The sequence below is a fragment of the Schistocerca gregaria genome, chromosome 5 (genome assembly GCF_023897955.1).
Source record: "Schistocerca gregaria isolate iqSchGreg1 chromosome 5, iqSchGreg1.2, whole genome shotgun sequence".
Classification (NCBI taxonomy): domain Eukaryota; kingdom Metazoa; phylum Arthropoda; class Insecta; order Orthoptera; family Acrididae; genus Schistocerca; species Schistocerca gregaria.
Window position 1 is genome coordinate 612,747,144 of NC_064924.1, and position 144,179 is coordinate 612,891,322.

The 144,179-nt window shown below is 41.3% G+C and overlaps 1 protein-coding gene and 1 non-coding gene across 3 annotated transcripts; one reads left to right on the plus strand and one right to left on the minus strand.

The window, feature by feature from the left end:
* Positions 1-17,988: 17,988 nt before the first annotated feature.
* On the minus strand, positions 17,989-93,040 carry LOC126272814 (zinc finger protein 532-like). Of its 2 annotated transcripts, none has more exons than XM_049976001.1 (4): positions 92,593-93,040; positions 56,559-56,639; positions 23,261-23,436; positions 17,989-21,289 (listed from the first exon to the last, which is right to left on the minus strand). In XM_049976001.1, exons 2-4 carry the CDS (start codon positions 56,565-56,567, stop codon positions 18,523-18,525), a joined length of 2,952 nt encoding a protein of 983 aa, XP_049831958.1. In that variant the 5' UTR covers positions 56,568-56,639; positions 92,593-93,040; the 3' UTR covers positions 17,989-18,522. The 2 variants fall into 2 exon arrangements, with proteins under 2 accessions (XP_049831958.1, XP_049831959.1); XM_049976002.1 differs by lacking the exon at positions 92,593-93,040 and adding an exon at positions 66,483-66,706.
* Trnal-caa (transfer RNA leucine (anticodon CAA)) lies at positions 37,920-37,994 on the plus strand. Its single transcript has one exon. It is a non-coding gene; the product is annotated as a tRNA-Leu (tRNA).
* Positions 93,041-144,179: the final 51,139 nt, after the last annotated feature.

The window sequence follows — 144,179 nt, forward strand, 5'->3', positions numbered from 1 at the left end:
AACAAATACATGCCTCAGGCAAATCATTAACAACACAAAAAGCCAGAAACAGGACAGAGCTCAAACAAAGGTAATGGAAATTAATACAAAATTTTTTTGGAAATAAACTGAAACAAATAGCTGAAATTGGAGTAGCCAGAAGGCATTATAGCTAAGAACACAAGGAAACACATGACTGTAAAAAGAGGTACCATTTAATGCATCATGGAATGATATCCACAAGAATAAAATGAAAGTAGTTGATGTGTCTTTTAACACATTTAACAACTGAGGGCACAGAGGCCCATGCTATCCCACATAAAGATGCTATCCACATTAGGTGTCATTGGTATGGTGCTAGGTATGTGCAAAGGACCTGGTGACGGCAGCCGGTGAGTGGGTTGCTTCTAGTGGCCACCTCAGTTAGTTGCGGGTGTGCTGTCTGAATGTCTGTGTGCACTAAACTTGCCATAGTGTCTAGTGTGAAACCTTGATATTGCTCAGTCAGATACTGTTTCGAATGACCTCATTGTCAACAGAACATTAAACTCTAATCTTTCTTTTTTTCTTTTTATACATGAAGTAGCTGCACCTCAATTTCCCACATTAAAAATAAATGGGATGAATAATACACTGCACATCTAAAGGAAGAATGGGGAGTGTTACAAAAATATAGAACAACGTCAATGAGATTAATTGCCTTAACCTTAAGAAAACACAAGCCAGAGTAAAATAATAATAATAATTGAAGAACAGAAGAAATAATAATATTAATAATAAACTACTGTACCTCTAAATCTACAGTTATGTGTGCACTGCCATGTCATTCCCATGCGAACCATTCATTGATAACTTCCTGAGGAACATAAAAGTAATCATTCCACAAAAAGGAACTTCAGTGGAGCACAGGGAAATTAGTGAAGGACTTCCAAAGCAATCAGTCTTGGCTCCTGTTCCATTCAGTCTACATATCACAGACCTCTGTGAATATTCTCACATAAATATCCAAAAACTATAATGCACAAATTACATGCATTTATATGATGAAGATAAAAATTTAGAGTTGCCAACTAAAGGTGAATGTAACCATTAGTTGCTTGCATGTATAGTGCATAGATAGTAGACTTGAAATATCTACTAGTACATCTATTCTGATGATAATTACTAGACTGTGAATTCCAGCAATGCAACTGACACAATACAACTTCCCAAAACCAAAACCAATAATATAGTTAGTTGCGGGTGTGCTGTCTGAATGTCTGTGTGCACTAAACTCGCCATAGTGTCTAGTGCGAAACCTTGATACTGCTTGACTGATTATAAATGAAAATCTAAAATTGAAACACTGTATTACAAATGTTGTTAGAAGATTTGAAGACGCATGTAGTATTATAAGAGTACAACTGGAGTATGATGGGGTTCTGATCAATGAACAACCACGACTTTATATACCAGAGCCTAATAAGGACACTCTTTGGTTATGTTCACTTGTGCTATGGATCAGTGCCAAAGAGCATATTCAAGATGTTTTATACTATGCAGTGTTTAGTTACAGGGGCTATTACATCAGTGCCAATCACCACATTGCTACTTGAAGGACACAAGCCATCTTTAAAACACTGAAGAAATTTGTTGAGAAGATATATTTTGACAAATATATGTCAGTGTAGTATATGGGAACTGATGACTGAATGTACATCTGAAAAATACTGAGTAAATAAGTAAATTTCACCAAGATAGCAAAACACAAACAGATAGAAAAACTAAGAAACAGAGTACAGAAAGCTTCAACAATACCAACAAAAATGGGTCATATGAAACAATAATTTTGTAAACTGATGTTAGTATGAGCTTAAAATTTCAAGATCAAAACAAATTGCAAAATGATTTAGAAAAGATATCTGAATGGTGCAAAAATTGGCAGTTGACCCTAAATAACAAAAAGAGTGAGGTTATCCACATGAGTGCTAAAAGGAATTAATTAAACTTCGATTACACAATAATTCAGTCAAATCTAAAGGCTGTAAATTCAACTAAATACCTAGGAATTACAATTATGAACAATTTAAATTTGAAGGAATACAGAAAACGTTGTGGGGAACGCTAACCAAAGAATGCATCTTATTGACAGGACACTTAGAAAATGTAACAGATCTAGTAATAAGACTGCCTACACTATGCTTGTCTGTCTTCTTTTAGAATACTGCTGCACAGTGTGGGATCCTTACCAGACAGGACTGATGGTGTACATACACTACTGGCCATTAAAATTGCTACACCAAGAAGAAATGCAGATGATAAATGGGTATTCATTGGACAAATATATTATACTAGAACTGGCATGTGATTACATTTTCACGCAATGTGGGTGCATAGATCCTGAGAAATCAGTACCCAGAACAACCACCTCTGGCCGTAATAACAGCCTTGATACGCCTGGACATTGAGTCAAACAGAGCTTGGATGGCGTGTACAGGTACAGCTGCCCATGCAGCTTCAACACGATACCACGGTCCATCAAGAGTAGTGACAGGCGTATTGTGACGAGCCAGTTGCTCGGCCACCATTGACCAGAAGTTTTCAATTCGTGAGAGATCTGGAGAATTGCTGGCCAGGGCATCAGTCAAACATTTTCTGTATCCAGAAAGCCAGTACAGGACCTGCAACCCGCGGTCGTGCATTATCCTGCTGAAATATAGGGTTTCGCAGGGAGTACCGTCAATGCAAACAAGAGGTGACCAAGACGTGTAACCAATGGCACCCCATACCATCATGCTGGGTGATACGCCAGTATGGCGATGACGAATACAGGCTTCCAATGTGTGTTCACCGTGATGTCGCCAAACATGGATGCGACCATTATGATGCTGTAAACAGAACCTAGATTCATCCAAAAAAATGACGTTTTGTCATTCGTGCACCCTGGTTCGTCGTTGAGTACACCATTGCAGGTGCTCCTGTCTGTGATGCAGCGTCAAGGGTAACCGCAGCCATGGTCTCCAAGCTGATAGTCCATGCTGCTGCAAACGTCATCGAACTGTTCATGCAGATGGTTGTTATCTTGCAAACGTTCCCATCTGTTGACTCAGGGATTGAGACGTGGCTGCACGATCCGTTACAGTCATGCGGATAAGATGCATGTCATCTAGACTGCTAGCGATACGAGGCCGTTTGGATCCAGCACGGCATTCCATATTACCCTCCTGAACCTACCGAGTCCATATTCTGCTAATGGTCACTGGATCTCGACCAACACGAGCAGTAATGTCGTGATATGATAAACCGCAATCGCGATAGGCTACAATCCGACCTTTATCAAAGTTGGAAACGTGATGGTACGCATTTGTCCTCCTTACATGGGGCATCACAACAACGTTTCACCAGGCAACACTGGTTAACAGCTATTTGTGTATGAGAAATCGGTTGGAAACTTTCCTCATGTCAGCAGTTGTAAGTGTCGTCAATGGTGCCAACCTTGTGTGAATGCTCTGGAAAGCTAATCATTTGCATATCACAACATCTTCTTCCTGTCGGTTAAATTTCGCTTCTGTAGCACATCATCTTCATGGTGCAGCAATTTTAATGGCCAGTAGTGTAGAAAAAGTTCAAAGAAGAACAGCACAGTTTATATTATCACAAAATATGGGAGAGAGTGTCACTGAAATGATACAGGATTTGGGCTGGACATCATTAAAAGACAGGCATTTTCCCTTGCGATGGAATCTTCCATGAAATTCTAATCACCAACTTTCTCCTCCGAACGCAAAAGTATTTTGTTGATACTGACCTACATAGGGAGAAGTTATCACCACGATAAAATAAGGGAAATCAGAACAGTTATAGGTGTTTGTTCTTTCTGTGCGCTGTATGAGATTGGATTGGTTGGTTTGTGGGATTAAAGGGACCAGACTGCGACGGCCATTGGTCCCGTTTTCCAAAAACTTTAAACACCCACAAAGAATAAAAACCAACAATGGAGATGACAAGAGATGACACAGGACAAGAAAGACTCAGACAGAGACCAGACAAAAGAAATTAAAATCACACAGATTTTGACAGTGGTTGGCCGACCATAGAGACAAAAAGGAAAAGCCAACCACCTAGAAACACACTAAAAATCCAGTCTAAAATCGTAGGCCAAAGGCCAGACTCAACACAAAAAAAAAAAAAAGACAAACACTTAGATCAAGTGATAAAAGCCCCATGACCGAATAAAATGCAAAACTAAGCCTGCCATGGCAGTGTCATCTGTTAAAAGGGCAGGGAGCGTAACAGAAAGAGCAAACGTCTGCCTGAGCACAGTTTAAAGGGGACATGCCAACAAAATGTGGACCACTGTCAAAGCCGACCCACAGGTGGGTCCTCACAGTGCAGTTAATAGCTGTGGGTCATCTGGGTCTGGCCAATGCGGAGCCAACAAAGGACAACTGATTCCCTGCGAGTGGCTCGCATGGATGACCGCAACACATTCGTCGTCTCCTTGATAGCACGGAGTTTATTTGGTGTGGTCAGGTTGTGCCATTCAGTGTCCCAAATCGCAAAAACTTTGCGGCGGAAGACTGCTTGCAAATAGATCTCCGGGAGGCCAATGAGGAGAGATGGTTTACTGGTGGCCTGTTTGGCCAGGCGGTCAACATGTTTGTTGTCTGGTATCCCAACATGGTCTGGGGTACAAATGAAGGTCACTGAGCGTCCACTCCGGTAGAGGGCATAAAGAGACTCCTGAATTAGCAATAACAAAGGATGCTTAGGGAAGCACTGATCGAGGACTTGTAGGCTGCTTAAGGAGTCTCTACAAATAACATAGGACTCACCAGAGCATGAGCGGATATGTTCAAGAGCGCGATAGATGGCAACCAGCTCGGCAGTGAATACGCTGCAGCCAGCCAGCAAGGAGCATTGTTCTGTATGGTCAAAGTGAGCGTAAGCAAAGCCAACAAGACCGTCAACCAGTGAGCCATCAGTTTAGATGTTGTCTGAGCCCCCAAACTCGCCAAGAACAGAGAGAAAATTCCGGCGGAGGGCCTCAGGTGGGACTGAGCCTTTGGGGCCAAGAAATAGGTCCAGCCGAAGCTGCGGCTGAGGTACTGACTATGGAGGGGTACAGAAACGAGTCTGCAGGAAAGGTGGTAGGGGGAAGCATCAAGGTCATGAAGAAGTGACCGGACACGGACAGTGAAGGGATTTCCAATTCTGGGCCGCTGTTGCGGGAGATGGACCACCGTGTTGGGGAAAAGAAGACGAAGTTTAAGTGGCGAGGTGAACTATGGATGTGTGAAGTATAGTTTGTGAACAATAGTTGCCGCCGGAGCCGCAATGGATGAATGCCCACTTCTTCAAGGAGACTATTCACGGGGCTAGATCGAAAGGCTTTTGTATTGAGGCAAACTCCACAGTGGTGGACAGGGTCTAGTAGATGTAGTACAGAAGGGGCGGCTGAACCATACACCATGCTTCTGTAATCAACACGCGACTGTACAATGGCATGGTACAGCTGCACTAGAGTACGACGATCAGCACCCCAGTCGGTGTAGCTCAGGCATCTAAGTAGATTGACATGTTGCCAGCACTTGTCTTTAAGCTGACAAATATGGGGAAGCCAACTTAAGTGGGCATCAAAGACCAGTCTCAGGAAGCGGTGAGTCTCCACTATGTCTAGTAGTTGGTCATTGAGGTAAAGTGCGGGATGTGGATGGACGGTATGACGGCAACAGAAGTGCACCACACAAGTTTTGGTGGCTGAAAACTGGAAGCCGTGATTGAGGTCCCATGACTGCACCTTCCGTATAGCTCCCTGCAGATGGTGTTCAGCTACAGCAGTAGAAGAGGAGCAGAAAGAAATACAAAAATCATCAGCATAGAGGAGGGGAGAGACTGATGGTCCTACTGCTAGTGCAAGACCATTGACGGCTATTAGAAAGAGAGGGATGCTCAGGACAGAGCCCTGGGGGACCCCATTCTCCTGTGTATGGGGTGCACTATGGGAAGCGCCAACGCGAACTCTGAAAGTGTGGTAGGATAAAAAGTTCAGTACAAAAATTGGGAATGGGCCCTGAAGACCCCACTCATGCACAGTAATGGGGATGTGGTGTCACCAAGTCGTATTGTAGGCCTTCATGAGATTGAAAAAGACGGCAATGAGGTGATGTTGCCGGAAAAAGGCTGACCGAATGGCAGACTCCAGGTACACCAAGTTGTCGATGGTGAAGCGTCCTTGGTGAAAACCGCCCTGGGACGGAGCCAGAAGGTCCTGAGACTCAAGGAGCCAACTCAACCGCCAGCTCACCATGCATTCGAGCAACTTGCAAAGAACGTTAATGAGGCTAATGTTTTTTTTTTTTTTTGTTATGGTTTTAGGGTGCAAAACTGCTATGGTCATTAGAGCCCAGTATGTGACTTAGGAAAAGCTAAAAAACAAAACTGGAAACCAGCAGCAATTGGAGCAAAACTCATAAAGGTGGGGAAACCAAAAACAGAAGGAAAGCCTAAAAACACACCTTTGGAGAGGGGGGATGTTTGTCCCCAAAAAGTGCTTCAAATTACTGACGTCATCTCACTGGCACTAATGAACTCGAGAACGCGATCGGCTGATCGTGTGTCATCTGCTAAAATGGAAGATATATCAGGTAACAGCTGTAGACGGGCACGTAACGGAGTAAAATAGGGGCACTCAAGTAAAAGGTGTCTCACTGTCCACAGTTGAGAGCAGTGGGGACAGAGTGGGGGAGGATCGCTGCTTAAAAGATGTCGATGGCTAAAAAGACAGTGCCCTATCCGGAGTCTAGTTAAAATTACCTCCTCCTGACGACAAGGTCAGGAGAAACAGGTCCAAGCACAAGGAAGAGCTTTCACATCCCACAATTTATTATTGGGAAGTGTAGACCAATGTGCGTGCCATAAAAGAGCAACATGACGACATAAAACACTCCGTAGATCGGCGAAGGGAATCATGCAAATAGCTGGCCAAAGAAGAGAGACTGCAGCCTTGGCCGCTACATCGGCCGCCTCATTTCCACAGATACCAACATGTCCTGGGATCCAGAGGAACACCACAGAGACACCGAGCAAGTGGAGACAGTCCTGAATCTGGTGGACCACAGGGTGGGCAGCGTAGAGAGCTTGGAGACAGGCGAGAGAGCTGAGAGAGTCTGAGCAGATAACCTACTGTATCCGCTGATGGCGACGGATGTATTGGACAGCCTGGAGAACAGCGTAAAGGTCTGCAGTATAAACCGAACACTCGTCAGGAAGCCAAAATCGATTTGGGGTGTCACCAACAATATAGGCACTCCCAACACCAAACGATGTTTTTGAGCCATCAGTGTAAATAAATGTGGCATCCTTCATTTGTGCGCAGAGAGCAGCAAATTCCCGACGATAAACAAGAGAAGAGGTACCATCCTTGGGAAACTGACAAACATCACGGAGTAGGCAGGTCTGGGGCCGGTGCCAAGGCGGTGCTGTACCCCAAGTTGTCAAGAAAGTTTTAGGAAAGTGGAAGGAAAGAGAATGGATCAGTTGATGGAAGCGGACTCCCGGTGGTAGTAGGGAGGAAGGGCGGCCAGCATACCCTAAATCCAAGGAGGCGTCGAAAAAAAATGTCATGGGCCGGATTTGCAGGCATGGAAGACAGATGGCTAACATAATGATTCAGAAGGACAGTTCACCAATTGGACAGCAAAGGTTCAGCAGTCTCAGCATAAAGGCTTTCCACAGGGCTGGTGTAAAAAGCTCCAGACACTAAACGTAATCCACGGTGGTGGATAGAGTCGATACGCCGAAGAATAGACAGCTGAGCAGAGGAGTAAACTATTCTTCCATAGTCCAGTTTCGAGTGCCCTAAGGCACGATAGAGGTGGAGAAGGACCACTCGGTCCACTCCCCAATAGGTGAAATTCAGGACCCGGAGGGTGTTGAGGGATCACAGATGAGGACAGCGAGCAGAAAGATAGGAAACGTGGGAGGACCAGCACAGCTTTCTGTCAAACATAACACCCTAGAATTTAGCAACGTCCGCGAACGGAAGGTTGACAGGGCCTAGATGTAAGGAAGGTGGAAGAAACTCCATGTAACGCCAAAAATTAACACAAATGGTCTTACTGGGAGAAAAGCGGAAGCCGGTTTCGATGCTCCAAGAGTGGAGGCGATCGAGACATCCTTGAAGACGTCGTTCAAGAAGGCTGGTATGTTGAGGGCTGTAGTAGATCGCAAAATCGTCCACAAAGAGGGAGCCCAAGACATCAGGAAGGAAACAATCCATAATTGGATTTATGGCAATGGCAAACAGTACAACACTTAGCACGGAGCCCTGGGGTACCCTGTTTCCATGGGAGGAGGTATGGGAGAGAGAACTGTTCACCCGCACTTTAAATGTTCACTCTGCCATAAATTCACGAAGAAAAAGGGGCAGCCGACCTCGAAAACCCCAAGAGAACAGTGTGCGGAGGAGGCGTGTCCTCCAACAGGTATCATATGCCCTCTCCAGATCAAAAAATATAACTACTGTTTGGCGTTTCCGGAGGAAATTGTTCATGATATAAGTGGAGAGAGCAACAAGATGGTCAACTGCAGAACGATAATTTCGGAAACCGCACTGGGCAGGTGTTAAAAGACTGCGGGACTCCAGCAGGCTAAATGGCAATTCACCATATGCTCCAAAACCTTACATACACTACTCATGAGAGAAATGGGGCGATAGCTAGAGGGGAGATGTTTGTCCTTTCCAGGTTTTGGAACATGAATGATGATAGCTTCCCGCCATCGTCTGGGAAAAGTACTGTCAGTCCAAATTCGATTATAAAGGTGAAGGAGGTAACACAGACTATGGTATGATTAATGCAGCAACATTTGTATGTGGATACCATCCGGTCCTGGGGCGGAAGAGCGAGAAGAAGAGAGTGCATGTTGGAGTTCCTGCATGGAGAAAACAGTATTGTAGCTTTTGCGATTTTGATAGGAGAAGGCAAGAGGTTGCACTTCCGCTGCACGTTTCTTCAACGCTGGCAGGTAATTTGAAGAGCTCGAAATCTCAGCAAAGTGTTGAACCAGTGAGTTAGAAATTGCGATGGTGTCCACTAATTTATCATGCACGACAGTGAGCACAAAGACCGGGGAGAAACTAGGCGCTCCAGATAACCGCCGAATCAGACTTCAAACTTCCGAGCAGGGAGAGAAGGTGTTAAAGGAGCTAGTAAAGTAGTCCCAGCTTGTCTTCTTGCTATCGCGGATGATGCGACGGCATTGCGCACGGAACTGCTTATAGTGGATACAGTTGGCCAAAGTAGGATGGTGTCTGAAAACACGAAGAGCACGTCACCGCTGGGGGGTGCCGGGACGATTCGGAGGTGCAAGGTATTGAACGTTCCGCAGCTGTAAGAATAACTTCTGTAATATGAGTGACCTCATCGCCGACGCTAGGAAAGTGATGGTCATCGAATGTCGCTAGAGACGAAAAAAGTGTCCAATCAGCTTGGACAAACTTCCAGCGTCTAGGGCGCATATATGGCAGTTGTGGTTGTGCAATCGAAGGACACATGGAAAGTGGTCACTTAAGTGTGTATCAGCAACAGCGAACCATTCGAAGCACCGAAAGGTCCAAATGAAAGGAATTTGTCGTGGAGGTAGACAAAAACGTAGGGTCCCCAGTGTTGAGGCAAACAAGATCTGCTTGGTGGAAGACGCCTATCAATAATGAGTCGTGCGGACAAGGATGGGGAGATCCCCAAAGTGGGTGGTGGGCATTGAAGTCCCCAACCAGCAAATAGGGGGGGCGGAAGCTGACCAAGAAGATGAAGGAGATCAGCTGTCGCCATTGGTTTGGATGATGGAATGTAGGAAGTACAAAGAGAGAAGGTGTATCCAAAAGGGAAAGACGGACAGCGATAGCTTGGAATGAAGTGTTTAAGGGGATTGGGTGATAATGGAGAGTATCATGGAGAAGAATTGGGAGTCCTCCCTGGGCTGAAGTGCCTTCACCAGAGGGCAGATCACATCGGACTGACTGAAAATAGGGGAAAACAAAGAGGTCATGGGGATGCAGCTTTGTTTCCTGAAGACAGATGATGACTGGCGAGTAGGATCGTAAGAGGATAGACAATTCATCCCAATTGGCTCGAATGCTGTGGATATTCCAATGGATAATGGACATAGGGTGGACAGAGAATGGAAGAATGTGACCAGGGTTGCCCTCAACTCAACGACTGCTCAGAGCTTGCGACCGACAGCATGGAACACCATTCAGCCAAAGGCAGAAGATCCTGATCCATAGGTTGTTCGGGAGCAGCTCCTGCCACCAGCAATCGGCTGGTTGATCGGCCGCCAGCAGTGTGCCTCGGTGACACAGAAGACGGCCAAGGGCGGTTACCACCAGGTGGTGCTGTAGATGAGACACGCCGTGGCAGAGAAGGAGAGGAACTGGGTTTCTTATTAGCCTTTTTGGAAACAGAATGTTGAGATGAAGGAGGAACCGATGGTTGTGATGTTGGGGTACATAAAAAATCTTCACGAGATGGCTGTTTTTTGGAAGTCCAGGTGTCTGATTTTGGGGCTCGAGATTTAGCAGAACCCGTTGAAGGGTAAACCATAGAGTGAGCAGGTGAGAGTGGGGACATTGAACGGGCGATCTTTCCGCTGGCCGATCTGACGACTGTGGCACTAAAGGGGAGATCACAAGTCTGCATGGCTGCCTCCTTTGTTGGCCGAGGAAAGGCAAGGACAGTGCTGTAGTTACCTGCATGAGGGACAGTGGGCTTTTGACTGGCGAATAACTTTCAAGCAGCAAAGGTCGACACCTTTTCCTTCACTCTGAGTTCCTGAATGAGCCGTTCGTCTTTAAAAATGGGGCAATCTCTAGAGGACGCAGCGTGGTCACCCATACAGTCGATGCATCGAGGGGATGGAGATGGACAAGCATGCTCATGGGCATCCTTGCCACACGTAACGCATCTGGCTGGACTGGAACAGGACTGGCTAGTATGATTGAGCCGCTGACACCGAAAGCAACGCGTAGGGTTTGGGATGTAAGGGCAAACGGAAATTATCTCATAGCCTGCTTTTATGTTCAATGGAAGTTGAACTCTGTCAAATGTCAAGAAGACAGTATGGGTTGGAACCAAGTCCTTGTCAACCCTTTTCATGACTTGATGAACAGCCGTTACGCCCTGGTCAGACAGATAGTTTTGAATTTCCTCGTCTGACAATCTGTCGAGGGAGCGTGTATAAACAACCCCACGTGATGAATTTAAAGTGCGGTGCACTTCCACCTGGACACGGAAGGTGTGTAGCAGTGAGGCACGCAGCAATTTTCGGGCCTGGAGGGCACTGACTGTTTCTAACAACAAGGTGCCATTTCGTAAGCGGGAACAAGACTTTACAGGACTTGCAAATTGCGCCGACACCTTTCTGAATAATGAAAGGGTTGACTGTGGAGAAGTCTTGACCTTCGTCCGACCAAGAAACAACAAGGAACTGTGGCAACAATGGAAGAACTGTCCGTGGCTGAGACTCATTGAACTTACACTTGTGAGCAGACACAGTAGATGATGAGGAAACCATTTCAGAAGTATCCCCCATGATTACCGGCGTCACCGATGGTGCACTCCTTCCTTGTGGGGACCTTCTCTGAGGGCACTCCCACCTTAGGTGATTGTTCACACCTCCCGAGAAATGGACAGAGGGACCAATCGGCACTTTCGGAAGGTATTAGCTCGGGTAATCACTCCTCCCTGGGCCTGGCCGATACCAGGGGGTACGTACATGTCCTACCTGTCTACCTGAGGCGGGGAATTACGCGTTACCCTGTCACTAGCTACACATGGGAATGTGTGGGTCAGCCTTCAGACACGCACAGGAAGGAAGAAAGAGAAAGGGAGGAACAAGGAAAAGGAAAAGAAAGAAGAAGGGTCTCAAACGTCGCAGCGGAGAAAAGGGTAAAGAGAAGAGGTAAGGAAAAAAAGAGGGCAAAGGAAGGACTAAGACTTGCAGCGGAGAAAGCATTGGAGAGAGACCGATTTACAGTTTCAAGCGTCCGTCTCCAGACGTAGGCACTAAACATACTCCCAGGGAGGGAGAAAGGGAAGGGAAGAGGCGGAGGTGACGGGGGAGGGGTGGTGGTAAGGGGGGGGGCAAGATGGGGGATGGGGAGGATGTGGAAAAGGAAGGTACGCAGCTCAAAAAGGAAGGAGGGCCACACTAGCTCGGGGTCCCGTGCTCACTATGTACATATCCACAACCCCCTGGGGGGGGGGGGGGGGGGGGGGGCAATGGGGAGGTAGCTGCCTGCCTCCAGTGGGTTTTTGCCAGGTTTCATAACGAGGATTATGATGCTTTCCCACCATTGCGACAGGAACTCACCCGCAACCCAGATACGGTTGTAAAGGTAGAGGAGGTGTTGCCGGCAGTCCACAGAGAGATGTTTGAGCATCTGACAGTGGATGCGATCGGGTCCGGAAGCTGTATCAGGACAAGCGGCTAGGGCACTGTGGAATTCACACTCATTGAATGGAACATTGTACAATTCAGGATGGCGTGTGTGAAATAAAAGGCTCCAACCACTCTTTCAGGGAGCAGAAGGCCAGTAATTCACAGAAGCGAAACTCAGAGCAAATTGCTCTGCTAAGCGGTTTGCAATTGTGTCGGAGTCAGTACAGACTGCACTATTCAGTGAAAACGCAGGGACGCTGATGGGGCTCCGAGAGCCATAGAGGTGCCTGATCTTGGCCCAAACCTGTGATGGAGAGGTATGGAGGCCAATGGTGGAGACATATCTTTCCCAGCACTCCTGCTTGCGATGGCGAATAAGGCGGTGGGCTCGCGCATGGAGCCGTGAAAGGTAATGAGGTGTTCCAATGAGGGATGCCGCTTCTGACGCTGGAGTGCCCGCCTGCAATCTTTAATCGCCTCAGCGATCTCGGGCGACCACCAAGGCACAGTCCTCTGCCGAGGGGACACAGAACGACAGGAAATAGCAGAGTCTGCGGCAGTAATGATGTCGGTGGTGACTGAGTGAACCACCATATCAATGGTGTCATTGGAAAGAGACTCAATAGTGGCAATGGAGGAGAACAAGTCCCAGTCAGCCTTATTCATAGCCTATCTGCAGTGGCGCCCAGAAGAATGATGCTGTGGCAGTGACAGAAAGATCGGAAAGTGGTCACTACTGCACAAGCCGTCGTGCACACTCCATTGGACAGATGGTAAGAGGCTAGGACTGCAGATCGAAAGGTCAATGGCTGAGTACGTGCCATGCGCCACACTGAAATTTGTGAAGGCACCATCATTTAAAAGGGAAAGGTCGAGCTGTGCCAATACATGCTCAACAGTGCTGCCTCGGCCTGTTGCCACTGATCCACCCCACAGAGGGTTATGGGCACTGAAGTCGCCCAGTAACAGAAGAGGTGGCGGCAATTGGGCTATCAGTGCAGCCAGGACATGCTGCGGGACACCACCATCCGGTGGAAGATACAGACTGCAGACAGTAACAGCCCGAAGCGTCCACACCCGAACAGCGACAGCCTCTAAAGGCGTTTGTAGAGGGACAGACTCGCTGTGAAGGGAGTGAAGGACATAGATGCAGATGCCACCAGATACCCTTTCGTAAGCTGCCTGGTTCATATAATAACCCCGATAGCAACAAAGGGCGGGGATTCACATTGTCGCCAACCAAGTTTCTAGAAGAGCAATGCAGAGGATAGGGTGAAGGCTGAGAAGTTGTCGGAGCTCAGCAAGATGGTGGAAAAAGCTGCTGCAGTTCCACTGGAGGATGACATTTTCCATGGCCGAGAAAGGCGTGAAGAGACTGGGAAGGCAGATTAGGCCACAGCGTCACCTGCTGCCACCGATTGAGTACCTGTGCAAGTGCTATCCATTGAATCTGAGGGACCGGGGAGATCTAGGTCGTCAGCAGACACCAGAATCTCCACATCATCTTCAGACGCAGAGCTTGAAGGTTGTGGTGGGGTGGGTGCCACCGCAAGTTCCTTGGCCTTAGAGGTCTTCCTCTTGGACTTCTCTCACTGCTCCTTGGGTTTCACTGGCTGGGAGGGTTTCACCAATTCAGTCTCTGGGACGGAGTAGGATCGCGAAGCCCTACAACCAGCTGCTTGTGGGCACTTATGCCACTGTCGGGCATCATCCTTCCTGCTTCTGGAAACCTGTGAAGGGAGGGACCCCTTGCGAGTGAGGGGCGCTGAAGAAGCTGGATACTTCTCCAGCTTGGAAGTGGGGACAGACGTCCCCGATGGGTGGGGGCTTGTTGCTCCCGAGGTAGGTGGTGCACGAGCAACAGGGTGAGTAGTGCGCCTCCCCCCCCCCCCCCCCCCCATTGGCAAGGGGGCATGTGGAGTTGTACAGCTCGGCAATCTGGCTAGAATTCGCTGAACTGATGGGGCTAACACGATTGTTGTAGCGGTGGCATATAAAGAAGTCATTCGCACAGGATGTAGTCCATCATATTTCCTCTTAGCCTCAGTATAGGTCATTCGGTCCCGGGTCTTATATTCCATGATTTTTCACTCTTTCTGTAAGATCCTGCAGTCTGGCGAGCAAGGTGAAAGATGCTCTCCGCAGCTGATACAGATGGGGGGCGGGGCACATGGAGTATTGGGATGTGATGGGTGTCCGCAATCTCGACATGTGAGGCTGAAAGTACAGAAGGAAGACATATGGCTGAACTTCCAGCACTTAAAGCACTGCATCGGGGAAGGGATATAGGGCTTGACATCACAGCAGTAGACCATCACCTTGATCTCCTTCAGTAATGTATCACCCTCGAAGGCCAAGATGAAGGTGCCAGCAGCCATCTGATTATCCTTCGGACCAGGATGAATGCGCCGAATGAAATGAACTACTCAATGCTCTAAATTGGCACGCAGCTCGTCATCAGACTGCAAAAGGCCAAGATGAAGGTGCCAGCAGCCATCTGATTATCCTTCGGACCAGGATGAATGCGCCGAATGAAATGAACTACTCAATGCTCTAAATTGGCACGCAGCTCGTCATCAGACTGCAAAAGAAGGTGCCTATGGAAAATAATACCCTGGACCATATTTAAACTATTATGGGGTGTGATGGTAACGAAAACATCCCCCAACTTGTCACAAGCAAGTAACCTTCGTGACTGGGCAGAGGATGCCGTTTTTATCAATACTGACCCAGAGCACATTTTGGACAAGCCCTCCACCTCCCCAAACTTGTCCTCTAAATGCTCTACTAAGAACTGAGGCTTTGTTGACATGAAAGACTCCCCATCAGCTCTCGTACAAACTAGGAACCAGGGCGAATAACTGTCACTGCCATCCTGAGACTTACGCTCCTTCCATGGTGTGGCCAGGGACAGGAACGTTTTGGGATCATATTTCTGAGCATTAAATTGAGCCCAAGAGTGCTTAGAGACTGCTGGCAGCTGGCCACCTGCGAGAGATGATGTACCACACTTCATTGCGGGTCATCTGCCCTGAAGCCACCCACTCCGACCAAGGGCCCTCCCTACGGGCACCACCCAGCCTCAGCAAGGGCCACCTGGCAGGATGGCCATTGCCGGGAGTCCTGATGCCCAGGGAGATAGGCATCTACTCCTTGATGCCGTGGGGAGTTAACAACGCAGGCATCAACAGAGCGGTCCCTGTGTTGTCTGGGGGTTACAACCAACAGGGTACATGGCAGCCCCACCACAATGGGCTGGCTCCCGTGCTGGATATTAGGTGCAAGGAAGTCCATGGTTGTCATCTCCGCAAAAACTAACACTGCACAGTGCATTGTGGAAATCGCACCCAGGAAGGTATCCCCGCCCAAGAGATGGAGAATGAGCGGGACAGAAATGCAACGATGAGAAAGCTGGCTAAAGGTCTCAATGCACAATGGACACCACAATGCACCATGTAATGCGCCTTTCCCCAATTGGCTCGCTCTTCGGAAGAATTTGGAAATATAGAGGTCAAACCCGACAGGGAACCATCACGTATAGGCCGAAACGTTTGAGACTCCTTTTAGTTGCCTCTTACGACAGGCAGGAATACAGCGAGCCTATTCTTACCTCCGAACCTGCAGGAGGAGTACGAGATTGGAGTAATAGAGAATTGTGAAGGTGGTTTGATGAACCCTCTGCCCAGTATTTACATGTGATTTGCAGACTACCCATGTAGATGTAGACGAAAACTGTGATCTTAGCAAAACAAATGCAATGGATTTCCTCCGCCAGCACATAGCAGTGTGCATAATATACAGAGATGGATTCAAGTGGTGGGCCCTAAAAAATGAATGACGAGGCTTGTACAAGCCGGTCCCAGTCTCTACCACAACAATAGCTGTGTTGATTATCATACTGGGATCCTCACTATTTGCGCAGACAACCACTGAAGGAACAACAGTCACTAATATCTGAAAGCATTAGAAACCTCACAACCATTTTAGAAATATAATAGCTAACAAAAAGTTGATATCATATTTCAGATGAAGAGGAATCATAATAAAACTATAATGGCTTGGACAAAAACGGCATTCTAGAATCCCTGAAAATGAAAATATAGATGCTCATCTGCAAAGGGGAATCTTTTAGTATGAGAAAATTCCAGAAACAGAAATAATTTACACATTCATAAAAGAGTTGTCAAGGAACTGGCAAGACAAATGATTAAGAACATCTATTAACAAAGGCAGTCAATATGCATTAATTTGTCCAATAATTCAAGTAATGCCAGGTTTCAGAAGATGAAAGCCTGAAGAAGTTTCACAACAGATACTGCAAGGTTGAAGATCAATCATTGCAGTTACAAGAAACACCTAAATAGGGCCAACCTTGGTGTCACATTCCTGGTTGTCCGTGGCAAGGAACAAGATCCAAGCTCCCCCCCTCCCCCCAATGTGTCAGGTATATAGGGAGCATAAATTGATTGAAATTAACTTTAGAGAACTTGTCCAATAGTTTCCAGTTCCAAACCTCATCAGCTTCTAGCAATATAGCTGTACATAAACTATTTAAACATGTCACAGAAACAGAACTATAGAACTTGTGCACTGCCTTCAACATTTGCAACAAAGTACCAAAACATTTGTTCCTGTAATTTAAGGTAGGCTTATACCCTATGTTTAATGTCTCTGTGTCAATAGAAAGAACATACGCAATATAAAAGAGAATTTATCAGTTTATAGTGCACTGTTAGACAGACAATTCAATTTGTTCTATATAATATTCTTCATCTTCTCCAACCTTTGTTTCAAACATTGCATGTGAAAATTTGTACCTTTAAATTTACCACAACTGTATGTACCTTGATTCCTGAAAGTCCATTTTGATACTGAATAATTTAGAAATGTTGGACTCTAAAGCATACAAAATCAACAGTAAGATGGCTGCATGGGCAAATTCTAAAATCCAGCTTACATAAAGAAGTGCCTATCTCTCATCTTGGCCTGAGATAAGGGCTACCATTCTCTATCCTCTTCATCCAAAATAATATTCTGTTAATAAATGAAAAGCAACAGTTTGCTTTTGTTCTACAATATTGCTTTTATTTTACAAAATAAAAGTAATATTGTAGAACAAAAGCATTTTCATTATTATAATGTTTTACCAAGAACCGACACAAGATTCTGTTAACATAATATTCTTTTGCCCATGAAGCCCAATCCCCAAGCTGCCCATACTTGCAAGCAATTATGCATGTCCTTGGAGCATTCCCCTGTGGACAACACAGGCTGAAGTCCTACCCTTGCACCAGCTCTTCTGAGCCGTACAGCGAGGAGCTGTTTCTCCAATATATTTTTAATTTCCACAATCTCCCATCACTAAATCTCCACTAGCCTTCTTCCCATTCCCTTACCATCTCTTGTTTTCCTATATTCTCATTTCCCTTACTGAATGAGCTTTCCAGGTCAGAGGAAAGCAAATTATGTCCAGTTAAACTGTATTCCATGAAGTCTGCTGTTTGGCGACTGATTTATCTTATTATTTGTTTACCAAAAGCTCATATTGCCTTGTAATGATGTAGGTGCTTGAATCACTAATGAGATTAGTACAAGCTTGTAAAATTTAATAGATAATCCGGTATGGGTGATATATATATCTACTATATAAAACATTAAATTCTTTTGAACATTGTTCAGACATAAAATCTCTAGTGTAACAAATGATGAAAATTTTATACAAAAATAATAGTTGTCCAGCAATGAGTTTACTAGAGTTACAAAAAACTTATTTTAAAGTGAAATTAAAAGAAAAGAAGGGATATGACAGCTATAAAAGGAACAAACATTTGACACATACTTTTATATGCAGTGATTGAATTGCACTATTCTAAATGTCACATAACATAAAGCAAATAAAATTGCAACCTACCCCATGGGAGCAAAAGATTTTTACATCATTTTAAGACAAAACTTCACATAGTGAAGAAATTAACAGCCATTTGATGAATCTGAGTAACATGTTATAAAACTTTGCTTTTAGACATATTAGCTAATACCACACATTGAAATAACATTTATTAATGACATACATTGCTATGAAATGTGAGAAAAACTTTTACACAAACAATGGATGTCCACACATTATGCTGTTATTATTTGTCTAAGTTCTCGTTGTTTCTTGAGAAGAAATGCCATCCCATGCACACGGAAATGCTTATCTAATTCTTCTGATGTTTCAAAACTATCATGGCACACACTACATTTGTTTTCATCAGCTTCGTCATCTGATGATACAGTCACTGGGGAGAATCCATTGTAGGGGTCATAACTATCTTGTTTACAATTAAGATTTTCAGTTACATATTTTTCAACATCTCTTATGCCATGGCAGACTAAAAGGTGCTTCTCAAATGATGGTTGGACAATAAAACACATTCCACATTCCATGCACTGGAAAGAACTAGAATCTGTCTTATGAAGGACAATGTGCGATTCAAATTCAGCTTTATCAATGTGGGTAAACTGACATTTGAAACATTCATACTTATTGTCTTCTTTTTTCACAACTGGGAATATAAGCTTTCCTGAACTGAAGGGTGTAACAGGAGCAGGTGGTTTGTCTTTGGATCCTAATTTTGACTTCTTTTTCTTTTTAGGTGGTTCAGGAGTTTCAGATTTTTCTCCAGAGGAAGTGTTTAGTGGAGGCTCAAGACTTTCACTGTCTTCTGGTTCCATTTTGATGATAGTACCTAACTCTTTCCCTTCTTTCCCTTTCTGTGAATGTTCAATATTAATTTTTTTCAGAAGTGGAGTAAGTTTATGGATCTCTATGTTTTTGTGCTCTTTGCTAAAATGATCCTGAATATCACTGGACTGTATATTAATTAGCTTTTTGCAAATGTGGCACTTGAACTGCCCAGGAGGAGCTTTGGAATCAGTACTACTATGGGGGCCATTAAATGCAAAGCGAGCACTTTCTTTAGTTTCTTCCAATTTTTCTGTCACTATGTTGCTAACAGGTTTCAATTGCCTGGTAGTAGGTATCGCTGTTGTGGGCTGTGTGGCTGTAACTGTACTTGAAACTGGAGTTGCCATCAGTTTAGGAGCAGAAACAACAGCTAAAGTTTTATTGGGGCTATTTGCCTTCTGCAGGTGCACAATTGTTTTAGTTCCTGAAGTAAAAATACTTCCTGAACCTGAGAGAGCATTGTGTTTTTTTAAGCAGTTGTAACATTTGGAAGGAAGCATGGAGTATTGTTCCAATGAAGGAGAATGGAACACAATTTCTCTTTTGCATGAACTACAATTACGAATAACTCTACGGACTTTTAATACACCTCCATCTGTGCTTCTCATAGTTGCTTGTGCAGGCAAAATATTTGCTATTAGAGTATTCTTTTTTAAATCCTGCGTAAGTGTAATGTGTTTTGTTGGAATAAATCTGTTTCCATTTGTCTTCACAGTTACATTGTTGAGCCTGTTGTTGCCGTACTGTCTAATAGGTGGTTTTTCAGCCTGAGAAACCGGTTTCGGTTGTATAGTTTTTGGAGACGACAGCTTCTTCACTGGAAAGCTCCGGGTTAAAATTTTTATTGGAAGACACTTTGGCATATCAGACCTTTGGCTGCTTGCAGAAGTAGTATTATTCCAGTTATTATCATCGATATTATCAACAGATGTCTCTAGGTTGTTGGTGCTAACAGAATTATCACTGCTGTTCATATTATCAGTGGTACTACTAACAGAGGTATTTTTACCCCCATCTCTGCATGCATTGTCAGTACTACAGTCAGATGCTATCATACTGTCTCCTTGTGAGTTAGTCCCCTTAGCACGATCTGCACACGCTGGTGGTCCACTGCACTGGTGTGCTCCAAATACAGCCTTCTGCTGGAAGAAGTTTTTGCATCCAGTACACTCAAACCCAAATGCCAGGCACTTTTTACTGCGGGTATGTTCCAAAACATGCCCAGCAATTTGTTCTTTTGGGGTGAGGCGATCTGGGCATATCTGGCACTGCTGAAATTGGAGAGTCTTTACATCCTTTTTCACATGGGCAATTGCCTTGTGTTGATCAACAGAAATAGTATCAAAGCATGCTATGGGGCATAAGTCACATTTAAACACTGTCTTGATGTGATCAGAAAAGAAGTGCATTTCAAGCAATTCAACAGAATAAAAAAGTGTTGCACACTTTGGGCACCTGAATCGAATACACCGAGACAAATGAAAACATGAATAATTGAGGTGAACCAGGAATGATGCCCAAAGAGAGAAGATACGTCCACACTCAGGGCACGTGTGGGGTCTCAATTTTTGATGATACCTCTTATGAGCACGAAGACTACATATTGATGGTAAAATTAATTTGCATTGCTGACATTCTAACCCAGGATCAACATAACAGTTTGGCCTCAGTAAGTGATTCCTTAAGTCAATAAGAAGTTTCATGCCACATTCCTTGCACACCTCTGGCATTGTTAGGTTTTTGGAGACTTTAATATTACTCATAGCAGTTGTGTAAAGGGCATCTTCTACAGTTGTTCTTTGCTGAGCCTGTTCCTCTGTATGCACTGCAACTGCTGCATTTGTAGTTATCTCGGATGGAGCACCATTTTTGTTGAGTCCAACTGTTGCAGTAGATGAGGGTTTCACAAAAACGTGTTGGGTATAATCTTTGTTTTCGAATGTCTGTTGGTCTGTCCTAAGCTGGTCTTCAGCAAGAGGCGTCACTGTGACATGGAGTGTGTCAGTCAGATATCCTCCAGAGTCTGAGTGTTGTTGTAGGTGGTTCAGAAAGCTGCATCTATTGTAATCAGTGATAAAACGATTGCAGTTTTGACAATGATATTTTATTTGCAAACTTCGCCTCTTCATGTGGAAATCCAAGCTGGATTGCAGCAGATACCTAGAAAGAAAAATCAGGCTGTAGCTTACACAACATACAATAGGCAGGTAATTACAGGTTTATATTTCTCATTGCAAGCTGTTCTTCAGAGGACAGTGTATGGTATAGTGCAGTTACTTCCATGTTCTATGGATGAATCATAATTGCAATCTCTGACTATGATAAGGAATGAGATGGTTTCACAAATACAGTACACTCCCCCCCTCCCTCCCTCCCTCACTCTCTCTCTCTCTCTCTCTCTCTCTCTCTCTCTCTCTCTCTCTCTCTCTCTCTCTCTCTCTGTGTGTGTGTGTGTGTGTGTGTGTGTGTGTGTGTGTGTGTGTGTGTGTGTGTGTGTGTGTGTGTGTGTGTGTGTGTGTGTTTGTTTCGATTTTCCAGAAGCTCAGCACCAATAGCAATCTTGCTTATATGCCTGTCAACCACCAAACCTTAACTACACTGCGAGTGGTTGACCTTTACTTTATGTATTCTACCCATGGCTTACAGTGTAGTATTAAGTTATCAGTAACTCAAACACGCACACAAGTAAAATGGACAATAAAAAAGCTACTCATTCATTCTGTACCTGCTCCTGTACCTGAGGTCATTAATACATGGTTGTGGGGTGGCTCTGAACTTCAAGGTGGTGGAAGACATTTTCACCTTTAATATTTGAATAGCATGAGTAGGTGAGGTGGTGGTGTACAATTCCTGATCAGCAGACTTTGCACTGATGTCTTTGATTAAATTCTAGACCTTTTTGCAGTGCCTCATGGAGTGAGAGCGCACCACACTGCTCATAGCGATCGAGCTTGACAGCCCCTTTGGTCTGATTTGGTCACATGAGCATCATACATAAACAAACCGGCTGAGATGGTTTGAGAATTTGCTAAAAATACTTGACCTTTAAGGTTGCTATTTCATGCTCAGTGTATCTAACCCCACATACATCCATCACATTTCCTTATAAAGAGTGAACCTGAACTCCACCACCAAAGTTTTGGGGGTGGTTCAGGGACATTTTCTGAGTATTTTGGTGCAAGGAACCTGTGGTCTCTGGTGGCTCATTACACAGTAACTACATTTTGTTGAATTTCTTGTTGGCAATTATTATTCTTTGTATCTGTATGGAATTGAAATTATCTGCAAATGTAGAAAATATGTATTGTGTGTCTTGTTTGGAAAGAAACTTGTTCCATTCACTCACGATACTTGCTGTCGACAACAGCAATGCCCTCACGATTGCACTCTGTACTGTTTGTGACTGTCTCAGATTTGTTTTTCTGACGCTATTAGTTGCATATGGATAGGTTTAATGACAGACAGTGGCAAAAGTAGTGTGATGTGGTTTCATCACTGTGGGAACAGTTCAACATAGTGGCTCTGTGCAGCTCTTCCTCTGAATTCAGTGAACCCATACACGAGGTGCATATTGACCAACTCTTCACGAGTAAACCTATCCATATTGAACTCTTCATGAGTAAATCTATCCATACTGCAGTTTATCACTGTTAACATACAAATATCACTACCAGAACAACAAAGCCCCAACAGAAACATGTAGTACCAAATGCGAGCCTGAGGGCCAAGAGTGAAGTGGGCCATATTATTGTCAGCAACAAGTACCATGAATGAATGGAACCAGTCTATTTCCAAACAAGACACTGCACACACCATTAACATATATGCCATTGTGTAGGTATTTTCAGTCCAATACAACTTCAAAGGTAAATGGAGGTAAGAAATTAAACAAAATGCAATTACTCTGTAATATGCCATGGCAGACAATATACTTAAGTCCTAAGAAATATCCCTAGACAAAATCAAACATTTTGTCAGTGGTGTTGTGGTTAACCCTGTGGAAATCTACATTTACCAATGAACATGTTCTAAATGGTGTTACAATAATATATTAAAATAAAACTTATATGCCTTAAAACACACGGTACACATTATAAAAACTATAAATGAATGCAGGTAAAAGTAACTTACCTGTCATGACAAATTGGACAGGTATAGAAATTCTGAGGCTTAAAAGGCTCATCATCTTGTAGAAATGGTTTGTAAGGTGGCAAAGCAGCATTTAGAATTTGGTCATCCCAATGTATCCCACTAGAATTACCATTTATATCTGAGTGATTATCTTCCTGATGTGGGCTCTCACTTACCTGAAACAAATTAAACAATGCATAAAAACGTTGAAGGATTTCAGTTTCCTTCGTGAAAGCGAATAAAATTCTTATACAAAGAGAACAAAAGATACCTTTGTGGTGTGTCATTAAAGATCTGTGTCTAAGAAAGCCATTCAGAGTCAACTACGAACTTAAGCTTGTCAACTACCTATCTTTTGGGACTTGTAAGGTACCCTCCAAAGAGCAAGCCATACAAGTTCTCACAGATTAAATATCGACAGAGCTAATGAAGAAGAATTATCCTGTTGGCATATTCTTTGTCTTTGCCAAAGCACCTGATTATTTTATCTCTAAATTCTGATCAGAAATCTAAAATGTTATGAAATTAATAAAATCACACTTGTATGGGTGAAACCTTTTAAGCTTCATAAAGAAGAAAGAGGCAGTTTTAATAAGATTATGTAGACTTAACTGGAGAATCACTGCTTCTGGAGAACTTAATGTTGAAGTTAAACAGTGAAAAGCACATGTTGGAATGTCAACAATTTTATGAAAAGAATAGACTGTTACTTACCATAAAGATGAGATGCTGACTTGCAGACAGGCACAATGAAAAAAGACTATTAGAGGCAACAGGACAAGGCTATAGAGTGCAGAGTGGGGAGGCTGTAAGGGAGGGAGGGACGAGGTTAATGGGGAAAGGAAAGAAGGGGAACAGAGAAGGGGGAAAAGACTGGTGAATGCATAGGCAGAAAGTAGTGCAAAATGAGGGTGAGAGGACGTGATTTAGGAGGAGGTGATAGGACAGAGGGGGTGAAAACAGTTGGATGGAGGGTGTGAGGACAAATTGTTACCAAAGGTTGAGGCTGGGGTTATTTTGGGAGCAAAGAATGTGTTGTAAGGATAACTTCAACCTGTACAGTTCAGAAAAACTGGTGGTGGAGGGGAGAATTCAAATAGCCTGGGTTGTGCAGCAGTCACTGAAATCAAGTATGTTACTTCCAGCTGCACATTGTGACACAGGTTGTCCACTTTGCTCTTTGCCACAGTTTGGTGGTGACCATCCATCATGGTAGATGGCAGGTTGATAGTTATACCAACATAAAAAACTCAGCAATGTTTGAAGCAGCACTGGTACATGACAGGGCTGCTTTCATAAGTGGCACAGTCTCTGATGGGGTAGGAGATGCATGTGACATGACTGGAATACGTAGTGGTGCGTGGGTAGATTGGGCAGGTCTTGCACCCGAGTCTTCCACATGGATGCAATGCCTGTGGCAAGGACTTGGGATTGGGAATGGCATAGGAATGGACTAGAATGTCTTTGAGGTTGAGTGGGTGATGGAACATCACTTCAGAAGGGGTGGGAAGTATCTAGGGTAGGATGCCTCTATTTTCAGGGCACGAAGACAGAAAATCAAGCACATGCGCCTGACATAAATGTCCACACTATGAGGAAGAGGGTGATAAGTGTGTGGAATCTTCATAGGGTGATCTTCCATAAAATTTCTCAACACACCTTCAGTCCTCCCACCACCCTCAACATGCAGCTACACAAGAGAGCCCCTTCATCACCCAATACCACCCCAGACTGGAGCAATTGAACCACATCCTTTGTCAGGGCTTTTCAGTTGGCAGAATCATGAGGGTATCATTGCAGTGTGTGTGAAGTCTGTTGCATTCAGCCCTAGTCAAGATATATGGCAGAGTTCAGATTTTGAAATAATCTGGCACATTTTGTGACTTACACACACTCCACAATGACTCCCTCTTCATGGCTTTACCAGCTGAAAAGGGCAATGCATATGTTATTCTAAATAAAGCTGAATACGATGCTAAAATTCAGTTGATTCTTGAGGAGGATACCTACCGGACACTGTCACGGGACATGACGTCAAGAATAATAAGGAAGACATTGGAGCTCCTAAAACAGTCATCACTGAAAGCTGCCATTATTAAGAATCTCCACCCTCAGGCACTAAGACCATCTATGTTTTATGGGCCACCAAAGATGCATAAAATGGGTTTTTCTCTTCACCCTATTGTGAACACTTTTGGGTCACCAGCTTTCAGAGTAGCAAAACATCTGGCCAGCCTTCTTAATCAGCGTGTGGGTTACTGTATGCATCACATTCACATCTACATCTTCATCTACATCTACATCTACATCTATATCCATACTCTGCAAGCCACCTGTCGGTCTGTGGCGGAGAGTACCCTGAGTACCTCTATTGGTTTCTCTTCTATTCCAGTCTCGTGTTGTTCGTGGAAAGAAGGATTGTCGGTATGCTTCTGTGTGGGCTCTAATCTCTCTGATTTTATCCTCAGGGTCTCTTCGGGAGCTATACGTAGGAGGGAGCAATATAATGCTTGACTTTTCGGTGAAGGTATGTTCTCAGAACTTTAACAAAAGCCCGTACCGAGCTACTGAGCGTCTCTCCTGCAAGTCTTCCACTGGAGTTTATCTATCATCTCCATAACGTTTTCGCAATTACTTAATGATTCTGTAACGAAGTGCGCTGCTCTCCGTTGGAGCTTCTCTAGCTCTTCTATCACCCCTATCTGGTACGGATCCCACACTGCTGAGTAGTATTCAAGCAGTGGGCGAACAAGTGTACTGTAACCTACTTCCTTTGTTTTCGGATTGCATTTCCTTAGGATTCTTCCAGTGAATCTCAGTCTGGCATCTGCTTTACCGACGATTAATTTTATAAGGTCATTCCATTTTAAATCACTCCTAATGCCTACTCCCAGATAATTTATAGAATTAACTGCTTCCAGTTGCTGACCTGCTATTTTGTAGCTAAATGATAAGGGATCTTTCTTTCTATGTATTCGCAGCACTTTACACTTGTATACATTGAGATTGAATTGCCATTCCCTGCACCATGCATCAATTCGCTGCAGATCCTCCTGCATTTCAGTACAATTTTCCATTGTTACAACCTCTCGATACACCACAGCATTATATGCAAAAAGCCTCAGTGAACTTTCGATGTCATTCACAAGGTCATTTATGTATATTGTGAATAGCAATGGTCCTATGACACTCCCCTGCGGCACACCTGAAATCACTCTTACTTCGGAAGACTTCTCTCCATTGAGAATGACATGCTGCGTTCTGTTATCTAGGAACTCTTCAATCCAATCACACAATTGGTCTGATAGTCTATATGCCCTCACTTCGTTTATTAAACGACTGTGGGGAACTGTATCGAACGCCTTGCGGAAGTCAAGAAACACGGCATATACCTGTGAACCCGTGTCTATGGCCCTCTGAATCTCGTGGACGAATAGTGCGAGCTGGGTTTCACATGACTGTCTTTTTCGAAACCCATGCTGATTCCTACAGAGTAGATTTCTAGTCTCCAGAAAAGTCATTATACTCGAACATAATACGTGTTCCAAAATTAGAGATATAGGTCTATAGGTCCGCACATCTGTTCGACGTCCATTCTTGGAAACGGGGATGACCTGTGCCCTTTTCCAATCCTTTGGAACGCTACGCTCTTCTAGAGACCTACGGCACACCGCTGCAAGAAAGGGGCAAGTTCCTTCGCATACTCTGTGTAAAATCGAACTGGTATCCCATCAGGTCCAGCGGCCTTTCCTCTTTTGAGCGATTTTAATTGTTTCTCTATCCCTCTGTCGTCTATTTCGATATCTACCATTTTGTCATCTGCGCGACAATCTAGTGAAGGAACTACAGTGCAGTCTTCCTCTGTGAAACAGCTTTGGAAAAAGACATTTAGTATTTAGGCCTTTAGTCTGTCATCCTCTGTTTCAGTACCATTTTGGTCACAGAGTATATGGACATTTGGTTTTGATCCACCAACCACTTTGACATTAAGACCAAAATTTCTTAATTTTCTGCCAACTCAGTACATAGAACTTTACTTTCGAATTCATTGAACGCCTCTCGCATAGCCCTCCTCACACTACATTTCGCTTCATGTAATTTTTGTTTGTTTGCAAGGCTTTGGCTATGTTTATGTTTGCTCTGAAGTTCCCTTTGCTTCCGCAGCAGTTTTCTAACTCGGTTGTTGTACCACGATGGCTCTTTTCCATCTCTTACGATCTTGCTTGGCACATACTCATCCAACACATATTGTACGATGGTTTTGAACTTTGTCCACTGACCCTCAACACTACCTGTACTTGAGACAAAACTTGTGTCTTGAGCCATGAAGTACTCTGTAATCTGCTTTTTGTCACTTTTGCTAAACAGAAAAGTCTTCCTACCTTTTTTAATATTTCCATTTACGCCTGAAATCATCGATGCAGTAACCGCTTTATGATCGCTGATTCCCTGTTCTGCATTAACTGTTTCAAATAGTTCGGGTCTGTTTGTCACCAGAAGGTCTCATATGTTATCGCCACGAGTCGGTTCTCTGTTTAACTGCTCAAGGTAGTTTTCAGATAAAGCACTTTAAAAAATTTCACTGGATTCTTTGTCCCTGTTGCCATCCGTTATGAACGTTTGAGTCTCCCAGTCTATATCCGGCAAATTAAAATCTCCACCCAGAACTATAACATGGTGGGGAAATCTACTCGAAATATTTTCCAAATTATTCTTCAGGTGCTGAGCCACAACAGCTGCTGAGCCCAGGGGCCTATAGAGACATCCAATTACCATGTCTGAGCCTGCTTTAACCGTGACCTTCACCCAAATCATTTCACAATTCGAATCTCCGTCAATTTCCTTCGATACTATTGCACTTCTTATCGCTATAAACATGCCTCCCCCTTCACTGTCCAGCCTGTCTTTGCGGTATACATTCCAATCTGAGTTTAGGATTTCATTACTGTTTAAGTCTGGTTTCAGCCAACTTTCTGTCCCTAGGGCATTGTTACCATTTATTAATGAGAGCAGTTCTGGGACCTTTCTATAGACGCTCCTGCAGTTTACTATTAGTACATTAATATTGTTATTCCCTGTTGCATTTTGCCTACTCCTACCTTGCCGCGTCTCAGGAGGCGTCTTGTCGGGCCTAGGGAGGGAATTCCCTAACCTAAAAAACCCCTATGTGCACTCCACACGTACTCCGCTACCCTTGTAGCCGCTTCCGGCGTGTAAAGCACACCTGACCTATTCAGGAGGACCCTACATTTCTCCACTCGATAGCGGAGGTTGAGAAATTTGCACCCCAGATCTCCACAGAATCGTCTGAGCCTTTGGTTTAAGCCTTCCACTCGGCTCCAAACCAGAGGACCGCGATCGGTTCTGGGAACGATACTACAAATAGTTAGCTCTGATTCCACCCCGCGAGCGAGCCTTTCCGCCTTCACCAATTCCACCAACCGCCTGTACGAACTGAGAATGACCTATGAACCCAGATGGCAGGAGTCATTGGCACCAATTATTTTATCCACCAAATTAAACATCTGCTTCTTGGGCAATGGGATATAATGGTCAGTTTTGGTGTGGTCTTCCTATTTAAGCATTTTCCTTTCAAAGACTGCACAGATCCCCTCTCCCAGTTATTTGATAGTACAGTTGTGGGATTGTTTAAGCCCACATTGCCATCACCATATGTCCTATATGGCAGCCAGTATTTTGACCAGTTGGATGGCGTGGCAATGGAAATTACATTAGCTACATCCATAGCCAACCTTTTTATGGAGAAATCTGAATACTTTGCTTTGGACACAGCTCCCAAAAAGTCAAGTTGCTTTTATCATTATGTTAATGACACATTAATCATCTGTCTCCATGGATGTGAAAAACTGGGAGACTTCTTAGAACACCTGAACTGCATTCATGACCTCATTAGTTTTATGATGTAAGTAGAGACAGGTGGTGCATTGCCCTTCCTTGACATCCTCATTCACCAGAAAACCAATGGACACCCCAGTTACAATGTGTACAGGAAACCTACAATACAGATCGGTATCTGCAAGCTCTTAGCCACCACCATCCAGAGCAAAAACATGGCGCTCATCTTAGATGAAGAAAATCTGCAACTAGAACTACGTCACCTCCCAAACGTCTTCCGGACAAATGGTTACAATCACCACCAGGTATCGTGGGCTATTTCTGGCGAGACACCCAAGAAAAACACCACCGAAGAAGAGAACAAGAAACTTCCATTTTGATTTTCTGTGGCACAGTGTTGGGAAAGATTAGTCTCCTCCTGATGAGACACAACATCTCATCAGTATTCAGCTCTTGAGGCCTGCAATGGATGCTCTAGGGCTCAGAATGCCTTGAGTGTACTAAATACCATGTCAGCGTGGCCACTACTACAGTTACCATACAGTACGCACTGTGAAGCAACGCTGAATGGAACACTGGACATGCTTATGCGTATGCAATCCTGAAAAAATCAGCCGTGGCAGCACAAACTTTATAAAATCTACACCCATTTCTACACGATGAAATATCTGCCATTATGAGGATGATGGGATTTTGGGATAGTGTCACAAAAGAATCAGTAGAAATAAAAATATCTGGAAACACCATCAACAAGGATGGCGGTTTGGGGCAAAAACATTATTACATTTGGTGAGGGAGACAGCATCAGTGATGTCACAGCCAGCGGTGCGGCTATATAACAGCGAGGCCGCTGCGACACAGCAGGCATTTATCACTTGACAATTGTCGATGAGAACTCAGCTGATAGCTTGTGGGATTTTTACCACCTGATGTGGCTGGTAGCCCAAGAAGATTTTGTTAATTCATATTTCCCTGAGACAAGCATTCACACAATGTACAGTTTGTTTCTCCTTGGTATTCTTCCTGGTCAGGGTTATTGCAGCCTGCAGATATTGCCAATAAAAGTTTATCATACATACCTAAAAACCTTCCTAGTTACTGGTAAGTTGAGGGCCTAGGCATCAGCTTTATTAGTTTATTTTCTCTTCTGTTGGTCTGATCCCTGCTGGAAACACAGAATGACCCAGAAAGTCACTATCTTTTGCTATAACTGACATTTTTCTTTGTTCACACCACCACACCTAATTGCTACACCATATTGAAAACCTGCTGGAGGTGTTATTGATGTTCTCGAATGGTGAAGATGGAAAAATTAGCATGTCATCAATGAAAGGAAAACAGAAGGGAAACTTGTGCAGAGAGGAATCAATGAAGCACTATCAAGTCTGTACTGAGGTTTTGAACCCGAATGCCATGTACAAAATGTTGGACAGCCCAAAGGTGGCACTTATAGGAATCTTTGAAATGTCGTATGTGACCTTTGGTATCTGTAAGTAAGCCTTTTGACAGACTATAATTGGAAGACTGAAGCACCTGATAATGGATGACAGAAGTCCTGTATATTCGGTACGGGATACTGGTTGGAACTGGTTCGAGCAATGACGGCTCTATAATCTTCACATACCTGAAATCTACTGTCTTTTTTACTGAACCAAATGAATCAGGGAAACCCACACACTGTTGGAAGGTCATATGATGCCTTTTGTTAACAATTCATCTACTGCAACTTTCACTATATGTAACTTATAAGGGGGCAGTTGCTGTGCCTTATAAAAGATGGGAGGTCCCTCTGTAGTTTCAGTAGTATGCACTGTAACCTCTTAAAGCTGTGACACTGGTGGGCAAGGGGTTGAGAAGTGCTAAATGTATGTGCATGGGAGACTAAGTACATAGTCACTAACTTATGGGTGAGTCACTGATACAAAAGCAAGGTTTTTGTAGAAGATAGGCAATGTCATCCGTGATGATTTTGAGTGATAAAGTGTTAGCTATTTGCACAGCTTCTCTTAGGGAGGAGTGTGTGTTCTTGTCATATTTAGATTCTAGAAAGTCCAAATCAAGAAAGCCTTGGTGGGCAACTCACCAACATATCTATATTTATTATTATCCTTTTTGGTCCCTTCCTACCCCTTCTATATATATAAGGGGTAGGAAGGGACCAATCGGGAAAGCGCTGGTAGATAGGCATAATAATAATAATAATAATAATAATAATAATAATAATAATAATAATAAAAAACACAAAATTTTGAGCTTTCGCAACCAGCGGTTGCTTTGTCAGGACACACACACACACACACACACACACACACACACACACACACACACACACACAGATATATATATATGTCTGCTTGTGTCTGTGTATGTGCGGATGGATATGTGTGTGTGTGCGTGTGTGTGCGAGTGTACACCTGTCCTTTTTTTCCCCTAAGGGAAGTCTTTCCGCTCCCGGGATTGGAATGACTCCTTACCCTCTCCCTTAAAACCCACATCCTTTCATTTTTCCCTCTCCTTCCTTCCTTCCTGACGAAGCAACTGCCAGTTGCGAAAGCTCGTAATTCTGTGTGTGTGTTTGTGTGTTTTGTTCATGTGCCTGTCTGCCGGCGCTTTCCCGCTTGGTAAGTCTTGGAATCTTTGTTTTTAATATATTTTTCCCATGTGGAAGTTTCTTTCTGTTTTTATATATATATATGACACAAGCAGACATATTTAAAGGCAAAGAGTATGGGCAGAGATGTAAGTCGAGGCGGAAGTGTGGAGGCAAAGATGATGTTGAATGACAGGTGAGGTATGAGTGGCAGCAACTTGAAATTAGCGGAGATTGAGGCCTGGTGGATAACGAGAAGAGAGTATATACTGAAGGGCAAGTTCCCATCTCCGGAGTTCTGACAGGTTGCTGTTAGTGGGAAGTATCCAGATAACCCAGACGGTGTATCACTGTGCCAAGATGTGCTGGCTGTGCACCAAGGCATGTTTAGCTACAGGGTGATCCTAATTACCAACAAACACTGTCTGCCTGTGTCCATTCGTGCAAATGGACAGTTTGTTGCTGGTCATTCCCACATAGAAAGCGTCACAGTGTAGGCAGGTCAGTTGGTAAATCACGTGGGTGCTTTCACACGAGGCTCTGTCTTTCATCGTGTACACCTTCCGGGTTACAGGACTGGAGTAAGTGGTGGTGGGAGGGTGCATGGGACAGGTTTTACACTGGGGGCAGTTACAAGGGTAAATAGAACCAGCTGTATCCTGGTGCCTGGGACTGTATTTAGGCCAGCTCATGTGCCCTGAGCAGCCGGTTCACTGTCAGTCGGCTTCCTGGGCCAGGCGCCAAATACAGTTGCATTTCATCAATCAGGAGCTCACTCTGGAGTCATCGCTACACCAGCATCACAGTTTGCTTCCGTATTTGTGTCCTAGATCTTCCAACATGGCTGCACCTTCAAGATGATGTGCCCCTGTGCAGTAACTAATCTTTGGATTTGTAATTTATATTTATTCTGTTCTTGTCACCACCTTCATCGAACTTAGCTTTGGATCGAGATTTTGATAAATCCCTGAGCCTTATTTTTTTGACCACCATTGTTGGGCACATTAATTACTACTGTCAAGTACGTAGAAGTGGCCGCTGTAGTCAAATGCTGGAAGCAAAGTAGTTTCATTCATGTAGATCGATTTTTGGCATAGGAGGAGGAGGAGATTAGTGTTTAACGTCCCGTCGACAACAAGGTCATTAGAGAAGGAGCGCAAGCTCGGGTGAGGGAAGGATGGAGAAGGAAATCGGCCGTGCCCTTTCTAAGGTATTTGCCTGAAGTGATTTAGGGAAATCACGGAAAACCTAAATCAGGATGGCCGGAGATGGGATTGAACCGTCATCCTCCCGAATGCGAGTCCAGTGTGCTAACCACTGCGCCACCTCGCTCGGTGATTTTTGACATACTTTCATAATATAATGACCTCTAATGTCTAACGAAGTGTTTGGTTTCTTGCACTGAGGGGAGCACTTATACAAGGCAGTTCTGAAGCACATGTGGAACCAGCATAATCATGCAATCTATGGCCACTGGTAGCACCCTCGGTGGTGAGCAGCACTGGTCAGTTTGCTGTTGTCAGATGATCACAATGCATCTTTGTCGCCAGAAGGTACTGACCTGTTGTGGGAGCATACGGAGTCTAATGCGTTTGATTGTGCTCAGACACTGTCATCCGAGGTGAAAGCCAAGATAACTGCTGCCATTCCATGTATATCTGGCCATGACACACTGGTTGCGGTTGGCTCTGCTCAGTAGCTGCCAGCTATGCTGAAGCACTTTACATCTGCCAAGTATATGTTCTGCTGGTGGCTGATGGATAGCAAGGGCACCCCATATCTTAACACAAAAATACGATCTGCCATCTGTAATTTAGCCTCTTGTGTGAGACCTTCATTACAAATTAAGGACACTTTAATGCAGTGAGGCAAATTAACTTGCCCATATGCCCACAATATACTGGCTGGTACTAATGCAGGATAAACCAGACTTTGTAGATAACCTCGGAATGTTAGGGTGCCCATCCATTCAACTGCTCAGAGAAAATTGGCAGTCATTTTTGTTGCTCAAGTCAGTTTCACAGTCTCTGAAGTAATGCTGTCTTGGCCATCTGTTAAAAGTAGATGGTTATAGAACCTCATCATTGATGATAGAAGCATACTCTCCTGTGCGATGTAATAATGTGGAATATTTCACTGTATTCTCAATAACAATGTGAATGAAGAACATTTACTCTATGGTGGCTAACCATGTTTGTGATTGATCTGGTAGGAATTGAGGCAGTTTTGATAACATGTGGTGGACAACAGAAACATTGCTGGAAAAGTGTCTGAATGGCACTAAAGTGAGTTGATCTGGGAGTGTCATCAGGCATAAGCCCATCGACATGGTAAGGAACATGGAAATCTTCTGATACGGCTTGACCACCCAAGCCCCACCAAGCAGTAAAAATGGATCTGTCACCTCAAAAACTGGTGCAGTAGCACAGTTCGAACTGGGAGGTGTAAGAATTCAGTGTTGCACCTGCACATTAGGATCTAATGTAGGTCCTGTAACACATGCAGGTATCAGTTTCTGTTGTACCTCCATGAGATAAGTCAGTCAGATCTGTGGGAGGCACTTTCACTAGCATCTTAACACATGGGTGACTAATTTTGTTCATAGCACTACACAATCCATGAGAATCTAAACTGACGAAAAGTCCCAATGACCTTTGATGGTCCGCAGTATTCAATATATTGTCAGGAAGGTTGGTAGTGCTGAACGTTTGTCAAGTTTATAAAAAAAATATATAGCTGTTGGCCACCAACATGGGATCTTCGTAGCAGTTAGTATGCAGAATAACATGTGGATAATGCTGCCATTTTACCACTTTATTCATGTAAATCCATAGAATAATAAATGGACACTTCAGTCACCTGAGTACACAACAAGACAATGTTGTTGTTGTTGTCTTTAGTCCTGAGACTGGTTTGATGCAGCTCTCCATGGTACTCTATCCTGTGCAAGCTTCTTCATCTCCCAGTACCTACTGCAACCTACATCCTTCTGAATCTGCTTAGTGTATTCATCTCTTGGTCTCCGTCTACGATTTTTACCCTCCACGCTGCCCTCCAATGCTAAATTTGTGATCCCTTGATGCCTCAAAACATGTCCTACCAACCGATCCCTTCTTCTAGTCAAGAGCAAGACAATAACAACAAAGAAAAACAAAGACAATAATCAGTTTACAGAAATACACTCTTTCACTGTTCTTAATGTTGATTTTGTAATGTCAATTTTTAGCAGTCAGCGACACCACAGATGTTTATGTACAGGTCATATTGCAGAAGTATGCTGCAGCACATTGGGAACCAGGCACTGACTCCATCTGAATCACGTTAACAACATATCTGACAGTGATCCTGTGCTTGTACTTAACAAAATTTTGCTACATACAAAAGTGCAAGAAATTCCAGTGGCTTTTCTTTTTGATACCAGCACATCAGTTTGAGACATGTACTTTTATGCGGGCACTCCCTCACTTAGCAAAATGTAATCAAAGTTGTGGGTATGTGGACATCATTAGGTTCCACCTTTAGGTTGTGTGCAACTGGCAGTCACCTATAGTCAGGTGTCTCAAATGTTGTCATTTGTGGCTGTGGCGTATTGAATGGTTGAGAACATTTTGGCCTTATTGAATATTCTGCCTTTGGAGTTTCATTACATCATGAACTACACTCTATCAGTTTGGCTCACTGGTTCTCTATGGGGTGTAAACTAGCTCGCATCTGTGGAAGAAGTCCACATGTGCACGCTGGGTAATGCTAAATGAGCTAGAACGATAGCTGGCACCAGACTTATCTTTTCTAGAGGATCTCCTGGCCTTGCGCACATGGAAGAAAGCCTGTCAGATAATGGCTCCTGCAGGAGCTGCATGATGTATCCTTCACTTATGTATTTTATAAGTGTATTTCATCATATAATTTCATAATGTAATAAGTGTAAACCATGTGTGTAGCACCATACGCTAAATAAAATAAATACTGGTTCTCTGTGAAGCCACTGATACACTTTGTTAGCAATTTATGTGAACCACATCTGTGATTTTTCTAAGCTCACCTGATACCACTGGCCATTAAGGATGAGGTTAGGATTGCACTAGACAGATTAGAACCTAAATAGGTTTTCTATTTCCACAGTCAGTGGGCTTTGCCCTTAGTGGTCCCTTACTGGTGGTTAGGAAGCCTAGGGGCTTTCTTAAGTTGTGAGGAGTCTTCAAGCAAACCAGTAATGCAGAAGGCTACATTGAATCTTATCCCTTGCTTAGTCTACATGAAATGTCTTCTAAATTTTCAGAGGGAAACTATTTTCTAAAATCAATCTTGCAGAAGCATACTTTCAGTTACATCTTGAGGGAGATTTTAGTTTTTAACACACTTTTCAGAATGAACCAATATAACAAGTTGCCTTTTGGTGCCACCAGTGACCTCTGTCATATTCAAGAGGTTTTGTGTACTGACTACTGCAGTGATTTTGCATTGTCTGAATTAGCTTGATAATATTCTTGACATTGACGCACAAAGGAAGAACATGTCACAGTCTATGCCATATTTTTGCAGCCCTTGCACAAAAAGGTCTTAAGTGTAATTTTTTCAGATATTCCTTCTTTCAACCAGTGGTCAATTATTTAGGCTATATCCTCAATAAGAGGGCCTTTGGCCCACCACTGAGTATGTAGACATCATTCAGAACATGCTTCTGCCTAAATCCATACAGGACCTTCAAGTATTTCTCGAAAAATTGAATTAATATGCTCGGTTTATACCCAGGCAGCCTCCATAGCCCACACACTAAATCATCTCTGTAAAAAGGGAGTCCACTTTCAATGGTCAGAAGAATCGCACCTGGATTTTTAGAAATTAAAATCAGCTCTTCATTCAGCACAATACCTTAATGACTAATCAGCCCCCACTTCCCATAGGTATTGGCAAAAAAATGCATCTCCACATGGCACCAGGGCTGTTCTCTACCATAAATTAAACATACATGTCATACACCAGCTCTTATGTAAACACTGTTTGGCCTTTTACATCAACATGACTACCACCCAGTTATCAGTCAAGATGACTGGCCATAGGCATAGGGTATATACAGACAACACACAATGTACTGTTGCAGAGAATGCACTACAACATGACAGTCATGATCTCGGTGCCTGTTTCATCACGCGTGCCGTCTAGATTCTTCCCCCAGACACCAGTTTTTCAGAACTCTGCAGGTGGGAACTAGCACTACATGTCCTTGGTTCTCGCCACACACCTCACCTTAATTTCTTCTGTCTCAGCATTTCTTCGTAGTAATTACTCCATTTCAGTTTTCTACATCTTCCATTTTCTGACTTGTCTGTTTTTCACTGTCCTGCCTCTCACATCTGTTGTGTACAATGCACTTAGCTTTTCACTCTTATTAACTCATGCACGACATTTTAATAGCAATCTCTGTCTTGCACACTGCCCTGTCTTCCACCGTTAAGCTCTCAGGTTTTCAAATCTCATCTGCTGCAGTCCTCAACAATCATTCTTTCCTTCTCATCCCCTCTGGTAAGTCTCCCCTGACCCAGGGTTTTGGACGACTTTTCTGAACTATACCCCTTTCCCTAAGCCTCTCCAGTCCTTTTCTTTCACCCCTCTTTCTTCCCCTTCAACTTTTCTGCCAGAAGAAGGAGCTACTGACTCCAAAAATTTGTAAAAGTTAAATCCTTTTGTGTGTGCGTTCCCCGCTGGTGATTGGTGAGTAGATTTTGTATCTATCCATTTACATTATATTATCAACACCTGATTATTTTTGTTGTTATAAATTAAACAATGGTACGGAGAGGCAACAAAATTATGTGAAAGTCACTTACCCAGCACCAGAATGTTATTCACAGACCAAAAAGGAAGCATTAGCGATCTTATTGGGCGTACATAAATTTCACACTTTTTGCATGGTCACAAATTTCATCTTATTATTGACCACAAACTGCTATTGTCGCTTTCTGGACTTACGCCAAAATTGCTTGCGTGAACACCACATCGCCTTCATCAATAGGCTCTCTATTTGACAAATTTCCAGTAATCCATTCACTATCATGCTTCACCTCAACATTATCTACTGGCTTTGTATGGATGGTAATTTTGCACAGGTGGGTCGCCAGTGTGCGACTTGGCAGGCACATCAGCCATCCATGCCCCAGTCAATCTCTCTGTGGCCAGTGTAACACCGAAGCTGTGAATACCAGGCGTGAGTCGTGCTTCGGTAGCTCAGTTGGTAGAGCACTTGCCCGCAAAAGGCAAAGGTCCCGAGTTCGAGTCTCGGTCGGGCACACAGTTTTAATCTGCCAGGAAGTTTCATAAAATCATTTAGATGTGGAAAGGCATAGTTGTAAGATTCTATAAAGGTTATGAGGAAGAACTTGCTCCTCTTCCAGCAGCAGTTTATCATAATTCACAGGATCAATTATGGGTACCCTGTGAGAGGTAGAAAGTGCAGGTCATTCTCATTTTCAAGAAGGGTCGTAGGACAAATGCACATAATTTCAGGCCTATATCATTGACGTCAATTTGTTGCAGAATTATGGAATATGTTTTATGCTGAAGAATTATGATTTTTAAAAAAATGAAATCTCCTCTGTAAAAATCAACATTGTTTCTGCAAACAGAGATCCTGCAAAACTCAGCTAGCTCTGTTCCTCCATGAGATCCACAGCACTGTAGACAATGGCACTCCGCTTGATGCTGTGTTCCTTGACTTCAGGTAGGCATTTGACACTGTCCCACACTGCCATTTAGCAAAAAAAAAGGTACAAGTTTACTGAGTATCAGACCACATTTGTGACTGGATTCAAGCTCTACTTGAATATAGAATGCAACATGTCACCCTTAATGGAACAATACTGATAGATGTAAAGGTAATTTCTGGAATGCCTCAAAGGAGTGTGATAGGATCGTTACTGTTTGCAATATATATATAAATGAAGGTGTCGGGAGCTCTTTAATACTGTTCACTGCAGATGATGCAGTTGTGTAGCAACGTCGGAAGACAGTATCAATTTGCAGAATGACCCACAGAGGATTGATGAATGGTGCAGGCTCTGGCAGTTGACCCTGAACATCAATAAATGTAACATACTGCACATACATAAGAAAATAAATGCACTTCTGTACAACAACATTGTTTACGACAAATTGCTTGAACTAGTGTCTGCTGTGAAATATCTAGGAGTAACCTTAAATACCTAGGAGTGACCTTAAATGGAATGACCGCATAAAGCAAATAGTCAATCTGGGACCTTTACCAGGTAGAACTCGCAAAAGAGTTAGAGAAGATCCAACAAAGAGCAGTGAAAATCTCCTCTATAAAAATCATCATTTAGTCAGTGCGAGAGCATTACAGAAATGCTCAACAAACTCCAATGACAGACCCTTCAAGTGAGGTGTTGTGCATCACGGAAAGACTTACTACTGAAATTTCGAGAGAATACTCTCCGGCAAGTGTCGGACAACATATTACTTCCTCCCACATACATCTCGCAAAATGACCATTATGAGGAAATTTGACACATTACAGCTTATACAGAAGCTTACCAAAATCATGCTTCCCACACACCATTCATGAGTGGAACAGAGATCAGTTAGTGGTACCAAAAGTACCCTCTGTCACATATTACCAGGTGGCTGCATAGTAATGATGAAGATGTAGATGTAGGAACAGCAGAGGCACCACGTGATGCTGGTGGCTACAATATGAGGGTTGCTATGTCAGCACCGCAACCAATACCAGTAGCAGCACCCTAGTCAGCGGCCTCCTATCAGGGATTCCACCATGGGCGCAGTTACAACCACATCACAGTGTACTTCACTTGCGGGTTACAGAGGATGGCCATCTGGTTCCCCCTTCCAGCAGGCTGAAGAGCAAACCCATGGACGTTTTTCTGGTTTTGCCGATGGTTGAATTATCAGATCTGCTGAGTTCCTCAGGGTGCCTCTGCTTCCAAGAGTGATGAGACTTATCTGCACTCCATGGGCTGGTATAACATTTCCATATAGTGTGTGTGGTTTCCAACACCGTAAAATGTATTTGTAACTGTGGCTAATATTATAATTTCAATACAGAGGCCCAACAAAATAGTTGTGCTTGGTCTTATATTAATTTCGTTGATAAACTATTATTGTTTGTTCTGCTGGATTTACATATTCTTGGAGACATACTGAGTCTTAACTTTATCTTTGATAAGGGTAGAAGACCCCCCCCCCCCGACCCCCCCCTCCCCCCATGAACCATAGACCTTGCCATTGGCGGGGAGGCTTGCGTGCCTCAACGATACATACAGATAGCCGCACCATAGGTGCCACCACAACGGAGGGGTATCTGTTGAGAGGCCAGACAAACATGTGGTTCCTGAAGAGGGGCAGCAGCCTTTTCAGTAGTTGCAGGGGCAACAGTCTGGATGATTGACTGATCTGGCCTTGTAACACTAACCAAAACAGCCTTGCTGTGAGAATGTCATTATCAGGAGAAAAGAAACTGGCATTCTACAGATAAGTGTGGAATGTCAGATCACTTAATTGGGCAGGTAGGTTAGAAAATTTAAAAAGGGAAATGGATAGGTTAAAGTTAGGTATAGTGGGAATTAGTGAAGTTTGGTGGCAGGAGGAACAAGACTTCTGGTCAGGTGAATGCAGGGTTATAAATACAAAATCAAATAGGGGTAATGCAGGAGTAGGTTTAATAATGAATAGGAAAATAGGAATGTGGGTAAGCTACTAAAAACAGCACAGCGAACGCATTGTTGTGGCTAAGATAGACATGAAGCCCACGCCTATGACAGTAGTACAAGTCTATATGCCAACTAGCTCTGCAGATGAAGAAGAAATTGAAGAAATGTATGATGAACTAAAAGAAATTATTCAGATAGTGAATGGTGACGAAAATTTAATAGTCATGGGTGACTGGAATTCAGTAGTAGGAAAAGGGAGAGAAGGAAACATAGTAGGTGAATATGGATTGGGGATAAGAAATGAACGAGGAAGCCGCCTGGTGGAATTTTGCACAGAGCACAACGTAATCATAGCTAACACTTGGTTTAAGAATCATGAAAGAGGGTTGTATACGTGGAAGAAGGCTGGAGATACTGACAGGTTTCAGATAGATTATATAATGGCAAGACAGAGATTTAGGAACAAGGTTTTAAATTGTAAGACATTTCCAGGGGCAGATGTGGACTCTGATCACAACTATTGGTTATGAACTGTAGATTAAAACTGAAGAAATGGCGAAAAGGTGGGAATTTAAGGAGATGGGACCTGGATAAACTGACTAAACCAGATGTTGTTCAGAGTTTCAGGGAGAGCATAAGGGAACAATTGACAAGAATGGAGGACAGAAATACAGTAGAAGAAGAATGGATAGCTTTGAGGGATGAAGTAGTGAAGGCAGCAGAGGATCAAGTAGGTAAAAAGATGAGGACTGGTAGAAATCCTTGGGTTACACAAGAAATATTGAACTTAACTGACAAAAGGAGAAAATATAAAAATGCAGTAAATGAAGCAGGCAAAAAGGAATACAGACATCTCAAAAATGAGATCAACAGGAAGTGCAAAATGGCTAAGCAGGGATGGCTAGAGGACAAATGTAAGGATGTAGAGGCTTATCTCACTAGGGGTAAGGTAGATACTGCCTACAGGAAAATTAAAGAGACCTTTGGAGATAAGAAAACCACTTGTATGAACATCAAGAGCTCAGATGGAAACCCAGTTCTAAGCAAAGAAGGGAAAGCAGAAAGGTGGCAGGAGTATATAGAGGGTCTATACAAGGGCGATATACTTGAGGAAAATATTCTGGAAATGGAAGAGGATGTAGATGAAGATGAATTGGGAGATATGATACTGTGTGAAGAGTTTGATAGAGCACTGAAAGACCTAAGTCGAAACAAGGCCCCGGGAGTAGACAACAGTCCATTAGAACTACTGACAGCCTTGGGAGAGCCAGTCCAGACAAAACTCTACCATCTGGTGAGCAAAATGTATGAGACAGGCGAAAAAAAATACCTTCAGACTTCAAGAAGAATATAATAATTCCAATCCCAAAGAAAGCAGGCAAGGAGATGTGAAAATTACCGAACTATCAGTTTAATAAGTCACGGCTGCAAAATACTTTACAGATGAATGGAAAAACTGGTAGAAGCTGACCTTGGGGAAGATCAGTTTGGATTCTGTAGAAATATGGGAACACCTGAGGCAATACTGATCCTACAACTAATCTTAGAAAAAAGATTAAGGAAAGGCAAACCTACGTTTCTAGCATTTGTAGACTTAGAGAAAGCTTTTGACAATGTTGACTGGAATACTCTCTTTCAAATGCAAAAGGTGGCAGGGATAAAATACAGGGAGTGAAAGGCTGTTTACAATTTGTACAGAAACCAGATGGCAGTTATAAGAGTCAAGGGGCGTGAAAGGAAAGCAGTGGTTGGGAAGGGAGTGAGACAGGGTTATAGCCTCTCCCCGAGGTTATTCAATCTGTATACTGAGCAAGCAGTAGGTATTAAAATCCATGGAGAAGAAATAAAGACCGAGGTTTGCCGATGACATTGTAATTCTGTCAGAGACAGCAAAGGACTTGGAAGAGCAGTTGAACGGAATGGACAGTGTCTTGAAAGGAAGATATAAGATGAACATCAACAAAAGCAAAACGAGGATAATGGAATGTAGTCAAATTAAGTCGGGTGATGCTGCGGGAATTAGATTAGGAAATGAGACACTTTAAGTAGTAAAGGAGTTTTGCTATTTGGGGAGCTAAATAACTGATGATGGTCGAAGTAGAGAGGATATAAAATGTAGACTGGCAATGGCAAGGAAAGCATTTCTGAAGAAGAGAAATTTGTTAACATCGAGGATAGATTTAAGTGTCAGGAAGTTGTTTCTGAAGGTATATGTATGGAGTGTAGCCATGTATGGAAGTGAAACATGGACGATAACTAGTTTGGACAAGAAGAGAATAGAAGCTTTCAAAATGTCGTGCTACAGAAGAATGCTGAAGATTAGATGGGTAGATCTTATAATTAATGCGGAGGTACTGAATATGACTGGGGAGACGAGGAGTTTGTGGCACAACTTGACTAGAAAAAGGGATCGGTTGGTAGGACATGTTCTGAGGCATCAAGGGATCTTCTGAGGCATCAACGGATCACCAATTTAGTATTGGAGAGCAGTGTGGAGGGTAAAAATCTGTAAGAGGGAGGCCAAGAGATGAATACACTAAGCAGATTCTGAGGGATGTAGGCTGCAGTAGGTACTGGGAGATGAAGAAGGTTGCACAGGATAGAGTAGTGTGGAGAGCTGCATCAAACCAGTCTCAGGACTGAAGACCACAACAACAACAACAACAACAACAACAAAAGGGTAGAAGCTAAACAAGTGAATTAAAATTTGTGCCACGGCTGGGACTTGAACCCAGGTCTCCTACTTCCTAGGCAGATGCGCCATCCCCTACATCACCCAGGCAGCACACCTGCCGGACTACACTAGTCCAATGCCCCTCCAACAAAAACTTCAACTTCAACTTTAATTCATTTCTTCAGCTTCTTGCTTTATCGAAGATAAAGTGGAGACTCAGCATATCTCCAGAAAATTGTAATTCCATCAGATCAATAGATCACCCACAGCTGAGGTATACACAGCATTTCCCCCATTAGTACAAAGCTGAGGTCCTATTCCAGTATAAGAGAGTCCTGGCAATACTGGTGGTTTAAAAAGGGAATATCAAGAGGGGCCGGCCTTGGGACAAGTTTTACTTCATTTTTTCAGCTTTTATCCACTATGGACTGCAGGCAGTGGCAAGCATGGAATTACATGGGCCCCCTACATTCCTAATAAATAGGAGGTATAAAAACACTTAATTAAAATGAATATTATGAAAAGGATAGATAACGACTTAGCATGTAGAGGAGACACTGAATCACCGACAGGCACAATGAAAAGACTGGTATACATTTAAGCTTTTGACTGAAAGGCTGTCTTCTGAATTAGAAAACACAAACACAAGTCTCATACACATGACAACAGTTTCTGGCTACTGAGGCTGGACTGCAAACTGCATCATTGCTTCATGGGAGCAAAAGTTTGTCATGGTTGGTAGAGGTAAGGAGGGGTCTTGAGCAGAGAAGGGAGGTGTAATGCTGCTTGTGGGATTGGTTGGTTTAAAAGAGGGGGGAAGGGACCAAACTATGAGGTCATCGGTGCCTTGTTCCGAAGGAAACAATGCCACAAGGGTGAGCATAAGAGAAAGAGACTTATAACACAAAACAGAATGAAAGGAAAAACCACAACAATGACTGAAGGGCAACAAAGACTTAAATGGACAAAAGGGGACAATAAAACGACAAAGACACAAGAAACAGGCGGAAGAGGTTAAAACAAGAAAGCAGGTTACCATGGCTCGCTGACCTTGAGGATAAAAAGGAAAAGCCAGCCACTCTGCAACAAATTAAAACCTACACCCTCAAGCACTAGGGTGGAGGACACACAGGGACAAAGGACATGTGCTGAAACTTAGAGCAAATGATAAAACTCACCCTCACAAATAAAACGTAAAACTAAAGCTGCTGTTGAGGCACCAAAGGTAGGGTGCTGGGAAAGTTTGAAGTCTGCCGCAGAGCGGCTAAAGATGGGCAAACCAGCAAGAGATGGACAACCATCATTCATGAGCCACAGCGACACCAAGGTGGGCCCTTGCAATGTAGGAGGTAACCATGCGTCAGCCACGTATGGCCAATGGGGAGCTGACAGAGAACCACAGAGTCCCTGCGAGAGGTGTGCATGGAGGTCTTCCACACATTTGTAGTTTCTTTAATGGCACGCAGCTTGTTGTGCGTATTGAGGTTATGCCATTCCATCTCCCAAAACTGCAAAACCTAGCGGCGTGATACTGAATGCGGGTCAGTTTCAGAGAAGCCGATCTCCATAAGCAGTTTCTCCATAGCCTCTTTGGCCACCCTGTTGGCAATTTCGTTGCCTGGGATTCTGACGTGCCCTGGGGTCCAGACAAATACTACTGAATGACTGGACTGCTCCAGGGCATAGATGGACACCTGGAAAATCACTACCAAAGGATGACAAGGGTAGCACTGGTCGATAGCTTGTAGGCTGCTCAAGGAGTCAGTACACAGGAGAAATGACTCGGCTGGGCATGAGTGGACATGCTCAAGAGCACGAAATATAGCAGACAGCTCTGCAATGAAAACACTGGAGCCATCTGGTAAGGAGTGCTGTTCTGAATGTCCTCCATGAACATAGACAAAGCCAATGAGACCATCAGCCATTGAGCCATCAGTGTAAACCACTTCACAGCCCCGGTAAATGTCGAGAATCGAGAGGAAGTGACAGCGGAGAGTAGTAGGGTTAACTGAGTCCTTAGGGCCATGTGAAAGGTCCAGACAAAGCCGCAGCCTAGATGTACACCATGGAGGTGTTCATAAATGAACCTCAAGTATAAGTGGTAAAGGCAAGGACTCCAGTTCAGAGAGAATAGATCACACATGAACTGGAATTGTAAGCCCTGACCTGGGCCGCCGATGAGGCAGATGAGCAACCATGGGCAGGAAAAGGAGATAGTAATTTGGAGAGATAACTACAACCATGTGCAACGTAACTGGAGAGCAATTGTGAATGCCTAACCTGCAATGAAGGGACTCCTGCCGCCTCCAGGATGCTGGTCACCGGACCCATCCTAAAAGTCCCTGTCACTAGGTAAACATCACAGCGGTGCACTGGGTTGAGTAAATGCAACGCTGAGGGTGCCAACGAACCATAAATCATACTCCCATAGTCAAGGCAGGTTTGAATAACGGTTCTGTAGATCTACCGCAGCGTAGGGCGATCTGCATCCCAGTTGAGGTTGCTCAGGCGGCACAGGGCATTGAGGTGCTGCCAGCACTTCTGCTTAAGCTGACGGAGGTGAGGAAGCCAAGTCAATCGTGCATTGAAAACCAGTCCTAAGAATCGATATGTCTCTACTACAGGGAGGGGATCTTCTATAAGGTAAAGTTCTGATTCCGGATGAGCGGTACGACACTGACTCAAGTTCATAACGCACGACTTTGTAGCCAAAAACTGGAAACCATGCACTAGAGCCCATGACTGCACCTTGTGGATGGCTTCCTGTAGGCATCGCTCAACAACACCAGTACTGGTGGAGCAGTACAAAATGTAGAAGTCATCTGCATACAGAGCCGGAATGCCCTACAGCTGCTGCTAGAACATTATTGGCCACAAAAAATAGAGATACATTCAATATGGAGCCCTGTGGGACCCCATTCTCCTGGATATGGGGGGAACTATGGGTGGCACCAACTTGGACATGGGAAGTACGAAGTGACAGGAAATTGTGGATAAAAACTGGGAGCGGGTCTCGGAGACCCCACTCGTATAATGTGGCAAGGTTATGATGTCACCAGTCATATGCTTTTCGTAAATCAAGAAAGACAGCACCAGGTGTTGGCATCTGGAAAAGGCTGTTTAGATGGCAGACTTAAGGGACACAAGATTATCAGTGGTAGACCGACCCCAGCAGAAGCCACCCTGACATGGAGCCAGTAGACCATGTGACTCCAGGACCCAACCCAACCGCCGACACACCATATATTCCAGCAGCTTACAAAGAACGTTGGTGAGGCTGATGGGCTGACAGCCATCCACATTAAGAGGGTTTTTACTGGGTTGTCCTTAGGGGTCTTATTTTTTGGACTTTTCTCACTGCTCCTTGGGTTTCTCTGGCTGGGAGGGTTTCACTGATTCAGTCTCCAGGACTGAGTACGATCATGAAGCCTTAAGACCAGTTGCCTTTGGGCACTTCAGCCACTGGCAGGTGTCATCTTTCCCATTAGCAGAAACCTCGGAAGGGAGTGACCCAAGAGACCCCTTCCTGGCGAGAGGAGCCGAAGAAACCTTGCACTTCTCTGGCTGAGAAGTGGGGACTGGTGTCCCCGATGGTTTGGAAGGGGGGGGGGGCAGTGCTTCTGAGGTAGGTGGTGTAGTAGCAACAGGAGAGGGGGGGGGGGGAAATGGCCCCCAACATCAAGGGGGCAGGTGTAGCCTTCTGGCTCTGAGAGCCGACTGGAATTCGCGGAACTGATGGGGGTACCACTGCTTTCGTACGGTTGGCGTATGAGGTAGTCAAAGCCACAGGATGTAGGCGCTCATATTTTCTCTTAGGCTCAGTGTAGGTCAGTCGGTCCACAGTCTTTTATTCCACAATTTTCCTCTCTTTCTCTAAAATCCGAGCAAGGTGAATGATGCTCTCTGCAGTTGACAGAGATGGGAGGTGGGGTACGTGGATTATTGAGATGTGATGGACATCCACAACCTCGACATGTGATGTTGGAAGTACAGCGGGAAGACATATGGCTGAACTTCCAGCACTTAAAGCACCGCATCGGGGGGAGGGATATATGGCTTGACATCACAGCGGAATACCATCACCTTGACCTTCTCGGGTAAGGTGTCACCCTTGAAGGCCAAGATGAAGGCACTGGCAGCAACCTGATTATCTCTCAGACCTAAATGGACGCGCCACGTGAAATAAACACTTCACCACTCTAAATTGGTGCGCAGCTCGTCGTCAGACTGCAAAAGAAGGTCCCTGTGGAAGATAATACCCTGGACCATATTTAAGCTCTTATGTGGTGTGATGGTAACAGAAACATCCCCCAACTTGTTACATGCAAGTAAAGTCAATGACTGGGCAGAGGATGCTGTTTTGATCAAGACTGACTCAGATTGCACTTTGGACAAGCCCTCCAACTCCTCAAACTTGTCCTGTGAATGATATACATAAAATCATGGCTTCATCAAACCAAAGGAGTCCTCATCAGTTCTCGTACATATGAGGTACCGGGGTGAATAAGGTTCGCTGCCAGCCATAGCCTGGCGTTCCTCCCATGGTATCGCCAGGGAGGGGAAGGATTTAGCGTCAAATTTTCTTGCATTGTACTGAGACCTGGAACGCTTAGATACTGCTGGTGTTTGAACACCAGCAAGTGATGACGTGGTACGCTTCTTCGCACATCATCCACCCTGATGCCACCCACTCCGACCAGGAGCCCTCCCTACGGGTGCCACCCAACTGTAGCAAAGGCCTCCTGGCAGGATGGCCATTGCTGGGAGTCCCAATGCCCCAGGATGTCCGGCATCTACTCCTTGGCATGAGTGGCGAGTTAATGGTGCAGGCATCAGCAGTGATCTCTGTGTTGTCAGAGGGCTACAACCAGCAGGGTACATGGCGGCTCCACCACAATGGACTGGCTACTGTGCTGGACATGAGGTTCACAGAAGTCCATGGTCATCGTTGGAGCAGAAAGTGACACTGTATAGTGCATGGTGTAACTTGCACCCAAGAGATTTTTGGAAAATGGAGGTCAAACCCTACAGGGGACCATCACATAAAGGCTGAAACGTGTGCAACTCCTTTTAGTCGCCTCTTACGACAGGCAGGAATACCTTGGGCCTATTCTAATCCACAGACCCGCAGGGGGAGCTGCTTGTGGGAGCATGCAGGGGTGTGGTGAGGATAGGGTAGGACGGGTGCATTGGTGGAACAGAAGGCTGTGCAGTGCTGGACAGGGAGCAGGGATAGGTAGGTGAAGGACAGGGGCTACTGACTGTTGAGGCTAAGTTGTGTACATGAACAGAGGATATATTGTAGGGAGAGTTTCCACCTATGCAATTCTGAATCATAGCTAACAACACCAGCTTTTCTGAATTGCACAACTGGCTAGCCTCCCTGCAAAATATCCTACATTCTCATAACCTCCTTGACCTCAACCTTTGCTAGTCCCTGTCCTCTACCTACCAAACCCCTTCTCTGCTCCCTGTCCAGCACTACATAGCCTTCTGATCCACCAGTGTTTTTTCCCTTTCTTCTCTACTTCTTGCGTTTTCTGCTCCCCATCCCCACTCCCTCAACCTTCAAACCTCCCAGCTGCACCTTGCAATCCAACCCCATTTCCTCCATGTCACTACATGCTCCCACAAGCAGCATTACACCTCCCCATCCCTCTCCTTACCCCCACAACCCATGCCAAATTGTTTCTCCCACAAAGAACTGTTGCAGTCTGCAGTCCAGCCTCAGTTGCCAGAGACTGTGGTCATGTGTGTGTGACTTGTGTTTGTGTGAATGTGTTTTCTAATTAAGAAGAGGACCTTTCAGCCAAAAGCTTGAATGTATAGCACTCTTTTCATTGTGCCAGGCTGTGACTCAGCATCTCCTCTATATGGTGAGAAGTAATCTATCCTTTTCATAATATTGTCGTTATACCATCCTGGACTTTCTAGTGTTTGAATTAAAAATCAGTTTCTAGAATGCGCTCAATTGTAATCAAGAGGAATACAACATTTAAAAAGATTACTGTGAAGAATTAAAAAAACAATTACTTAACCAATAAATTAATATTTATTATTCTACAGATCTTGTGTCATATACTGTAGACTTAATGACTTGTACATTGTTACACTTAAGGCTGTTGGGACCCATTAATGGCACTCTAAGGTATGAAATGAGAGACACAATGCAGAGAGCAGAGAAAAGTGGTAGAATTTAGGTTACCGGAGCTAAACAGTAATACAGAGCTCTCAGAGTAATACAATAATACAGAACCTATACTAGAGCCCTACAAATAGCAGATGCTCCGGGCATCTGTCTCAAGGGAGAAGTTTTACTTCAGAGAATTACCTGGTAACTCCATCCACTGCCTAGAAGCTTGTTAAGTGCTGGTGAGATGATGGGTCAACTAAAGGACGCAAGAAATAGTTCGTCACCATGATTCCTGAAGAGCCCAACTCTTTCTATTTAGAGAGAGTTTCCAATCAGATCGCTGGAGCGCTCATGGCTAGCCTCAGTAAGCTCTGACATGTCTGTTTTTCTCACTTGGAGAGCTACTCTCAAATTTATACTTAACATGCTGCTAGTGTTCTCTACTTCTGTTAGCACTCATACCCCTAGATTCAGACACTGTTGAGCAATCAGTTGCCTCCTTAGCTTTTTCTAATGTTTAGAATTAGCCTTCAGTGTAGTAGTTAATCTGATCGCTAACAAATAGTGTTAATCAGACTCCTGAATTCCATGAGTCTCCTGTTGCAAACGTCCTGTTGAGTCCCAGAACCAACGCCTCTCGTAGGTGTCCTGTGACAGTGTTTGGCGCTGATCCAAGTCATCATCCTGCCTTCACTGGCAATCTGTCTTTCTGCATTTGCTCCTCACTGCTTGGAAATTGCAGACTGACCTCAAACCCATCTTCCCTTATCTTGTGTCTGGACATGATACTCAGAGGTCATCTGAGTCATTACAATACATTATTAATATGAAGATATATCTTTAGAACACAATCAATGTCTTATTGATATAAATGTAAGAGCTGTCATATGTTAGTAGGCTTAAGGTGAAGAGAAGAGTAGCTGATTCTCTGTGAGGATGAGGTAAACATCAAAGAAAGTGGCATGCAATTTGGAATAGGATCACATGAAATTTAATTGGGAGAATGAACATAAGGATCCCAAAACCTTTAAAATGGCGTCCTCACCGGGGGTCAGTTACATGCTTTTCACATTAAACCTAATAACAAATGATGATACTTAAATTTTGAAAGTTCCCATCCTTTCCACGTCAAGCTTTCCTTGACATATAGCCTTTACATTCAAGCCAAAGGTACTTGTTCAGGCACAGATTCTTTATGCAAAACACCACAATTCTGACTTCAGCTTCATTGGACATAATTACTACATCATCCTAGTTCAAAAGCAGATTTCCAAGGCAATCACATTCAATCCTGGTACTGCTGATCCCTTTAAAAAACAGCTTAGGAGTATAGTTCTTGTCACTCAGTATTATCCTGGTCTTGAATGTAACAATCAGCTACTTCAACAAGGCTAAGGCTTTCTAAAATCATGCCCAGAGATGAGGTGCATTCTATCTGACATTCTGTCTACCACACTTAGAATAGGTTTTTGGGAGCCCTCCAATCTCTGCAATATCCTGGTCAGACGCTATTCTCCTTCTGCACCCATTTCCCTATCCTAATGGCTTCTATCCCAGCGACTGACCCTGCTGTAAAAATTGTCCTACGCACCCTCCTACCATCACCTATTCGAGTCCTGTGACTGACAAAACATACCCTATCAAAGGGAGAGCCACCTGTGAAACAACCCATATTATGTACGAGCAGTTGTGTAAACAATGTTTGGTCTCTGACACTGGTATGACTACCACCAAGCTACCAGTTAGCATAAAAGGACACAGATAGAGGCTGTATACTGACAATACACATTACTGGGTTGCATTGCATCCTCTACAACATGACAATCATGATCTCAGTGCCTGTTTCCCCACACATGCAATCTGGATTACTCATCAAGACAAAAGTTTCTCAGAACTCCACAGGTAACAACTAGCATTACAACATGTCTTTGGTTCTCACTATCCACCTGGTCTTAATTTACATTAATTTCATCGGCCTCTACATTTCTTCAGAATTATTATTTCTTTCTTCACTGCCTTTTAGTTTTCTATATCTTTTATTTTCTGACCTGTCTATTTTTTCCCATCCTCCACATCTACCCCATACAACACATTTAGTTTTCTGCTTTTAACAAATCTTGCATGATATTTTGTCAGTAATCTCTGTCTTGCTTATTTCCCTATATTCCATCTGTAAGCTCTCAAGTTTTCAAATCTTGTCTCGCGCAGTCCCCAACAATCAGTCTTCCTTTCTCATCCCGGACAGTAAGTCTCTCATGACTTGGGGTGCTGGGTGACTTTTCTGGACTCCCCTATTTCCTAAACCTTGCCAGTTCTTTTGCTTCATCCCTCTCTCTTTCTTCTCCTTCGACCTTTCTGGAAGGAGAAGGTGCCATTGGCTTCAAAAGCTTGCACACTTATTTAGCATTTATATATAAGATTTCTCTTGCCACTGCTTGGTGAGTAGATTGTTTACCTATCCAATTACATTATATTTTCAAGTACTGATTATTTTCAAAGGTTAACTTTGACATGATATTTAGTCAGAATGTTTAATTTCACACTCATGTTGTACACATCACCCACTTCATACCCACTGTGCATATCTGTCTTTGTCTGTGCTGTAAACGGCTCACTGTACACTTCAGCCACTTGCCCTGCAAGCTTGTGATGCAGCACTTGTGTTCATGCTACATTTTGAACTCTGGCATACCTTCTGCAACTGATTAAGCTCTTTCGAATTGATCATTCGCTCTACAAACTCATCTCCTCTTCCTGCAAGATTGTGATGCAGCACTTGTGCTCATGCTACATTTTGAACTCTGGCATACCTTCTGCAACAGATTAAGCCCTTTCGAATTGATCATTCGCTCTACAAACTCGTCTCCTCTTCCTTTTCCTCTATTCACCCTTCTTGTGAGGAAATCTATGTGCCAGTATCATTTCTGCCACAACATCTGCAACACAACTATCAACAATTTTTTGCCCATGCCCTGTAGTATCTATTAAAATAATATCATCATCTGTAGTCTTTTGCTGCACTCAGCACTGCATCCCACACTCATTCCCACTACCCGAGACTCCACAATTCCACTTGGTATTAGAGCTGGTACTCCTTACTTACTCTCCTTAATTTCAACTACATCATTACTCTGCGCCACATGTAACTTCTCAATTATTTGTATTACTACATACTATACAATTATTTTAGTGTTCACACTCAAACGATCGTCCACCTTTTCACAACATTCTACGTTACTCTTCACAGGATCAACAGGTTTCACTACACCAGCGTTAGTAGGCTGTCCTGCAGGAAAAGGTATACTATCCAGAAGCCTGCTCCTTCACCTTTCAACTTCCTCCTTCTCCCTCCTCACTTTCCCTTCTTTACATCCGACTCATAATCAACATGTTCCTCACATCCCAAGACCTGTTTTCGATCAACCAGATATTGCTAGGTATCATGCTCTCTCTGCAACTTCTCTCTGCACTCAGAAGTTTTGAGATAAGCTATTTCCTTCACCTCAGCATCAAGTGCTTCTGCTCTGTAAGACCGCTTTGCATTGCTTGCTCAACACTGATCTACTTTGTCTCTTAAAATTCTCAGCACTTCACTGTGCTAGCCCCTAACAGTATTGAAAACTCTGCTCCCTGTGCTACTGAAAATGACATGATTACCTCTTATCAATTACATAAAGACAAATAAAAAAAATTAAAAAAAAAAAACACTTTTAAACATACCACTTTTCCAGCTCCTCACTACCCCACTTATCCCCACCATGTATTGATGAAACTGCACTCCTGCAGTAGTCGTGTCGTAATCTTCATCCATGGATGACAACTGTAGGCACTATTGCTCCATCCCTACCATCAAACAGTGTCACAGGCTTGAAGATCCTGCTGTGGACATTACTCTGTGGAGCGCAGAAGGCACTCAGTGAAAATTGATCTACTTCACAAGCACCCAATTCCATTTTCTAAAATGATTTTTCACTTTGACTTTATGAACTGCAAACTACTTGATGCCAAGGTATGTTAACTGTGGAGTGCAGACAATACTTGTTAACGTAAGTGGTGGAGTGATGGATCGATGGGCCCAGAGACACACTGGCGGTCAAGAGAAATGTTTACTCAACTTCAAATACAAGTCACATTGTTAGTAATGTGAGGCAGACTGTGGATTAATAAACGATCAAGAATGAAAATTTCAGTAGCCGATGGTCACATGCCCATTTTTACTCTTAGTTGACAATGTTGTGATGTTTTCAATGGTACATGCATGGGTCATCAGCTGCACAGGCCCACTGTTAGGATCTTCGGTGCACTGTGTGTTCAGACACACTTGTACTCCGTCCAGCATTAAGATCTGATGTTAGTTCTGCCACAGTTAGCAGCTTGTTCTGTTTTACCAGTCTACCTGGCCTTCAACGTCCAACATCTGCAATGAAGGGTGGCCACCCTACCCCCCGAAGTTTGGACGTGGTTTCACCACATGTTGAAGACACTCACCACAGCATGCCTCAAACATCCGACAAGTCATGCAGTTTCTGAAATATTTGTGTCGAGCCTCCAGGCCATCACAATCTGCCCTTCCTCAAACTTAGATAGATTGTGCGCCTACCCCATTCTACACACAGATAGCACACTCACTGATACTACATGCACTATGCGTGTGTTTGACTAGCAGTCAATCCTTGCCAGGTGATGCTACTATTGCCTGGATGGGTTTATATCGATAGTAGGTCAGTGGTCATAAGTTCTGGCTGATCAGTTTACGTGTTCTATGTTTGTTCTGTTGACACATTCCTTTGTTCTGTTGACACATTCCACATAAAGTTTATTGTGGGTGTGTTCTATGGAACAAGTAACTTACTAATTAACATACATTTTCTTCATAGCTGGTATCACAGCAATGAATTTATTAAAAGAAGGTGGCATTTTCCATTTATTTATTGACTTAGCATTATACCAAGGAAGAGAAGCAAATAAATATCTCAGAAGAAATTGAAAGTATCAGTCATTTAAAAAGTTAACCTGACACACTGCTTAATGAGTAAACAGATCTTCAGAACAAAAAGTTACTTCATAGCATCAGCCACATTCAGTTAAGCACCAATCAGAAATGATCTACACAATAAAAGGAAATTTAAAACTTAAAATTTAATCTCACCTCATCATAAATTTTAATATTTACTATATTTTCCATAAAACTTTATTTCATCTTAGTTTTTAACTTTCTTCAACTACATACATATATTAGGTTGGTGCATATGTCCGTAGCATTTTTCCATATGTTTAATATACACATCAGACTTTAACCTTCAATAATATATTCTTCTTCACTATTAACAACTGTCAATGCTGGTTACTTTTCAATTCCATGATTGTAGAAACAATGTAGTTTTGAGGCGAAGAACTCATACAGCCATGTTCAGAGTGCATTTTCATCTGGAAAGGAAATCCTAAAAGGATGGTTGATAGAGAGCAGAAAAGTTGAAAATCGGAGGGTGCAAGATCAAATCAACAAGGCTGGTGTGGAAAAACTTCCCAACCTAACTTGTTTATAATGATTTTTGACAGTCTAGCATAATGCAGGTGGGCATTATTGTGGAGTAGCATTGCTTTACACAGTCTTCCTGCTCATTGTTCTTACACGCATCTGTAAGACATCTCAGTTGTTAACAATAAATATAGTAGTAACGGTAAAACCTCAGAGAAGCAATTCACTGTACACCACACCATCGTCGTTCCACCAGATGCATAACATTATCTTTTGTGGATGCACACAGATCTTTGTACATGGAGTTGGTCCTTTGGACTGAACCATTCCTTTATTTTCCATATGTTAACATAAAGGCACTATTTCTCATCACCAGTAATGATACAGAATAGGAATGGTCAGCATTGTTCATGAGCCAATTGACGATGAGCAGGCAGAGATGCACATATGACCACCTGCTGACTTTTGTGATTGTGGCTTAGAGCATGCAGTGTCCATACACACGATTTTTGAACCTTGCCCATTGCATGCAAATGTGGTGTGCATGCATGGTGGGATGATCACAGTCATCAAATTTGCCAGTTCTCGAGAACACTGATGTGGATCATTGTGGATTAATACATATAAACTATCTTCATCAAACGCAGAAGGTCTTCCTGAACATGGAGAGTAACTAATGTCAAAATGATCCTCTTTAAAATGAGAAAGCCATGTTATGACTGTGCTCTGCCCATTGGGATTATGCTCAAAGAAATATGTCATAAGCATTCTTATTTCTCCACTTGGCATCCACAGCTCCACTCACTACCTTCAAATGACAACTTGTTAACTTAAATAGCAACAGTGAACTACACACAAAATATTACAACTGATAAACAAACTCATAACAGCCAGAATACCAACACACAAAACAATAGCACTATGAACTTCTGCACCAACCTAATATATACAGTCATTGTATTTGAAAATATAATAGCTTCGCAAATACCACGCCGTCAAAGCAGAAAGACAGCATTTGTGAACCAAAGTGAATAGAAAAACATTGTTTTCTATTGCATGTGTACGTGTATGTATTCGCAGCATTACATTTCTATTTGTGGAGATAATATAACTTACTCTCTTTTTAACAGGGTACTTGTGAATGACTTAAGGCCGAAATAGAATGAAATTCCAGATCTGAGTGTGGCATGGCCTCATCTGAGAAAGATATGGAAAGAGATGATAATTTCTAGCAATTTCATGTTGTAGCCAATACTGTGTTATGTTACATCAGAGCTGAATTTAATCATATGAAAATTTAGTTTATGAAAAACAAAGGCACTGCCATCAGAAGCAGTCAACTATGTACAAATTGAGTGCTTGCAATCTATCTTCAGTTTAATAAAAAGATCTGAGAATTCAACAGGATCATATCATAGAACCACCATTGTTGATGTGGCAGGCAGTTGTTTGTTAGCAGTTTAGAAACATATGCCTCACACTCATTGCTCTTTGAAGATCCAATACTGCCTGAAATATTCATTTCCAACAACTGGTTATGTATCCCAGAACACTTGGTTTAAGGTCCTCTTCCATTTATACATTTTTTGTCTAAAAGTTGGGAACAAACAGTATAGTGCTGCAGCTTTATAACAGTTGTGTTCAGCTGATGTCAGTTTCACTATCCTGTGTTCTTGGGAACTCCATTTTTTAAAATTTTGTATACTGAGATAAAAAGTTTTGTATGTTGAGATAACAGTTACATCATAGGCACCAACAACAAAGATATGCAATATTCATTCAGAAATAAAATGTACATGTGTTCTTTGTGTATGACATCCTGTATCTTCAGTCTTAGTTGTTCTGTGTTCTCACATATCTGTACTGGAGTATGAATGTTACTTACCTCAGACATAATGACACATTCCTCAATCAGATATCTTCAAATGTTATAATGAAAGTTTCTAGAGAAGTAAACTTCGTAAATCTGGAACAAAAAGAAAAGAAAATTAAAAATATAATATAAGCTAAATGATATTAAGCGAAAAACTTGCAAGCTATAAGGGACAGTCAAAGTCTCTGCACATACAGAAGCCAATACTGTGAACGGAATTGAATAAGATAAATAGGTGAAAGATGGCAAATGTCATTTGGCAAAAATTTTAATTAATATAGAAATAGTATCCGGTAATAAGTAGATAATGTAGACAACATGTAAGAAGTGTGGTATGAGTCACTGATTAATAAAGTAATTCCATCTCTAACCATTTCATCACTGTGAGCCTATCTCGACTTTGAGATGGTTTCTTATACTAGGTCCTTCAAAGACATATGGGACTTGTTACGTTTATGGCAAGACTTCTAGCTCACAGATGTATGTCTCGAAACTGTTCTTGTTAAGTGTGGAACTAACATTTCAGTAACATTTTATCTGTCTCTTTTATCTCTGTTATTGAGTGAGGTTACTGTTAGGATGAGCATGTAAGTAAAAGAACCGAATGGAACGAACACACAGACTCAGTCACATATAATGCAGATGACAGTTTCAAGAATCAGTATTAAATGAGGAAACTATGAATATACTGCAGCCTCCTACATATCACTCCAATAGGTGTCATGAAGACAAGAATAGAATAATTACAGTAATGCAGTGAGGCATTCTCCCCTCACTACCAATGTGAATGGAATGGCTGAACTCCCTATTACAATGCCATCTGTCATTTTCTGCATAGTGATATGGATGTAGATTGTAAAGCATTGACTTCCATTACAGCACCTTCTTTTGCTTGAGAACCTACTGGAATTTTTTTCCATCTCCTCTTTTATATTTTAGTCAAGCTCCTGTTTTCTGCATTTTGCATTACAGCGATTTAGCCTGGGTAATAAAAGTAAGAATATAACACCATAATTTTACATCAAGAAATGACAACAGGTGAATAATGACACTGTAAAAGCCAGGGAATATCACAACAGGAGAGAATGGTTCAGTAAAAAATGTTCACCAGAAAGATGAAATAAGGCTGAACATGTAACTGCAAAGTTGAAAAGCCAGAAAATTGTAGCCAAATTCAGGGAGACCTACAGAGGACTGACATCTCCTGGAAGACACAAACAGTTGAGCCTCAATGTAAATAAGTGTAACGTGTAACAACAAACAAAGAGGCAGAATACACTATTGGACATAAATAAATGGAAACAATAACAACCATAAAATATCTAGGCAACTGTGAAGAGCAGTCTACAATGGAAAGACCACATAAAACAAACTAGGAAAAATTTGTGCCAGATTGAGATTTGCTGGGAGAACCATAGGGAACTGTAGTTCAGTTGCAAAAGAAGTGGCTTATAAAAGACTCATTCAACCATTTCTTGAAAGTTGCTCATCTGGAAGGAACTGTTACAACTGTTACCAGGTATGATTAATTAAGAGAGAGAGAGAGAGAGAGAGAGAGAGAGAGAGAGAGATGGAACATTCGACTATGTGCATCACTGAGAACATTATTTTAAAATTTTAAGAGTGCACTTTACAGGGAGAGCCACACAACATATTACTCCATCTGATTTAATTGGATAGATAAAAATTTACTCACCAAGTGATGGCAAAACCCTTACATAAAAGGAGGTTTCAATTAGGCAAGCTTTCGGAACCAGTGGCTCCTTCAGCCAGAAGGGTTGAAGGGTTTAAGGGAAAGGAAGATGAATGAAGGAAAAGGACTGGAGGGGTCTAGCAACATTGATAGATTTCAGGAAAGTCACCCAGAACATTGGGTCAGGGGAGACTTACCTTCTCATCCCATGCAGTAAGTCTCCCATGACCCACAGTCCTGGGTGACTTTCCCAAAATCTACCTCTTCACCTAGACTTCTCCAGCCCTTTTCCTTCACTCCTCTTCCCTCCCCTTCAACCCTCCTGCCTGAAGAAGCCACTGGCTCCAAAAGCTTGCCTTATTACAACCTCCTTTTATGTGTGTGTTCTGCTGCCACTTGGTGAGTAGATTTTTTATCCATCCAATTAAATTATGCTGTCAAAAATTGATTGTTTTTGTTGTTATATTACTTCATCTGATACATGATTTGCAAATAGACCACAATGGGGAAACTCAGAGAAATTAAATTTCATGCAGATGATTATCAACAGTCCTTCTTCATGTGAATCATTCGTGAATATGAGAGGGAAGGGGAAAATAGTGTACTCTGTGTTGCACACCATCATGTTGCTTGCATAGCATGAATGTAGATATAAGTATCTAATAGCCCATATGTGCATGCAATTTGCTATCTCAATAGTAAGAGAGAGAGAGAGAGAGAGAGAGAGAGAGAGAGAGAGAGAGAGAGAGAGAGAGAGAGAGGCCAATGTCAAAATATCCAGACACGTGAACGGGGGTCGACAAAAGGTTCATGAACTTACACCACTTATTGCCCAAATCGCCCATTTCTAAGCCAAAAATATCCTTTTAGAATGGGAAGAGTTACCCCAAAGTATAATACCAAATGACATACATTAATGAAAATAAGCAAAGTAGACTAATTTTCACTTCGAACCATCACTCACTTCAGATACTGTTTGAATAGTACAAATGGCAGCATAAAGCCTTTGAACAAGATCCTGAACATAGGCATTCCACGAGAGTTTATTATCTATCTTAACACCTAGATATTTGAACTGTTCAGCTTCAATGCTCATATGCCCATTCTGTGAAATTAAAATGTCAGGTTTTGTTGAACTGTGTGTTAGAAACTGTAAAAACTGAGTATTACTATGATTTAGCATTAGTTTATTTTCTACAAGCCATGAACTTAGGTCATGAACTGCACTATTTGAAACCGAACCAATGTTGTACACAACATCCTTTACTACCAAGCTAGTGTCATCAGCAAACAGAAATATTTTAGAGTTACTCGTAATACTATAGGGCACATCATTTATATAGATAAGGAACAGGAGTGGCCCCGACACTGATCCCTAGGGCACCTCCCACTTGACACCGTACCCCACATCAGACCCCACATCACAGCCATTCTCAACATTGTGAATAATAACCTTTTGCTGCCTGTTGCCACTCCCCATATTCCGCAATGGTCCCACTTCTGGAGCAATATTTTGTGATCAACACAATTAAACGCCTTAGTTAAATCAAAAAATATACCTAGTGTTCGAAACCTTTTGGTTAACCCATCCAGTACCTCACACAGAGAAGAGAATATAGCATTTTCAGTTGTTAAACGACTTCTACAGCCGAACTGTACATTTGATAGCAAATCGTGCAATATAAAATGATCAATTATCCTTGCATACACAGCCTTTTCAATAACTTTAGCAAACACTGATGACATAGAAATAGGTCTAAAATTATCTACATTATCCCTTTTTATAAAGTGGCTTTACTACTGAGTACTTTAGGAATGGTCAGTTTCCTGAACGATTAAAGGAAAAATTACAAATATGGATAATACAGGGACAGCATGTACAGCACAGTACTTTAATATTCTTCTAGGTACTCCATCATAACCATGAGAGTCCTTAGTCTTCAGTGATTTAATTATTGATTCAATATCCCCCTTGTCTGTATCAGACATCAATCTTGGAAAGGCCTTAGCCAAGAAAGTTACATGATTAGCTGTAGCAACTAAATTTTTATTTAATTCATCAGCAATGCCCAGAAAATGATTGTTAAATACTGTACATATATCTGATTTATCAATAACTGACTTTATATCGTTTACCTTGTGCTGCTGACGAGACACTTCCTTCACAAATGACCATACGGTTTTAATTTTATCCTCTGAATTAGCTATTCTATTTGAATACCACATACTCTTGGCCTTCCTAATAACATTTTTAAGCACCTTACAGTACTGTTTGTAGTGGGCTACTGTAGCTTGATTGCGACTGCTTCTAACATTTTGATATAATTCCCGCTTTGTTCTACGTGATATCCTTATCCCACTTGTCAGCCACCCTGGCTGCCTGCTACTGCTAGTACCCAGTTTAGAATGTTCTAATGGAAAGCAACTCTCAAAGAGCAGAGAAATGTGTTAAGGAAAGCATTATATTTATTATCTATTATCGACACTATAAACATCGTACCATTCTTGTTCCTTGACACAGCTTAAAAAACTCTATTGCTGCTGGATTAACATTCTTATCGGCACTATAAACATCCTACCACTCTTGTTCCTTGACAAAGTTTAAAAAACTCTCTATTGCTGCTGGATTAACTTTCTTACATAGTTTGTAATTAAATATGACATTTGTTTGAGTACAAAACCTTTTAGTATTAAAATTTGTGCATTACGATCTGAGGGCCATTCACCCTTTTACAAACAGAATGCCAATCTAGTAATGAGGAAAAATCCTTGCACAGTTTAATGACAATGGACTGACCCTTAATGAGAACAAAAGAAATTAATTTCCACTAGAACAAAATGTATCAAAACTGAGATCCCCAGCTGGTAGTGGACAGAAATGAGTTAGAAACGGTACAATGCACAAAACTTTTAGAATGTATGTTGATCAAAACTTAACCTGGGAAGACCATGTAACAAAACTCTCCCCATACTCTGTAAATTTCACTCTGAGTATCAAGTCCAAAGTTTACTCCACAGAAGGTGCTACACTGGCTTATTTTCTTTACTTCTAGCCCATTGTAGCTTATGGAATGGTATCTTGGGGTAAAACTAAAAGACTAGTAAATGAATTTTTTTACATTACAGAAAAGGGCTATCCCAGTGTGGTTACATGGCTCTATAAGTGCTCACTCAAGCACCCATTTAAAAAGCTGTGTGTGCTTACAGCATACATATAGAAATCTGTGTTGTTACCAAGGGCTAATCTTGGAAGCTGAAAACTAATAGTGAATACCATAGCTATAAGACTCACAACTGTGGATCTCTCCATGCAGAATGAGCTGAGACAACTTGTACCCAAAGACATTTGGACTACTTTGGTGTCATTTTTATAAGGCACTGTCAACATATATAAAGAGGTTAGAAAAGGAAACACCTTTTGGAGAGGTTTTAAAATAATTTCTTGTTAAGAAGTGTTTCTACTGTGTAAATGAATATGTTGGCTTACAATCAAACAATGGAAAATCCAGGATTGATTGTACCAATACCAGAGAAGGAAAGTTGCTACTCACCATATAGCGGAGATGCTGAGTCGCGATAGGCACAACAAAAATTGCGTGAATCTTTTTGTTGTGCCTATCGCGACTCAGCATCTCCGCTAATGGTGAGTAGCAACTTTCCTTCTCTGATATGTAAGATTACAGTAATACTAGGCTCTCATTTATTGTTGAGAACTTTTTGAACTGTTAACAAATGTACCAACTATGTTGTGTGTGTCTTTGCACAAGAGTACATCTGCTACAGGTTTCCTGTTTTCTCTGTTACAGAAGCAGTGCACTACCCTTTCTAAGAATGGGATCTTCTGCAAGATCAGCGGTGATAGATACAGTGTTGGCAGATATTTCTGTGTTTATACTTTTCAGCAACATTATACAATGTGTTATTTGGTTTACATCCCCCCCTCCCCCTCCTCCCATCCCCCACCCCCACCCCCGAAGACCAATGTAACAGAAGTTTCATGTTCTAGTTATACCACTGATTATATTTCTTGTGCATGTTATAATCTTCTTTTTTTTCCAAATCAAATACCAGATGTGGTGGCGAGACCAATGTTAATGCACTTGACTCGCATTTGGCACGAGTGGGGTTTATAATCTCTCAGGCCATCCTGACCAGGGTTATCTACATCTATACCCTGCAAACCAAGGCAAAGTGTTATGTCCCATTGTACCAGTTATTAGGGTTTCTTCCTGTTCCATTCACGTTTGGAGCACAGGAAGAATGGTTGTTTGAAGCCTCTGTGCATGCAATAATTATTCTCCTTGTGGTCCTCATGTGAGCAATACATAGGGGATAGCAGTACATTCCTAAAGTCACCCTTTAAAGCCGGTTCTTTAAACTTTGTTAATAGACTTTCTTGGAATAGTTTCTCTCTATCTTCACGAGTCATTCAGTTTAGTTCCTTCAGTATGTCTGTGACACTCTCCCACTGGTTAAACAAACCTGTGCCCATGCTGCTTTTCTCTGTCTATGTTCAGTATCTCCCGTTAGACCTATTTGGTATGGGTCCCGCATACTTGAGCAATATTCTAGGATGGGTCAAACAAGTGATTTGTAAGCAATCTCTTTTGTAGAATGATTGCATTTTTCCAATATTCTACCAACTCTGTCTATGTGATCATCCCATTTCATATTCCCACACAGTGTTACACCCAGGTATTTGTATGAGACAGCCGATTAGTCACGGGATACTATGGTTCTTCATTTTGTGAAGTGCACAATTTTACATTTCTGAACATTTAAAGCAAGTTGCCAATCTTTTGCACCACTTTGAAATCTTATCAAGATGTGACTGAATATTTATGCACCTTCTTTCATATATTACGTCATTACAGATAACTAAATCATCTGCAAAAATCCTGATTTTACTGTTGATATTGCCTGCAAGGTCATTAATATACAGCATGAACAGAAAGGGTCCCAACATACTTCCCTGGGGTACATCTGAAGTTATTTCTACACATGAGGGACTCGCTATCCAAGATAACAGCTGTGTTCTCCCGACCAAAAAGTCTTCAATCCAGTCACAAATTTCACTCGATACCCCATATGATTGAGCTTTTGACAATAAGTTTAGATGTGCTACTGAGTCAAATGCTCTTTGGTAATCGATAAATTCTGCATCTATCTGATTGCCTTGATCCAACGTCATGTGGGAGAAATGCACATGATGGTTCAAATGACTAAGCACTATGGGACTTAACATCTGAGGTCATCAGTCCCCTAGACTTAGAACTACTTAAACCTAACTAACTGAAGGACATCAGACACATCCATGCCCGAGGCAGGATTTGAACCTGTGGCCGTGGCAGCAGTGTGGTTCTGGACTGAAGCGCCTAGAACTGCTCGGCCACAGCAGCTGGCAAGAAATGTAAGTTAGGTTTTACATGATTGATGTTCTCGGAACCCATGCTGGTTGGTATTGAGGAGGTCATTCTGTTGAAGACATCTCATTACGTCTGAGCTCAGAATATGTACAAAGATCCTACAACAAATCAATGTCAAGGATATTGGACAGTAGTTTTGTGGATGACTTCTACTATCCTTCTTGTAGACGAATGTGGCCTCTGCCTTTTTCCAAGAACTGGGCACGATTTTATGTTCAATGGCTCTACATTAGGTTGTAGTTAGAAAAGGGTTTAACTGAGCCACAAATTCAGTACTGGATCTGACAGGAATTTCATTGGGCCCTGGAGCTTTGTTCAGTTTTAATGATTTCAGCTGTTTCTCTACACCACTGACACTAATACCTATTTCATTCATCTTTCAGTGGTAAACTGGATTCAATTGGCGCAATTCTCCTGGGATTTCCTTTGTGAAGCAACATTTGAAAATGGAGTTAAGCACTTCACAGCTTTTGTTTTGCTACCTTCAATTTCAGTTCCTGTCCCATTCACTAGGTACTGGACACAAATTTTGGTGCCACTAACAGCCTTTACACATGACCAGAATTTCTTTGAGTTCTGAGAAAGATCATTTGACTCTCTTTTGCTATGGTAGTCATCGAAGGCATCACACATTGCTCTCTTGATAGTCAAACTCATTTCACTCAGCATCTCTCTTATATATGACCCTACACTTTATTTTAAATCTATTATGAAGTACTCTTTGTTTCTTTATAAGTTTCTTCACAAAGACGATATACCAAGAAGGTTCCCTCCATTATTGACTGTTCTGCTGGGTACTTATCCATCCAGTGCGTGGTCAGCTATTCTTTTAAACTTGAGTCCTAGTTCATCTAAATGCTCCTGCCCTGTGCTGAAAGTTTCAGGTTCCTCATTGAGATACAGCACTGCTGATTTTTTATCTAAATTACTGAACATATATATCTTTCTGCTTGTTTTAGTTGTCCTTTGTACTTTGGCGATCACCGTTGCCACAACCACATGGTCACTGATACCAATTTCAATGTGCTCATTCTCGGAGAGGTCTGGTCTGTTTGCTGCATTAGAGCCAATATGTTTTGATCTAGAGTGGGATTCCTAACTATCTGTTCTAGGTAGTTTTTAGGAAAGGCATTTAGTACTGTTTCACAAGATGTCATATCATGCCCTCAAGTAACAAAACTGTAATTTTACTTACTTACAAGTGAACTGAGGCCTTCTCTAAAGTATTCGGTTACATCAGGAAATGAGTCTGGTGGGCGATAGAAGGATCCAGTTATCATTTTATGCCCAGACCTGATACTGAGTTGTGCTCAGACGACCTCACATGCAGCTTCAGTTTCCATCTCTGTGGGTTTGAGTTTGACAAATACACTACTTCCATTTCTCATTTGCATATCCTTTTGATGTACACTAAAATTCTCCCCAAAAATCTCATTCTTTCGATCTTACGCTGATACTTCCAGGTTTCCTACAGCTATCGTTATCTGGATTGGATGGAGAGTTGTTAAACATAAAAAGCCATGCACCTCATACAAAGGCAGCTACCTCAGTAGCAGCCTCTGATGTGTAGTGTGCACCTGACCCATCTACAGGGGACCCTACAGTTTGCAACCCTATGGCCCAAGTCCAGGAAGTTGCAGCCTACCTTGTCACAGAACCTCCAGAATCTCTGATTCAGTCCAGGGAAACCAAAGGGCCATAATTAGTTCTGGGGACAATGCTGCAAATTGTGAGCTTCATTGAATTCCCCAAGCAACCTTCTCTACTAGTTGCTGGAATGATTCAAGTATGACCTGGAGTACAAACAACAGGCATGATTTGTCCCAACGTATGCCACAATCTGCAGTTAGTTGCACCCTGTTCCCTCAACGTCTGCTGGAATATAGTATCTTCAACATGTTGAATGAGGCCTCCAGGCATACACACTGAGTACACCTGGTGTCCTTTTCTATTCCCTGCTACCATTTCCCTAAGGGGTACCATAATTTGCCATACATTTAAAATGCTGACAATTAATAGACACTACCTTTTTGCATTTGCCTCCTCTTGACACTGGACAAAATAGGTTTCCCCCAAACAGCCCACTGGCTAAGTTTCAGCTTCAGTGTGAGAAAGAAAGAGAGAGAGAGAGAGAGAGAGAGAGAGAGAGAGAGAGAGAGAGAGAGAGAGAGAGAGAGACACAAACTTGTTGGTTAGAGAGATCAGTACAACACCTTGAGTACTCCCTGGTCCCTGTCCACCCTGTACAGGATGCCTAGATCTACCATTGACACACCACTCACAGTAAAGTGGACAAGTAATGACAGATCCTGTACTTTCTGGAGGGGAAGCAGGATCCACAGGAGAGGATAGATCTTGGGGTACCTCTGATACTGGTGTCACAGGCACAAGACTCTGAGGAGTTCTTCCAACACACCGATTCGTAGCAGCTGCCAATTGTTTGACAGCAGCCAGGCGATTTCCAGCTGCTTATAAACATCAACCAATTCATCCTGTGTTCAAGGACAGCGTTCACAGTGAGGCTGCATTTTGGCTGGTGCCATGTATTACAAGGCAGTGAAAAAAAAAAAACTTTACATTAAGCCCACTCAGTGCTTTTTTTCTAATAATAAAGTTTGAGGGTACTCCGACATTGGATATAATGCAGCGAAAATTACTTATAAATGAAGCATAGGATACCACCCGTCTGCTTTTAGCCATGACGTCATCAACATATCACTATAAACGAAATAAAAAGAGGTATCAGACTCTTCAGTTGACTTTACTATAGCAGGAGAACAAGTAAAATAGTTTTTTAGTTTTCTGCTCATCTCTCACCTCCGAACTTAACTTACAAGCTACAAAGAAAGACAGGACACACTGTAAAACTTCGCTCAACCGACAAGAACGGAACAGCAAACACAAACGAATAAAGAACAACAAAACAAAGATGGCAATGAATTGAGAAGGATCATGGTAGCGGGACCGTCGAGACACCTATCGGTAGCTCGGCGTTTGAGCGTACGCTTATCCGTTTAGCACTATCATCGCTCACTATTAGCGGGTGAGGGCACTACATACTTGTCGAACTGGCTGCCAGCGATTCAGTAGTCGAGAACGGTTGTTACAGCTTCGAAATGCTTCAGTCAGTCAATGTCATCGCTTTTACCACCAGAAACTGCACTGGTATCGTTCCTATTGCAATTACCAACACGAAAAAATGAAATAAATTTACGACCGTGAAATAAATCTTTGGCACTCTTCCAAGTTCTCATCACAAAAAAACTACTTTATCGATGAAAAAGTTTAGGGGTACGCATCCCCCAAAAAACAGCACTGAGCCCATTGATTATCCTTCAATCTGTTGAGCTAAAATGTTGCTAATTCCTACGAGAATTAAGGCAAACACACAAAATGTGATGTCTATTAAGGCAATAAAAAAACTTGTGTTAAAGATTACTAGTTTCCTAAAATGTTTTGGGGTTAATTATAGATTTTTGCAAACTCGAATAAAGGGTTATTTACAATGATGCAGGTAATATACAGGGCTACTCCTCATTAAGCGAAAACAAGATGTAACACAAGATATTAGAATATCTGGTACAGTAATTAAATGACAAACGCCTATTAACTAAAAATTGCTCGTGGTTTACGCAAATGACAGTGGTAGCTTCGAAAAATCTCAAAAACGCACGTTTATTTGCAATGATACACAATGAAATTCAGCGGTGATGTATTCTTGGCAGAACTGTGAACCACAAACGCAGATCTGCTACGAAATAAATCACGTATGCAAAACACTCGTACCAGTAACTTACGAAAATATAGTTTTGTAAGTGTCCAAAAATTTTCAAAAATAATCTATTTCCCACGTAATTATGCAATGAAACCAGAGACTGCGAGGATAGTCCTAGTGTTCTCAAATTTTAGAAGAGCGCAATTAAGTTCAAGCCTATAACTGACGAGAACAGTACGAGATTATTGCGGCATTCCCGAATGTTCGAAATTTCGGGATATGCCACAATACAAACGGGTACTAATACAATCAATGAAAGATTATGCAGAAGCGACGCGTTCAGCAAAATAAGCGAATCTAGAATTTCAGATCGGTACACAGTTCTTGTACAGGAAGTTTCACACAATGCAAAATTTCGAAGTCGGATTTCATAAATAAAGCAACGTACGTATTGCACACACTTTTTCACTTGACTGATTCTGTGTACACTTCTACATTGGCGTACTGAAGAAGATCACTGCAGCGCCAGTTTATCTCAGTGAAAATCGTTAAAAGGTGCAGCACCAAGAAAGCACGTCTTCTACCTGTAGCAGCTAATAATGCAAGACAACACAGTTTTCAATGGTTAGGGGATTGCTGGGATGGTTCCATTTATGCTCGCCTAATTCTACCATACTCTGTATAAGTTTTATATATGTATATGTTATTTCTGTAATGTATCTGATATGTCTAACGCTATTATGCTGAACAATTCAGACTCACGCCAATGAAAATACGTTACTGCCTCCTCACTTATAGTTATACCACATGGCTGCTGTTTATTTGCTATTTCTAGCTTAACATCTACTTGAATACCACATTCTATTTAGAGTAACTTACTATGTGTCCATATCAAAGAAGTTCATCAATTTTTGAATATGTAAGTCTATAGATAAAAAGGTCTACTCGCAAAGCAGTGGCAGGCGAAAACACATGTGAAAGTTAAAGAGATGTGCAACCCTCTGAAGCCAGTGGTTCCTTCTCCTAACAGAAGGGTTGAAGCAGAAGGAAGAGGGATGAAGGTAAAGAACTGGCAAGGTTTAGGAAATGCAGAGAGTTCAGAAAAGTCACCCAGAACCCTAGATCATGGAAGACTTATCACATGAGATGAGAATGAAAGATTGATTGCTGGGAACTGCGCCAAAAAAGATTTGAAAACCTGAGAGAAGTGGAAACATGATTACTAAGCAAGGCAGAGATTACTGAAAAAACTTCATGCAAGAGTTAATAAAAGGTTAGAGTTAATGAGCCTTTGGAGCCAACAGCAATAGGAGAAAGCACATGTGCAAGCTATTGGAGCCAGTGGCTCCTTCTGGCAGAAGGATTGAAAGAAAAAGAAGAGGGATGAAGGAAAAGTACTATCAAGGCTTAGAAACGGGGAGAGTTATGGAAAACTCGCCCAGAACCCTGGGTCTGGGAGACATACTGGATGGGCGAGAAGGAAAGATTGCAATGGACAAGATTTAAAAACCTGAGAGCTTAACGGTGATGATATAGTAATAAGCAAGACAGAGATAACTGACAAAACATCATGCAATAGCTAGTAAGATTGGAAAGCTAAGTGTATTATTTCATGGCAGACAGATGGAGGTGGAGGAAAAATGGGCCACTCAGAAAACAAAACACACAGAAAACTAAAAGGGAGCAATGAAAGGAATAGTTACTGAGAAAAGTGCTGAGAGTGAAGAAATTAATGTAACTTAGGGCGAGAACTAATGACATGATGTAGCACCAGTAAGGGCAACTCTTACAGCACATATGGTCACAGGGGGAGGAGCAACAGGGTAGGGAAATGGATGTGGAAGGAGCACAAGATCTCACCAGGATATTGCGGGGATTGGGGGATGGGGCAACGAAAAGCTGTTCCATGTGTGGTAGGCCAAATGTCAGACAGAAAGGACGTCATTGTCTCTAACCTCTTATTAACTATTACACATGGTTTTTGTCCAGAAATGTTTGTCTTGTTTACTACCCTATCTTCCACCTCTAAGCTCTTAGGTTTTCCAAGTTTATCTGGTGCACTTTCCAACACTCAGTCTTTCATTCTCATCTCTTACAGCAAGTCTTCCCTGACCTGGTGTTCTGGGCAACTTTTCCCAACTCTCCACACTTCCTAAACCTCGCCATTCCTTTTCCTTCATCTCTCTTCCTTCCTCTTCAGCCCTTCCATTAGAAGGAGCCACTGGCTTCAATATTTGCTGAACTTTTATAAGAGTTTTTTCCTGCTGCCACTTGGTCAGTAGACTTTTTATCAATCCAATTATATTACTATGTGTCATGTAATTTTACAATGAACACTGCTACTTGCCACACTTGCTATCTGGCTACATCCAGCCAACAAAACTTTTCAATTCTTGAATCTAAATATGCAGATAATGTTTAGAAATAGCGGCTGATGACGTATGTTTTTCCTTTTTCTTTTGAATAGTAGGTATTCCTGATTTCTTGCTTTTCATTAAACAGAGGCTTTCTCATGTCATAACACAGAACAAGAAATTTGCAGCCAGGCAGTTATATACAAGTCCTGGATTAGTACTATTGCCAGCATCCAGTCTCATTCTATTTCGTGTCCAAAATAATGTTTCCACAAGAAACTAAATTCAGTGCCAAATGTCAACCAAAAATTGGCAAATTATTCTTCTCAAGTCCAGGTCTAGCTGAAGAAGTACCTTCTCTCCTAATAGAAGACATTATTTGTGCTGGTTCGGATTTGCTTCATTATAATTATGAGGATCTTAACTCTTTAAGCTAATAGTCTTTCAAAGTAGCATTTTGTATGTATTTCCTTTTTTTCCACCTGTTTCATGGAAAAGTGTTTCACCTAGTAGCAACTGGAGGTAGTCAGCTTCTCCAATCAAAATTATACACTTTTTTATGTTATGGGTATCCCTGAAAGTGGTGTTTAAGATCTTTAAATCTTTCTCAACTAATCACAGCCACTTACATGTCATTGACTTCCCTCTGTAAAATAGCAGTGATAGCATGAGTTTTGGTAACTATAACCTACGAGTAGTCAGTCGGTGTACTCGTCCAGTCTCAAATGCTCCTTCAGGTGATTGAAGAGAATAGAGTATAGCTATGCTTCTTTTCTAACAGCTCATTTGGTTTCAATTTTCTTTGACAAGACTGTCAAATTTTAAATTGGAGATGGTGCATGTGTTTGGGTGGCTTCTAGAAGTATATGAAAATTCTTACATATGGTGAAGTGCCAAAGTTCCTGCTGGTATACGTACATTTGTGTTTCAGAACCTGTTCTACACATGACCTTGTCTTTGTAAATCCAGCGGGGTGGTATTCTCCTATACCAACAGCACAGTTGTGTTCTTACTGTATTGAGTAATACCTTGGAGAGGATTCTGAAAGGTACATATAGAAAGAGCCCTTAGTAGCTGCTAAAGATCAGTTTTCCCCTTTGCCACATACTGGGTGAAGGCGAGTTGAGGTACAATGATTTGAAAGTGTTTCTACTGTGGACTGAGTCCTCAACTGCTTGTTTCTGCAAACTTGCAAAGATTCTATTTTCACAGGCAGCATTATTTGTTTCTGAAGTTGGAGGTGACCTGGCCAATTCTCTCATTTGTAGACGTGTGAGAGTCCAGGTCAGTAACATTTAAAATGTAATTGTTATTTACCATCAAGTTCCTAAGTACATATGGGACTTTTGTGTTCTCTGCAATTGCAGCACAGCTCAGAAGACGATAATCTGAGATTTCGGTTTTGTACACGTTTCGGATGTTGCCCCTCTGGAAGATATCCTCTGCTTCATCAATGATGTACTTGTTATGGTGTCTCTTGGCATTTTTGATAGTCCTAGCAGTATATTTCTTTATTATTAGGAATAATGTGTGATATACGGTGAGCTTAGATGGTTCTATGTAAAACACACCTGTTTTCTTTCTTCTCTTGCTTTATGACACAATGACATATGCTACAATTATTTATTTCTTCTCATTGAAGCCATATTTTATGTCAGTTCTTCTATCAGTACTGTCTGTGTATCGGATCAGTAATTTTTCCTCTTGCTATTTCCTGGCATGCTAGTAATGCTATTGTCTTTCAGTTGTGTTTTGCTGTATTTTAGAACTGTGAACTGACTGTCTTTATTACCTTTCACTTAGTGAGAGGAATAAAATTAGTGTTGATCAGAGAGAAGCAGTGGTCTGAACTGATGTTAGCACTTCCTATACTTTGATACACTTCTTGGTATTCTTTCTACTGATGGTGACATGATTGAACTAGAATTACCTTAGCAGGACTTTGGTCCCTAGAGAAGTACTCTCAGTAATACTGATTTGAGGAACATGCCGTAATTTTAGTAAAGGTACATCAGTCACTTCCTAAACTGACATGTCCTCAAGGATACAATATGGTCTTACAATGTTACTGAATATTTGCTACATAGCAATCTGAACTTGAAAGATTACCGTGAAAATAATCGCATTATGTTCTATGTTGTGAAATCTTACCGACTCTTTCTTTCAGTCCTCCCTAAAGCATTCTACATATTTCTTGTTTGTGTCACTGGTAGACACTTGAAAGTTTATGGTTTGAACACTGACTGATCTTTCACAGTGCACAGTGGAACTTGGGGATACATGGTTTCAGCCAAGGGAGACCGCTGGCAATGACACACAGTCACAAGGTTTTCCTGTCAAGAGGACAGACCCAACTAAACTGCATACACAGTCATTAAGATTCAAATCATGTGAAAGTGCTACAGGGAAGTTTCTTTGGGTGGGCAAAGGTACAAGGAAGCATAGCACTGCAAGAAACAGACACTTTGTAAGTAGGATTGAAATAGGGAAATAAGTGGAACTACTGACCAACATCTCATGTGTAGTAGTGCCATATGTGTTTTTTGTGTGAGCATAGTTTTAGGGATGTATTTACTGGCAAAATGTAAGGGAGACTTTTGTTGCAAAGATGACGTTCCTGATGATTACCAAAACAGCAGGGGTGGTTTTTTTTATATGAAAAACCCTGACAAATGAGAGAAATGCTGTGCATGAGAAATAAGGTCGAACAGACTTATTTGCTGTTAGATGATGTGTAAAGAATAAAGAATTTTTTCAACATTTTTTGTTTTTGTTCTTTCTGGTTGTTAAGTGACAATACAATGGAGTAATGTCTATGTCTGAAAAATGATGGAAGTACAGTGAGTTAATATTAGAAAATGCTGCTTAAATTATTATGTAACCAATCAACAATGTGGTTCACACTACATACGAGTAGAGAGACGCAAAGAATATTGTATTCTATGTGTCAACCCATGAAATGTATGAAGATCTTTTTTCAGAAACGTAAACAGTTCGCAATCTGGAGACCACATTTCTTAAAGGGGAGAGAGCATAGCACCACAGATTTGCCTGGTGTGATAAATGTTTCCTGCATGGATTCAGCAGAATGATATCATTAGTGGAAAAGCTCATATCAGCTTGATAACTAAATACTAAGTGTTCAGTATACAAGAACCATATACAGTACACTGACAATGCAGAAGCAGCTAGCTAATTAGCTAGCATCTCTGACAGCCAAGGCTGTCCTTACAGCACCAACAGAGCTTCTGGAGGAGGTGAACAGACACGAAAACCAGGGCAAACGAAGTCATAGTTTCCAAATCATTATGCCTGGCCATTCCACCCTGTGGTGACTTATGCACCAGGAGTGCTGTCATTTTAGAGACACTAGCCAATGTAATTCAGACTCCCAGTCTCAGTGCCCTCAGTAGTGTTGATTGCGCACAGTATGTCCCATTACCTAGTCAATGCCAGTTGCTAGTTGTGACAGGAAGGCTGCTTACACACCAAGAAGAAACAGCCTACTGTCAGCGTCCGACATTGCTATCAGTAGCTCTGCCTAAACTTTAAAGTCCGAATGGAGTCTACTAGGTGCCTACAGATCATTGGCTCACCTACTGGATGACTAACATCCACTGCTGGGCACCTTCCTAATGACACATGGGTTTGAGTCTGGGTCATCCTTATGACCAGCCACAACCACCCAAGTGGGCACAGTGTCACTGTTGCTGTCACTGTCAACCACTTCATGTGGTCACAGATTTTTGCTGTCCAGCACGTAGGGAGGGCACATGCCATTATTGTCAGTCGTGCAGGAGGCACCTGTTTAACCCTACTTGCCCTATAGGTCAGCTGCCATGGCTGCCTTCTGTGACCCATCACCAGTTGCTGCCACTGCTTAGTGTCAGCGTTCTGTTACTGTGCTGACTGTAACACCTGCCACCAGCACACAAATGCTGCCTTCTTGCGGATGACTACTGACAGCATGCCTCAGTGATCGTGCCCGACTGCATCACAGAGGCTATAGTCTACCCCTCCACCTTCAATTCTGTCACTGTAACTATCATGAATAAATGGCTTTCTTAATTAGCAATGTTTCCCTGACAGGCCACTGTCCAACACCAGCTAAAACCACTCCTGCAGACACGGCCTGCCAGGTCTATTGCTTTACATCCTAACGTACCAGCATCTACATCTACATCTACATCCATACTCCACAAGCCACCTGACGGTGTGTGGCGGAGGGTACCCTGAGTATCTCTATCGGTTCTCCCTTCTATTCCAGTCTCGTATTGTACGTGGAAAGAAGGATTGTCGGTATGCTTCTGTGTGGGCTCTAATCTCTCTGATTTTATCCTCATGGTCTCTTCGCGAGATATACGTAGGAGGGAGCAATATACTGCTTGACTCTTCGGTGAAGGTGTTCTCGGAGCTTTAACAAAAGCCCGTACCGAGCTACTGAGCGTCTCTCCGCAGAGTCTTCCACTGGAGTTTATCTATAATCTCTGTAACGCTTTCGCAATTACTAAATGATCCTGTAACAAAGCGCGCTGTTCTCCATTGGATCTTCTCTATCTCTTCTATCAACCCTATCTGGTGCGGATCCCACACTGCTGAGCAGTATTCAAGCAGTGGGCGAACAAGTGTACTGTAACCTACTTCCTTTGTTGTCGGATTGAACTTCCTTAGGATTCTTCCAATGAATCTCAGTCTGGCATCTGCTTTACCAATGATCAACTTTATATGATCATTCCATTTTAAATCACTCCTAATGCAGCCCAAATCACCAGCCACCTTAGGGATCATGTCTTTGCCACTACACTTTGTTGGGAGTTTTTAAGCTTATGATTAATGTTCTCCATTTAGGAATGAGAAGGAGCATTGTCTATTATATTATTAACTAATAATCTGAGTTTTCATACTTTTATATCTGATAGTTTCTAAAATTGGCAGGAAATTTTATCAAATGACATCATTACAAGTAAGTAAGATCCTTGTAGCAATTGTAAACGAGTTCTACATCTGCATCTATATCTATATTCTGCAAACCACTGTGAGGTGCATGGCAGAGGGTATGTCCCTCTGTACCAGTTATTAGGGTTTCTTCCTATTCCATTCACGTATGGAGTGCAGGAAGAACGATTGTTCGAATGCCTGAGCAGTAACTATTCTAATCTTATCTTCATGATACCTGCGTAAGTGTTATGTAAGGAGTTTTAGTATATTCCGAGAGTAATAATTTAAAGCCAGTTCTTGAAACTTTGAAAACAGACTTTCTTGAGACAGTTCACATCTGTCTTCAAGAGTCTTCCAGTTCCGTTCCTTCAGTGTTTTTGTGACCGTTCGTGCCGCCCTTCTCTGTATACATTCAATATCACCCCCCTCACCCTCCCCAAATAGTCCTATCTGGTATGGGTTCCACACAGTTGAGAAATATCCTACGCTGGGTCACACAAGTAATGTGTAAGCAATCTCCTTTGTAGACTGATTGAACTTCCCCAGTAGTCTACCAATAAAATTAAGTCTACTAACTCCCTTTATCGAGGACTGAGCGTATGTGATCATTCCATTTCAGATCGCTACAAAGCATTACACCCAGGTATTTGTGTGTGTTGGCCGATTCCATCAGTGACTCACTGTATAGTTTCCAGTTTTGTGAAGTACACGATAACTGCATCATCTGCAAAAACCCTGATGCTACTATTAATATTGTCTGCAAGGTCATTAATATAAAACACAAAGAGCAAGGATTTTAACACACTTCCCAGAGGTACACCCAAAGTTACTTCAACATCTGACGATGACTCTCCATCTAAGATAAAGTGCTGTGTCCTCCCTACCAAAACGTCCTCAGTCCAGTCACAAATTTCACTTGATACCCCATATGATCATTGGAACTCAATGTGTGAGACTGGCAACTCTTGACTCATATCAGAAGTGAAATGTGAAGAAAATGAGGAAAAAGAAGAAGATGAAGAAGAAGAGGAAGAAGAAGAGGGAGAGAGAAAATAGGGAGACCCGTACTCTTAGTAAACATTTGCATCTGAAGGGTTGGACAACAGGACAAATGAAATCTGATTTGGTTGGGATCAGCATGCGTTGGGGGTCTCCCTCCCATGGTCATCCCTCCTTTGATCTGTTATAGTCTATGTGTTAAACATGGGAGCAGAACCCACTGCAAGGTCAGAATGGGTCCTACAGAGAGTGGATTCTTATTCAACTGTCTTTTTGTCATAAGTTAATATTAAAGGTAAGGAATCGTTATGACCTTGCCCTCATCAGAGTGCTGTCTCAGTGGGCAAAGGAAAAAATGGGGCTAACTGCAACTAAAAGTAATCAAAAACAGGGTGAAAGAGGGATAAGCTGGGTGTCTGGTGGAGGAGGTACAGTTGAGGGGCCTCTGGCCCAAGGATGTGGTGGAGATACACCACACAACTACTGCCCCAAAAGCAGTGTAAATCATTCAATCAGAGAGTAAAAACCACTTTCTCAGAGGAAATGAAGAACCAGTTCAACTGTCCATATGCCATCTGTCAACATTAGAGGCAAATAATCTAAAAATCCATGCTTGACTTGGATACTCTGAAGGAGGGGGCATTCTCCCAGGACACGAGTTACTGTCTATAAGGCTCCACAATCACAATGCGGGTCATTACATAAGATAATACTACAGATAAACCTGGTATGACTGATATGGAGGTGAGCATGAAGGTAGATTTCTTCCAGAAGGAAATAGAGGCTGGATCTGCACTGGCAAATCCGAGCTTGGTATCATCAAAGTGAATGTTGGGTGAATACTCACATCTACAGCCAGTCAGTTGGCTAGTTCATTTCCTGTGGTGTTTACACAACTTAGGACCAGGATAAAGGCAACTGAGAAAGTAGTAATACTACGGTTAGAGAAAAGATCACAAATAGCAATATCACAAGGTGACAAAAGTAACTCTGATCAATAGCCTAGAGACAGCTCATTCAGCCGCTACAAATTAAAACACACCTAAGGGAAGTCTATTTAATAATAAATGGGGCTCTGTTAGAGGCTGTCAGCTTCTCCATAAGAAAACTACATGTTGATGGGAGCTAAGACTGTTCCTGATCAATAGGATGTCCAAAAAGGTTTCCCACCCTATTCATGGTTTTAAAGCCATCAGTGTAGATGATGGTAGCACCCTGATACTCGTTAATAGGTGATGATGAGGATGATGATGGTGGTGGTGTTAAGTGAGAGGTATTCAACATCATGGTCATCAGTGCCCTGATGGAAAAATCAGCATGTCAATATCATGGGTAGGGATTAAGGCTGCCCCCACATGCTGAACAGTTTATAATGCATTAAAGTCTGCCTCCCTTCCCTGCCAATTTAGGCCTGACCGTTCACAAAATGTCACCACTCTTGTAACACTGGACCAGTAGCAGTGAGGATGGTGGGCAGATCACTGATCAAAATGGTTCAAATGGCTCTGAGCACTATGGGACTTAACATCTGTGCTCATCAGTCCCCTAGAACTTAGAACTACTTAAACCTAACTAACCTAAGAACATCACACACATCCACGCCAGAGGCAGGATTCGAACCTGCGACCGTAGCAGTCGCGCGCTTCCGGACTTAGCGCCTGAACTGCTAGACCACAGCGGCTGGCGATCTCCACTGAGACTGAGGACTATCCTGATATCAGTATACAAGACACATACTGCCAAAATACGGTGAACTGAAAGTGATGCACCTCAAACTTCATGGAGTGGTGAATTCTCCTACTGGAGGATGGAGCTGTGTGTTAAAGGGCTATGTCCAATGTGCAAGGAAGATCCTCGCTTCGATAAAGAAACTGTCTATGGGACAAGTCCAGAAGGTGGCAGTGGCTAGTCTTACCTGATGATGACGATCTTGGAAAAATAATTTCAAAGCCAAAGGGGTGTTGCTGATTTATAAACCTGACAACCACTGTTCAGTCAGGACAAGATTATGGTCTGGTAAATACAGAATAGAGTGGGAGTATCCACCAATAAGTGTGGGAAACGAAGCAGACAGCATTGAGCTTATTAATGCAGCTAGTATTAAGCTGATGAATATGGGGCAGTCATGTCAGCTTTTTATCAAAGAGGAGTCCCAAGAATCGAGACTACACAGCATCCAAGTGCCTGAGTACCCAAGGAAATTTCTGGGTCAGGATTAAATGTGATACAACAATAGAAATGGATAACTCCATTTTTACAGAAGAATACTGGAAGCCATTAGACAGGGGCCAATAAGAGGCCATTCCAAAAGCTCCTTGGAACTGGTATTCAGGCAAGACTACAGGTTGGGAGTTAAACCAAATGCGACAGTTGTCAAGATACAGTGCTGGGGTAATCAGTGGTCCAACAGAACTCACTAGCTCACTGATTGTGATAAAGATGAGTGGAGCCCCTAGGGACACAATTTGCTTAGACTTCTGGGGAGCTGAGCGATGTACCATTTCTGAACTGAAACAACTGGAGAGATAAAAACAGTTGAAGAGAACATGGGAGGGAGCCTTAAAAGCACCAGTAAAGCGTGATGGGGGCACACAGTGTTGGGTGGTTATAACTGAAGAGCAGAAACTCATGGAGGTCCAATGTGGGCAGTAATTATTGTATGGCGGTGAAACTTGGTAGATATGCTGAGGCATTGATGTGGAACTGATTTATGTTGGAAAAAGAATTAGTCTCCATTTTGGCATTCAGGTGAAAATCTGGTACTCTGGATCAAATAGTTTTACAAATGCACCATCTTGTTGGTGCTTCCAGCATTCATACTGAATAACTATATAAGCAATGGTTAACAATAAAATCAACATTATGCCTTTCTCACTTGCTTCACCTTTCCTGCCCATGTCCTGTTCCTAATCCATTACATATGAAAACATTTCTATATGTCTTTCTTGCATTCACAACACCAGATTTGCACCTGGTGGCCAAAATCAGAACTAATATATTTTCAGTGTAAATCAGTTACGCATTATCATATTTACTAAGTTTTGCTGCCATATGATAACTATAGCCCATACTGGAACTCTGTGAGTAGCAGCATTTTAGTTATAACCACCTGGTACATCTTAAGTAGACTTCAATGAGATTTTAGTGTTTAGAAAAAGCTTGTCAGACTGCTGTCTCTGACCTAACCAGATGGTCAGTTGGGGATTGTTCCCCCAGAAAACCATACTGATATGGGGATAGAAGGCCCTGTGATTCTAGAACCCAGCATAATTGTTGGGCTACCATCCTTCCAAGCAGTTTGTAGAGCATATTGATGAGGCTAATCAGTCAGTAGTAGTTGGTGGATGTTTTGCTGGTTAAAGGATTGGGATGATAACACTACCCCTCCAATACAAAGAGGAAACACCTTCTGATCAAATGCAGTTGTAGACCCTGAGTAGACTGAGTCTGTGAATCTCACTCAGATGCTAGATCATCTGATTATGAACTGAATGAATCCTTGAGCCCATAATGTGTGATGTGTCAAGAGCCTGAAGCAGTTGCATTCATTAAAATGTTCATTATTTAATTCAGGGTTATGACAGAGGAGGGGAAGTGGGGGGAGGATATTGGGATATCTTCATCTTGTCTATTATGTGCTGAAAATATAGTTCGATAAAAAGAGGACACCAACACTGTCACAAATGGCCTGGGAGGTATCAGCAAGAAAGGATATGATGGACAAAACTTGGAACAACTGCTGATCTTTGGTGGCCCATAAAACTACAGAATTCATTCAGACCTGGGTTAAAGATGTTCATGCTGCCAAACAAAAGACATAGTGCTCCCAGAATTCCTCCTTTTAATTAGATAGTGAGCCCTTGTGAGGAACCTCATGAAACTGATAAGGGCAGACTGTGAAGGATCTTGATTGAGACACTGCAATGCCTTCAATAGCATGAATAGCTGCTGAAATATCTTTGGTCAATCATGATCTCAGCCATTGGAGGAGGGGACCTATGAAGAGGTGGATAACAGTTCCAGAAGTGCAGGTGCTTGTGTCAGAGAGATCTCTGACAACCTGGTCGATACACTCTGATGGAAAGGGCATGAAGGTGATGGCAGAGGCATACAGCTGCCAGTCCGCTCTTCAGAGAGCCCAACATAGCAAATGCTCCAACAGGCAGTGACAAGGATGTGACAGGATCACCAGAAAGTGATCACTGTCATGAAAATCGTCATACAGTGACCACTGTGGTGAAGCTTTGTGACTGAGGGAGAAAGTCGTAAATTCAATAGCTGACAATGTGGCACTGAATTGCGCAGAGGTACCTTTGTTATGGAGACGCAGATCGAGATCAGAAAGAAGTTGATCTATCCAAAGGAACCTGCCCCCCCCCCCCCCCCCCCCCACACACACCCCATAGGAGGTGGTGTTCACTGAAATCCTCAAGTAGGAGAAAGAGAGCAGAGAATTGTCAGGTAAAAGTGTTCATCTCAATGTAGTAAGTGAATTAATGTTGGTGACTGCTGATGTTCACACTCACTCTGCCACTAGTTCCAGTGTTAAGTGAAGGGGAATCCTCGCACTGGTAATATCTTCATGAACCACCATCCAGACACTCCTTTAGGGCCAGTATGGTTCCAACAGATAGCATGGTGATCTCAAAAGGCTGGAGAATAGTCATCAGCTAATGCAATACATCTGTCATTGGTGGGGATGGAACAACATCTGCAAATATAAGTTCTGAGTTTGATGGTGAAGGAGGATTTGGCGCTTCCAGGTTCACCAGAACAGTCTTCACCCAAGATTTCTTCTTTATCTCCTTAACCAGTTTAGAGGGTCAGTACTCGTGTGAGAGTTTATCCACTGTGGTGGCAGGGATTGAAGAGAAGCAGGCAGCCATGGAACCGGCAGTTCATGCATCCTTCAGCCGTTGGCTGGTGCCAGGTAGGTGATCTGTGATTTCCAGAGAGAAGGTTCCGAAAAGGAAGCCTTGTTACTGGACAATGCTAATGGAGGAGGATGTTTCTCTCACCATGTGCGATGAGCTCAGGTCTCTGAAGATGGGTGTTGCTGGAACAACAAGAGGGGAGGATCTATCTCCCCATCTCATTTAACTTTCGCTACTGTAACTGATGTAAGAAATATTTTGGTTGCTTTATGTCAATAGTCTCTCTTTCTTCTCATTGAAAAATACAAATATAAAATGATTTGTGAGGTTGATGAATAATGTAGTCCACATTGACAATTTTAAGACTCACTGTTTTTATTTTATCAAAACTGTTACAAAAACATAAGCATGCCTCCCTTTGCATCCATCCCAGTCCATAGTTACCAGAACAAGACAATTCTTCATTTAACAATTGACTCTGAGATGGTGGAAAAAATAGAACTGCTCAAGTGAGCACATAATTGCTAATAAAGGATACCTGACAGGAGAAACAAAGACAAACATGTTACATAAAACCACAAAACTAAATGGAACAAGTTGTGTTGCAACTACAGGGTAGAAATAATTACACTTTCCTTCCTTTTCAAAATCTGAGAGGTGATTGCAGACCTTAAGCTCCTGGATTTCACATTTCTCAGTTAAGGCAGCACACACATTAGCGATCAGGGAGGGTGATCTCTGCAACTGACACAGAATAGCGGTTGCTCACATGACAAATTTCCAAGTGATGGCCAACAAATCTCCACAAACTGAAGAGTTTGTACAGTGGAAAGACATATACCTGAAGTGTTAGTACTTGAAGCACTGCATTGGGACTGGGATATATGGCTAAACATCACAACTGTAGAGACGATTTTAAGTTTTTTCAAGAGCTGGATTGGATACGCTGTTTTAATTACGACTTAACTACTTTGTAGTTTACTGAGGGAAGCTATTTCTCTTATTAGATTTATTTTTATATTCCACGAACAACATATATTTATTAGGTAGGTTGGAACTTAAATAATGGCAACACTTATGGAGACACTATGCAATGGAATCTACTATTGTCGCTGATAGCACACATTATTGACATACCTACCTTACCTCCAGCAAACGGACTTGCCTGTCCCATGTCACCGACGTGGGCACAGTCGAGGGAAACACTATCACTCAGGAGTGAGTGGCCTAACTTAATAGTGTCACTATGTTTTTGAAACAGGAATAACGGAGCTGGTTCAAGATTGAATGTGCCATAGGTCGTACAGCACAACAGTGTCATCAACGTCTTCAAGAGGCGTGCGGGCATCAGCATTGCCATACAGAACAGTGGCACATTGGATAAAAGCCTTCAACGAAGGTTGGCAAACTGTGGCAGACGTGCATTGGGCAGGTCGCCCTAGCATCTCTGAAGAAGAAGTACATGCTGTTTCCGCGTTAGTGGATAGTGATTGACACCATATAATTCATGAGCTCATCCACGATACTGGATTAGTGCATACGACTGTGCTTTGCATCCTGAAGGAACCACTGGGCATGCGAAAAATTGCATCACCATGGGTTCCGCATGACTTGACGGAAATGCAGAAATGGATGCGTTATGACACTGCTCAGACGCACTTTGAGTGTTATGAGCACGAAGGAGAGGCTTTCTTACACCATGTCGCCACACTGGATGAGAGATGGGCCACATTGTACGAGCCAAAACTGAAATGCCAATCCAATGAATGGCGTCATTATGGGTCACCGTGAAAGTTGAAAGTGCATCAGAGCCCCAGTATGGCGAAAGTTACGGTGATTCTCGTGTACAACTGTGATGGTGTTATCCTAATGCATTATGTTCCTCTGTGGCAGACCGTCAATGCACAGCGTTACTGTTCATTTTTGGAGCGTCACCTGTGACCAGTTTTGTGAAAGAAGCGGCGACACTTTCTGCGCAAGCCATACATCATTTTACATGACAATGCATGGGCGCATACAGCACAAGCTGTGGCTGCTCTGTTTGGTCGATGGGACTGGGAAGTGCTGTACCATCCACCATACTCCCTGGACTTAAGTACTTGTGACTTTGATTTGATTCCGAATATGAAGGATCCAATTCGTGGCATTCGCTTCAGAAGTGTTCCAGAGATTTGACAGGCAGTAGACCACTCCATCTGCACCATCAACAGAACAGGCTGTGCTAACGGTATACTACGGCTTCCACATCACTGGCACCAGGTTCTACGCAACGCTGGTGACTACTATGAAGAACAGTAACAGGTGCAAACATGTAACTCTTTTGTATCAGTTGTGAATAAACAGTTTTCACTATTTACGTTCCAATCCTCATATATAGAAAAGATCCTCCATGAGCTCAGTGTAAAGGTAGAAATGGAGGGGGCTAGTATGTTTGCGAAGTGGTCTCTTAATTGTTGAAGAAATTCCAACTTATTTTGAGTTAGTAACTGTAGTGAGCTGGCCTCGACAAATTCCTAGGGAAGATGCAGTGGTTCTCTGTAGACTATTTCTGCAGCTGAAGAGTCCAAATCTTGTTTATCCATCATTTTTAAGCCCAAGAGAATGATCGGAACAGTGGAAGTCCAGAATGTACCATGACATTTGAGCACTCCCTCCATGGAACAGTGCTATCTCTTGACCATGCTATTATTAGCAGGGTGGTAGATAGTAGTTTTATGATATACACACATGCAAAATGTAACCAGCTGGGTGAACAACTCCAATTCAAACTGCCTGCCTCAATCAGTAGTTATGTGGAGTGACCAGCCAAACCTAGCTAGCCAAGATGACGTGAAGCCAGAGGCAATGGTTTCTGTGATAATGTTGTCCACAGATGTTGCCTCCGGCCAGCACGTAAATTGGTCAGTCATTGTAAGGAGATATTGCTGGTTGTTCAGTGGAGAAAGCAGTCCCACAACACCAAGTTCCACATGAGTGAAACAAGAGGTTGCATCTGGAAAGTTACTCATAGGTGTGTGCACATGATGGGGCCCTTTGCAAATCTGGTATTGAAGGCATGTCCACGTCCACCCTGGCATGTCCATGTCCACCCTTGGCAATCCCTCTCCACATATGGCCAAATGAAGCATTACGCATTGTAACATGAGGTGAAAGGTGGGAAGGGCTCCAGGGTGACTTAGGTTGTGGACACCGGTGAAGGCTTGTCATCGGAAAGCTGACAGAAGAAAAGGATGAGATCCTCCTCAGGTGATGTTAGAATATAGTCTGGCATCTTCTCTTTGAATGCCGACGAGTTGCAGCTGCAATGCTGATGTGGCATCGTTGGTGAATGTTTGAAACTCTCAGCCATCCTGTTGTGCAAGTGCTCTAAGGCCATACTAAATTGACTTATAAATTCTAGATTTTTGAACTGGCGGGGGAATGTTTGATGCTATTCCTTTTGAATGCGTAGATCATTGGTTTGTGATCTGCATATATTATGAATGTCCTTGCTTTATTTGTGGATGTAAGTATTTAACTGCTTCACAAACAGCAAGGAATTCACGTTGTATGCACTCCACTTGTGCTGATACGATGACAATTTGTGGGAAAATATGCGAGTGGTTGTCACTAATCTTGTGACCTTTGTTACTTAAATACTTCTTGTAGATGTAGATGATGATGCTCTCTGGTGACAGAAAACAGAAATATGCCATCCAAGTATGCGACACATACGGCAGTCCTCATAGAATAGAGTCAATAAACTTCTGTCCGGTTTGTACAGCGTTCTGTAACCCAAATATCAGTGATTATCACTGTCTTCAGAATGTCCTCTTCTGCCACAGGTATGTGTGTATGTGCCTTGGTGTAGCCTAAAACAATGAATATTGTTGCACCGTGGAGATCATAATTATAGACATACAACAAAGGCATGGGTTACCAATTACGCATGGTTGTTGCGTTGAGTGCTCAACAGTCACTGCATGGGCGCCAGGCTTCTCCTTTCTTCAGAAAAAGATGCACTGCAGATGACCACAGGCTACTTGCTGGCCGAATTATACCTTCTTTAAACATCACACTGAATTCTGCTTTAACAATGGCCAAACAATCAGGTGAGAATCTCTTTGGTCTACAAGATGCTGATGGACCATTGTGTGCTGCAGTCAGCCCGGTAATACTGTCAACCGGTTTGGCATTGGCTATATCTGGTAAAATATGATAATGTGCCAGGAGATTAGCTCCACAGTGTCAGCAACAGTAAGGTCCTACATAAATGGATGCAACAGTCCCACATTCAATTTTATCCACTGCATTCAATATGTATAGACAGATGAGTTGTTCACCAAAGGTAAACAGACGACAGTCAGCAGTCTACAGTGGTGGACTAAAGTTCCTGGCAGGATGCTCTAGCCCGAGCCAGTGTCTATTAAATATTCCTGACCAGATCTCCTGTCAATAAAACACAGGCATCATGACTCTGTTGAACAGTCAGTTGCATCTACTACCAGCTGCCGCTGGCATTTGGGTGCAAACACAGTGCTGTACATTTACGCATATGTTTGCGGAACCTACAGTTGTTCCAGCATGAAAGTGTTATGTGTTTGAAAAAGCAACATTTGTTGATGATCAGCTACTGGATCTCTGGTGATTTCATCCAGTACCATCCCAAGCACTGCTCTAGGACAATAGCATGCTTATCAGTGTGCATGGCATATCTACTTCCACTACCAGTGAGTCAAATTCCGTGCACGTGACGATTGGTGCCCCTGTCACACTGATACATGGCACTGCCACTGCACTAACCTGTGTGGGTGTGATGATCTCTAAAATCCAATCTGCAAGCTCTGCCACCATGTCCAACAACATTTCTGTCTGCAGCACCATGATCGCTTTGATTTGTGGAGGTAATCGGCTACTCCATGGGGTGTGTAGCACGTTATAAAGGACGGTAACTGTACCAAATTTCCACTGGAGATGATGCAGATATTGCAACAGCTTACGATCACTGATGTCTTCTTGTTAGTACCTGTCTGATCCAGTTTAAACAGCACAGCTACTCTCCAGATTAATTCTGATTTTCATATCAATTTTCATGTGGCAGTGCAGTGATCATTTCTTGTACCTCTGCAGCTTAGTGATGGTCGAGTTGGCTAACAACATGGATGAATTTTGTCAAGTCAGTCATAATCCGTGGATAGCTAAAGCTGGGTTCAACTTGAGCAAACCATAAAATTGGGTTGTTTGGCCAGATGGATGTAAATTGACTGTAGTCTAGACACTGTTGGCATGTCTGAATCTTACCTGATATTTAAATACTATATAGTCACTCAACCTTCTTCTTTATGCCAGGGTCACCATTTGCCAAGACTACAGGATTTGAGCTAAATGATCTTTGCTTAGTATGAAGAAAATCGAGTCTGGAGGTTTCATGGAACAAAACAGTGTCTGACAAATAGATTGGACACACACTTACTCTCTAAGTTGAATACAAACCCAAACATTTAACTTTCAGGTGAAACGTTCTGAACATGCCTATAACTCAAGAAGGGGCAAAAAGAAAAATGGTCATTAACACTGTATAACTGAGAGACTAATTCTGAATGGAACATACAAATCATATAAAAATTAACATGTGAAAAAAAAACAATACAAAATAACATAAAAAACAGCACCCCTGGTAGTTGGAGTGGAAGCTGTTTGACAGCTGCAGTTCATCTGTTAACACAGACCACATGCATGACACTGCACCACTGATCACAATGACATTGCCTGTTGGAGCGAACTTCGTAGCAGACACTACAATGCAATTATGATTGTAATGAAACTGAAATGTTTTGTGGGGAGGACATGTAACCATGTGAATACATAATAGATGGGCAATACAAGATTTTGTGTCAAAAGGAAAATCAAATTGAGTAAACAATATAATTATAAGAAGACATATATAGTTTTGTGCTTTTATGTATGTGTGTCAGCAGTACTTAGAATTTCTGCTCCTGAAGGTATGTAATGGTCGGCCTTTCTGTCTCTGAACTTTGAGTAAGTTCTTTGCTGGTATAAGAAAAGACAGCCTATGATGTAATGGAAGCTGAGTAAATGATAGTAGAAAACAACCAGGGGCTGCATTCAAGTGTACAGTTGAAGCCTAAAATGCATAGGAAAGTCAAGAGGTCTTTAGGTGGCGACCGGGATGGCCGAGTGGTTCTAGGCGCTACAGCCTGGAACCGCGCGACCACTACGGTCGCAGGTTCGAATCCTGCCTCGGGCATGGATGTGTGTGATGTCCTTAGGTTAATTAGGGGTACGCAGTTCCAAGTTCTAGGGGACTGATGGCCTCAAAAGTTAAGTCCCATAGTGCTCAGAGCCATTTGAACCATTTATCTTTAGGTGGAGTGAATGAAAAATAGCTAATGATAATAAAACAAATTCTCCTACTACCACAAACAAGTTTATTCCTCATGGATGATATCCTAGATGTGTCAAAAATGTTTTAAAATTGAAAATTTCAAAGATTACCCCCATCCCCTTTGTCTTATTAAGGCCCTAGGATAATCGAATTGAGTTAAGTCTGATCAGTGAATGTCGAAAAGCTTAATACTGTTTGGTGAGAAGTTTATGATTTACAGTAATTATATTGTAACTGTGCAAATGGAGAAGTTCATGGGTTGAGAGAATTATGTATTTTAGAAGTTTGCAGTAGAAGCTTATCTACAGCTGGACAACTTTTGGGATGTCACACGTGGAACCTTAAAGCCCACAGAACAAAGATTGTAAAACAAAATTCAAATTAATTCTTCTAGTCCATCTTGTAAGTTACATACAGAAATGGCTAGCATGGCAAAGGAAATATGGGACAATCCAAGGGGAGCTTTTGAAGACTGAGGTTTAACTAGGATAGTGGGTTAGAACTTATCACCACACATTTAGATCAATGTAAATACTGGTATGTTGATGTATAGGCAAACAAAATCATTTCCATTTTGAATAGTCTGAGAAATTATGGATTCTACAGTACTGAAGAACAGACTGGTACCTTGTTACCAGCGGGACTGCCTCAGAAGTGGACTTAGAGAGTTCAGGGATACCAATTACAGGCAACACCGTAACAGCCTAGGTATTACAAGCTGTTAAGAATGTACAAAAACATTCTATCCAGGACAGAGAAATGGCTTGTATTTTAAAATACAAAAGAAGGAACACGTTTAATGTTATAAATGCCAAAGAATGGAAATTTTGTATCGTACTGCATAGAAAAAAAGAGTTCACAAGAAAAAAGTCACATTTAAAAATTTCAGGAAATGATGGCAAGCAATCACCGAAAAGAAGGTAAGGTACTTACTGTGTGTTATTCTTAAAATAAAACTGAAAGTAAGAGTACAGACTGGTTCCTGAATTCTGGTGCATCTACGCAAATTACCACAGATCAACTCAATTTTATACGATGTGTCTGCTAAGACACACATTGGTAGTTCCACAGTGGATGGTATGATGTTTCTTTTAAAACACATATTGATTTTTTTAACATGGATGGTGTGATGTTTCTCCTAAAACACACAACACACACTGGTGTTTCAACAGTAGATGGTTCTCAATTACAAGTGAACTGCTATGAAATATAAACTTTAGTTTCTATGTTAAAGGAGATGACAAGGTATTACAGAAAATGATGTACATTATTTGAAGAATGTGGCCACAAATTTGCTTTCAATGAGTGAAATGGTGAATAAGAGTAACGAGGTATTTTTTTTTTTATTTAAATGGTGCAGAAATAACTGATCAGAGTAGCAGTGTGATAGCCACAGCAAATTAAGAAAGGGGTACTTATAAATTAGATGTTCTTAAAGTTGGAAATGGTTACTCAGTATATTCTGCAAAAAGTTTTTGATGGCACTGAAGACTCAGGCATCTTAATAGGAAAAGTATGGCCTCGTAAAAAGCATGACAGCAGGGGCAAAGTAATGCAATGTGTTGTGACTTACCTTGTGAAAATTGTATACAAGGAAATCTAATGGGATTACCGCTTAAAACCAGTAAAAATAGATCTACTGAGTTTTTACAGCTGATACACAGACATCTGTGAATCTATGGAAAAATTATCTATAGGAGACAGTTGTTGTTTCCTTATCATGACAGAAAGTTTTTCAAGATATACCCATGTTTATTTCCTTATAACCTAGCACAAACTGAGCAAAGTATTTGCCAGTTTTCGCACTGTTGTTGAAAGACAGACTGGTAGGAAGTTCTCAAATAAGACAATGGTACAAAATATGGCAACAACTGAGTGAAGTTGGAATCAGACATCAAGTTACAATTTGCTATAGTTCTGTTCGAAACAGAGTAGCAGAAAGGACTAACAAAGCAATTGTAGAGAAAGTAAGGAGCATGTTAAAGGATGCAGGATTACAAAAATGTTACTGGGTAGAAACAGTATCACTTGCAGTGTATCTAAATAATAGATTGCTTACTAAAATTGTTCCAAATAAGACTCCATATGAAGTTTTGACTGGAAAAGAACCTAATCTAGATCATCTATGAATGTCTGCTTGTAAGGTGGTGGTGGTTGTTAGTGTTTAACGTCCCGCCGACAGCGAGGTCATTACAGACGGAGCGCAAGCTCAGGTTAGGGAAGGATTGGGAAGGAAATCGGCCGTACCCTTTCAAAGGAACCATCCCGGCATTTGCCTGAAACGATTTAGGGAAATCACGGAAAATCTAAATCAGGATGGTTGGAGTTGTGATTGAACCGTCGTCCCCCCAAATGCGAGTCCAGTGTGCTAACCACTGCACTACCTCGCTCGGTGTCTGCTTGTAAGGCCATGATACAAGTTCCCAAAAGCATTAGGAGAAAACAAGACTCTAAACCTGATTTTTTTGTTGTTGGATACTATGAAAATTACAAATGTTACAGACTCATAAATTCCAAAAGCAAAAGGGCAATAGCTAGAAAAGATTTGATATTTTTAGAATCTGGTGAAAATGGATTTTTTTTTTTTTTTTTTTTTGAAAAAGTATGTGTAGATATCCTGAGGTAGATGTCCAAGAACATGCAAAGGCTGCAGTAAACTTAGAAACTAAAGCACCTGAAGGAGTCCAGGAAGAATCAGGTATGTTTATTGAAGATGTACTGGGTAATGAGATATAGGAAACTCCAGCAGAAGAGGTTGGAAATTTATGGAGTACAACAAAACCTGAAGTTGTATCCAGTTTATGAGATGGCTGCTAAAACAATCAACAGTGAACCTCTTACTGTTGAAGAAGCCTTGGGCAGCCTAAATGCAATTGGAAGAAAGCTATAGAAAAGGAATTACAGTCTTTCTCCAAGACTGATACGAGTGGGTTGATGCACCACAAGGAAATAAACCATTATGAGTGAGATCTGTCTTTAGCATTAAAAACCCTGAAGACACAACATCAAATTTTAAAGCTTGTTTGGTAGTTAAAGGCTGTTCTGAAGAAGAGGGCACAGAGTATAAAGAAACATTCTCATTTGTTGTGAAATATGCTTCCTGTCCGTTGCTATAAAAGAAAATTTATTAAACCACCACATCGATGTGAAGACCAAAAATCTCAATGGAAAACTGAAGCAAGAAATTTTTGTGATTCTGCCAGAGGAGCCAAGAAAACTCCTCAAGAAAAGAATAAAATCTGGCATCCCATAATGGTCTTAAATAAAGCGGTTACCTTTGGAAACAGTGCTTACATAAAGCATTAACAAGGATGAACATGAGTCATTTTGCAGCTGACCTTGGTATATATCACAAAAGAAATGAAGAAGGAACTATAATTTTGGCGATATGGGTTGATGATATTTTTATTTTGACAAGAAGTGAATGTTCAGTGAATAGTTTCAAGAAAGAACTTCAATCTGAATTTCATATGCATGGCGAAGTGAAACAATAGCTTGGTGTGAGGATCATAAGAAGTGAAGATGAAGGAGAATTGTCAACTGATCAATCAATGTACACAAAGAGAATGCTAGAAAAATTTGGTATGAATAATTGTAAGCCAGTTTCCACATCTTTGGAACAGAGTGTGAAGTTGTTAGTAATAGAAAATGATGAAATATGTTAAAAGGAAGTGCCTTACATGGAGGTAGTGGGAAGTCTTTTATATTTAGCTCTAACTTCCAAGCCAGATACTGCCTGTGTTATAATACTGTGAGCAAATTTTTCATAGACCTTAGAATTAAACATTGAGTTGCAGTTAAAAGAATATTTAGAAATTTGAAAAGGATCTGTTGATTATAAATTGAGGTACTGTAAGACTGGAATTTTATAGTGAAGCAGACTGAGGAAGTGAACTTTATAACAAACATTCTGTTACAGGTAGCTGTTTCAAGTTGGAGATCCTGGTCTTGCAAAAAACAAATAACACTGGCGTTAGAGTAGTGTTTAGACTGTATATGGTGTTGTCTTCCACCACACAAGAAGTGTTATGGTTAAGAACTCTTAAAAGTTTTGTGTGTGGGGGGGGGGGGGGGGGGGAGGGGGAGGTGGAGAGGGGGGAAGAGGGGAGGAGACACCAACAATGCCATCACATACACAATTATATGTTTATGAGACTTTTTCTGCTTACCGAATTTTACATTCATCAGCATGAGTTTAAATACTGACTGGATTGGCAACTATCTTACTTCACTCATAAAGAGATAAACGCTTTATAATGATCAACAGAGTTTTTGGTGTTTATTTTTTCTCATAGCTTTCAAAAATTTAATTTCTAGTCCATTTCCTGAACCAAGTAATAGTCATCTCTTAAAGACAATGTTTGAATTTTATATATTTTAACCATAAATGGTAAGCTCCAACAGTGTGGAAAAAAAGTACTTCATTATACATGTTATTATCTAGCAAAATTGTAAGAATAGCCTGTTTATTTGTGATGTAGAATGTGTAAGACATTAATAAACACAGGTTTTTAATTCCTGTACTGATATTAGCAGATACTACTTCATACTTTATGAACTTACTGTAAAACATTTACCAGGTGACTTGTATGGTGTACTGAAACATATTAAATTCTTTTCGATTTCTATAACAGAAATGGATATACAATTTGATGCAGATTCCAAATAACTCATTCTCCCCTTCTCCCACCTCTGATTTCCTGCTAAATTATAGATCTGTTTTCCTGAAGTTTTCATTTTCATTTATCCTGAAGAATTTACTTAGACTTTACAAAATGGCAACAGGCTGTGGCAGTTGTTCCCCCACGCCTTCTTGCACTAGAACCAAGCTGTTATATTATCATAACTGTTCAGATACTCAACAGATCTGTTCCACCACCATTACAGAGAATGTTTAAGTGGACAAATTTTAATAACCAGTATTATTTCCAAGAATTCTTTGAAAATAAAATAAATGAAGAATTGTGTTCAAATTATTTGCTTTTACTCAGAAGCGAAACGTCCAAGTATTTATTTCCCCTAACTGTCCAAAGGACATCAATAGCTAGTGACAGTTCAGATAGTATATCTGTTCCTAGGTTTATTATACACAACCTTCCCTTAACAACAGTGTTGTGTAGGGAACACAATTGTAACTGCAGTGATTTCCACAATGGATACATGTTATTATACATATGCTGGTATAAAAAAACATGTATAATGTATTGAAAGTGAAAATTATTATAAAATGTTGAATACTATACTTCTGATATTCGAATTTAGTTTTATGGTGGGGATGTTGCAAGCACTGGATTGTTGGTTGTTTTAGAATGGCAAAATTGATACATGGGCAAAAATTATACTCCTAGTGTCTTAAAACAGTGGGAAAAACGAAGTTGATTGTGGAATATTTAAAGCAGAATGCAGATAATGAGTTGTTATGTCTAGTTTCTTTGTAGCTTAAATACTGCTCTAGTGTGCTTCAAAATGTCCTGTAGCATTATTGTGAAAATACAAAGTAGTCTCACAATGCACAAAACACACAGGACAATAACAGCAATTTGAAGGCATCAAAACTATGAACAAGTAATGCAAAACGTTTTAAAATGACATTAACATTGGTAAATATCTTAACAAACCGTGGTAATGCAAGAATACCAAAGATATCAAACGAACTTCTTACCAGATCGCAGTGTCGAGTATCAGGCACAGGTAATTAGATCGTCTCTCAGTGTAAAATAAGTTGCTGTTTACTGTTTTCAGAGTCTTGTGTGTACGATATTATTTACTTTTAAATCCTACAGAAATAAATTTCACGTACGTCCCACAATGCTTTTCGTCTTTCCGAACGACATTAACGACATCTAGCGTGTACCACAAAACTTTTGATCGTTGCTTCGCTATCTTGTGTGGAACACCACATGTAGTATGCTAAAAACTTTTAAAACAGTACGATATGAGTTACTGAAACGTGGGTGGGTCTTCCAGTATAAAAAATTATGCAATAATACTTTTAAAAATCGCAGCGTAAACAACGATCGTTTTGAAAACGGCGAGGCTGTAAAACCCAATGTATTACTACATACTACATGATATTGATGATGACAATGAGGATACGGTCACATAAAACTGGAGAACACAGCAATGTATTAACCAACGCAGATATGCTAACGAGTGTTAGCTTCTCACTGTTTTTTTTACACGTTATTGAGGAAAAAGTTCAAAAGACGTTCATTTTCTCTCAAGGGTCCAGTGACAATGACCATCCAACATTTTCTTTTGCTCTAGGCCTCGTAAATATTGAGCTAACTTGAACAGTAGAACGCTACAGTGTTGCTTGGGACAAGAAATGTACTTATTGTTCATCTTAGCATGTGAAAGAGACTTCCATTCTGTTATAAATTTTTAAAGAAGGGGAAGTGCTCCATAAAACGGAAAACTGAGTGTTCGGATCCCTTTTTTAGTAATGGAAATCTCCTCACACAGTCTTCAAAATGTTGTATTTTATCTCTGACACATATACTCTTTTAATGTCTCTGACGCTAGGTTATAGAAGCTATGACATTTGATTCATGTATATCTTTGAACATGCGTTGTTTGTTTTAAATTATAGGTAGTATAGAATAAAGTTGAGAAGTGGTAGCTTTAAAAGTATACTATGTTACCTAGAGAAAAGTTATATATCATATAGAATTTCCACTTTTATTTGCCAAATATTTCGACAAGGTAACAGATAATTTGCGCTCTCATCAGCTAGTTACAGAAAGAAGTCAAAAATACATTCATTGCCTGTAGCATCAAAGACATCCTGTTAAGAAACAAGAGACGTAAATTATGTTACTTCCTCTCATTGTTGGAAAAAATAGAGTTGCGTTGATAGTGATGTTCTGCACAGTCTTAAGAAATTTTACGTCTACATGTGTATTCTGTGTAATGCTTCTCTCGAAACCGTCGCATTCTGATCAGCGAAGACGCGTATTACATTGGTACCAATGTTTAATAAATGAAAAATGACTTATGCCATCCAAATTGAATCACTTGTTTGATGCATCGTACCTGCTGTTATATTGCAGCACATAAATAGTTAAAAGTGCCTGGCCACAACTTTTTTTTTTTTTTTTTTTTTAATTACTCTGATGAATATAAACATTTCTGGTGGAGTGAAGTGCAAGTTGGTAGGAGTAAACATGGAATGCTGTTTTTGCAATTATGTTTCAGAGAAAGTGAATTGTGCAGGATGATTAAATGATATACCGTACATAAAAACTCAGTTCCATTTATTAATGCACGAGTAGTAGTTCACGAAATTCTCTTTTCCGCAGCTCGTACCATAATTTAATCTGACTCTTTAGTTAATTGTAGAATATATTTCCATGGAAGGCTATTTATTTGTGTAATAATGCTATATACTGACAGAAATTGTTGGATCAAATATAAATGAATAAATATTGATCTCATGATTTCGGAATCCATTTCGAGATGAAGTCGTTTGCGATATGAGCAGTGTTGCCCAGATTCATCTAAATGTATGAACTATTGATGCGTTGCGTTTACAATTAACTATAAGTGAAAATAACATAGTTTCAGATGAGAATTGTGTGATGGGTCCTAATAAAAAAATTGAGTTTTTTCATTGCTACTAATGCCCAGGCAGTTACTCTCCCAGTTCAATGCCCCACTCAAGATTGATATTCTGATTTGCTAAGGCCGAAGAATGTCACTTGGGATGACTCTTCCTGTGATTTGAGTCTTGCGTATCTGATATCCACAAGTAATTGCTGGCGTTCTGGGAAAAAAATCATTCTTTCTCAGACAGCTTAGATTAGGGTAATTATACAGAATGCGCTAATTATTTGTGGGATATTAAATATTGTCAGTAAAATAATGTACCAGATACTTAGTTGTCTTATGGTTGGTTAATTTTTTTGTTAGTATGCTTAGTGTTTATCTTCCATTATACCATAAACTTCTTAAAACGAGTGTAGTTGATGTTTCTGGTGTATCTATTTATTTAGCAGTCTATCCTTATATTACCATGGTAGCAACACTGGAGAAGTCACAGTGTGCAAACAGAACTATACATATTAATATGTGCAGATTGTTTACATTTGACAGAACTGTTCTGCTGTTGTATTACACTCACTCTGGGGCTGTGATCACACAGTATTCATTTACATGAAGTGTACAGTACATTTCTGCTGTAAGCTATTCCTTGACAAATGTTTGTTGCATTTGATGATCTATTAATGAATTTTAAAAGTACCGTCAGAAAATAACTGCTGCTTGTAATAAAATTCACTGTCAACAGTTTGCTGCTTTACCTTTGTGTGTATTCAGCTCAAAGTGAATAAAATGAAGTTAGCAGGAAAGCTGTGACCTTGAAGAAGACACAACTACTTTAGTTATCTCGTTGCTTGCTTATAGTACATTGAGTTAGCAAATATTACCAGAAAATAGTAGTTGTGTAGATGCTGTAAGACTCATGCTACCTAGAGGACATTTTGATACAAGGATTAGGTAATTAAGTAAATACTGCTAAGTCAATATGCTCTGACATTATGTTTAACTGTTTGTCATAAACCAGATGACTGTTAGGATTGTTTGAAGCCTTGGCTAGTATACTAGCATTAGTGAAGATAAGCCTTGGAAGAGGCCTTAAAAGTCTTTTGGGGGGGGGGGGTGGCTGCAGTACAAACAAGATTGAACAGAGTTTAATTTAGATAAATGTTCCATAAGCCATGGTTGTAATAATCATTTTAATGTGCAAATTTATATAATCAGTTGAACAAAACTTACACAAGTTTATTAACATACAGTTCTTTTTTTTTCATGCTGACTGTTTATGGATTTGTATTTGATCATTAATTTCTATTCAAGAATTCTTCTATAGAATAGGAGTTCTCAGTTTGAAGCAATTCTGCATTTGTAAGCACTTATTTTTACACTGTCTCCCAGATGCTTTATTCCCGTGGACAGACTGTCAAAGATCATTGTAGGTGCACTTCTCACTCCTTTCTGTGCGAAATGTATATTCATTTGAGGGTAAATTTCTTAGTACCTTTTTTTATTCTGTTACACTCAAATAAATGGTCATTAAGTTTCATACTTCACTGCATATACCATGAACCTGTGTTTAATATTCTCTACTGTTTGAACAAAAGCCTGCGAGATGACCATTTGCAAACCCACACTTTTTCGGAATGTGTGTGTGTGTGTGTGTGTGTGTGTGTGTGTGTGTGTGTGTGTGTGTGTGTGTGTGGTTTTTTTTTTTTTTTTTTCTTAAATGGGGAGTTAGTCCAAAATTTTACTGTGTTGGGCACCAATGTCTAAAAAACACATGTATTGTTCAATTTGTATGACCCAAATTTGGCCATTATTCTACAAGCATAAGTAGCTCACCCTAACGTAGCAGTTTGTTTAGGTCAGTGTCTGGCTACAGATCCAAAGATCTGGGGTGACATCCCCAGTTGGTCCTAGCACTTTTTCTGTCACTCATCACATTTTTCAACTTTATGAGTGATTTGTTATGGGAAAAATGCCCATCTTATACCAGTTTCAGAGTTTGCATAAATCTTTAGGTTCCTATAAAATACCTGGGTACACAAGTACAAAAAAGTGATGGTAGGCAAGCGCATGCCTCGTCAGTAGGACCAATGTTAGTAAAGCATAGTGATATTCACCAACTTTCGGTTTGAAGAATAGCATTACTTACTAAAACATACCATGTTCTTCAGTACCATTTTTTCGCCAATTTGCGTATATATGAATGTATACCTCTCCACTTTGTTGATTAATTCTTGTGGTGTCCTACATTAATTGAAGGGGATGTATTCTTGACAGAACAAAGCTAGATAGTTGTATTTTTATTTTGTGTACAAAGAGTACATGGGCGCGTGTTTAGGAAAATTAGTTACATGGGGAACTAAACTAGGTATTTGCTGATTCATACTTTCCATGAAACAGTAACTTTCTTAATCATGAGGTGCCTTTAGAGAGTCCAGAAGACCACAAATCTTTTTCAAATTTGCTCTTAGTAGAGCAGCCCTTTTGAAACATAAACTGTAATTTGGTAAGTATCCCAATGTTGTCTAAGTGTGTGACAACTTGTGAGGGGATTACCTTCTCTACAATGTGGAATGTGATCAGTAGAGTTACTCTTTACATAAAGCAGCTAAAGTTTACTGTGGATTGGTAATTTATTGTGTGTTACGTTTGCAACTAAGAATGTATATAATAGAGGGAAACATTCCATGTGGGAAAAATATATCTAAAAACAAAGATGATGTGACTTACCAAACGAAAGCGCTGGCAGGTTGATAGACACACAAACATACACACAAAATCACAAAATTCAAGCTTTCGCAACCAACGGTTGCTTCATCAGGAAAGAGGTAAAGACGAAGAGAAAAGGATGTGGGTTCTAAGGGAGAGGGTAAGGAGTCGTTCCAATCCCGGGAGAGGAAAGACTTACCTTAGGGGGGGAAACAGGACAGGTATACACTCGCGCTCTCTCTCTCTCTCTCTCTCTCTCTCTCTCTCTCTCTCTCTCTCTCTCTCTCTCTCTCTCACACACACACACACACACACACACACACACACACACACACACACACACACAGGCAGACATTTGTAAAGGCAAAGAGTTTGGGCAGAGATGTCAGTCGAGGCAGAAGTACAGAGGCAAAGATGTTGTTGAAAGACAGGTGAGGTATGAGCGGCAGCAACTTGAAATTAGCGGAGGTTGAGGCCTGGCGGATAACGAGAAGAAGAAGAGAGGATATACTGAAGGGCAAGTTCCCATCTCCGGAGTTCTGACAGGTTGGTGTTAGTGGGAAGTATCCAGATAAACCGGACGGTGTAACACAGTGCCAAGATGTGCTGGCCGTGCACCAAGGCAGAATTTCCTCTCCAACCTCAACTCCTTTGGTTCCATCAGATTCACCTGGTCCTACTCCAAATCCCATGCCACTTTCCTTGATGTTGACCTCCATCTGTCCAATGGCCAGCTTCACACATCCGTCCATATCAATCCCACCAACAAGCAACAGTACCTCCATTATAACAGCTGCCACCCATTCCACATCAAACGGTCCCTTCCCTACAGCCTAGGTCTTCGTGGCAAACGATTCTGCTCCAGTCCGGAATCCCTGAACCATTAAACCAACAACATGAAAACAGCTTTCGCATCCCGCAACTACCCTCCCAACCTGGTACAGAAGCAAATAACCAGAGCCACTTCCTCATCCCCTCAAACCCAGATCGTTCCACAGAAGAACCCCAAAAGTGCTCCACTTGTGACAGGATACTTTCAGGGACTGGATCAGACTCTGAATGTGGCCCTCCAGCAGGGATACGACTTCCTCAAATCCTGCCCTGAAATGAGATCCATCCTTCATGAAATTCTCCCTACTCCTCCAAGAGTGTCTTTCCGCCGTCCACTTAACCTTCGTAACCTCTTAGTTCATCCCCACGAAATCCCCAAACCACCTTCCCTACCCTCTGTCCCATGCACCCTCCCACCACCACCTACTCCAGTCCTGTAACCCGGAAGGTGTACATGATGAAAGACAGAGCCTCGTGTGAAAGCACTCATGTGATTTACCAACTGACCTGCCTACACTGTGAAGCTTTCTATGTGGGAATGACCAGCAACAAATTGTTCATTCGCATGAATGGACACAGGCAGTGTTTGTTGGTAATGAGGATCACCTTCTGGCTAAACATGCCTTGGGCACAGCCAGCACATCTTGGCACAGTGTTACACCATCCGGGTTATCTGGATACTTCCCACTAACACCAACCTGTCAGAACTCCGGAGATGGGAACTTGCCCTTCAGTATATCCTCTCTTCTCGTTATCCACCAGGCCTCAACCTTCGCTAATTTCAAGTTGCCGCGCTCATACCTCACCTGTCTTTCAACAACATCTTTGCCTCTGTACTTCCGCCTCGACTGACATATGTGCCCAAACTCTTTGCCTTTACAAATGTCTATATGTGTGTGTGTGTGTGTGTGTGTGTGTGTGTGTGTGTGTGTGTGTGTGTGTGTGTGTGTGTGCGTGTGCGTGCGTGCCTGCCTCCTCTCCTTTAAAACCCACATCCTTTCGTCCTTCCCTCTTTCCTGAAGAAGCAACAGTTGGTTGTGAAAGCTTGAATTTTGTGTGTATGTTTGTGTTTGTTTGTGTGTCTATCAACCTGCTAGCGCTTTCGTTTGGTAAGTCACATCATCTTTGTTTTTAGATATAACTAAGAATGTAAGATGTTATAGTGCTACAACTTTTTAGTGTCTTATTGGGTAGATCTTTAACCTTTATGTAACTGTTATCATCGGGACTCTTGCTGTGGAGCTGGTCAGTAGATACATTTAATAAGGAAGTACTTTAGAGTTTGAGTTGTATACTTCCTCTGGATATCTCTGGGTACTTCTGTAGGAGACCACACCACGAACAACTCAGAGCCGGGCTGGAGTATTTCTGGGAAGTCAGTCATATGATAGGAGTATAGCTAGTCAGCAGATCAAGTCTCTCTCTCTCTCTCTCTCTCTCTCTCTCTCTCTCTCTCTCTCTCTCTCTCTCCTCCCCCCTCCCCCCTCCTCTCCCTCCCTCCCTGCCTGTTAGTTATTTAATAAGGTTACTGTAACACACGTTCGCCATTTCGTGACTCCAGATTAAATGTGAAAATAGATTCATTATCTTTAAAGTATCCAAAGTGAGATATAAGCCTCACTCTACATGTGCGATTTGAGGAATCAAATGCCACCTTAAGATCACAAGGCTGTATCTGTGAAATTCCCTCAATCATTATTTATCTAAAGCAACTTGTACCCCAGAACTACAATGGTGCAAAAGCTTTGGTGTGGAAAAACTGCTCCATTATTAGCACTGCCCTGATGATTTTATGATTGTAGTCATGGATTGGTAACAAATTCTAATTTCATCAAATTTCATCTCTCTTATTTTCCTTTGGGTACTATATAGTTTTCCCTTCTGTACTGATTGTAACATAGTTTTACAAACACTTGTGAAACTTTTTCAGACTGAAGGCCAATCAGCGATGGAATATGATTATATGTGAGAAAATAAAATAGGTTTCAGTAAGTAGAATAGGCCTTGAACACTAGACTGGCGTGTAAAAAGAGTGCTAGACTACAACGCGTTCAGAAACTGACCCTTCCTACATGCCTGTTTACTGCTAAACACAATATCTGTTTTTTGAGGTTGACATTTGTAATGTACAAAATTACAGTGCTACATATTATTATTATTATTATTATTATTATTATTATTATTATTAAAGACAGTGATAAATTATAAAGACAGTAGTCCCATTTATCCATTCTTCTCCATTTTGTCTGTCTATATCAGGAAAGAAATGGAACCCAGAATAGTTGCAATAAGGTATGTAAACGAACGACTGATGTGGATAGATTCGACAATGTCTAGCAAGAAAATTAGGAATGTGTCAGTATATTCGCATTGTGAAGAGACAGATCAAGATAAGATGGATAGTTTTTATGAGGCACTCAGTGATGTAGTTGTTAGAGTAAAGGGTGATTTTAACGCCAGGATTGGAAATCTAACAGAAAGGTATGAAAAGGTTATGTGTAAATTTGGGGAGGATATGGAGGCCAACAGGAATAGGAAACAACTCTTGGATTTCTGTGCCAGTATGGGCTTAGTAATCACAAACTCCTTTTTTAAACATAAGAACATTCACTGGTATACTTGGGAAGGCAGGGGAACCAGATCTGTCATTGACTATATAATAACAGATCAGGAATTCAGGAAGGCTGTGAGGGACACACGTATATTCAGGGGATTCTTTGATGACACTGATCATTATTTAATCTGCAGTGAAATTAGGATTGTGACGCCGAAAGTGCAGGAGGTCAGGTCCATATGTAGGAGGATAAGAGTGGAGAAACTTCAGGATAAGGAAATCAGGCACAAGTACATAACAATGATCTCAGAAAGGTACCAGGTAGTTGAATGTAGTCAATTACAGTCATTGGAAAAGGAATGGACAAGGTACAGGGACACAGTACTAGAAGTGGATAAAGAATGTCTTGGAACAGTAGTGTGTAAAGGTAGGATGAAGCAAACAGCTTGGTGGAATGACACAGTCAAGGCAGCCTGTAAAAGGAAAAAGAAGGAGTATCAAAAATGGCTACATACTAGAACTCAGGTAGACAGAGAAAGTTATGTTGAAGAAAGAAACAAAGCCAAACAGATAATTGCAGCATCCAAGAATAAATCTTGGGAAGACTTTGGAAACAGGTTGGAGACTATGGATCAAGCTGCTGGAAAACCATTCTGGAGTGTAATTAGCAGTCTTCGAAAGGGAGGTAAGAAGGAAATGACAAGTATTTTGGACAGGTCAGGAAAACTGCTGGTGAATCCTGTGGATGCCTTGGGCAGATGGAGGGAATATTTTGAAGAGTTGCTCAATGTAGGTGAAAATACGATCAGTAATGTTTCACATTTCGAGGAAGAATGGGATAGGAAGGATGATGGAAATAGCATCACATTTGAGGAAGTGGAGAAAATGGTCAATAGATTGCAGTGCAATAAAGCAGCTGGGGTGGATGAAATTAAGTTGGAACTCATCAAATACAGTGGAATGTCAGGTCTTAAATGGCTACACAGGATAACTGAAATTGCCTGGGAGTTGGGTCAGGTTCCATCAGACTGGACGAAAGCAGTAATCACACCAATCTTCAAACATGGAAACAGAAAAGATTGTAACAACTACAGAGGTATCTCTTTAATCAGCGTTGTGGGTAAAATCTTCTCAGGTATTGCTGAAAGGAAAGTGCGAGTATTAGTTGAGGACCAATTGGATGAAAATCAGTGTGGGTTTAAGCCTCTTAAAGGTTGTCAGGACCAGATCTTTACCTTACGTCAAATAATGGAGAAGTGTTATGAGTGGAACAGGGAATTGTATCTATGCTTTATAGATCTAGAAAAGGCATATGACCGGGTTCCTAGGAGGAAGTTATTGTCTGTTCTATGAGATTATGGAATAGGAGGCAAACTTTTGCAAGCAATTAAAGGTCTTTATATGGATAGTCAGGCGCAGTTAGAGTTGACGGTAAATTGAGTTCATGGTTCAGAGTAGTTTCAGGGGTAAGACAAGGCTGCAGCCTCTCTCCACTGTTGTTCATATTATTTATGGATCATATGTTGAAAACAATAGACTAGTGGGGTGAGATCAAGATATGTGAACACAAAATAAGCAGTCTTGCATATGCAGATGGCTTAGTTGTGATGGCAGATTCGACTGAAAGTTTGCAAAGTAATATTTCAGAGCTAGATCAGAAATGTAAGGACTATGGCATGAAGATCAGCATCTCCAAAACAAAAGTAATGTCAGTGGGAAAGAAATATAAACGGATTGAGTGCCAAATAGGAGGAACAAAGTTAGAACAAGTGGACGGTTTCAAGTACTTAGGATGCATATTCTCACAGGATGGCAACATAGTGAAAAAACTGGAAGCGAGGTGTAGCAAAGCTAATGCAGTGAGCGCTCAGCTACGATCTACTCTCTTCTGCAAGAAGGAAGTCAGTACCAAGACTAAGTTATCTGTGCACCGTTCAATCTTTCGATCAACTTTGTTGTATGGTTGCGAAAGCTGGGTGGATACAGGTTACCTTATCAACAAGGTTGAGGTTATGGATATGAAAGTAGCTAGGATGATTGCAGGTACTAGTAGATGGGAACAATGGCAGGAGGGTGTCCACAATGAGGAAATCAAATCAAAAATGGGAATGAACTCTATAGATGTAGCAGTCAGGGCGAGCAGGCGTAGATGGTGGGGTCATGTTACACGCATGGGAGAAGCTAGGTTACCCAAGAGACTCATGGGTTCAGCAGTAGACGGTAGGAGGAGTCGGGGCAGACCAAGGAGAAGGTACCTGGATTCGGTTAAGAATGATTTTGAAGTATTAGGTTTAACATCAGAAGAGGCAACAATGTTACCACTGAATAGGGGATCATGGAAGAATTTTATAAGGGGGCTATGCTCCAGACTGAACGCTGAAAGGCATAATCAGTCTTAGATGATGATGACGATGATGATGATGATTTCAAACTAAATGCAGCTTAGACTGTGTGAAATTCATTTAACACAGAATAAACATGTTTGGCAGAATAATTTATGGGCTAGACGTCACTGTCCATTGCATGTAGTATTTTTGCAAATGACCGCATAAATGTCACCAGGTATGGTGATGAAGTTGTGGCGTCAGAGCATGGCTTTATCTCTATGCCCGCTTCCACCCAACTTCTTAATTCTTGGAGGTCCTTTGTTTCTTTGTGTGAGGTTCGCACTTAAGTGGTGTGTATATAAACAGCATATGTGTCTGGTGCTTTGCCTTAAGCAGAACTCTACCAGATAAACCCAATAAGAAGTGGTGGTAATGAGCACCAATTTAAACAAGACATTATGGTCTTCTCAAGATTGATAATGACAGGATAGCATTATGCCAACAACATAAGAGCCCCTACATACTATCATTCTAAGTACCTTGAGAACACCCTTAGCCTCTACTTTGGTAAAAGTAATCATCATCATTAAACATCTGTTGACCTTATGCATCAGTTCGGCAAAATCAAATTGTTTCTGACAGCCTTGTTAGCTCAGTGAGTGTTACATGATGTTCATATAACTTGTTTTGACTGTTACTTTATTTGACAATATGTTGCGATTTACTTTTTTTTTTACAGTAGTCAGAGTATCAAGTCTCAAAAAATATTCTGTTTTAGCATTTATCCTATGTAGTCAATAAAAGGGTTTTCTTCCATTGAAGGACTGTGGCCAGAAGCCATAGTGTGTTCAGTGGGGTGGGTGCATTGGTGGAATAGAAGGCTGTGTAGTGTTGGAATGGAAGCTAGGAAATGGATTGGTGGGTAAAGCACAGGAACTAACCAGGGTAGATGTCAGGGGGGTTAGGGGAATGTGGGATTGATTGCAGGGAGACTTCCCACCTGCACAATTCAGAAAAGCTGGTGTTGATAAATGCTGAGACAGAAGGCGTAAATTAAGGCCAAGTGGGTGGTGAGAACCAAGGACATGTACTGCTATTTCCCACCTGTTTAGTTCTGAGAAACTGATGTCTGAGGGAAGAATTGAGATGGTGCATGTGGTAAAACAGACACCAAGGTCACAACTGTCATATTGTAGTGCATGCTCAGGATACTGCGTGTTGTCAGTATACACCCTCTGCCTGTGCCCATTCATACTAACTGACATTTTGGTAGAAGTAATGCCGAAGTAAGAGGCTGAACAGTGTTTACATAACAGCTAGTATATGACCGTGTCATTTCACAGGTGGGTCCCCCTCTGGGATTGTATATGTTTTGCCAGTTGCAGAGTGGCATAGGTGATGGTACGAGGATGTCTGGAGCAAATCTTGCAGCAAGGATGGTTACAGGGGTAGGAGCCATAGGGTAGGGAGATGGGTGTGGAAGGAACATAGAGCCTGCAAGAATAATGTGGAGATTAAGATGGTGGCGAAGAGCTATTCTAGGTTTGGCAGACAAAATCTCCGACAGAATGGATCTTATTTCAGGGTGTGATTTTAGGAAGTCGTGGGCTTGTAGAGATAGCTGATTAATACATTACAGACCAGTAGTGTGCTCCGAAGCTGTTTTTTTATGGGGATCAGCAGTACCAGGGTTTGACGTGATGGACCAGGAAATCCTAATGTGGACAGAAGTGTGTGGCTGGCCTTCAGTGAGGATGAGATCAGCATCAAGGAAAAAGGTACAGGTTTCTGAAGAGGACCATGTGAAATTTAATTGGGAGAAGGTATTCAGAGATTCCAGGAATTTTAACAGGTCAGTCTTACCATGAGTCCATGCGGTAAAAATGTCATCAGTGTATCTAAATAATATGAGATGGGATTCATCATGGCAAGAGAGCACAGTTTGGAGTGTTAGCTGTCTCAGGCACCTTGCCATGGTTCGCGTGGCTTCCGCCGTCGGAGGTTAAAATCCGCCCTTGTGTGTGTGTTTTGTGTGTGTGTGTGTGTGTGTGTGTGTGTGTGTGTGTGTGTGTGTGTCTTTTTGTGCTCATCGTAAGTTAGTTTAAGATAGATTAAATAGTGTGTAAGCCTAGGGACTGATGACCTCACCACTTTGGTACCGTAGGAAATTACCGAAAATTTCAAATTTTTTTGGAGTGTTAGAAATTGTGGGAAATTTGACATGAGATTCACCATGGCGAGAAAAGACAGTTTGGAGTGGTAGAAATCTATTCAAAAACATGCTTTTGCACTATCAAAACCAAGGTCCCACATTCTGTTTGCCGGCCGGAGTGGCGGAGTGGTTCTAGGTGCTTCAGTCTGGAACTGCGAGACCGCTATGGTCACAGGTTCGAAACCTGCCTCAGGCATGGATGTGTGTCATGTCCTTTGGTTAGTTAAGTTTAAGTAGTTCTGAGTTCTAGGGGACTGATGACCTCAGATGTTAAGTCCCATAGTGCTCAGAGCCATTTGAACCATTTTTGAACCACATTCTGTTTCTCGAAACCTCTTCGACCCTTGGAGTTACTCCAAAAGGCCTAACATTGGAAGTTCCTGTATCTGGATGTTATCCTCTCTACACCACGCTCTTTTACAGTTTCAAATACAGCAATCTCTTGCCCTTACACAAGTAGTCTGTGACTTCTATGCCTCATCAACCAATTTCCACTCCACCAGACTTCTCTCCTTCTACAAAGTCCTGCAATTATCTGCCCCTCATGTTTCCTTGGATGATTTCCTCTGCTGAGCGAACTTCAAACTGCAAGAACAAGCCAGAAATCACCCCAAAAAGCTATCCCACCTTCTGCTTAAACTACCTCAACAGTGGTGTTTCCCTTCCTGTCACCCTGCAGCTCCCTAAACAGCCATACCTTCAATCACCACTCCTCTCCTACAAACCAAGCTTGCCCAACCCCAGCCACGCGGTTAGAGGTGCTGTATCACTAATTGTGTGGTCCCCTCCTGCCGGAGGTTAGAGTCCACCCTCCTTAACATTCCACAGCCTTCACCACTGCCTTCCAGTCCAAGAATAACTTATAATCAGAATAACCAGCCACAGCAGTACAGTGTCCTCAACTTTTCGTCTAAAGCACTCTTCTCTCTTGACTTATCTATATTGTCCAAGGGTCCCACTTTCAGCCCTAAACCTGAATTTGATCATGCTGCTTTGGTGAAGGACTTCTTTCCTTCACACATAATGTCAACTGGAACTTTCACTTTGCAACTCAGTCACAAAACCTTTCCAAGAGAAAACCTGATATTGAAAGCTGCCTTGAACAGTCCTGACCATGATCCCAACCTGATCCACCACCACTACCTCAAAACTATTTATTACAAGTGTTCCAAGAAATCCTCACATTGAGCATTGCTTCACAACCCTTCCTCAGGTCCCTACAACATGACTCTAACCGGTCTGCAGCACTCCAGGCTCGTATGTTCCCTAAATGCTGACGACTCCATGATTATGCTTCCAGTCGACAGAGGATCTACTACTGTGGTACTTGACCGAAAGGAGTATGTTAGTGAAGATGTACGCCAGCTGTCTGACAACTCTGCATACAGCGTCTGCCATCAAGACCCCATCCCTGTGAGTCAAACTGACCACATGTCCACAGCTCGTGGTCTAGTGGCTAGCGTTGCTGCCTCTGGATCATGGAGTCCCTGTTTCGATTCCTGGCTGGGATGGAGATTTTCTCCGCCCAGGGACTGGATGTTTGTGTTCTCCTCACCATTTCATCATCATTTGTGAAAGTGGCTGGACTGGACTGTGTAAAGAGTGGGACTTTGTACAGACACTGATGACTGCGCAGTTGAGTGCTGTCCTAACCAGTCATCATCATCATCATCATCATCATCATCATCATCATCCAACCACCACCTATGCCAGCTCTGAAATTGGCAAAACATATACTATCTCAAAGGGAGAGCCACCAGTGAAATGGCACGTCATATACCAGCTGTTATGTAAACACTGTTCAGCCATTTACATTGGCATGACTACTATCAAATTACCAGTTAGTATGAATGGGCATAGGCAGAGGGTGTTTCCTGCAACACGCAGTATCCTGTTGCAGAGCGTGCACTACAACATGCCAGTCGTGAAGTCGGTGCCTGTTTCACCACACACGCCATCTCGATTCTTCCCTCAGACACTAGTCTCTCAGAACTCCACAGGTGGGAACCAGCATTGTAACATGCTCTTGGTTCTTGCCACCCACCTGGTCTTAATTTACATTAATTTCTTCCATTCGGCATTTATTCACAGTATTTACTCCTTTCTTCACTGTGTTCTTTTTACATCTGTGTGTGTGTGTGTGTGGTTTTTTTACTGCCCTCTCCCACCTCCCCACCTCTGTTACATACAGTGCACTTTGTTTTTTGCTCCTATTAACTTGTGCACAATGTTTAAGCAGTAATCTCTGTCTTGCATATTACCCTGTCTTCCACCTGTAAGCTCTCAGGTTTTCAAATTTTCTCCGCTGCAGTGCCAACAATCAGTCTTTCCTTCTCACCCCATCCGGTAAGTCTCCCCTGACCCTGTCGTTCTGGGTGACTTTTCTAAAATCTACCCCTTTTCATAGACCTCTCCAGCCCTTTTGCTTTGCCCCTCTTCCTTACCTTTCAACCCTTCTGCCTGAAGGAGGAGCTAGTGGCTTCCGAAACGTTGCCTAATTCCAATTTTCTTTTGTGTATGTGTTCTACTGCTGCTTGGTGAGTAGATTTTTGTATGTATCCAATAATACATTATTGTATCAAGTAAACAGATGAGCTAGTACACACTGTGTGTTCAGAATAAAGGTGTCAACAATTGTTAAATGTAGGGAGCAGCAGCAAGCACGTAATATTTCCTCCTCAAAGTATGTGATGCATTTTCATGTATTTGCTCAATATTAGAGTCATGTATATGATAGTGAGGAGAATATTTTGCCGTCTGTACATATCCAATAATGTATGATGTAGTAACTTTGAATATGTATTCTGATAACTGCTCTGCTTTAGGACTATGGTTTATATCTCAGTGTTATGCTCACTTTATGCAGCCTCATAATCTTTTTAGTTCTGTCAATTTCTTTGCTGTTATTTTATGATGCCATTTTACAATATGGTGTATTTTTATTGAACTGACCAAAATGTTTTTATAGGTATTCTACAATTTTATAATGGAATTTATACCATGATGCCATTCTAGGCGCTTCAGTCCGGAACCACGCGGCTTCTAGGTCGCAGGTTCGAATCCTGCCTCGGGCACGGTTGGGTGTGATGTCCTTAGGTTAGTTAGGTTTAAGTTGTTCTAAGTGTAGGGGACTGATGACTTCAGATGTCAAGTCGCATAGTGCTTAGAGCCATTTGAACCATTTTTATTACATGGCAGCAGTATACACATTACATTGTGTTCCCAGTGGTGGCTCCCACACATCTTTCTGCAAGTATTATGTATTTGCTGCCCTTTCCTACATTTAACCATTGTCGGTACCTTTTTTAATTCTGAATAAGTAGTGTGTATTCTCTCATCTGCTTACCTCATATGCGTCATACAATAATGTATACCTGTTCCCATCTTAATTCTGCTATTGGTTGCAATATATCCTTCATCAAAGAATATAATGTGTTATCAGTTATTTGCTCTATATTAGAGGCATGTATATGATTGTGAGAAAATTATTTTGGAGACCCTACATATCCACTAGTGTTTGATGTAGTGAATGTCGAGGAACAAACTGCTCTTCCTTAAAGAGTGTGATATTAACTTTTACACATTTTACATTTTGGTGTTGTGTTTAGTTTTGTGTGGCCACATAACCCTTCCTGTTTCGAGGCTTCTTTTCCTTGTATTAGACCGATCCCATGGTTTTTTAATGTATTTTATATTATGATCCTATGATACACTGTAAGTCATTAAGTACTAAGTTCCTTTCAGATTGTGGTGATGCAATAGCTCCATACTTAACAATCATATATAATTGTTTGCTCTACGAAAGATCCATACACAAAGACTGGAAAGTTGCACAGGTTACACCAGTATTCATGAAAGGTAGTAGGAGTAATCAACTAAATTACAAGCCCATATCATTAACGTCGATATGCAGCAGGATTTTGGAACATACATTGTGGTGAAACTTTATGAATTATCTCGAAGAAAACGGTCTGATGACACACAGTCAACACAGATTTAGGAAACATCGTTCTTGTCAAACACAACTAGCTCTTTACTCACATGAAGTGTTGAGTGCTATTGACAAGGGACTTCAAATTGATTCTGGATTTCTGGAAGGCTTTTGACACAGCAGCACACAAGCGGCTTGTAGTGAAATTACGTGCTTGTGGAATATCATCTCAGTTATGCTGCTGTATTTGTGATTTCCTGTGAGAGAGGTCACAGTTCATAGTAATTGATGGGAAGTCTTCAAGTAAGATAGAAGTGACTTCTGGTGTTCCCCAAGGTAGTGTTATAGGCCCTTTGCTGTTTCTTATCTGTGTAAATGATTTGGGAGTCAATCTGAGCAGCCGTCTTAGGTTGTTGGCAATGATGCTGTCATTTATTGACTAGTAAAGTCATCAGAAGATCAAAACAAATTGCAAAACAATTTAGAAAAGATATCTCTATGGTGTGAAAATTGGAAATTGACTCTAAATAACAAAGAGTGTGAGGTCATCCAAATCAGCACTAAAAGGAATCTGTTAAACTTCAGTTATGTGATAAATTAATCAAATCTAAAGGCCGTAAATTCATTTAAATACCTAGGAATTACAATTATAAACAACTGAAATTGGAAGGAACACACAGAAAATGTTGTGCAGAAGGCTAGCCAGAGACTGCGTTTTATTAGCAGGACAAATAGGAAGTGTGACAGATCTGCTAAGGAGACTGCCAGCACTATGCTTGTCTGTCCTCTTTTAGAATATTGCTGCATGGTGTGGGATCCTTACTAGATAGGATTAATGGAGTACATCGAAAAAGTTGAAAGGAGGGCAGCATGTTTTGTATTATTGCAAAATAGGGGACAGCATGTCACTGAAATGAGACAGGATTTGGGATGGACATCATTAAAACAAAGGCGCTTTTTGCTGCGGAGCAATCTTCTCATGAAATTCCTATCACCAACTTTCTCTCCAAATGAGAAAATATTTGGTTGACACTGACCTACATAAGGAGAAATGATCATCATGATAAAATAAGGGAAATCAGAGCTTGTATGGAAAGATACAGGTGTTCATTCTTTCCGTGGCCTACCCGCTGTACTGGTTCCATGCTACTTACGGGGACACTGCCTGCAATTGCTGCACGCCCTGCGCCTACCCAAAAGAGACTGGTGGGTAGGTTTAGGTGTCATGTCCCACCACGTGTCTTCACGTTGCGTATCTTCTGACGCTGCACCACACGCTTCAGCAACGCGACGCTTCTGTGCCACAGATATCTCTATCGTCATCCGCTTTCTCATTGACACTAGCACCGATGTTAGCGTCATCCCGGTCAAACACGCTGTCAACTCGCCATTCCCCACTACCCTCGCCTTGTTTGCCGCCAACTGTTCTCCCATTGCAGTCCACGGCTCTATCAAGATGTCACTTCTCCTCTCACCCATTCAAATCTTCCCTTGGACCTTCCACAATGCCGATGTGGGTGAACCTGTAATGGGTTGGTTTTTGTACACAATTTTCACCAGACCTGCAGGCTGCTGCGGTTTGCCATGCATCCAGCTCTACAGTTCAGCCGACGCCCCGCCTATCGCCCTGGTTCATCAAAGTCAGTGAACCGACATTGCTTGTGGATCCCTTCTTGACCCTCATGCTGACTCCCCCACACGATTATCGGCCATCAGTAATCGCACTTGCCATAAGATCCGCACCACCTACTGTCCACATGTTCATTATAAGGCCAGGCGCCTTAGCACTTCCAAACTTCTGCACACCAAGGAGATCATTCAGGATCTGTTGGCTTTGGGTGTGCTCCGCCGCTCCGATAGCAACTGGTCTTTCCATATTCAACTTGTTCCCAAAAAGGACGGCACCTCACGCATGTGTGGGGACTACAGGTCCCTTAATGCCAACACCATTATCAATAACTACCTCATACCACATATTCAAGATTTGATGTAGTTGCATCATGGTTCTATCTTTTTCTCGATATTAGATTGTTCCAAAGCGTATCACCACATCCACCGGATATTCCAAAGATGGCCATCATCAGAATCTTTGGCCTATTTGAATACTGTTACATGCCTTATGGATTAAAAAATGCTGCACAGATGTGGCAACAATTCATTGATTCCATTTTGCTCCCTCTGCCTTTTGCTTACACTTAGTTAGATGATATCCGTATCTTTTCTTCCTCCGCTGAGAAGCATCAAGTTCACCTCGCTTCAGTACACTCAGCCCTCGCTGCCAGCAGCATGGTGATCAACAATGTTAAATCTCAACTATGTTCCACATCTGTTACCTTCCTCGACCATTCCGTCTTGGCTGAAGGCTTTCCGACGACGAGCTCTCATGTCGAAATTTCACTTAAACTTCCTCTTCCCGAGGATTGTGCTCAGCTCTGTCGTTTTCTGGGTATGGCAAACTTTTACTGCCGCCATATTGCTCTAACTGCCTTGGTCCAAATGGCCCTCAATGACGCACACTCTGGCAAGAACACCACTGGAAAATGCAAGTTTGAGTGGACCCAACCAATTCTCGATGCTTATGGTAACCTTCAAACTGCCCTAGCCAAAGCTGTCACACTCGCCCACCCTGACTCTGAGGCCCAAGTCTCGATCACGACTGATGCCAGTGACTCAGCTGTGGGTGCTGTTTTACAGCAGCACACTGCCAATTCCACCCATCCCATCCGATTCTTATTCAAGAAACTGACTAAGAGCCAGTGCAAGTAGTTGGCATTTGATCGTGAGCTGCTCGCAGTGTAAGAGACAATTAAACATTTTTGTAGTGACCTTGAGAGGTGACCCTTCAGGATCTATACCGATCACAAGCCACTTGTGGACCCTGTTCGTAATCCGGCTAAAGACCGTCTGCCCAGATGTTTCCGCCATATGGACTACATCTGTCAGCACTCTTCTGATGCATGCTGTATCCATGGTTCAGAGAACATTGTGGTAGACTACCTTTCTCGCATCTGTGTGCTAACCGCACTGCTGAATCTGGAGGAGCTCGCCGACTACAAGCAGACGACAACGATACGCAGCCACTAATATCAGACAATGGCCCAGTGCTCTCTGTACAGCCCAATATACTACCTGGTTCGGGAATCTCTGTTCTTTGTGATGCCTCTACAGGCCCACGTTGCCCCCTGGTCCCCGCCACTCTTCGCCATAGGGTCTTTACTACCTTGCATGGCTTAGCCCACTCTGGGACTTGAACCACGATGTGGCTGGTTACAGAGCGCTTTGTCTGGCCTGGTGTCAAGCACAAACTGTCACACTTGGAGCCGTGCGTGCATTCCGTGCCAGTGCAGCAAGGCATGCCCAACCTCCTCTGGGCAAGTTTGACATCCATAAGGGGCATTTGTGGCACACCCAAACGAATGTTGTAGGTCCCCTTCCTCTGTCCGAGAGCTACAGATATATCTTATCGGTCATCGATCGTGTGACCTACTGGGACGAAGCAGTCCCCCTTACTGACATCATCGCTGAGACCGTTGCCCATTCCTTCACCTTGGCATGGGTTGCTCACTTTGGCTGTCTCCTATCTCTCATCACTTTCCAAGGATGCCAGTTTGAGTCCTTACTCTTCGCACGACTCTGCGAACTCTGTGGTGTCACCAAGTTTTGTATCACAGCTTACCATCCACAGTTGAATGGCCTCGTTGAGTGGTGGCACCACACACTCAAGGCCGCCCTGATGTGCCTATGGTCAGAGGCCTTCCAGTGGATCCTGCTGGGTATTCGCTCAGCTCATAAAGAAGATCTTAATGCCTCACTCTCAAAGGTTCTACATGGCGAGCCACTCCTCCCCTGCGAGTTCGAGGATTCACCTCCCATCACATCCGAGGATTTCCCCGCCCTGGTCGAGCATGTCCGCACGCATGTCACGCACCTCCACACCGCCCCCATCCCGCACACCACCCCCGTCCTGCCCCCACACAACCCCGTCGGTGTTTGTCCACAAGGGCCTAGCTACATGTGACTTTGTTATGCTGTGGGAAGGCACTGTGCGGGCGGTCCTTCAGGCGCCCTATCCGGCCCTCACCGTGTGATATATCGCGGTACCAATACATTTGTCATCCACCTCCACAGATGGCACCAGACACTGTCAGATAATAGACTTAAACCAGCATGGTCCCTCAATGACAACCTTCCTCCTGATGCAGCCACCCTGCCTTCGGCCAAATCGTGTTCGCTTGTCATCATCTCCCATGTGCAGCTGTTGGAACCACGGGGCTGCAGCATCGCTGACGCTTTTGCCCCCACTTCCTGCGCCAGCCGCTATCTACACCCGCCGCCTTGGTACCAAGATAACGACTTCATCTTGTGCGTCTCTGTGGTGTTTCTTGCGCAGAGTGCCCTATCTTTGTTACCTTTTTTCTTTGGACTAGTCTGTCTTGCGAACTTTCAGCTCGTGATATGTGTAACATTAATAATTGTCATATGTACAAGTGATCAATAAATGTATATTTCATATCAAAGTGATGTAAATAAAATAGAAAGAAACATTCCACATGGGAAAAATATATTGAAAACAAAGATTCCATGACTTACCAAGCGGGAAAGTGCTGGTAGATAGGCACAATAAAAAAACACACACACAAAATTTCGAGCTTTCACAACCAGCGGTTGCTTCGCCAGGAAAGAGGGAAGGAGAGGGAAAGATGAAAGGATGTGGGTTTTAAGGGAGAGGATAAGGAGTCATTCCAATCCCGGGAACGGAAAGACTTACCTTAGGGGGAAAAAAGGATAGGTATACACTTGCACACATGTGTGTTTGTGTGTTTTTTTATTGTGCCTATCTACCGGCACTTTCCCGCTTGGTAAGTCATGGAATCTTTGTTTTTATCATATCAAAGTGAGTTATCTCTCGACTAATCTTCCATGATAATCACAGTTTCATCGAATTTTCAGTGCTAGGGAAAGTGCCAACTAGGCAGTGCTTACTGCCTTAACATATGGAAATATGAAAATGTCTTAAAAACCGCCATATCTTGAGAAAACTGAAAAATTGCATTAAATTTTGCAGCACACTTGAGCTGGCCTTAAGGATACCGGGTACTTATAAATGGTGGAAAAATCGAAATTTTTTATGACTGTATTAAATTCTATAGTCTTTCCTGATTTCATTGATATATACATTATAGGGTTTCAAATGAAAAATGACCTATATATACACCAAATTTTAAAGTTACGGTCATGTATGCTGCTATGCCCCCTTTATTTCTGTCACAGAAACCAGTATTATTTCGAAAATAACTGTGAACTTTCTGTTTTCAGCGATTATATGTATGATACACTACATATTTTAGTAACAGTGCAGGCTTCTAGTGTCTGTAAATGATCATCTTTGCTAGTATTTACTTTTGTTTCTCTGAAGCAGTTTGCTCACGTGTAACTGAATGTTTGTTGCCCAGTTGCTACATACAGTTGTGGAAGTACATTTCCTTTAGTGTGCAATAAATACGAACTATATCACACATCAAGAAACTCAATAAAAGGAAATTCCGTGGTAATCGGTTCACAAACAAAGCAAACCACACAGTTGAAAGTAACCTATGTATCAGTTCTTCAGGGAAGAAACTCCCACCTGGCACACCTGCTGGTGATTCAAATTTTTGTGTCAACAATGACTCTGTTTGTAGTGGATTTGTTGTTGTTGAGTTGGGCATCTTATCTTCTTAGATAAAGGAAGTGGCGAAGTGTAAACAATGTGATTGTATAGGCTATCTGGAAATAACTGAAAAACAAAGTAGCAGGAAGGATTTAGCATCAAAATTTGTTGTTCTGTGTAGATCCGGCAATAAATCTACCCCAAAAATAACTTCAATCATTGTGCGTAATTCACATGTTGTGAATTTGAATTTAATGTATGCAATGCATGCAATAGGAAAAGGAAAAAATGCTGCTCAAACTTTTTGTGGTTTAATGGACCTCCCTCCTCCTCCCAGTAGGTTCAGCAAGTACATAAAAATACTTTTAGGTACCTTGACGGTTGTGTCTAAGGCATCTATGAAAAGTGCACTAGAAGAAACTATAAATATTTGTGAAACCAGGTTCATTGCTGTTGCACTTGAGGGGACATGGCAACCTTCAAGGACATTGTTCTTTTCATTGTCCCTTGTAAGTTCTACTTCTCTGGAGAATGGAAAAGTTGTTGATGTTGAGTGCTTATCTAAGTACTGCCACACCTGCCATGGTAACACTGAAGGACATATTGAACATCAGTGTTCTAAGAACTATGATGGTTACAGTGGAGGTATGGAGTGTCATGGAGCTCTAAAAATATTTCAGAGGTCGGTGCTGGTTTATAATGTTAGATATACGGCGTACTTAGGCGTTGGTGACTCTAAAGCTTTCAATAAAATTAATGAGTTCAATGTTTATGGGGATACCTTGGTAACAAAACTGGAGTGTTGTGGACATGTGCAAAAGAAGATGGGTGCTAGATTGAGGAAGCTACAAAGAGAAATGAAAGGAAAGTTTCTGTCTGATGGAAAATCTCTGTCTGGCCGAGGCAGATTGAGCGAAACTGAAACAGACCTCCTTCAGAGTTATTATGGACTGGCCATTAGATGAACTTCACATCTGAATGGTGTTACAGCAATGAGAAAAGCTGTATGGTTTACCTACTTTCATAAGTTGTCCACAGATGACCACCCTGTTCATGGACTTTGTCCTAAAGAAGCAGGTTCTTGGTGTGGTTACCAAAAAGCAAAACGAAGTGGTCAAAAATACCATCACAAGCATTCTCTTCTCGAGCCTGTTATGAAAGAAATAAAACCAATTTTTAGAGACCTGAGTGACCCTGCTTTGCTTAGTAAATGTCTTCATGGGGGCACTCGGAATACAAATGAAAGTTTCAACCATTGCATATGGGAAAGATTACCCAAGAGTGTTTTGCCAGACTAGATAAATTAAAAGTTGGTGTACTGGATGCAGTGATATGTTTCATTGATGGAGTGATAGGAAGGTTGGCACTCCTTATAAATTTAGGCATAAAATGTGGCTCTAATATCTAAGATGAATTGCTTGCGTGTGACCGACAACGGGTGCATGAAACTGAAAGGTTCGCTCTTCAAATTATCAAATAAGCAAGAACTGCTAAAAGGAATGCCAAGAGGAAGCTTGAAGATGAAGAAATGCTGCAGGATGAAGATTATGCTTCAGGAAAGTTCTGGGGCGCAGTTTAATTGCAATCGTATCTTCAATTGCAATTTCCTGCAAGTTGTATTTTTCAGAATTCAGGTACAAATAATTCCTAAAGTTTATAAAGCATTGGTCTATTTTTGATGTAACTTGCAATAGTCCATACTTATATGTAGTAGATCTAAGCTTTACTTCAGAATTAGCTAAATTATAGAAAAAATAACATTTTATTAGGAAAAAATTTTAAAAATTAAAAATGTAAGATGTGATATTTTTTTATCCTTGTAATATGCATAACAGGTGGAATTAAGAAAGGTCTAGTACCTCAGCCATCATGTCATGCATACCTGGTAAAAATTTGGTCTCCTTCAAATGTATAAAATTGGATTAAATACTACCTCAATTTGAGGAAGCATTTTGGAAAAAAATGCATCACTTTCTTTGTAATTATTTTTAATAACCCTAAGCAGGTTCAAAAATATTCAAAATACTTCTAATTTGTTTACAAATTGTGCTGTGTTACCTGATATCAACAAGAAATCTTTAAAACATATACATTATAAACAGTACCTGAAAGAAATAAGTATTGATTTTTACATAATATTGAGCCGGAAAAGTACCCTGTATCCCTAAGGGGCCAACACCAAACAGGAAATTCCAAGAACCTCAGAACTTTTCGAGGGCTAGTTGATCTGATAGCAGAATTTGACAGTGTTGTAAACTCCCCCTCACTTATCGACCTTAATGACAGCGAAAAATTAAACCGTGTGTACCTAATGGAAATTTGGGAAAAGCAATCGTCACCAAAGTTAATCTGTCGGTAAAGAGGGAGGAAAGGGTTACATCTAAATGAAAGGAAAAATGCAAATGAAACTGGTGGAAATTAATTTTGAAAAGGGGTAAAGTTAATAAAGAAAGTAAATGTGTGGCCATTATGTTAACAATTAACTAGTGGTAATTAGATATTTGAGATTTGGGGAAATTACGGTCACCAGTCCTATGGACAATTACTATAGTAACTGAAAAAGAAAGGTTATTACACATATAATTAGCACTAGAAGCGTGGCAACTGAAGGTTGGCACGTGTAGAGTGAAAACTGAAAGTTTGTCAGAAGTAATAAATTTCGCTACACTCTGACTTAATTTTACCAAAAGAATTAATAAAACCAGAAAATTGAAAGTTAATTTAGTGATTGAAATTAATAGTGAACTTTGTTTCTGAAGCACTACAAAATTCAATAAAATAAGGTTAGTCTTGGGCTACCTCAACAATCATTTCAAAAGCTATTTGAATCTATGCAATTCATAAATAAGAGATTTAACTTTAAACTTGAATTAAATGATTCTGAACAATTAAAAATAGTAAAATTTAGTATGTACCAAGCTGAGCTGTAGTCACAGGTAAGCTAAAATATGATAAGAAAACTCACACTTTTAATTTGTGTTTGTGTAATCTAAATATTGAAGCCAGCTATGAATACTTTAACTGAACTTTGAAATTAAAGCAGTGAAATGGAATGATATTACTTTAATGCTGGTGTATGAATTTCAACGACACTCGGGTTCATTCCGGAAAAGGAAGGGACCCTGCGTGGTAATGCTATTGGAACAATGGACAACAAAGTTTCATGCTACGTTGCTGTAATTTTGTGATTTGAACGGTTTGAAAAGCTGAGGTCTGCCGTACAGTTCTAAAACTTTAAGTGCTTCCAATCGTCCTTGTTGGTTGATTGAAGGTTTGAGGCCGTCGATCGAGGAAGTGGCGACAGTCACTCATTGTCGCTGTTGCAGAAGCTGGATATTGGCGCACCTTCTTCTTGACACGGTCACCAGGCAAAATGGGTTCTAGATGTGCGCCAGCTAAGGCTTCCCCTCCGCGACACCGTGTCAGAAACTATCATAGCAATTCGAGTAAAATATGTGCCTAAATCTGATCAGGAATGAATTGTCGAAGACAAATTTCCTTGCTATCGAAGTTGACGAAACTATTTACTGTAAAAATTCTGTCACGACTGATCACGATAATTCACTGTGAGCTGTAGCGGAAAATTTATAAGATTTATTTCCTTTGTACAATCAAAAATTCATGCTGCAGAAGATGAAACTGTAGCTGTTTTCAGTGACCTAGAAAAAATGAATGTAGATGGAAGACCTGAGAAACTGATAGCTCAGTTTACAATTGTACTCCTGCTACGAGTGGCCACAAAAGTGGAGTTCAAATCAGGATTAAAGAAATGTATAAAAAAAGCTCACTTCATTCACTGTTACATACATCAGTGAAATTTGATTTTTGAACATTGTGTGACAGGCAATAAGTAAGTGGGGATCTTCTTCAGCAACTTCAAAGAAATTTGTGCTTTTTCTCCCAGTCTCCTAAATGCACAGCCATTCTTAATGAGATAGTGAAGAAACGTATTCCTACTTATCCTCAATCCATCGGATGGAATTTCAAATCACGGAACGTAACAACTACATGGAAAGGAAATTGTTGAATGCATGGAAAAAGTCACTGATGATGATGATGATGATGATTACAAGAAAGTAACAAATGTTACAGGGTTCAAGGGTTTCCTGCAATATGAAGATTTCCTCTTCTGGCTACGTCTTTTTAAATAATGTTATGCCACCTTGTGACATGTGATAGTTTCTTCAACCAACTCCAGCAAAGGAATATTGAAGCAGTGAAAACTGTTGAATTCGTATCTCAGTTTGCAGCTTCTGTCTAGTATGTTAGGGTCTCACTAGACGCTGACGATCACTGGGAACAAGAAGAGCCAATTGCAAAAGGTCGTCGTTTCACTGAATTGAGAATGGTGTGTGCACAAGACATCTGTAGCAACATCATGACTCGGATCGGTGATCGATTCAGTTTTAATGATCATCTGTCAATTGCACAACTTGTTTAACCATCAGTGTTTTCCAAACATAAAATTGTTTTCCCAGAAAAAGAACCGAATGTAGCTGTAAAATTGTAAAAATTTCAGTGTTTAGTGACATAAACTGAATGCTTTATTCAACCAAAATTATTTTATAAAATCGTCAGGTGCTTTGACTTAGTTGAACTTTCTTTATGAAAAATATTTTGCTGCAAAAGTGTTTCCTGAAAGTGTTAAACTTCTACAAACAATAGTAACAATAACAACAAAGGTGGCATAACACTGCTTCTCTACATTAAAACAAGTGAAAACATTTATGCACAATACTGTGCTTGAGAACGGACTTTGTGCACTTGCAATGTGTTCTCTTGAAAAAGAATAACTGAATCAGTCAAATTTAAATTAAATGGTCATAGAGCATTTTGCAAGGCAGAAGAGGAGAGGAGCTGATTTCCTCTACAAACAAATGAATTAAGGTAAGTAAAAGTTCATTAATAGAGGATAAGAAGCAATTCCTTTGGTGTAAATATCAGATTAGCTTCAGAAAGTAAGTGCGTAAAAAAAGGTTAGTGACGTGTTCTAACACTGGCGTTACACCTTTGAAAATTCATACTCATTCATAGTACGGCTTCTTGTCCTAAATGTCAAATTAGCCGACACTTGAGCACAAGGAACCATACCAAAAACTACATGTTTGGGAGAGATCTTTCATGTGCTAGATCACTTAAAATGCATAAACTCATATTACACAAATATAAATAGTACGACAAATATGGTACGTAAATTAACAGGCCATTGGTTATGTCAGCTAGTCACAGCACAAGACTTGCAATGTCACGGAAACATCACTGTTTAGCCACGCGAGCTCGAACTCCACAGTCTGAGCACGTCAGGCATCCAAAATTTAGAAATAAAAACACCAGGAACATTAAGCGTGCAGGAAGTTAACATGTACCACATTGACTATCTCGCCTAAACGTCTTTCAGTACCATTTATTGTGGTAAACTGTCGGGAAATGCGACGGCAGGGGATATGTAAGCTACCTAAAGGTTTTATCTTGGAGTTAGCTTTCAATGTTATTTCACAGTTCACTGTGAAAGGGAAAGAAGATACGGTATGCAAACATTTGGCTAGTTTGCCCTCCCACCAAATCTTGGTTGTAGTGACACACAGTTCTGTAATGTAGTCCGAGGTCTAGTCTAGTTCTGATGAATTAATGTTGCAGCCTTCTCCAGTATGGAAACCAAGAACCGTGCCTGCACAGGTTTATCATTAGTGGAGCTGTACAATATTTACTGGTGATTTTGTTTCTATTGCTTGGCACAGTCCCCTGGTAACAAGTAATAATTTTTTGTTTTATCCCATTGAGTGTACAGACTTTTAACATCACGTTCTTTTCTATAATCTGACAGCTTCCCCACATTTTCATACCTCTTCCTGATGGTACAGGATGTGTACACATTTTCATACTTATTTTTGTGTCTAGGTGAAAATATGAACTGACTGCCCCTTCTTCCTAATTTAGGTCTGATTATGTCTATTAGTGAAGACATCTTCCTTTCACGTACTGCCCCATAAGGAGGTAGCCCCGTATAAGTGTGAACATTGCTGCTGCTACAAATGACAAGTAATTATCCTAGTCACTATGGTGGAAGTTGACTTCGTAACTGTCTGTGAATCGTTTGAGGTACACATTCTGTTCTACCATTTGCTTGCAGGTGTAGAGGGATAGTTCTTATGGTGCATTTGTATCTAGCAGTATTTGTGGAAATATATTTCAAGTATCAAACTATAAGGGAGTAGTTTGTGTTGTTGTCCTGGATGATGATTACACAAATATTTTGTTAGGATTTGTAAGCAGTGGGTCCTTTAGGTACGACAATAAGTGAATGCGAGAAGTAAGTTTAAATAATTTTATTAACAAATGCGGATTATAAAATGCACACCAGACGTTCTCATCATCACTGTGTCTGACATCCTAACACCAGCTAATTATGGTCGTATTGAAAGGCTCCATGGTGAGCTAAGAAAAGAGACACATTCGCGCTCGCGGCCATACCAGTTAATACTGCTCGCTGCAGATGGCGGCCAGTCGTGTACTTGCTGTTGCAGTGCGGCTGGACGCATTTCTACTGACCAAGCAAATTGTCAGCATTCCAGACAGGTCGGCTGGCAAGCACGTGTTAACATACTGTATGGCTGCGTGCAGTCTGTAGACCCTTACATCACTCTCCCCAGGGAAAAAGAGCCCCCATAGGTGGCTCAAAACGACCTCCTGGGCATTATGAATCTATTTCGCCATTTGTGGCATCAGAAGGCATTGCTACATGTATTTCATTTGCAGACACAGTAACGTTCGGTACAGAGCAGCGTGCCTTCAAGATGACAAATTTCATACATGAGAAATGCTGTTGACAAGAGACAAATTAATAAAAGCAATAAAAACACAATACTGACAATCAAGTATGAATTAACATTACTGGATGAATCGAAAGACTTAATTCTATTTGCTGCTTCAATGAAATTTAACTCATTATTTGAAGAGGTTACATTTTCATGGATGTCCTTAATTATTGCCTTCAGAAAAATGTGATAAGGAATGCTTTCCGTATGTTAATATATGTGAATCATTGTAATAAACAGATAACATTCTAGTTAATGGCAAATGTCCAGTTGCATGAAATGTAGTTGGCAACACACTAGGCTTATCAAATAGTTCACATGATAAATCACAATGTGTGGCATTCAAGATTAATCCACTATTGTCCAATTTTAGTGTAAGGGTTGCTCAGGTGTATCACAGGTTTTACATGTAAATGTGACATCAAGGGTGGTGATTAATGAGAAAATTATACTTTCAGAACATCATTTAAGAAATGGATGATAAAGATGTGTTAAAATTCTAGTGCAATCATCTCTTGGGGGATGATTAATAAACAATGCTTTCTCACAGCCGTACACACCACTGTCTAAGAATACTGCCGATTCAGGGCAAATTAACTTATGACTGCGTTTACACATATGCAAATTATTTTCATTTAGGCACACAAAATATCTTTGACCCTTGCTGATCAGTAGATAATCATTCAGTACATACTTTACATGAATACCTGCCTGTCTCCATTTCACAGGGTAAGTATAAATCTTATACATTTAAAAATTATGCTTTGATCTAGCAATGGGAATAGGAACAATAACAGTTAATTCATCTTCAATCATTAAGGAATGTGTAGTGGTTAACTTATAATAAGCATATAAATTGTAAGCATTAACAGGGTAAATCATAGTATATGTTACATCTATCTTTCGTTCAATTGATAGTAGGATCTGTAAAAATTGTTCTGGATGTAGTAGTAAACAAATCAATCATTTGATCCGTTTTCTAATGCTGTTCTTATGTTAAGGGCATCAATTCGAGCATTTGATAAACTATTAGTAATCCTTAACAAAAGAGTGTTTAAATCTAAGTGTGCTCTCTTAGCATTTAATCCTTGGAATAGTTCTTTGGTATTTGCATTCGTTTCATTACAAATTATTTGGAAATGTGAGATAAATTGCTTTACAATCTGTTCAATGAAAACTGTGTGGTTAGTAATGGTTCTTTGCATATTCTTTAATACGATAATTTAGAGAGGTTAGTTGAATCTGTACTGGACTGTTGTTCAAGAGCTAATATTTTGCCTTTAACTTCCAGTAGATCTTGAGTAGTTAAAGTACTGAATGAAGCATGAAGGATACTCCCTCCAAAATCAAACCAGGCACATTTATGCCTAATTAAAGTTTCGTGTGGCAAAAGCTTGGAAAAAAAAAAAACAGTAAATCTCTTGTTCATAATTAGCAAATGTAGACTCTATCTGCATTTTGGCTGAGATCCAGTTACTATACCATGATGTACCCATTTCCAAAATTGATTCATTGCCCTTAACGCAATGAATTAGATCAATTTGCTTCTATACAGAATTGAACAGCTGCTGGATTTTACTCAAATTGTACTTGAGGACAAGTTTTGTATTACTTGTTGAAATTATCATGTCTGATCGTGGTTCAACCAAAACACCTGTACTCTGTGGTACTCGCATTCGGGAGGACGACGGTTCAATCCCGCGTCCGGCCATCCTGATTTAGATTTTCCGTGATTTCCCTAAATCGCTCCAGGCAAATGCGGGAATGGTTACTTTCAAAGGGCACGGCCAACTTCCTTCCCCGTCCTTCCCTAATCCGATGAGACCGAAGACCTCGCTGTCTGGTCTCCTTCCACAAAACAACCAACCAACTATTACTATAGCATTAGTAGAATACGCTATCATAGCAAGCATTAGAATAAAAATGAACATGGTTAATTAGTTCTAAATTCTAGAGTTAACAATGAACATAAAATAAATAAGTTTCATGTGGTAACCTGTGGAATAAAAGATTTAGTATCACTTGTACACTTGCTCAGTAGCTTCAATACTAAAATTTCACAACTCATTCACATAAGCACATGGCTAAAATAAACACACACATTGCACTCTCACACACTACACATGTTTACGCAGATTGTAGGGGTGTCTGGAACAGGATCGCTCAGAACGTAGCGATGCCTCAGCCTCGAAGTCTGGACTGTGACCTTGCGATTCTCGCTTCCTGGGTTTGAGAACAGCAGGTCTGCCTCTCAGTCGGTCCTCATTGTCTTCCGATACTACCGGAAATCTACCCAGAAATGGCTTTACATGATAGACATGAACAGCAATTGAACGAAAGGGCAGTTGGAGCTTAAGAATGACTGGCGACAACACATCCAAGATTGGATATGGTCCTTTCCAAAACTTCTTAAACTTTTTGACTTGACTCTTCTTTAATGCCATGTTTCTCAGATGCACAATATCTCCAACTCGATAATGTGACACTTCTGCTTGGCAGTCGTGTTGTCTTGCTTGCTGAAGAAAGGATTGATGATTTCACTGTTTCACTCCCCTCCATGCTTCCTTTAGCTTACGTGCTAGATCCCTTACGTGTTCATTGCTGATTCTGGCAGTCGGTCGTGCAAAGTCCAAGGGTGAATGCAGTCTTCTTCTGTAGATGATCGCATATGGACTTAGGCCAGTTGAGCTGTGCATTTTGGCATTGTAACAACTTACAAGTATGGTAAACAGACATCCCAGTTGTCTTGTTCGCTGCTCACATAATGGCTAACTAAACTCCTGGAAATTGAAATAAGAACACCGTGAATTCATTGTCCCAGGAAGGGGAAACTTTATTGACCCATTCCTGGGGTCAGATACATCACATGATCACACTGACTGAACCACAGGCACATAGACACAGGCAACAGAGCATGCACAATGTCGGCACTAGTACAGTGTATATCCACCTTTCGCAGCAATGCAGGCTGCTATTCTCCCATGGAGACGATCGTAGAGATGCTGGATGTAGTCCTGTGGAACGGCTTGCCATGCCATTTCCACCTGGCGCTTCAGTTGGACCAGCGTTCGTGCTGGGCGTGCAGACCGCGTGAGACGATGCTTCATCCAGTCCCAAACATGCTCAATGGGGGACAGATCCGGAGATCTTGCTGGCCAGGGTAGTTGACTTACACCTTCTAGAGCACGTTGGGTGGCACGGGATACATGCGGACGTGCATTGTCCTGTTGGAACAGCAAGTTCCCTTGCCGGTCTAGGAATGGTAGAACGATGGGTTCAATGATGGTTTGGATGTACCGTGCACTATTCAGTGTCCCCTCGACGATCACCAGAGGTGTATGGCCAGTGTAGGCGATCGCTCCCCACACCATGATGCCGGGTGTTGGCCCTGTGTGCCTCGGTCGTATGCAGTCCTGATTGTGGTGCTCACCTGCACGGCGCCAAACACGCATAAGACCATCATTGGCATCAAGGCAGAAGCGACTCTCATCGCTGAAGACGACACGTCTCCATTCGTCCCTCCATTCACGCCTGTCGCGACACCACTGGAGGCGGGCTGCACGATGTTGGGGCGTGAGCGGAAGACGGCCTAATGGTGTGCGGGACCGTAGCCCAGCTTCATGGAGGCGGTTGCGAATGGTCCTCGCCGATACCCCAGGAGCAACAGTGTCCTTAATTTGCTGGGAAGTGGCGGTGCGGTCCCCTACGGCACTGCTTAGGATCCTACGGTCTTGGCGTGCATCCGTGCGTCGCTGCGGTCCGGTCCCAGGTCGATGGGCACGTGCACCTTCCGCCGACCACTGGCGACAACATCGATGTACTGTGGAGACCTCACGCCCCACGTGTTGAACAATTCGGCGGTACGTCACCCGGCCTCCCGCATGCCCACTATACGCCCTCGCTCAAAGTCCGTCAACTGCACATATGGTTCACATCCACGCTGTCGCGGCATGCTACCAGTGTTAAAGACTGCGATGGAGCTCCGTATGCCACGGCAAACTGGCTGACACTGACGGCGGCGGTGCACAAAAATGCTGCGCAGCTAGCGCCATTCGACGGCCAACACCGCGGTTCCTGGTGTGTCGGCTGTGCCGTGCGTGTGATTATTGATTGTACAGCCCTCTCGCAGTGTCCAGAGCAAGTATTGTGGGTCTGACACACCGGTGTCAATGTGTTCTTTTTTCCATTTCCAGGAGTGTGTTTTAATAATTGTTCTGTGGCCTCGCTCAACTCCTCCATTTCCTTCAGGGTGTGCTGGTGTAGTCCTTAACTGAGTTATTTACATGAGCTTACAAGTCTGTTTAAGTAATTCACTCATAAAATTCGTTCCTTGATCACTAATTATATTTACTGGTGATCCAAACTTAGGAATCCATTCTTTTACAAAAACTTTAGCTATAGTCTCAGCACTGTGATTCATGAGAAGATATCTAGGGAAATGATCTAACATTGTCAATATGTATTTGTTTCCATCTTTATTAATAGGCAGCGGACCTACGACATTTAGTCCTACTCGTTCAAATGGTTCACTTGTTTCTGGCAGTTCTTGCAGTGGTGCTCTACTTTTTCCTACATTATTCCGTCTGTTACAGGAATCACATTGTGAAATAAACTACATCAGCTTTGCTGCTTGGCCACCAAAACATTTGGTCTGTAGAAATTGGACAATCCCAAGAATGATAGTAGTTATTTCAAATTGTGTGGAGGAAAATTCTTTACATTCTCAATTAATTTTGGTCAGGTCGAACACCTTCACTGGTTATAACATGACAAAAGATAGTTAACTTTACTTTGTGCAAAATAACATTTATCTATTGATAAAGAAAGGTTTGCGCTTCTTATACGCTCAAAAACAGCTTGTAGTCTCTCAGTGTGCTGCTTCATGTTTTCGCCAAAAATTATTGCATCATCAAGGTAAACAAGTGCCCTTGTAAAACTGAATCCATCAGGCACTGAAATGTAGCTGGAGCATTACGAATTCCAAACGGAATACGAAGATACTTGTATACTCCTGTTGCTGTTACTAATGAAGTTTTTGCTTGATCATCTGGATGCACTGTTAACTGGTGATAACCACTTGTTAAATCACATGCAGAAAAAATTCGACATCTGCCCAAGTAAGCCAAGGTTTCCACTAAATTTCATAAGGGGTAAATGTCGTTTGTGGTCAGAGCTTTCAAAGATCAGTAATCAACACAAAAACGGAACTGTTATTCTCCAGAAATTGATTTCTTCTTTAGAATTACAACAGGTGAACACCATGGTGGGTCTGAAGGATCCCTTGGTTTTTTAATCCTTTAACCATGTCTTCTACCAACTCTCTTTGACTAAATGGTATTCAGTAACGTTTCTGGGTAATTAGGGCTGCATTCCCTGTATGAATACGATGCTGAAGTAAATGAGTGACAAGTAAATTTGAATGTTCTCGGAATAAGTGTGTATACTCCAACAAAACAGGTGCTAAAACCTTCTGTTCATCAGCTGTCAAATGTTCTATCTTCTCCCACCAAATCTTGCGCTTCAGTTCATTATTAACTTCGTCTCCTTGTTGTAATTTTGCAGCACTCTTACAAAAATCTGTGTTTATAACTGCAGCATTTGTTACCTCATCTGGAATCTGTATTACGTCACTTCTAAAACAATCGACACTTCAGCAACTGTCATTCTTCGTGGCAAAACAGCATCCTCATTGCTCATATTCATTATTGTAACCGGAACTTTTGCGACATTCTGTCTCACCATTGTAGCGACACCTACACTTCTAGCAACATAACAATGTATTGTATCCAGTAACTCACTCTTCTCGGATCGCTCAATTAATAACAAAGTTCCTTGCACCGGGGTGACTTAACTTCAATGTAGATTTTCTTTCCTGCTCCCTTCAGAATTTGCTGACGCTGATCAATTTAAACATCAACTCGAACGGTTTGAACTGGTGTGTCGTTTGGGCGGTCCATTCCCACGACGTCAGTATTGCTGCTCCTTTGAGTACGATATGAAGAATGACTTCCTATATTGCAGTTACTACGGCCTTGTCTGATCCTTCTTTCTCTGACAAATATATCTGCCTGTCTCTGGCAAGGGGTGCACAGAGTGGTGGCCCATACGTCCCCATACTCATTTAAAAGATCTGGCAGATTGTCTGTTGTTCACATTACCTTTCTTCTTTTTGCGACAATCTCTCGAAACATGACCCTACATTCCACAATGATAGCAGATTCGATTCTCTTTACAATCCTTACGCTTGTGACCCAGTTTATTGCATCTGTAGCATTGTACTGCTGTGTTAAAAACTCTGCGTTCTTGTTTCAGCATGTCATTCGGTCATCTTAGTGCTTCAATCAAACCAACAGCTGATTCTTCTGCTTCCTGAAACGTTTTACATCGTGCCAATCTAACAGCTTTGCGTACTTCCTCTCTGTGCAACCCATGAATGAATGTGTCCAAGGCTCTCTGGTCGGCTTCGAACTACTGAATGTGATTTTCATTTTCATCTTCTACTAACTTGTATGTTTGAGTGTTGATGTTTCGAATTCTGTCAGCAAACTGCTCGATAGATTCGTCTCGTCACATTCACAAACTGTGAAGCTACTCTCTGTAAAATCTGATTGCGTTTTTACGTTTAAATCTCTGAACAACAATCGTTCTAAACTCATTGTAATCTTCTGTTTTCACACAAGTAGGCTCTGAGCTAATGAAATCTTGTGCTACTCACTGAATTCTTAATTTGGCAACAACTAGCTTATCTGAATCTGTCCATTACGTAAAAACACTTTCACATCATCTTGGAGTTTCTCGCTAAACACAGGTGCTGATGGCAATAATGGAAAAATTCTTTATTGTAGTTGGACGTTTACTGCATGAACTATCATTTGACAAGTCTCTCGGAATGTTATGGTCGCTTCTTTCTGCTTTTAACTGTCGAATCTCTTCTTTCAGTTCATTAATAAGTCTGTAGATTGGCAACGTTATTCTGACTGGATTGCGACATTTCGTCTAATTTAACACCAATGAGTCACTCAAATGTAAAATAAAAATCGACCACTGCCTTTCATTGTTGTTGTTGTTGTTGTTGTTGTTGTGGTGGTCTTCAGTCCTGAGACGGGTTTGATGCAGCTCTCCATGCTACTCTATCCTGTGCAAGCTTCTTCATCTCCCAGTATTTATTTATTTAATTTATTTATTTATCCATCTTTAAGCATTTACATGCAATCGATATTGTCATGAGTAATGTATATTTTATACATTAAGAAATATAACTATTGTGAGGTATCACTCAAAGCTAAAGTATACATTTTAAAAGAACATACATAATAAAGGAATACATTTGACACACAAAGATATCCCACATAACTAAAGTGTGCCTTTTAAAGAATGTGCATAATAAAAGAATACATTTCACACATAAGGATTTCTCCACATGTTTAACAGTTAAATGTGGAACTATAGAGACAAAAAAACCTTAGGAAGAGGTACAAACAGAGTTGCAAGTTGTAAGTCAGGTCTATTTTTGAAGAGTTCTCAAATTTGTTAACACTGTAAAAAGCTTTGTCTTTCAGCCATTTTTTAGTCTTACTTTTAAATATATTAAGAGAGAGACAATGTGTCTGCACAGGTAATGTGTTGAAAAGCCTTATTCCCATGTATTCATAACTGTCTTGTGTTTTCTTGAGTCGAGTTGTTGGTATGTCTATCTTAAATGTTTGACGAGTGTTATGATTGTGAACAGACTGCCTATGGTTGTAACTGTTAAAGTTTTTATTTATGTACAAAAGGCAGCTGTATATAAAAAGAGAAGAGACTGTCATTATCTGTAATTCTTTGAAGTATGACCTACATTATACGTTATTTTTGGTAATCCCAGAGATGCTCCTGATGGCATACTTCTGCCAAATAAAAATTTTCCTGGACCATGGAGAATTACCCCGTAGAATAATACCATAGCTAATATGAAAGAATGCATAATAGGGATTAATCAGCAGGCTTTCAGAAACACAGGTGCGTAATTTTTTCAGTAGATAGATAACTCGCGAAAGCTTTCGAGACATGTTGTCTATGTGATTCTGCCAGGTTAATTTCGTATCTAAGTATTATGCCAAGAAGTTTGGCAGAAGTGTACTCAATATCAGCATTCAATAAGCTGAAGGATATATTTAAAGTCTTTTCATAGTTAATAGCTATCTCATTGGCTTCAAACCACATATTGGATAATCTGAGAACATCTTTACTTTGCTCCTTCAGTTTATTTATGTCCTTCCCTGAATTGATGAAAGTTGTCTCATCTGCATAAATCACAGATTTGCATGGCATATTGCGGGACAGGTCATTTATAAATATTATAAACAGTAATGCCCCAAGCACTGATCCTTGGGGTTCAGTAACTGTGACTTTTGACCGTTGTAGCTTACAGTTTGCTTTCTGTTACTGAGATATGATTTAATGAGGGAGAGTTCCAGATCTCTAATGCTAGTTTTTCCAGCAGTATTGTGTGGTTTACAGAATCAAATGCTTTGCTGGCTTCAGCAGATAATTTGGATTCAAAAGAAGATTGCACAATAGAAACAACATTTTCAACAGCATTAATTGTTGATAAACCTTATTGAGACTTAGCCAGTATATTGTTTTTTTGACAAATGCATGTTAATTTGCTCTTGTATACAACATTTGATTATTTTTGAAAAAAATAGGTATCAGAGAAATTGGACGATAATTATTAGTGCAGGATTTATCACCCTTTTTGCGTAATGGAATTACTACTGTCTTCTTTAGACATTCTGGAAAAATACCGCTGTCAAATGTCCAGTTTATGGGTGTGCAGAGAGGGAATGATATCAAGTCGATTATTTTTTTAATCACAACATGAGAGGCCATAAATACCTACTGCAACCTACATCCTTCTGATTCTGTTTAGTGTATTGATCTCTTGGTCTCCCTCTACGATTTTTACCCTCCATGCTGTCCCCCAATACTAAATTGGTGATCCCTTGATGCCTCAGAACATGCCCTACCAACCAATCCCTTCTTCTAGTCAAGTTGTGCCACAAACTCCTCTTATCCCCAGTTCTATTCAAAACCTCCTCATTAGTTATGTGATATTCCCATCTAATCTTTAGCATTCTTCTGTAGCACCACATTTCGAAAGCTTCTATTCTCTTCTTGTCCAAACTATTTATCGTCCATGTTTCACTTCCATACATGGCTACACTCCATACAAATACTTTTAGAAACTACTTCCTGACACTTAAATCTACACTCAATGTTTACAAATTTCTCTTGTTCAGAAACACTTTCCTTGCCATTGACAGTCTACATTTTATATCCTCTCTACTTCGACCATCATCAGTTATTTTGCTCCTCAAATAGCAAAACTCATTTACTACTTTAAGCTTCTCATTTCCTAATCTAATTCCCACAGAATCACCCGATTTAATTCGACTACATTCCATTATCCTTGTTTTGCTTCTGTTGATGTTCATCTTATCTCCTCCTTTCAAGAGACTGTCCATTCCATTCAGCTGCTCTTCCAGGTCCTTCGCTGTCTCTGACAGAATTACAATGTCATTGGCGAACCTATTTTTATTTCTTCTCCATGGATTTTAATATCTACTGCAAATTTTTCTTTTGTTTCCTTTACTGCTTGCTTAATATACAGATTGAATAACGTCGGGGATAAGATGCAACCCTGTCTCACTCCTTTTGCAACCACTGCTTCCCTATCATGTCCCTCTACTATTATAACTGCCATCTGATTTCTGTACAAATTGTAAATAGCCTTTCGCTCCATGTATTTTACCCCTGCCACCTTCAGAATTTGAAGGAGAGTATTCCAGTCAACATTGTTAAAAGCTTTCTCTAAGTCAACAAATCCTAGAACTGCCTTTAGTATTCTAGCCAAACTGGAGTACACTAACCTGAATTCTAACGTTAGATGTCCCCACGTAGTTGGAAGATGTTCATGCTGCTGCTGCTCACGTTGTACTGCACCTCTTCAGGATTGTAGATTTTCCATAATTATCCCCATGCTGACATCACTTCTATAATGGGGTGTAGTTTTGTATTGTTGCCCCAGATGATGATTACATGAATATTTTGTCAGGACTTGTAAGCGGTAGGTCCTTGAGGTACAGCAATACACGAATGTGTGAAGTAAGTTTAAACAGTTTTATTAACAAAGGTGGATTATAACACGCATGCTAGGTGCACCCATCATCACGGTGTCTGACATCCTAACACCGGCTAATTACGGTCGTATTGAAAGGCTTCATGATGAGCTAAGAAAAGAGACATATTTGCACCCAAGGCCATGCTAGTTAATACTGCCCACTGCAGATGGCGGCCAGTCGCGTATTCGCCTTTGCAGTGCTGCTGGATGCGTGTCTATTCACCAAGCAAATTGTCAGCATTCCAGACAGGTCGGCTGGCGAACATGTTTTAACGTACTGTATGGCTGTGCGCAAACCGCAGACCCTTACAAAACAGAAAATCACTTTCTGTACATACTGACAGAAACGACTAGAAATCTGTGACTTGTGTATAAGTTGGACAGTTCTGAAAATGCTATAATTTGCAGCAAATGTACAGGGCAGATAGACATGTTTACATCTGACATTTATTACATGATACATACAAATGTGTTCTGTGTCATACACCTATTTCATTCTGCTTGCTTTGTTGAAAGCATCAAAATGCAAAATAGCAGACTGCATAATTATTCTAAGGATGTAAAAAAAGAAAAAAAAACATTCTGTGTGGGTTCAAGAGAGATTGGAGATGTGAAAATTATGATGCCAGCAGCCAATCAATGCCTGAGCTCCATTTTGAAGATCCAGTAAAGTTTTTGAATTTTTAAAGAATAAAGCCAGCTGATATCAAGACTTGCTTGTAAAATTGGTCCACTTATACCAGAGTAAGAGACCAAACCCAGAAAAGCTATTAGCATAACAGAGCAACTTGCTGCAACATCACAATTTTTAGCATCAGGTAAGTAGGTATTAGATTGATGCATAAGTACATAGCATTTTTGTTTTGTATGGTGGTACTCCAGTTGTTATGAGTTTATTTATTGGTTTTCATTTTTTATTTGTAGTTAATTGTTGCTGTTTGAGTTTACATATTGTCATTTTGAGATAGTGACTGGAACTGTGGATGCTAGAAAGCGGAGTGCCAAGTGGAGAAATTGGAACACATCCAACATATTCATCTGTTTGAGTTTATTAAATGGGTGATAGCGGCGGAGCCAGCCAGAAACATTAGCACTGTGTATTGGAATACTGTCATTGGATAGAGTGCGGCAAGAAAAAGGTTTTTATTGTTTTATGGAGGATCGTTTGACAATAGTTACTCTCCGTGTTCAGGAAGATCTTCAGGATTTGATCAAGATGATTTAAATGCAGTAATCCACAACGACCTGTCATTGTACTCGAGAAGTGGCAGATGTGATGAATGTGATCATTCCACCACCATGCGAATTTGCAAGCAATGGGGATGGTTCAAAAATTGGATGTATGGGTACCACACATACTAAGCCAAAATCACAAAAATCAGCAGGTGGCCATAAGTGCATCTCTGCTTGTTCACCAGTTGGCTCATGAACAACACTGGCCATTCCTGTCCTGTGTCGTTATTGGTGACAGAGAAATGTTATCTTACTGCTAACTTAAGGAAAAGAAAGGAACCCCCTGTACAAAGACCTGCATTCGTCCACAAAAATAATGTTTTGCACCTGCGGGGAACAGTGATGGTGCAGTGTACTACAAATTGCTTCCACAAGGCTGTTTCCATCAATGCTGACATTCATTGTCAACAACTGAGACCTCTTTAAGATGCAGTCCAAGAAAATCGGCCCAGAAGACTGTGTGAAGTGATGCTACTCCACAATAGCACCGTCCCACATCCTGCTAGACTGACAAAAAATACTATTCATGTGTTGAGAATACATTATTGATGACTGTTATGTATCTGATGTATTTATTAAACTTATGGAGAAATGCTACAAACTTAGGCACCAACATAATACTGGCACTACTTGATGAAATAATATTTTATTTCATGAAATTTGTAATAGAAGTATATTGTTTGAGTCTGAACATTATTTGTTTATAGGCAAATCTTACACAAGTCTAAGTTATTTAGTCACAATAGCAAAATGTACATTAAGCCTCATTGTTTGTAAAGTATGAAGAGCAATTATATTAGCATTAAAAGAAGATTACATTAAGGTAACTGTTGTTGAATAGGTGAGAAGGTACTTTCAGTTTCAGTCAGTGTGTAAGTGGCTGAGGTTTTTGATGGTTGTAGATGTATGTATCATTCAGAATAATTTGATGATTCAAAAAATTCACTATCCAAAGCAACCAAATTCAAATTGCTGTAAACATGAGGAGGAGGATTTCATAACATCTCATCCTCTTTATTTTATTTATTTATTTATTTTTTTTTTTACATAAATATTTGGAAAAGGGACTTCTCATTTTGTATGCAACATATTTGCTGAAAAAATCATATTAATCATCTTCTTCATTTAGTTTGCATATAACTTTTTGCATGTGTGAATCATTTATTGAAACAGTTTTCCTCTTCATCTTGGGATTAATTTTATGTTTTTGTAATATGGAGGTTGAGTCAGGATATTCACTTCCTCAGTCTATTCCTATGTACCTTAATTGTCTATCATGATCTTCATTTGTGGTCTCTTCTACTGCAGCATCCTATTCAAAATGTAATAAAGCAAATAAATTAATGTAGGTGTAACTTGAAACACATGCCATTATTTTTGTTCATTTTTGTACAGGCACCATCTACATCAAAGGACTGGCAAAATGTTGTCGAGAAATTCAAGTTGAAGTGGAACTTTTCCCGCATGTTTAGGTGCCATTGATGGCAAACATGTTCTTATCCAAGTTCTGCAGAATAGTGCAAGTTAATAGTTTAACTGTGGAGGGCAGCATAGTGTTGCCTTAATGCAAATTGTTAATGCCACCTACAAATTACTCATTGTCACAGTTGGCAGCAATGGATGAGTGTAAGATAGGGAAGTTTTTGGAGCCAGTGGAGTTGCAGTTTTCATTGAAGTGGCAGCAACAGGTCTCAAAAAGACACGTCTCCTAGGAAGAAGACTGTGTCTGCCACATGTTTTTGTAGCGGATGATGCTCTTTTTTTACAACTTTGTATTATGAAACCAAGCCCTTTAAACAGTCAAGGTTCCATGAGAATTTAAAAGTACAGACGCACTGGAGCAAGCAGAATAGTGGAAAATGTCTGTGGTATTATGTCTAGCATATTTAGAGTGTTAAGGAAACGGCCTCTTTTTTACTCCAGAACATGTGGAGTCTGTACTTTTGGCTGTTTGAGGTTTACATAATCTGTTATTTTCTGAAAAGTATTGTGCAAATGTGTACACTCCTGAAGCCACAGTGGCTGAGAAAATTTAGAAACAGGCAAAGTAATACATGGAAGCTTGCGGAATGAAGATCTGCTAGCTGATAGTCTGCTACCACTGTTAAAAGGCAATAAGATCTACTCAGAATGTAAGGAAGTGCATGAAGAGTAAACAGAACATTTTGTTAGCATCTAGTAGGAGGTTCCTTGGCAGTACAGATTCATGTAAACAATGTAACTGTACTAAATAAATAAAGTGTTACACATTTTTTTTACCTACCGTCAGTAAATTTCCTACTGCTGGTTTGCACACTGAGCCTTCTTGCAAACATGACAGTAAATTATAGTGCACCCATTTTGGTTCAGTGTCCAAGCCTGATTTAGTCTTTGCTCTCTCTCTCTCTCTCTCTCTCTCCCTCTCTCTCTCTCTCTCTCTCTCTCTCTCTCCCCCTCTCTCGTTTTTAATTCTATGTTAAATTGATTTTATAAGTAATGAATTGTGATCTTCTAAGGTCACATTAAATTCATCTGCATTGTTTCTTCACTCCGTGTTTATAACTTTTGCATGCAATGTCCCATACTTCAGGTTTACTGTGGTACATATTAATTAATTCTTGAAATCAACTTTTAACCACTCTTTTTTTTTTTTTTTTTTTTTTTTTTTTTTTTTTTTTTTTTTTTTTTTTTTTCAGTGTTCACTTCACACTTATTGCTCAGTGCCAGAAAAATAGATGAGCAACCAACTTCTGCTTTGCAATTTTGAACATGCAAATAAAGAGTGTGTACATCTGTTGGTGTAGATGTGTTGATACACATCACTGGTGGTCCAATATGTGTCTCTGAGATAAATCCTTCACTGTTTACATTAGACACTACTTCTCTCTAACATAAACATCATGGAGTATCTGTCAGATGTAAATGTATTTTTAGTTTCTAAACCCATGACAAGTGATGTAATAGCTTCATCAAGTCTGACATGAAATTAGTATCTTGGTCTGTGATTCCTGTGTCAGGGTCACCAAACTACAGCAACCAGTTGCCCCCACCTTTCCTGTAGTTGCTTGCTGATACGGAATGGCTATCATTTTCTCATACCGTGACAAATCGTCAATAGTTGCTGAAACATAAGTTTCCTGACAGTTAAAAGGTCCTAAAATGTCCATTCCTATCATTCAAAAGATTTAATTGCCACTGCTAACCTTTTTAGTGGTTACAGAGGTTCATACCCACTCATTGCACACACAGTATACAATATCTTACTTTGAACTTCTTGCCATGAAAATAGCATTGAAAATACATAATCCCATTATTACACTTAGCATTTCCTTCTGCATTGTGGAGTAAATCCCTTCTGTGTTATTTCAATGTTGTGAAGCACAAATCAGAGGATGCTCTTCATCATCCATGAACTGACTCAATAAATATCCCAATGCCTTACTGGAAGTAGCACATGATAGTAAAAACTCTTTCTCATAGTCCAGAAAAATCAGCACTGGACTATATGTCAACGGTAATTTGCAGCCTCATCTTGGGTAGCACCCTCTCTTTACTGCCTCAGTGGTGAAAGGTCAGATAGGTGCAGACTGATCTTAGCTCAATAATCTACAGACACCATATTTTAGTTGACATCTTCCATGTGAAGATACTTGTTAGTTACAGTGACCAGTTTTTACACCACAAAAAAATAATACTAGCAATTCTATAGGTCAAAACACACAGTTACAGTGGCAAAGTTTTCAATAGTGGCACAAAATAAACGGTTTGTATTTATCCAATAATGACACAGTCTGAATTTAGCACAATCCTTCAGCAGCTTGTTAATATGATTACTTCAGTGGTTTGATGGAGTCCATTGCATGAGCTACTCAACCCAACAACAGCTCACTCTGCTGATACTTTCCACTGTCTTCATAAGTAAGTAAAGTTCTTGAGTTTGATGGCGATCGGAATGCATATTCTCACGTACAGAATATACATTGTGACATGAATCAAACATCAAATCCTCTGGCATAGATGTCAGCTCTTCACTTTCAAACTGCAGAATCCTCAAACATCTGCCTGTTTTTAAATCCTTAGCACACTTAACAAAAGTTTTTGCTTCACCTATCAATCTTAACTTTCCCATTTGTGGAAGGTAACTATCCACCCAACCCCCAGTCCTTGCTGCTGCTCCCAGGTCGTCTGAGAAAGAAATCGCGTCCCCAGTTGACTTGCCAGAAGAGGGAATAATCAAATTAGCAATCACTGAATCTATTAGAGGTCTAGCTGGCTTAGACAATATCTCATTTTTAATTCTTAGCTGCCAATGTGTCACTGTCTTATCTGCTAACAAGTGCGCTATCTGATTAACTGATAACTCAGTCACCACCTGCTTGGAAACACCCTATGACCTGGACTCTGCTTTTGTGGAACCTGTACTCACAATACATAACCAAGTATATGAAACGACAGTAACTACAAAACAATAGTTGACACACTCATGACCATAGCATACTACTTACACACGATGCCTAATCATTAGATATGGTTGCCAGATTTTTTTAAGGGGGAAAAAGGTAACAATTTCATAGCTACGCCACTTTTGGAGGAAGAAAAACAGAGTATTTTCGAATTTTCTAGCGTTTTTTGAGAGATGAAAATGAATGCATACGAAATGTTTCTACATGTTATAAAAATATATTTATTTGCAAATACAAAAACTATTTATGCAAATACATCTGTTGCTGATATTTTGTAGATTTTTTGCACATTTCAATAATGCAAGGTCTTGTTTCACATATTCGAAAAAAATCTTTCATTTACTGATTAAAATTCACCATAATGTGGAGCTCTGCCTCAGTCAGTTCTACACTGCACTTGTTTCTTGTCTCATCCCATTTGTTATTCATTAATGAGAACACAATTTCCACAAAAGCTTTAGATCCTGGTGTACTGAACAAGAATCCCACTATCTTATAAATATTTGGCTCTCTATGTTCTGATACAGGCGAAAAAAAAAAAAAAAAAAGAAAAAAAGAAACCTCTTCAATACATAACTACTGTCGTTCTTCACACTTTCAAGTAAGTTAGTCTTTAATTCAGAGAATTCTTCATTCAGACTATCAATATAAACGTGATTTCTCAGGTTAAGTATTTTCACTGCAATTTCAAAGTTTTTAAATTCAGTTTCATTCTCGAAGGAAAAACCAGTTAAGGATGCATATTGATTATTGGAGGTAATATCATATCTTTTTGCAAGATATGGAAGTAAAATACAATAAAAGCCATTGAAATTTGCTGAAACTACTTTTGTAAGCAATGTGATAAGCCACCCAATAGTTCCTTTGCTTTGCAGTCATAAAAACAATCCTCCTGCCTCTGTTTAAACTTATCAGTTAGAAGATGCATTTGTTTAAAGGTCTCAAAGACATTCAGATAACAGCCTTGGAATGTTGTGTTAACTGAATCCAACAGATTTTCAAAGTTGCTCACAGAATGGAGATATGTTTCTAGAATGATGTCTCGCTCAGGATTTTCATTCAGAAAAACTGATCTCCAGAATTTTGGCACTCATCAATACTTTGAAATAGCTCTTGATGGCATCCTGGTTCAGAAGAATCCTCTTTATAGCTGTAAACAAAGAAAGCCATCTTGTGTGGACATGTCTCAGTACCTCTGTCCATTGAAGTTCCACGAACTAGAAGAAAGACTTCAATTCTTCTTGTCTTTTTTGCAGACACTGTAAAATGATTATAAATTTTTAGAATTATTCTTTCCACGTTTATATCCAATTTGTCAGTCAGATTCTTACTTCCATTGTGAAGTATATGATTAGAGCAATTCACCTTTATAATGTTTTTATTCACATTGAGAAGTGATTGAAAAACTATTTATTGGTGCCAGAATTAATGCTTCTATTATCAGTGCAGTATGAAGAAACAATTGACAGGAATGGGGGAAAGAAATACAGCAGAAGAAGAATGGGTAGCTCTGAGGGATGAATTAGTGCATGCAGCAAGGAACAAGTAGGTAAAAAGACGAGGGCTAGTAGAAATCCTTGGGTAACAGAAGAGCTATTGAATTTAATTGATGAAAGGAGAGAATATAAAAATGCAGTAAATGAAGCAGGCAAAAAGGAATACAAACGTCTCAAAAATGAGATCGACAGGAAGTGCAAAATGGCTAAGCAGGGATGGCTAGAGGACAAATGTAAGGATGTAGAGGCTTATCTTACTAGGTGTAAGGTAGATACTGCCTACAGGAAAATTAAAGAGACTTTGGAGAAAAGAGAGCCACTTGTATGAATATCAAGAGCTCAGATGGAAACACATTTCTAAGCAAAGAAGGGAAAGCAGAAAGGTGGAAGGAGTATATAGAGGGTCTATACATGGATGACGTACTTGAGGACAATATTATGGAAATGGAAGAGGATGTAGATGAAGATGAAATGGAAGATATGATACTCTGTGAAGGATTTGAGAGAGCACTGAAAGACCTAAGTCAAAACAAAGCCCCGTGAGTAGACAACATTCCATTAGAACTACTGAAAGTCTTGGGAGTGCCAGCCCTGACAAAATGTATGAGACAGGCAAAATACCCTCAGACTTCAAGAAGAATATGATAATTCCAATCTCAAAGAAAGCAGGTGTTGACAGATGTGAAAATTACTGAACTATCAGTTCAGCTGCAAAATACTAACGCGAATTCTTCACAGACGAATGGAAAAACTAGTATTAGTCGACCTTGGGGAAGATCAGTTTAGATTCTGTAGAAATGTTGGAACATGTGAGACAATGACTTATCTTAGGAGATAGATTAAGGAAAGACAAATCTACATTTCTAGCATTTGTTGACTTAGAGAAAGCTTTTGACAATGTTGACTGGAATACTCTCTTTTAAATTCTGAAGGCGGCAGGGGTCAAATGCCGGGAGCGAACGGCTATTTACAATTCTTACAGAAACCAGATGGCAGTTACAAGAGTCGAGGGACATAAAGGGAGGCAGTGGTTGGGAAGGGAGTGGGACAGGGTTGTAGCCTGTCCCCGATGTTATTCAATATGTATATTAAGCAAGCAGTAAAGGAAACAAAAGAAAAATTTGGAGTAGGAATTAAAATCCACGGAGAAGAAATAAAAACTTTGAGGTTCGCCGATGACATTGTAATTCTATCAGAGACAGCAAAGGACCTGGAGGAGCAGTTGAACAGAATGCATAGTTTCTTGAAAGGGGGATATAAGATGAACATCAACAAAAGCAAAAAGAGGGTAATGGAATGTAGTCAAACTAAGTCGGGTGATGCTGAGGAAGTTACATTAGGAAAGAGACACTTAAAGTAGTAGATGAGTTTTGCTATTTGGGGAGCAAAATAATTGATGATGTCGAAGTAGAGAGGATATGAAATACTGTATTTACTCGAATCGAAGCCACACTCGAATCTAAGCTGCACCTGAAAAATGAGACTCGAAATTCAAGCAGAGGGATAAGTTTTAGGCCATACCTCCAAATCGAAACAAAGTTGGTCCATTTTAATATGAGACACAGTTTAGGTCGAATAAATGATGATACAGCTACAGTAGTTTGGTTCGAGTCGTAAGCTTAGCAGTTAAACTTTACCAAGCAGCCATTGCGCTCCGTCCCTATTTATATAGTACCCTTCTTTTTTCACATGCTTCGTCTGGTTTGAATTGATTGCTTATTTTTCTTTGATCTGATAAGTGCCGTTCTCTTTGTTATGGGTGTTCACGTCACTCTAAGCTGAAAATGCATTACTGTTCTGTGTTATGCATTGTTTGTCGCATTCTGATAATGCGTGTTTACGGCCTGTCGCCACTCGCGGCATTACTTGCTTTTGTGCGCGTTACCGCCGCTTACAATTAAAAAAAAGGAGGAATCGTCTAATTAGCGAAACAATGGCAAGAGACTACTATTTGTTGTTACTTACACTGCTGCTTTTTTTTGATAATGATCAACAAATAATAGGCAGCGTATGATAGAAGATGTTCTGAACGAGAGTTTAGCGAAAATTTTTCTCCGTTTGAAAATCTTTGCAGACGCCTCTTCAGTGCAATATGTACTGCACAGAAATTAGAGTCATCTTAGATTTAAAAATCTAGTCAATTGCCGTGCTTCATTTCTGACTGTATCACTATTAGGCATAAGAATAATACGAATATAAACAAGACATGATATGTATATTCTTCCGCGTTTGCTGTTGTCTCACTCTAGTTTCGTAGTTTATTAGGCAGACAGGATTTAAATGAGATAGCAGCAAACACGAAAGAATACATGGCAAAATCTTTATATTCGTATTATTCTTATGGTGAAGAGAATACTGCGTGTGATTAACAATTCATGAAAGTTCCTATTAGCAAACATCCCAAACAGTCTTGCCAGTCGGATTTTTTTATTACATTGGAATGCTGCTACATTCGAAGATGTACAATACGGAATTTGTATTTACTTCGTTGGATAGTGTATGAAAATGCAGTGGTCAAAACTCAGGCGGAGAAAAAAGCTCGTCTTCCACCTTCTTTTTTTAAATTTTTTTTTACTGACGCAGAGGTTTTGGTGCCAGTATTTATCTAGAAGTTTTGGCGTCAGTATTTATCTTTGTTCCTGCAAAGCATGCCTGTATAGCGCTACATATATTCGACGGAAGAAGTTAGTTGTGGCGGCACCTACCAACATTTTTCAGAACTTTCGCTTACTTTGCACTCGATTCTAAGCCGCAGGCAGTTTTTAGGATTGCAAAAATCGGAAAAAAGTGCGGCTTACATTCGAGTAAATACAGTATGTAGATTGGCAGTGGAAGGAAGGCGTTTCTGAAGAAGAGAAATTTGTTAACATCGAGTATAGATTTAAGTGTCAGGAAGTTGTTTCTGAAAGTATTTGTATGGAGTATAGCCATGTATGGAAGTGAAACATGGTCGATAAATAGTTTGGACAAGAAGAGAATAGAAGCTTTCGAAATGTGGTGCTACCGAAGAATGCTGAAGATTAGATGGGTAGATCAAGTAACTCATGAGTATGTGTTGCTTAGAATTGGGGAGAAGAGGAGTTCGTGGCACAACTTGACAAGAAGAAGCGACCGGTTGGTAGGACATGTTCTGAGGCATCAGGGGATCACAAATTTAGCATTGGACAGCAGCGTGGAGGGTAAAAATTGCAGAGGGAGACCAAGAGATGAATGCACTAAGTAGATTCAGAAGGATGTAGGTTGCAGTAGGTACTGGGAGATGAAGAAGCTTGCACAGGATAGAGTAGCATGGAGAGCTGCATCAAACCGGGACTGAAGACTCCAGAAGAGGTTTGTTCAGCATTTTCAATGAAACTCAAAAGTTCGTTTTGTACTCTTTTCTGGGGTTCAAAATAGCGAATACAAGCAGAAAACACCTTTCTGTTGACCTTATTTGATGAGTCTGTTGCCAATTAAAAAAAGGGTAGAAGTTTTTATGAGTGTCTCAAAATGTGCAAAAAGTCAGTCATGCCTTTAGGAGCCAGGTCTTTGTTTACCAACATTTTTGCTTTTGTTCACATACAACAAACCTTTGAAGCCACAGAGTCTTTGAAAATGTATAACATGAGCTTATTTGTGCAGTCCAAACTGAGTAACTGGGACTGTGTGTCACTGCATGATACACTAAGGCCAGTGACATTATGAGGTTCCAATGTATTCTTTTTATTTACGAAATAATTCTGCAATTTCTGTTATTCAACACAACATTTTTCTTTTAATGCATGTCCCTTGCATTCTTTGTGTTGGCACAAGTCATCTTGTCTGCTGTAGGAAATGCTAGAATCATTTCTGCATAAAACACAAAATGCCTGATATTCATTCAGTCCTGGTTAACCTAAGAAACTGGTTTTCACAAATCTTCAGATACATTTGAATGCATTTAGATTTCAGTTTTTTCTTTGGGGCAGTCTTGTGCAAATCCCTGCCAGTTCCCACAGTGACAAATGTTGATATGCAGCTATTGCTGCATGAATGCCAACAGACAACTTCTGCAGCCATAGCATGTGCAATGACTGTTGGAGTATATGTACGGCTGGGCCCCTGCTACTCTTATTTTGATATGAAATTTACACCTTGTGAGTTGCTGCTCCTCGCTCGCGCAAGTGCTCCTCCTCTGCAGAAAAATAGTTACACATCTCGCCAGCACTTCCTGTGTTGTATTTGACGCTGACTATAAACATTATGTTTACAGGCTCAACTCTAACAAGCACTGGAAGGGACTGCCAGCATCACTCACAGGCAACATGTGCAGCAACAAAGGTGGCGCTACTGTCATGAACTATCTTATGTCTGCATATCATGTGATCCTAGTGAGTTTGCAGATATTCCACTGCTATGGTGTATTTAAGCACCTGTGCATGCTTCAGTGGTCAGTTGCTGTTGCAGCTTCCTCCAGACCACTCGCACCAGTCGCCTACAGCATCCTGTGTTTTGGAACACAACTTACTCTGCAACACACTGCATTACTCTGCTATGTTGCCCAGAAGCCATCAGCACTCTTCCTGAGACCCAGTGTTATGGTGTAGTTGTGTGACAATGATTACGTTACAACCTGCATCATGATCCTGGTCACAACAAACCCCCTCCTCCCAAGGGGCTCATCACCCTTTGGGAAGTTCATGCTTGGCTACCATGGGGCCCCAGCCTTTGCAGCACTTCTTTCCTTTTCGTGCTGCATGTCTATTGTTCTGCTATTCTGTCTCCCCATACTTGGGGAACATGTCTTGCATATTTTTGGAAATGTGTTTTGAAGTTCCGGTAGTCCGGCATTGCTACAGTTCCTCACCTCGTTTTTCCTTCTTTCTTTGTTCTCCATCTCCTTCCCTTCCTCCACCTTGGCATTTGAGTCTCTCTTTGTTTCCTCTTTCTCCCTGTGTGCTCCGGAAGGCCATCCCATGTGTTTAAAAGTGCAGCAGGTGGCTGTGCAATGTGTAATTCCTATCCCGGGGTCGACGGGTAGGGTTCGCAGATATCCTCTGGTACAGACAGGCACAAGGAGGGATAACTGTCTGATATGTTACCTTCCCAACAATTGCCAATTGGCTCCCCCTATCTGGTGTGTGTGTGTGTGTGTGTGTGTGTGTGTGTGTGTGTGTGTGTGTGTGTGTGTGTGAGAGAGAGAGAGAGAGAGAGAGAGAGAGAGAGAGAGAGAGAGAGAGAGAGAGTGCGTGCGTGTTGTGGGGGTGGGGGTGTTACCTGAGACGTGAACAATCACATAAGGTGGGTGAACCTCCTCTAAGGGGGCCTCCAGTCAGAAGGAGCATGCCATCAGTGATGCCATCAGTGGACCTCACAGTCGTGGGGGA

Excerpts from the sequence above, each read along its gene's own strand:
- LOC126272814 (XM_049976001.1), bottom strand. Across the intron at positions 21,290-23,260 it reads TGTCCAATTTGTCATGACAG|GTATCTGCTGCAATCCAGCT; the intron begins GTAAGTTACTTT and ends TTTTCTTTCTAG.